The following is a 144179-nucleotide window of genomic DNA, read 5'->3' on the forward strand; positions in this document are numbered from 1 at the left end:
TCTAGCGTCGCATTTCATGAAGGCCCTTTTGGACATGTCAGTTATTTGTACCACTGGTTAGATGTAAAACTGCATTTCGTTTTAGACTATTGGTATTTCATTTGTGCATTGACAATAAAGTTGAATATCATATGAACTAAAGATGACTGAAATCTTGCAAATGTAGAAGAAGAAACATTCACAAAAATCCATGGCATGACCTCTTTTTGATAGCTGTTGAAAACTGCATGGAAATGACAGGGATTGTTTTGTTTGTAAGTAAATAAATAAATAAATAAATAAATGTAAAACTGATACCTTCTGCTTTCCCCAAATACAATGTAGCCTACAGGTGTACATGACCTTTCATCAGTCCAGTTGCAATGGATGAACTGTGATGAACTGCCCTACTTGTGATTGTTTAGAGATTTTAAAGGTTTTATAACAATGCTACAATTTTTTTGGCTAGTGCTACAAATTTATTCACCTTTGCAGCGCCAGTAGGCTACTTGCTGTGCGGCCGGCACACACACACACACAGGCATGCCAAACAAGCATACACAAAATTTTCAAGAGTGGGGGATGGAGTAGAAGATGGATACAAATTGATTAGTGTGATTTATGTTCGCGGACCGGATGTACAGGACTGAGCGGCGGTCATATTTTGTTCCGCTATGCGGTACATCTAGTTTAAGATATGATAGGCTACGAAATAGTTGTTTTCTGCAAGCTAATTCACTTGGGTAGTAGACTAAAGCAAAACGACGTTGCCATAGATTCTACAAACAAACTCTATCTAGCTTTAATGTCATTACACCATTACAAACATGGCTTTGAAATGTTTTGTTGGCCGATATCAACGATCTATGTATTTAAAAGGCAAGAAGCGTCTGTGTGTCCTAATGTCTGTGGCACGCATATCTCGCTGACCGTTTGTCAGACTGACCTAAGATTTCGTATGTGGCTCGCGTGTGGCACAAAGGTGTGCAATCTCGATTTTGAAATGCATATTTCAAAATATGCTTATTTACGCTTTTTTCCAAGGGGACCAGTTTCAGGGGAGCTCCACCCCATGTCTATTGTGTGGCTAGGTCTCACTTTGATGATAGACAGTTACCGAGAAACACGCTTTGGATTCCGCTTACGCTTTGGTAAATAATATCAATATTGGCAGACAGTAAAAGTAAAATGATGACATCAAAATTTGTCAGTCAACCTTATGAGTGCAGTTATCATTTCAAACTGAGGGGGCATAATTGTACTATAAGACTGCCCGTTTCTCACTCATCAGTGCATCCATGGCAATGTCCCCCCTACCTACTCACCCCACTAAACCCCACTAAACATGGTCCCTCTGTTCTACTCACTCAAAGTGCCTCCACACCCCCAGGACAAGACTTAGAACAAAGAGCCTTCTGTTCTGCTGCCCCTCGTCTGTGGACTGCCCTCTCTGACACTCTGACGGACTGTCACTGTCTACGGACAGTTTTAAACGGAGACTTAAAACATTTATTTTTAGCAAAATATATGACTTTAACCTGGCTAGCTGTTGTTTTAACCCTGATGGCTGTTGCCTCTTATGATACTTAATGTGTTTTTCCTTCTTTCACTGTTTTTAATGTTGCTTTTACCCTGTAACACTTAGATTGGCTGAGAATGTACAGTATACAGTAATCTGCTCTGCAGGTTGGTCTATAAAAGTGTCCGTTGACGTCTTTGAATATAAGGCTTGTTGTGCTGCACTTTCTGCTGTTCTCATTGTGAACTGAGGGGGGCGCAAATGTAATGTCAAAACCTGCAGAATGAAGCTCCAATGCACCATATGTGTGTGTCAGAATGTGATATAAGAACTGAAGGAGACAGAGAGAGTCCAAAGTGAGCTGCATTATCACTGGTAGTCACCACAGTTCAACCATGGAATATTGCATCAGAGTATTCATACTAGTTGCTTATTTCAGTGGTAAGAGATATCTTAAAATGCAATATATACTGTAATGTTTCACACAATTCCTGTATTTGTTTTTAAATATTCTTTTTGTATTTCATGTGGATCTATTGTCTTCACAGTGTGCTCTGCAAAGGGGGACTTCGTTACTCAACCTAAAGATGAGACGGGTCTGGAGGGCAGCATGGTGACACTCAGCTGCCAGTATGAGACCAATGCAATAGCATCTCAACAGTATCTCTTCTGGTACCAGCAGAAATCAAACGGATTCCCAAAATATATTCTACTGAAAACATCTCTTAGACAAGACAATGGCCCAGATTTTGAGAGGAGATTCAATGCTACACTCAACACAGACACAAAAACTGTTAATCTGACGATCCAGGATCTGCAAGTGTCTGACTCTGCTGTGTACTACTGTGCTCTGCAGCCCACAGTGACAGCTGCAGACTCAACTCTCATACAAAAACTGTCTTAGTCAAGAGACACCTGAAAATGGTAATGACACCAATGTGGAAAACATAATTTACACTGAATTGATTTTAGTTAAAACATATTCAGAGAAAATGCACATATAATAGTGTTTGTAATGTTTTAAAGACAAATACGTGCCTGATACATTCCCTACTTTCTGATGTGAACACTTAAAACAGACCACCAAGATTGTTTCATCTTGCACACACAAAAACTATATTACTATATGTATTTGTTCAGTGGAGAAAACTGATGACCTAAATGAGAAATTAATAAATAGAATGTAACTTTAACAATTCTGAACTATTAATTAAAAGTAAGTGACATTTCTATTGGTTTGACTGACCAGCGGCCACCAGTCACTCCATTTTACTCATAGCTATACTCCCACATTGCCCCTTATCCATAGGGGGTGTCAGTGGAGATCGTTTGTGAGCATATATGCATCCCATCCCTTTTGGACCATGGCCAGCTACCAAGCCACACATTTTATTCTCATTCCTACCATAAATTAAAAAGTAGGTTATTGATGGGTGTCCTTTACACAGATACAAACGCAGTGCAATGTGTGTCTAACACAAAGCTCATGGAAAACACTATAGGATATACACTGAGAAATGGTATTTCAACAGTCATAACAGTACAGTGCTGTGCAGATTGATCCTAGCACACTATGATGGCAAGACCTGCTGATGCATGTGTAATAAGGATGAAGGCGGGGCTAATCTGAAGGCATCATCTCGGTGTCAACCAGTCAGTATTGGATTCACTTTCTTGAAGCAACTTCCACCATGTTTGTGGTCATGTTACAAAACCCCCAAAAGTTAGAGGTACTGTAGATACTCACCTGATGGTGAGGCAGAGAGTGACGGAATCTATGCTTATATTAGTGCTTGCAATGAACAAACATATGTACTGGGCAAAAATGTAAGCAAAAGTAATAACAGTTTGCGATAAAAAGGGAAAAGGGAATAACAATATCACTTTCTCCAGCACATGTTTTATCCAGCAGGTGAACCAACATGTCACACTGACATGGTAAATGCCTGTTGTTAGCTAGCCTATCTCTAAATAGAGACTGTGAATGCCAGGCACCATCTTTCAGGATATCATCTGTCAGGCAATCTCAGGGTATCACCTCTTTCCTTAGTGGTCTAAACGTGTTGGTCAATGGCACAAAGACTTTTGCTAACACTTTACTTGAAGGTATCTACATAAGAGTGACATAACACTGTCATAACACTAACCCTAACTTGTCACAACAAAAACTGAATTCCAGTTGACAGAAGCGAGTGAAAGAAGCGTTGTGTCATGAACAATAATAACTTGTTCATAATGTTTATTACACGTTCATGACAGTGGCATGTCTCTCTAATGAAGATACCTTCAAGTAAAGTGTAATCAAACTTTAACTTAACTCAACCTATCTTGGTTCCAGGGGATGAGGTTACACAATTATTGCACAGTATTGAAACATGACACTAGCAAGAGAGAGGCAGTGAAAGACAGTGAAAGAGAGAGAAAATAAAAACGCCATAATAAGCTGCATTGTTTGTTGGCTGTCATCACAGTTCAATTATATGACTATAGCAGAATGATGCTGTCTCTCATTTTAGCAACCCGTAGGCAAAATAATTTGCTATAAATTCTAAATGCATATCTACAGATTACTAATTCTTTGTGCCATTAAAACAAGCAAATTGTGTCCATCATTGCTACCCACATTAAAGCTGCAGTTGGGAAGTCTGACAGATTGAGGGGACTTGAGGAGCCAAAATGTTCGATGTTTACAACTCTCATGCCCCTCCCCCACTACCACCGAGCACCCTCTCATCGAGTTTGTGCTCTTCAGTGCGCACCTGACTGCACCAGACTGTGATTGACCGTCAGATCTCACACAGCCCTGCTCTGATTGGACCCGAGTGAACAATAGGTGTTATAAAAACCCTCACTAAACGTACAACATGTTCAGTCATGACCCACTAAATGAAGATAAATCGTTAATGAGTGTAATAATGCTGTTGTGCTGTGTGACATGAGAGTGTAACTTGAACCTGATGTATTTCATTTCTCTTTTAAAAGGTACAGACACACTTTCAGTCATTCACAGAGCAGCACATCAGACAACAAATCACACACACACACACACACACATCCCAAGAACAACTGATCTGGAAGGGACATGGGCAAACCACTACTTCTGATTCTCATTATCATCACTGGTAAACTGACTTTTTTCTCTTTTTTTCTCATGTTTTTTTTTATGATGCACATTTTGATTTTGATTTCTTTAATGTGCTTGTTTGCAGAAATAATAGCTGACAGCATTGATCCTGATCGGGACCGTGTAAGTCACCCAGAAGGAATGAAAACAGTTACCCTGAAATGTTCATATGAGACAAGCAGCCGTTATGTTTACCTTTACTGGTACAGACAGTATCCTCATCAGGCACCACAATGGCTTCTATACAAAGGTGCACGATCAAACAGTAGGGATGAGAGCTCAGACCCACGATTTACCTCTAATACCGATGAAACATTTACTGAACTCATCATTAAAGATCTGACTCTGGCAGACACAGCTCTCTACTACTGTGCTCTGTGGGTAGCCCAGTGATACAAAGACTCAGAGAAGCTGTACAAAAACTCACATTTAAAATAAGATGCTTTTTATTCAGAGATCAAAGCAATTTCCCCTCAGTGCTCTGATATCAGTTTTACACCGTCAGAGGTTTTCTGGTGAATATAGTCTGTGGTCACACCTGTTGCATCATTGAAATGCATGCTGTTATAATAAACTGTTACACACAATACAAATGACATGCAATCCAACAACATTGAAAATGCAATAAATGTATATACTGCTATAATCCTCTGTGTCATATCCCCCCACCCAGCAAACTCACTCACCACCACAAATGAGACAAGCAGCCATTCTGTTTTACTGCACTGGTACAGATAGAGTCCAGATCAGGCACCTCAATGGCCTCTAAACAAAGGTGTCCAATACTACTGGTCCAGTACTTTTTTACAGCATCAAACATTTATGTCAATATTACCCACATCTAACATAATTGAATCACCGTTTACTGAGATCATCATTGAAGATTTGGCTCTGGCAGAAACTCTACCACTCTTCTACTCTCTTGCTCTTGTAGATTGTGAAAAAGGAAATCCTCTCTTTTTCCCCACGACAAACATTTGAAAAACTGCCTTGTGCCACACCTGCATGGACTGCAGCCAAACACTCACCTGCACTCAGTTTGTTTTATTGCTGTTTATGTCTTGTGTATGTAGGTGTATGCATGTCTTTATACTGGGAGATTTTAACTGTGATTGGGTTAATGGTACAGACCACCACCACCCCCGCATTCCCTATAATGGTTTAGCCCAGACCTAATTGGGTAATTGCCTAGCCTATTTAATGCCAGGCTTATTTCACACGGGAGAGAGATACAATAGACTGGAAACACAGGAGAACCAGGGAGATGTGCGGAAGAGCTTGAGGTCCAGAAATCAGGGAAGTCATAGAGTTTGTTTTAGGGATGGGCAGAACGAGGCTTTGTGAAACAACGAAACGTTCGAAGCAATTGCGCCGGAATGTGTCGAGGTTTCGAAACAATCCGACACGCGTAACTCCATGGTGACATCTAGTGCTTCAGACGAAGAATATAAATAGCCAACATGGAACGCAAGATTTCGTCCACAGCTACGTGGTTCAGTGGTTAACACACTTGCATTCGACCGGAGTGGCCGGTGTTCGACTCCCTGCTGGTGCTTAGAAATTTCAGACTAGTATATGCCTTTAATAATAATAACATTTTTATATCTGCCAGTTAGATGTTTTGTTATTTCAGTTTCATAGTAGGCTACATTATCCTTTGGAATATGCTGGAGAGGCACACTTGTTGCTGGCATGCACAAATATTTTTTTGCCATCACAGTTAGGTTTGGATAAACCACTCTCCTCTCCTACCAGTATTTCAAAGGGTCAGCTGTTCTTGAAATAAAGGCATCAGTCATATATTTTTTTACTTCTGCTACTATCTAAATATTAACGTCACTAGACTATATCTATCTAAACTATCGCTCACTGTCTGTCTCTAGCCTGTCAATTAATCTATATCACTAACCTATCAATCACAAGAATGCACTATAAATCGCTATATCTCTATGTCGCTATATCTCTCAAAATCTCTCTCCTCACAAAAAACCCACAAAGATAGGATGTGTTTGAATGACTTTTAAGCATTCTGGGACTTTGTAATTTAGATCAAACAGGTGTTTACTCGGGTAATTGGCTCGCGCGGCAAGTGTGCCACCTGTCCGAACCAAATTGAAACACCACGAAGCCTCACTAAGCCATGGTCACGTGACATGGGCGTTTTGAACCACACTTCGAAACACTGTTTGAAACACTTGCGTTTCGGAAGCTCGACACTGTTTCGAAACGTCAGCTTCGAGCGTCACATCCCTAGTTTGTTTGTTTGTTTGTTTAATATTAAGTTAACCTTGTTTGTTGTGAGGCAAGGTTGGAGTGTGAGGTCCAGAGTTATGCAAGGTCGCCTTGTTTGGACAGGGAGCCTAAAAGAGTAGGTTCCGGATGCCTAGTTTAATGGCATGGTACGTGTTTGTTTGTCGACTGAACAACCCTGTATTTCATGTTTTGGACCCCAATTGTGCTTCCTGGATCTGCCTGCTTGTTAATGGACAATAAATTATATTTTTGTATGGAACTGCCGTCTCCTGCCTTCCCTCGACACCACCTAATCCAGTGGCGCACCTCCCTAAACGTGGGGTGGTCACCTCGGTCCCTCACATAGATACAGAGTGACTCTTATACAACTGCAGCTTATTTTCCAGAGTCTTCTAGGCAGAACTGGCCAAAGTCCTTATGGGACCATAAGGAGAATTTAATCTAGGAAGCCCCCACCACCTAAGCGCCGCTTATAATATTGAATATTATCTATGCTTGATCATTCACATCAGTGGCGATCCTTAGACGTTATCTAATTATGACTTCTATGTCGGTGGGCTATAATGAGGTCACAATGTCATTACCTGGCCAGATTCACCCATTTAACTCTGGCTGCAGATGTCCCTGTGTGTTTCACTAATTCACGGATTGGGATAAATGCAGAGACCAAATTTCCCTCACGGGATCAAAAGAGTATATAGACTTTTATATATACACTGACCAGTGGCCACTGACCAAGGTTTTACTCTTCCTGATGAAAGGCATCATGAAACAACACAATTTGAATGATATGAGGTTATTATATGAGATTAAAATGCCATCTAGTGGAGAACACAGAGACATCCAGTCAGAAGCACACAAAGGGGAAGGGTACAATTAAAGCTCATATCAGAATGGCAGTCTGCACAGTAGCTTTCATTTCAAGAATCCATTAAAAGACTATCTAACTCACTCAAGTGTGGTGCCTTGTTTTATCCTCAACAGTTTCTTTAGTCTTTACTCTGTATTCATGGATTTAAGACAGGAAATACAACATCTCAGAGGGCTTACCTCATTAAAATAGAAATCAATTTAAAATTGGCCTTTTACTTAATGACTTGAAAAGGCATTGCTTCAGTTTTTTACAGGATCTATGTCTCTGTCCAGCAGGCCTGAGCAGTAACATCTTTTAATGAGTTAGATTATAAACAAGGGTATCATATTTATTTCCCCAATATAATTCCATGTAAAAAATAATTCATAGCTCTATGATCAACAACACATTCATTTGGTCATTCTTCCCATTCTTATTTGTGGATCCTCGATTCTCTGGGAGAGTGAATAAGGAGATAAATCAAATGTTTCTGGGGACATCTCCTCTGCTAAATGTTCACACTCTATTCTTTATACAGATAACGGTTTACAATAAAACATATCATATTAATTATAACACCAAGGTAACAATAGTCCAATAACCTTTTAGGGGCATACAACAATTAAATCTGTATGATATATATGCAAAATAATAATTAAAAGAAAACCATGCAAATGAATTAGAATGTAGCATATTCTTCTTTAATCTCTTTACAGACCACTTTCTGTTTATTCAGAGTCTAAGCATTATTCTAGAGGAGGGGCCCATATGACAGATGTCCTGACATGATCTTCATTAATCATAACAGATGCACAAGCTCCACTCTTTGTTGAGGTCTTTGTTGAGTCTATCATGCTGTTCCATTCATTACTACTTTTCACAGCCATTTTAGGCACTGCATAATGACAAATGTAGAGTTCCCTTGTCTCTTCAGTTCTAACTGAAAACTCCAAGGGGCATACACCTGAAGAGAATAAGCCTAAAAAACGAGGGTCTAAAGCTAACCCACCGCAATGAGTATAGAATTAAGTTTAGTTAAGCAACATAACATAATGACAATCAAATGCAGTACTTTACAGTATACAGTATAGCATCTTGCAATCAAACTATTCCCATTGTAGATACTGAATAAATAGCACACGTCCAAATAAGAGGTTGTCAAACCTTGCCTGTCATGAAGCATGAACTATTCAGATGTTCAGACCAAGAAAGCACTTTGTTCAAATTCACAAGCAAACCTGCCCCATATGTTTAGAGAATATTTACTGTAAACACTTTCCAGATACTATGTGGAACTGTATCAGTAAGGTTTTCACAAAGTTTTTTCTGTTTGTATTGAAGCCATGAGGGAGGAGCTAGAGAGAGAAGATCATGATGACTGCACAATGCCTACCCATGGGAAACTTGTCTTCACAGGACAGACTTCAAATTGTATACTTCAACAGACCTCACATTTGCAAACCTCCGAAATGATCTTCTTTCTGGGCATATTACTTATGGACCTATCAGGTAAACACATGGTATCCATTATAGTGTGCTGTTGGACATTATGAATTTTCAGAATTTAACACGTCTGCCAAATAATGGTGAAAGAGACATAACAACATATATAAATATAACATACCATTTCTTTGCAGGTAACGCCCATGGGAACAAAATCACTCCAATCAGTGATGAACTCAACATGGTTGAGGGACATAATTCAACCCTCTCCTGTAACATTAGTTATAGCTTTGGAGACTATCCACAGTGGTATCGACAGTACCCAAGATCAGCACCTCAGTTTCTCTTGTTCATCCTTAGTGATAAGACAGAAACATCAAATGTGGATCCTCGATTCTCTGGGAGAATGAATAAGGAGAAAAGTCAAATGTTCCTGGAGCTCACTGCAGAACTCACAGACTCTGCTCTCTACTACTGTAGAGCTTGACTTGATCTTCACTCGGAACTGCAGCACAGACACCCTCACGGTGACGCCTCTCCATCTTTCTGACCACTTCTTCATCCAGTTCAACGTCAGCCTGACAGAACAGCCTCCGGCTCCTCAGCCGATGGTCACGTTCCGCCGCAACATCCGGAACCTGTCTCCAACGCACTTTTCCTCTGTGGTTGCCTCCGGTCTACCTCCACTCAACACCTTCTCCTCTCTGGAGGTTAATGAGGCCACAGACTCGCTCTGCTCCACACTGAGCTCGTGTCTGGACGAGCTGTGCCCTCTTACCACAAGGCCAGCTCGATCCAAACACTCTCATCCATGGCTAAATGATACCCTCCGATCGCAGCGCACCAAACTCAGAGCCGCGGAGAGGAAATGGCACAAATCCAAACTAACTGATGACCTCAAAAACTACCAGACACTCCTGACCTCCTTCTCAGCCAGCATCACTGCTGCTAAGACAGCTTTCTACAATGACAAAATCAACAGCGCTACAGACACTCGAAAGCTTTTTTCAACCTTCAAATCGCTACTCAACCCTCAGATGCCTCCTCCTCCATCCAGCCTTACTGCAGATACCCTCGCCTCATTTTTTACAAACAAAGTGGCGGCAATCAGCAGTCAATTCTCTACATGCCCACTCAACGCATCTGACTCAGATACCGCACTCCTACAACCTCTAGGGACTGCTAGATCATCTTTTTCAGCATTCACGCCTCTCTCTGAGAATGAAGTATCTAGACTCCTGACATGCAGCCGTCCTACCACATGCTCGCTGGACCCTATACCTACGAGCCTACTTCAGTCCATCAGCCCGACCATCGCACCAGCTATCACACACGTGATCAATGCCTCGCTAACCTCCGGCACATTTCCAACAGCGTTCAAAATGGCCCGGGTAACACCGTTACTTAAGAAAGCTTCTCTCAACCCTGCTCAAGTCGAGAACTACCGCCCTGTCTCACTCCTGCCTTTCCTATCCAAAGGCATTGAACGAGCAGTCTCCAAACAGGTCTCTGACTTCCTTTCACAGAACAACCTTCTGGATCCAAATCAGTCTGGGTTAAAAAGCGGCCACTCTACCGAAACGGCTCTGCTGTCTGTAACAGAAGCCTTAAAAGAAGCCAGGGCGACCGCTCGGTCATCAGCACTCATTCTGCTTGACTTATCGGCTGCCTTTGACACGGTTAATCACCGCATCCTTCTCTCTATACTCGCTAACATGGGAATCTCCGGTTCTGCTCTCTCCTGGTTTGAATCCTACCTCACAGGACGCTCGTTTAACGTATCATGGCTTGGTCAGCTATCTGCACCTCACCATCTCACCACAGGGGTCCCCCAGGGCTCAGTACTGGGCCCCCTTCTCTTTGCTATCTACACCACCTCCTTGGGACAGATTATCCGTTCGCATGGCTTCTCATACCACTGCTATGCAGACGACACACAGCTCTTTCTGTCCTTTCCACCTGATGACCCCTTGGTTTCAGCACGGATCTCGGATTGCCTCTCAGACATAGCTACATGGATGAAGGCACACCACCTCCAGCTGAACCTCTCAAAGACTGAACTGCTGGTCCTCCCAGCTAAACCTACCATACACCACGACATCAACATCAAATTTGACTCCCTGTCTGTTTCACCTACCAGGACTGCAAGAAATCTAGGAGTTGTTCTCGACAACCAACTAAACTTCTCAGATCATGTTGCCTCAGTCGCCCGGTCATGCCGTTTCGCACTCTACAATATACGGAAAATCAGGTCTTACTTAACTCAAGATGCCACCCAACTTCTGGTTCAGGCAATAGTCATCTCACGACTCGACTACTGCAACGCCCTCCTGACAGGTCTCCCAGCCTGCGCAGTGAAACCACTTCAGATGATCCAGAACGCGGCGGCGCGCCTGGTCTACAACCAACCCAAGAGGGCACATGTTACCCCGCTACTCATCCAGCTACATTGGCTACCTATGGCGGCCCGCATCAAATTCAAGGCTCTAACGCTTGCCTACAAAGTAGTCTCCGGTTCTGCTCCCACCTACTTGAATGCCTTCATACAGACATACGCTACCTCCAGACCGCTGCGCTCCTCAGACGAACGACGTCTAGCTCTACCTCCGGTACGCTCAGGCCAATCCAAACTTTTCTCATCTGTTGTTCCTCGTTGGTGGAACACACTGCCAGTTCCTACAAGGGCAGGGACATCCCTCTCCATTTTCAAAAAACTCCTGAAGACCCAGCTCTTTAGAGAAAATCTCCTCTCATAGCAACACTTACAACAAGTCTTGCTGATCCTAGCACTCACCAGCCGTCTTAAACGGACACGTAACTGTTAAAAACAGCACTCACTGATGCACTTATTCTTACTGTACTTATTCTTCTGTTTTTTAAATTGTCCTAATATTGTTGAGAATTGCTCTAAAACTTAAACTGTTTACCATGTTGTTAGTCGCTTTGGTTAAAAATGCGTCAGCCAAATGTAATGTAATGTAAAATGTAATGTACTGTGCCCTGAGGCCCACAGTGAAGGAAATGGGCTAACTGTTGTACAAAAACTCACATGGCATGACATCAGATGAAATACACCATATCTTACTTTGCATGGAGGTCAACATGATGTTTAAGCCTATATAGATTAAAGTCATCAAATTAATACATAGAAGTTTATTCATGTTTATCCATTGCATTCAAATTTATGATCCATCAAATTGATTATTTAACCCCCTGTTCACTGAACCTCTGTAAGAGCCAATATTTACTGGTGAGTCATACCAATGTTTATTTTGTCCAATTGTGTCTCACATTCAGTGTAGAAGATCCTCGTCTGCTTGTGAAACTAAACCAAGAGAAAACTGAAGTCTCTCTGCAGATCTCCTCTGTTCAAGTCTCTGACTCTGCACTGTACTACTGTCCTCTGAGGCCCACAGTGACACTAAACCACAGACTGCCGTACAAAAACCTGACTGACAGTGAGGGATTTTGCAGCTCTGTTGTCTGAAATGCAGGGACACAGAACACTAATTGAATACAATTATATAATTATATATAACATATATTATTATACATTATTACACGGCTCTTCATAGTGCTGCAGAATGCTCCATTCACTTGAATGGGACTTCCCAACGTTCGGCGGTCTGCTAATTCTGAATAACAGACCGTTGCTAAGTATAACAGACCGCTGTCAAGGAAAATGGGCTTTGTGCTTCTAAGTCAATTCTTTCATATCACTACGCAAGGATTGGAACTTCATTCAAAAGTGAAAGCAGACGGTTGATCAGCTGTGTTCTAAAGAATGTTTGATTCAAATTCAGCGTGTGTTGTTGCGAACTATTTGTTTCTCAGCAAAAGCCATGATGAAACGGTAACAAATAGGCTATAGCCTAGGCTATGTAGGCTAAAGAGTCATATCGTGGGGAGTTTATTGTGTCGTTTTGGTAAGTAGCCTAGCCGTGTAATAAGCGGGATAATGTATAGAATGCCAGTCATTGTCGGGAGATAGGTCCCTTCAGGGCGGAACAAGACCCCTCCGTTGCGCGTCGGGGTCTGGTTCGCCCTGTCGGGACCTATCTCCCGACAATGACCGGCGTTCTATACATTATCCCTTACATACGACATACAATTATATATATAACAAATAACATATAACATATAACATTTATATAATTAAACAAATCTTCAGGGGTTGAATAGAAATTATTCTCTGGAAAGTAGGTTACAGTTTCAAATATTCCATTTAAATATGTAGCCCACCTGTTCAAAGCATTTGAGTAGGATGCCATCAAGTGGATAACATGTGTTATGGCCTTCAAATCTTATGTTATATAGTACTAGTGTCATCAGAGACTTTGTACTGAGGAGACACAGCACTCAAAGAATCTCCCATACAAAAATGTATGGGATTAGTTTGTTAAGCAAACATGGCAGTCGTATTGACAGTCCTACACATATTCCGCCGCTTCCAGGTGAATACATCTGTGTGTTCACGTGATTCGTGAAGCCTTGCACACAGGCATTTCTGCCTGAAAGAGATGCCTGATAAGTGCCCAAAAAGCATTACAATATGGACGCAGAGTGCAGGGACTTGCCTAAAATGACTTTGGTGTCACCACTGTCAGTATCCAAGCTGCACATATAGTCATATCTACAAATAAAGAATTAACTCACCTCTATGATCGATCAACAACATATGCGTGATCACTTCATTCATTTGTCCATTCATCATGTTCATTATCATGTTCATAATAATAATAACACCAAGGTAACCAAAACCCAATAACCTTTTAGATATAAATTATTTTTTTTATGACAGATATACAAAAACAAAAACAAAAAAAGCATGCAGATGAATCAAAATGTAGAATGTTCTTTAATTTCTTTCCAGACGGATTTCTGTTTATTCAGAGTCTGGCATCATTCTAGGAGGAGCACTGAGATCTCTGCTCAAGAGTTGTCTGATTTAATACTACTACTACACTCAGTTTTGGTATTAACAGCATCCAAAATCAGCTTCTCAGTATCTTATCAGTATTTGGGGCAAAACCAGACCTCAGCTGTAGATCCTCATCTGTCTGCAAGGTAGCAAACTCACAAATTGTTGATATTAAACGAAAACAATGGCAATGACTATTGCAAATAAATGCATAAACTATGCCTAGGAAAACAATGACATTGTGCTTGATTCCTAATTTCATGTCTCTGAACCTCACAGTGTCAGATGGTGTTCTTTATGAAATTGAAAAAAATATATATCATTTAAAAAGACGTACTTTGGAAAATAGATTTTATTTTTGTGCAACTACATTTTTGTGTATCTACATTGTAGATACCGAATAGCATACATCCAAAGACAGGTTTTCGAACCTTGCCTGCCATGAAGCATGACCTTTTAAGATGTTCAGACCAATAAAGCACTTCATTCAAATTCACAAGCGAACATCTATCATACGTTTATTAATATTTATTGTAAAAACTTTCCAATGCATACAGTGTGGAACTGAATCCATAATGCTCTCACAAAGTAATTTCTGTTTGTATTGGAGCCAGGAGGGAGGAGCTAGAAAGAGAAGATCATGATGACGTAACAATGCCTACCCATGGGAAACTTGTCTTCACAGGACTGACATTCAAATGGTGTTACTTTAGCAGACCTCACAGTTGCAAACCTCCAAAATGATTTTCTTTCTAGGCATATTACTTATGGACCTCTCAGGTAAACACAATGTTTTGTGGCATGCTGTTGGTCGTTATGAACTTTCAGAATTTAGCACTTCTGTCAAATAATGGAGAAAGAGACATAACAGACAGAACATATAATTTGTTCATTTGTTTGTTGTCTGTCTTGTATGCCTTAGTGTCACGGGTACGCTGACAACTATGCCGCTCCATCTGGCATCTTTTGTCTTGTGTTTATTATTTTTGAAATATATTTCTCATGTCTTGGTGTCACGGGTACGCTGGCGACTACATTGCTCCGTCTGGTATCTTTTGTTTTGTGTGTCAATGTATTGTATGCCAGGGGGCCAAGTAACGGGGACGCTGGGCAGATGTGCTGCTCCTTTTGGCCTATTTTTGTTTGATTAATGATTTGTTTGCTGTTTAATTTGTTTGTTCGTCTGTCTGTGCTAGGCTTGGCGAGTGACGCCGCTCCAGTCCAGCACATAATTGTTTTTATTAGATTCTTTGTTTGTAAACTCAGGGCATTGCTGTAAAAGAGTTTAATGCTCAGTCAATTTCCCCTGATTAAACAATGCTTGATGATGATGATGATGATGATGATGATGATGATGAAATATGACATACCATCTCTTTTCAGGTAACACCCATGGGAACAAAATCACTCCTAACAGTGTTGAACTCAACATGATTGAGGGACATAATTTAACCCTCTCCTGCAGCATTAGTTACAGCTCTGGAGACAATCTACAGTGGTATCGACAGTACCCAAGATCAGCACCTCAGTTTCTCTTGTTCATCCTTAGTGATAAGACAGAAACATCAAATGTGGATCCTCGATTCTCTGGGAGAATGAATAAGGAGAAAAGTCAAATGTTCCTGGAGCTCAGTGCAGCTGAACTCACAGACTCTGCTCTCTACTACTGTGCCATGAGGCCCACAGTGAAGGAAATGGGCTAACTGTTGTACAAAAACTCACATGACATGACAAGAAATGAAATAAAATGCACCATATCTAACATTCCAATCAGGAGCATGAAGTGTTTAAGCCTACAGAGATTAAAGTCATCAAATGAATACATACATGTTTATTTATGTTTATTATGATTACATTCATGTTCATGATCCATCAAATTGATTCTCTAACCCCTGTTTACTGAACCTCTGCAGGAGCCAATGAGTCATACTAAATCATAACATGTAAAACAATGTTTATTTTGTCCAATTGTAGCTCACATTCAGTGTTTTATATAAAATGTATTTGACTGTATGTCACATACTAGAAAACTCAGCTGCACTTGGACTGCAATATCACTGGGAACCAGGGTGGGGCGACATTTCAACACTACATGTCAATTAGATGTAGATGTTTATTTGTGTCTCAGAGCTGTGAGACATTAGACAGCTTGTGTCATTGCACAAAATAGTCATGACCCTCTGGAGAAATTTATTACACATTCTGATTGTTTCTTACTGTTGTAAGTAAACTTTTCCACCCAGCTTCACCTTAGTGATTGATTGATAGTTTCATTAGTTAAATGTTTAGTACTTAAGTTAATACCTGCCAATCTGGGCATTTTTCTTATCTTGTAAAATGTCTGATGTCTGTTTTTTTACAGTTGACGGAGGGATGGAGGACTCTGTTAATCAGCCATCAAATCAGGTAGTCGGCATAGAGGGTGAATTGGTGACACTCAGCTGTAAATATGATGTGACTAATACAGGCTACCAAGTCTACTTGTTTTGGTACAAATGTCAAGCAAATGACTTCCCTCGATATATACTGCAGAGATACTCTTTCAGAGATAGGGGGCAATGATGAACTCAAATGAAGACTTAAAGCTCAACTCAACACCACTGTGAAATCTGTCCCTTTAACAATCCAAAATCTGCAAGTGTCTGACTCTGCTCAGATCTAACTGACTACAGTAAATCATTGTCCTCATTAACTATTACATATGTCACATATAAACTAGGTGGTGAGGAGTATAATCAACTTGCCAATCAGCCTGTTGAAAGTATATTGGCTGAATTTATGCAGACTTGCAATAGACATGAACAACCTTACCAGAAAATATATCCCCTCCACTGTAAAAATCGGCACACTTAGAAAATTATAGAGAATTGCAGGCAATATTGAGTATTGTATTGTGATACAAATTTAAATGTAATGAACAGACCTGGTACAATGTCCCCATATCATCTCTGACCGGAATTTATTGGAAATTGGATGATTGCACATTGAAATGTGTCAAAAATAAAAATCCCTAAAATATGACTGTTATTTCCCAACAGTCACAATTGTGACCGGACATAAAACACTCCTTTCCACCCACATTTTCATGAAAATTTGAAAAAAAATAATAATTGATTACTTCAAAGGGTTACTCAAGACACATGATTTTGATATTTTCATGTCTGGGAAAAATTTGGGATTAAGTCATGATTTGGATTTGTCCCTGTGTGTTACTCTTCTGAGGGCGTGGATGTTATGGAGTAATAAGGTACATGACCACTGGATGGCAGCATTTCTGAATGTATTCTGCAATTCAGTTCCATTCCATTTTATTTACACAGCATCATACCAATGTATATCTCTCACAGCACTTAAAACAACCCAATGTGAGTTTGAGACACGTGGTGAGAGGAAGAAATCTTGAGTACAACCGTGACTTATAAGGGGGACCTATATCTTCTTGGAGACAACGTGGTAAAGAGACATAAGTATCAGCATAAGTACATTAGCATATGGTGCAGCATTGGTGCAAGAAATGTAGTATGATGTAGTTTGTTATAAAACAATTTGCATCATCATCAAATTATATCAGTTCATATTATCACAACATGAGTTAGAGGTCACTTTAGAGGCCAAATAAAAGAAAAAAAGAAAAAAAGAGCAACATTCTCATTTATATTCTGAATACTCATACAACATTTTAATGTACAGTGTAAAGACTGCATTGACATGGTACCCCACCTCACCAGCTCAGCTGATGCTTGATTTGATGCATCAGCCACTTCTGCAGGAGGAGGAGCTGACAGGATGTGTTCTGAAAAACGTTTCCACCCAGATGAGAATGTGAGTTTGAGCTCAAGCTTAAGAATCTTAAGGGCCCATCGTGATCTTCATTGAGTTCACTATGCTTCACTACATAGTGCCACTCCTCATGACCATAGCAGGTACAGATAACATTTTTAAATGTAATTTTCACATGACATTTGGTTTAATAATAAGCATATCTGGGATACAAAATTGAATGAATGTCATACCATATGGCAACATTGCAACATGGTTAATATATTTTGGTTCTTAATAAGGAAAATTCTATTTATTTTTCTTCTCATAGGACTCACTCATGGGAATGATATTACTCCAGACAGGACTGAAGTGTCTGATGTGGAGGGATCCGATTTAACCCTTTCATGCAGCTACTCCTATTTAGGTTCACCCAACATGTTTTGGTATCGACAGCATCCAAAATCAGCTCCTCAGCATCTTATGACCTTTGCCTTTGCCGGGCAGAATCAGACATCAGATGTGGACCCTCGTTTGTTTGGGAGAATGACTAAAAACAAACTCTATCTGGATCTCTCCTCTGCTGAACTTTCAGATTATGCGCTCTACTTTTGTGCCCTGAGGCCCACAGTGAAGACTAACTAGCTAACTGTCACACAAAAACCTAACAGGAAGTTCTGTCTCTATTGTACTCATAATACTAACGCTCCTTCCAAAAACACTACATAAGTCACAGAGTAATACCAAGTGATACATATTAAATTATGAAAATTTCCAGACTTCTCCTTTTAATTGTGGTTGAGAGAGGATCATACAGCCACTGGTTTAAGTTTCGGTTCCCATCTACTAAATGGATCAAAATAAGTTCCAAAAATACAACTTATAGATAAACAAATGGAAAACCCAGTTATTTTCAACCAAATCTGCTTTAAGGTTGTATAATGTTTAATTTTACCAATCACTCCAGGGATAGAAGTGTCCTCACATTTCAACCTTGGTGGGGTGAAATCAGTTCATATCACATCACATGGTAAATAATAATGATGTCTTTTGCCTGAAGAAGACCCAGCAGGGTCGAAACGTTGCCTGTTGTGCATTAAATATATGGGAGTCAAAAGCAGTGTTGCGGACTATATATTGTTTCAATTGAGTACGTTTTCTTTTGTCCTGCACCTGCCAGAAGGTGGGATGTGCACACAATAACTGTTTGCTGAAAATAATAATGTGTCATGCATGGCAAAGAAACTGACAATAAAATTATACTCCACCTTTCATTCATAACCTCCCAGGGATCAAGAGAAGTCATGCTTATTCTGATCATTTGGAATTGGTGAGAAATCTTTTTGATTAATGGGGTTTGTCAGATGGGCACCCTCACCTGTCTGTGAATTTAAGTTCCCAATAGCCTTGCCAGTGGTGCTGTCTAGCATCCCATATCCACCCTCCCTAAACTTACACTTGATTAATGGGACACATGTCAATACCCAACCCAAAAACACCTCAGGATACACCTCCAGCATTACTGAGAGACTTCTCCATAACTATGACCGAAGGTCAGTCCAGTCATTCAGCTATACTTAAAGGTCCATATTTCATAGAATGTGCTCAAGGCCAAATTCACAGCATTTGGTCCCTTAAAACATGAGAATATTAATAGATTATATAACAACATGGTGATAAACTAGAGTGTTAAATGGGTGAGGTGACCCATATATCTGTAAAAGACTTGAGAACAGACTTCCTTGATCTGCTTCCCTTCCAAGTCTTCCATCGATAGTTCGTATCTCTTAGCTGTGTGCAGTATTTTACAGGCTATGATATTTTTTTTTTTACTGGTGACAGATACATTTCCTGTGTCTTGTTTCATCTCCAGTGAGCAGACAATCTGATAGACACACAATAGCACATCAGAAAGAGCACATTACTGACTTGCTGCTGCATCAGACTTATGGAGAAAACACTTCTTCTGATCCTCTTTATGTCTACAGGTAAACTGTAAAACAAACCAAAGAAATAATTATTCAAGAAATATTTTTTTCTGTATTGTTACATGGTACTGTTGGGGTTAGTAGCCATAATTCTAATTTGAATTGTTTGATATTATCCATACATATGGATTTTTTTTTTCATTTGTTTTTTTTTAATTCATTTTCATTTCAGACATAATGGCTGACAGATTGGATCCCGAGAGACAGACAATCTCTCACCATGAAGGGGACTCAGTGAAAATGAAATGCACATTTGAAGCCAGCAGCAGTAACATTTGGATTTACTGGTACAGAAAGCATCCAAATGAAGCTCCTGCAGTATTTACTGTTGAAAGGGGCTCGATCTCTGACATATGAACATAAATCTGACCAACGGTTTCAGGTTACTACAGAGCACTCATCTACTGAACTCATTATTAATGGCCTGACTTTGGCAGACACAGCTCTCTACTACTGTGCCCTGAGGGATGTTACCCAGTGATACAAAGTCAGCAAGAAGCTGAACAAAAACTAATTTGTATTTCATGCCAACAGACATCAAAGACATTTCCTGTTTGTGTTCTGATAACAGTCGCCTGCCAACAGAGGTTTGGAGTTGAACACTGACTGTGGTCACACCAGTTACCAGAAATAAATGCTATTAGCAGTAGTAACTCATGGCTGTTACCAGAAATAAATGCTATTGAACTGTACAGTAACTCATACAAATAAATATCAATACACTTTAGAAATTATGCTAATACAGAGGAAAGGTGTACTGTACATATACATATGTATCAGGGTATTTTCCACAGTGGCCAATCAACATTACACAACATGGCTGTGAGGTTTTCAAACAGGCAAGGTCCTTCATCTGTACTTTGTTGAATTAGGCCCATGATATCTACAGAATTAGGCCCATGACATCTACAAAATGCTCAACACAGAATGTCTTTGTGTGCAAAACTGCACAAAGCAAATGTAATCTTTGGGAATATTAACATTGGCAAACAGTAAAAGTAAAAAATTAACAAAAAAGTTAAAAAGTTAGTCTACCTCATGAGTGCAGTTTTAATTTCAAACTGAGGGGACATAACTGTATTATAAGACTGCTGGTTTCTCACTCACCAGTGCATCCATGGCAATGCATCCCCCTACCTACCTACCTACTCACCCCACTAATCTCAACATGATCCCTCCATTCTACTCACTCAAAGCGCCTCCACACCCCCAGGACAAGACTTTGGGTGATCGGGCCATCTGCTCTGCTGCCCCTTATGGAATGTCCTCTCTTAAAAACTTAAAACATTATTTTTTTAGCAGACTAAAACCTGGCTAGCTGTTTTTTGAACCCTATAATGGCTGCTGCCTATTATAATATCTTAATGTTTTTTTATTTCTTTCAGTGTTTTTAATGTTTAAATGTCTTTTGCCCTGTAGCACATAGAGATTGGCTGAAAATGTATAACTGAATGAATTTTCTCTGCAGGTTGGTCTGGAAAAGAGTCCATTGATGCCTTTGATAAGGCTTGTCGCTCTGTACTTTGTGCTGTTCTCATTGTGAACTGAGGGGGGCGCAAATGTAATGTCAAAACCTGCAGAATGAAGCTCCAATGCACCACATGTGTGTGTCAGAATGTGATATAAGAACTGAAGGAGACAGAGAGAGTCCAAAGTGAGCCAGTCACCACAGTTCAACCATGGAATATTACATAAAGGCATTCATTCTAGCTGTTTATTTCAGTGGTAAGAAATATCCTAAAATGCAGTATAGATAGATAGATAGATAGATAGATAGATAGATAGATAGATCTATTTTATTGATCCCCCAAGGGGAAATTCATGATACAGTATACTGTAATGTTTAATCATATTTTTCAATCTTTTTGGTATTTCATGTGGCTCTGTTGTCTTCACAGTGTGCTCTGCAGTGGGGGACTCTGTTACTCAACCTAAAGATGAGACGGGTCTGGAGGGCAGCATGGTGACACTCAACTGTCAGTATGAGACCGCAGCGTCCACTGCTAATCAGTATCTCTTCTGGTATCAGCAGAAACCAAATGGATTCCCAAAATATATTCTACTGAAAACATCTCTTAGACAAGACAATGGCCCAGATTTTAAGGGGAGATTCAATGCTACACTCAACACAGACACAAAAACTGTTAATCTGACGATCCAGGATCTGCAAGTGTCTGACTCTGCTGTGTACTACTGTGCCCTGCAGCCCACAGTGACAGCTGCAGACTCAGCTCTCATACAAAAAATGTCTTAGTCAAGAGACACCTGAAAATGGTAATGACACAAATGTGGAAAACATAATTTACAATGAATTGATTTTAGTTAAAAAATATTCAGAGAAAATGCACAAATGTACTAGATCCTCGCCTGATGGTGAGGCAGAGAGTGACGGAATCTATGCTTATATTAGTGCTTGCAATGAACAAACATATGTACTGGGCAAAAATGCAAGCAAATGTAATAACAGTTAAAAAGGGAAAAGGGAATAACAATATCACTTTCTCCAGCACCTGTTTTATCCAGCAGGTGAACCAACATGTCACACTGACATGGTAATTGCCTGTTGTTAGCTAGCCTATCTCTAAATAGACACTGTGAATGCCAGGCACCATCTTTCAGGATATCATCTGTCAGGCAATCTCAGGGTATCACCTCTTTCCTTAGTGGTCTAAACGTGTTGGTCAACGGCACAAAGACTTTTGCTAACACTTTACTTGAAGGTATCTTGACATGACATTGTCATAACACTAACCCTAACTTGTCACAACAAAAACCGAATTACACCTGACAGAAGCGAGTGAAAGAAGCGTTGTGTCATGAACAATAATAACTTGTTCATAATGTTTATTACACGTTCATGACAACCTGTCTTGTTTCCAGGGGATGAGGTTACACAATTACTGCACAGTATTAAAGCATGACACTAGAGGCAGTGAAAGACAGTGAAAGAGAGAGAAAATAAAAACGGCATAATAAGCTGCATTGATTGTTGGCTGTCATCACAGTTCAGTTATATAACTAGCAGAACGATGCTGTCATCACAGTTCAATTATATAACTATAGCAGAACGATGCTGTCTCTCATTTTAGCAACCCATAGGCAAAATAATTTGCTATAAATTCTAAATGCATATCTACAGATTACTAATTCTTTGCCATTAAAACAAGCAAATTGTGTCCATCATTGCAACCCACATTAAAGCTGCAGTTGGGAAGTCTGACAGATTGAGGGGACTTGAGGAGTCAAAATTTTCGATGTTTACAACTCTCATGCCCCTCCCCCACTACCACCGAGCACCCTCTCATCGAGTTTGTGCTCTTCAGTGCGCACCTGACTGCACCAGACTGTGATTGACCGTCAGATCTCACACAGCCCTGCTCTGATTGGACCCGAGTGAACAATAGGTGTTATAAAAACCCTCACTAAACGTACAACATGTTCAGTCATGACCCACTAAATGAAGATAAATCGTTAATGAGTGTAATAATGCTGTTGTGCTGTGTGACATGAGAGTGTAACTTCCTGATGTATTTCCTTTCTCTTTTAAAAGGTACAGACACACTTTCAGTCATTCACAGAGCAGCACATCAGACAACAAATTACACACACACACACACACACACACCAAGAACAACTGATCTGGAAGGGACATGGGCAAACCACTACTTCTGATTCTCATTATCATCACTGGTAAACTGACTTTTTTCTCTTTTTTTCTCATGTTTTTTTTTTTATGCACATTTTGATTTTGATTTCTTTAATGTACTTGTTTGCAGAAATAATAGCTGACAGCATTGATCCTGATCTGGACCGTGTAAGTCACCCAGAAGGAATGAAAACAGTTACCCTGAAATGTTCATATCAGACAAGCAGCCGTAATGTTCACCTTCACTGGTACAGACAGTATCCTCATCAGGCACCACAATGGCTTCTATACAAAGGTGCGCGATCATACAGTAGGGATGATGAGAGCTCAGACCCACGATTTACCTCTAATACCGATGAAACATTTACTGAACTCATCATTAAAGATCTGACTCTGGCAGACACAGCTCTCTACTACTGTGCTCTGTGGGTAGCCCAGTGATACAAAGACTCAGAGAAGCTGTACAAAAACTTACATTTAAAATAGGATGTTTTTCATTCAGAGATCAAAGTAAATTCCTCTCAGTGCTCTGATATCAGTTTAACACCATCAGAGGTTTTCCGGTGAATAGCATCTGTGGTCACACCTGTTGCATATTTGAAATGTATGCTGTTGTAATAAACTATTACACACAATACAAATTACCTGATACATTTGTCAAACTGTTGACTTTGGTCTGTCATTTTCTTTTCAAATACATTCATTTTTTGTCCAATATTCAATGGTATAACATAGTTTTTTTTATTATTATTGTTGTTCATTTCACACTGGTACAGATAGTATCCTGATCAGGCACCTCAATGGCTTCTATATAAAGTTGTCCTAAAGGTGTCCCTTACTACTGGTTCAGTACTTGTTTACAGCATCCAACACTTCTGTCAACATTACCCACCTGTAACATTGAAGATGCGTTTACTGAACTCATAATTAAAGATTTGGCTCTGGCAGAAACAGCTCTCTACCGCTCTTCTACTCCTCTCGTGCTCTTGTAGAAAAAAGATACAGAGTGACTCTTACACAACTGTAGCTTATTTTCCAGAGTCTTCTGGGCAGAACCAAGTTTATAGGGTCCCTTGGGGCCCAAAGCATACTTAGATTTGGGAACCTCCCACCACCTTAGCACCACCAATAATATTGAATATGATCTATGCTTGATCTATGATCAATTACACCAGTGGCGATCCTTAGACGTTATCGAATTATGACTTCTATGTCAATGGGCTATAATGAGGTCATCATGTCACCGGGCTAGATTCACCCTGCACCAGTGTTGGGCGATGTCCTCTTAATTGGCATTTGATAATATGTACAGTAAAACATTGTGATGAACGATGATATCGTATGTGTGTGTGTGTGTGTGGGGGGGGGGGGGGGGCAGTAAACACTTATTAATTACCATATGTCTGAAAAAAAAAAGTTTTCACTAAACAACAGATGTTTTAAAAACCCTCACTAAACGTACAACATGGTCAGTCATGACCCACTAAATGAAGATAAATCGTTAATGAGTGTAATAATGTTGTTGTGCTGTGTGACATGAGAGTGTAACTTCCTGATGTATTTCCTTTCTCTTTTAAAAGGTACAGACACACTTTCAGTCATTCACAGAGCAGCACATCAGACAACAAATTACACACACACACACACACACATCCCAAGAACAACTGATCTGGAAGGGACATGGGCAAACCACTACTTCTGATTCTCATTATCATCACTGGTAAACTGACTTTTTTCTCTTTTTTTCTCATGTTTTTTTTTTTGATGCACATTTTGATTTTGATTTCTTTAATGTACTTGTTTGCAGAAATAATAGCTGACAGCATTGATCCTGATCGGGACCGTGTAAGTCACCCAGAAGGAATGAAAACAGTTACCCTGAAATGTTCATATGAGACAAGCAGCCGTTATGTTTACCTTTACTGGTACAGACAGTATCCTCATCAGGCACCACAATGGCTTCTATACAAAGGTGCACGATCAAACAGTAGGGATGATGAGAGCTCAGACCCACGATTTACCTCTAATACCGATGAAACATTTACTGAACTCATCATTAAAGATCTGACTCTGGCAGACACAGCTCTCTACTACTGTGCTCTGTGGGTAGCCCAGTGATACAAAGACTCAGAGAAGCTGTACAAAAACTCACATTTAAAATAAGATGCTTTTTATTCAGAGATCAAAGCAATTTCCCCTCAGTGCTCTGATATCAGTTTTACACCATCAGAGGTTTTCTGGTGAATATAGTCTGTGGTCACACCTGTTGCATCATTGAAATGCATGCTGTTATAATAAACTGTTACACACATTACAAATGACATGCAATCCAACAACATTGAAAATGCAATAAATATACTATATATATATATACTGCTATAATCCTCTGTGTCATATCACATTGAAGATTTGGCTCTGGCAGAAACTCTACCACTCTTCTACTCTCTTGCTCTTGTAGAGAAAAGATACATAAAGCGCTTTCAGACATACGTGTAAGACCGGAGGTTCTGCCGATGTTAAACGGTGGGGCCGTATATCTGAACGACATAACCGGTCATATGGAAGTCCGAATTCACCCGGTGTTTATACTACCCCCGACCTAGTATTTCCTCCGGACATTATGTAAATGTGCTGTGTCTGAACGAGGCGTAGAACATGCGGTTAAAATTCACACCTAGTGAGAGGGCGTGTTGGTGACGTTTCTTTCGTGCGTCCATGTGGTTAAATCTGACTTAAATGCCAGTGTTATGATGGAGTGGCATAGTGCTGTCCAGAAAATCTCCGACATGGAAAGATGCAGACATCACGGAGCTACTGTCCATGAGGGCATACAACATTTTGATAAAACACATGAAGGGAATGGCACGTTGTAGCCTACAACTGCATGGCAAGGCCAAACGAATTCAAAAGACTGAATCATCATAAGCAGAAGGCGCTGAAAAGGCAGTAGCCTACAGCGACGTCGTTGACGACAATAACAGGAGTATTTAATAAATTGTTAGCCAACACGGTTTTCTGTTCATTGATAGCCTTAGGCAGAATTAGGCTACAGAAAAGAATACAATATATTTTTTCTCTCCCGGCAGTAAAGACAGTAGATTCGTGTTTAAAATTAAATGAAAACTAAAGGTAGGCTATAGGCTTATTATGCATATGACCATCCAGATGAGGCTGGTGATCTGTCAAGAATGATGAAGATCGTAAGATACAGATGGTTTTATTGTTGCTGTCATTATTACCACAAACACGAATTGACAACGAAACCATGGCGATCGTGGGTTATATCTTGCCTGTTTATTAGGCCATGCACAGCCCTGTCAGAACTCCGTGTAGCATGCATACTGGCAGTTTTCATAAACCATCTCCGGAGGTTATATCTGAAAGCGCTTAGAGTGACTCTTATACAACTGCAGCTTATTATGACCGCCGCTAGCGAAGCTAGCGAAGCGGTCATATAGGGATTGTCAAAGTTTTTTTTTTTTTTTTTTTTTTTTTTTTTTTTTTCCCGTCATCTACTTCCTGAAATTTTGGTCAACGATACCCGGGGCACCGAAACACCGGGGCACATGAAATTTGGTGGGTATGTAGCCCCACTAGACTTTTACGGAAAAATTTCGTTTGGTCCCCGGGGGCCACTCCCCCTCCGCGCTGGGCCCCCCGAAACCCAAAAAATGCAGTTTTTCCTAAATAACTACCTGAACCGTGGCACCGAGGATGAAGAAATTTTTATGGTATGTTGGTCTCAAGGGCCCACATCAACTTAGCCCATAATCACTCATTTGTGATTTGCACCCCCCCGGTAAAAAATGAAAATGCAATATCATTCTGCTTTAATCGCCCCTCTCTTCAGTAAAGACGTTCAGAACTGCACCAAATTTTATGTGTATGATTAACCTGACATTCTCTGGGGGTATGCCAAGTTTCGTAGAATTTCATCCATGGGGGGGTCTAAAAAATTAAGTTATGTGTACATTTAGTGACTCTACACTCATTGGCCTGTAGATGGTGGTGCACACATATACACATGCACACACACACACAGGCACCCACATACTATCGGTATTAGAACGGCTAATACATAATTACAAATTCAGTAGGATTAAAAGAAAGCCAAAATAAATATTCATCATCATCATCATGGCTGCATTTCCAGTATTGGCGATAAGTAGTCGTTTGTCCACTAGATGGCGCATCGTTGCAGTGAGACGTAATTTTGTTGGAAGTTAATCTAAAGTGGGTTAGAAAGACACTATGCTTCCTACAAGGACAAGACTGTAGGCTACAGTAGTTTACCGCAGAGAACGTCTAAGGGTAGGATGATTTCTGCATGAAATGTAATTCCCATTTCCTCTTGAAGCCGAAATAAATCTGAGAATGTTTATCGGACATGCTTGTTTTTTACTGCAGGTAGGCTACGTTAATCCTATCAATAGCAGAACGTAGGTAAAATAATGTTACCGTTAGCATGGTTGAGTGATGGAGGCCAATTTGATTATTGATGTATTTGTAGAAAACCATAAATGCGTTTATAGGCTACCAAGCAAATCGATAACAGCACTAATTGTATCTTTCGACTGTCATCTCATTTGCTTATGACCATAACCTAGGCTACTAACAGGAGCTAAGTGAGTTAGCCACAACACGTTCGCTACGTGATGGTTTTTTAATGGAAAATATATAGGCCTAGGCTACCTGAAAGATAACCTGTCTATGATCCCGTGATGATCTACATCTCCATTTAAACCAGATGTTTTAGAGCGCACGTTGAGATGTATTCAGGGCAGGGCTGTACCTACACATATTTGTTGCACGTGCTACAAAAATCATTCTTTGCGATGGATGATTTAGTACCAACTTTACACCGGTCAGATACAGTTTTGCCTATGGCTATTCCGTGAGACTGAGGCGCTTTTTGTTTGTTCGAAGTGCGTGTTTAGGGTGTGAGAGGGGAGTCGATGTGCTTTGATTCCAGCTTGGTAGTTGTAGTCTATGCGATTAAAAAACACGTGTGTGTGAAGTATCCAAACAATGATAACGCTTTCATTATGGCTGCTTTAGCCACAGACCTTGAGTTACTGTACAGTGGGTTGGGTTCCATTTAGAAGTGTCCACTTCATTCGCCCTTTCCGTGATTCACAGCTACGTGAAATGTATTACTACTGATATGCAAAACTATTAACTTTTCGCCAAGAGGTGGCAGCTTGATACTGTAAGGTGTAAGCCATTGGTTCCAACGGAGATTTTATTTGGGTCGCCAGCATAGCCTGGTGACAATTTGTGTTGTGTAATAGGCCTAGCATAGGGCCTACCTTATATAGCTTATAGTTTGTTAACAGTCACGGTTTTGTCATGCAATGTCTATGCATTTTTGCATTTAGAATAGCTCTAAAACCGGGGGGCGAACACGTCGCAGGGGGGGCGCCAGTGCGTGGATATCTCAATCGCAAAATTAAACAATATTTCTATCGGGCGCCTACCATGGACTAGGCTGGGTGAAAATCAAAAGATTACGTCAAAAGATTGAGCTTAACCATGGACCTCATGGTTGCAAAATGCAAGGGAACATGAATCAGCATATTATTTGCACAAACAATAACGGAGAGTAGCTCTTCAACTTTGCCCGCTAAAATGTGTATGAACAGTCTCGCAACGCATTTCATGAAGGCCCTTTTGGACATGTCAGTTATTTGCACCACTGGGTAAAACGGCATTTTGTTTTAGACTACTGGTATTTAATTTGTGCATTGACAATAAAGCTGAATATAATTTGAACTAGATGACTAAACCTATGCATATGTAGAAGAAGAAACATTCACAAAAATCCATGACATGACCTCTCTTCTTGATAGCTGTTGAAAACTGCATGGAACTGACAGGGATTGTTTTAGTTTAATAATAAATAAATAAATACATTATGCTGCTACCTTCTGCTTTTCCCAAATACAATGTAGCCTACAGGTGTACCTTTCATCAGTCCAGTTGCAATGGATGGACTGTGATGAACTGCCCTACTTGTGATTGTTTAGAGATTTTAAAGGTTTTATAACAATGTTACAGATTTTTTGGCCCAGAAACAAATCTATTCACCTTTGCAGCAACAGTAGGCTACTTTGTGTGCGGAATGTGTGCAAACACACATTCCAAACAAGCATACACAAAAGTTTCAAGAGTGGGGGATGGAGTAGAAGATGGAGACAAATTCATTAATATGATTTATTTTCGCGGAATGGATGTGCAGGACTGAGCGGCGGTCATATTTTGTACCGCTACGCGGTACATCTAGTTTTCCAGAGTCTTCTAGGCAGAACCGGCCAAAGTCCTTATGGGACCATAAGGAGAATTTAATCTAGGAAGCACCCACCACCTAAGCGCCGCTTATAATATTGAATATTATCTATGCTTGATCATTCACATCAGTGGCGATCCTTAGACGTTATCTAATTATGACTTCTATGTCGGTGGGCTATAATGAGGTCACAATGTCATTACCTGGCCAGATTCACCCATTTAACTCTGGCTGCAGATCTCCCAGTGTGTTTCACTAATTCACGGATTGGGATAAATGCAGAGACCAAATTTCCATCACGGGATCAAAAGAGTATATAGACTTTTATATATACACTGACCAGTGCCACTGACCAAGGTTTTACTCTTCCTGATGAAAGGCATCATGAAACAACACAATTTGAATGATATGAGGTTATTATATGAGATTAAAATGCCATCTAGTGGAGAACACAGAGACATCCAGTCAGAAGCACACAAAGGGGAAGGGTACAATTAAAGCTCATATATCAGAATGGCAGTCTGCACATTTACAGTAGCTTTCATTTCAAGAATCCATTAAAAGACTATCTAACTCACTCAAGTGTGGTGCCTTGTTTTATCCTCAACAGTTTGTTTAGTCTTTACTCTGTATTCATGGATTTAAGACAGGAAGTACAACATCTCAGAGGGCTAACCTCATTAAAATAGAAATCAATTAAAAATTGGCCTTTTACTTAATGACTTGAAAAGGCATTGCTTCAGTTTTTTACAGGATCTATGTCTCTGTCCAGCAGGCCTGAGCAGTAACATATTTTAATGAGTTAGATTATAAACAAGGTGTATCATATTTATTTCCCCAATATAATTCCATGCAAAAAATAATTCATAGCTCTATGATCAACAACACATTCATTTGGTCATTCATCTCATTCTTATTTGTGGATCCTCGATTCTCTGGGAGAGTGGATAAGGAGATAAATCAAATGTTTCTGGGGACATCTCCTCTGCTAAATGTTCACACTCTACTCTTTATACAGATAACGGTTTACAATAAAACATATATTAATTATAACACCAAGGTAACAAAAGTCCAATAACCTTTTAGGGACATACAACAATTAAATCTGTATGATATATATGCAAAATAATAATTAAAAGAAAACCATGCAGATGAATTAGAATGTAGCATATTCTTCTTTAATCTCTTTACAGACCACTTTCTGTTTATTCAGAGTCTAAGCATTATTCTAGAGGAGGGGCCTATATGACAGATGTCCTGACATGATCTTCATTAATCATAACAGATGCACAAGCTCCACTCTTTGTTGAGGTCTTTGTTGAGTCTATCATGCTGTTCCATTCATTACTACTTTTCACAGCCATTTTAGGCACTGCATAATGACAAATGTAGAGTTCTCTTGTCTCTTCAGTTCTAACTGAAAGCTCCAAGGGGCATACACCTGAAGAGAATAAGCCTAAAAAACGAGGGTCTAAAGCTAACCCACCGCAATGAGTATAGAATTAAGTTTAGTTAAGCAACATAACATAATGACAATCAAATGCAGTACTTTACAGTATACAGTATAGCATCTTGCAATAAAACTATTCCCATTGTAGATACTGAATAAATAGCACACGTCCAAATAAGAGGTTGTCAAACCTTGCCTGTCATGAAGCATGAACTATTCAGATGTTCAGACCAATAAAGCACTTTGTTCAAATTCACAAGCAAACATGTCCCATATGTTTAGAGAATATTTACTGTAAACACTTTCCAGATACTATGTGGAACTGTATCAGTAAGGTTTTCACAAAGTTTTTTCTGTTTGTATTGAAGCCATGAGGGAGGAGCTAGAGAGAGAAGACCATGATGACGTCACAATGCCTACCCATGGGAAACTTGCCTTCACAGGACTGACTTCAAATTGTATACTTCAACAGACCTCACATTTGCAAACCTCCGAAATGATCTTTTTTCTGGGCATATTACTTATGGACCTATCAGGTAAACACATGGTATCCATTATAGTGTTCTGTTGGACATTATGAATTTTCAGAATTTAACACGTCTGCCAAATTATGGTGAAAGAGACATAACAACATATATAAATATAACATACCATCTCTTTGCAGGTAACGTCCATGGGAACAAAATCACTCCAATCAGTGATGAACTCAACATGGTTGAGGGACATAATTCAACCCTCTCCTGTAACATTAGTTATAGCTTTGGAGACTATCCACAGTGGTATCGACAGTACCCAAGATCAGCACCTCAGTTTCTCTTGTTCATCCTTAGTGATAAGACAGAAACATCAAATGTGGATCCTCGATTCTCTGGGAGAATGAATAAGGAGAAAAGTCAAATGTTCCTGGAGCTCAGTGCAGCTGAACTCACAGACTCTGCACTCTACTACTGTGCCCTGAGGCCCACAGTGAAGGAAATGGGCTAACTGTTGTACAAAAACTCACATGGCATGACATCAGATGAAATACACCATATCTTACTTTGCATGGAGGTCAACATGATGTTTAAGCCTATATAGATTAAAGTCATCAAATTAATACATAGAAGTTTATTCATGTTTATCCATTGCATTCAAATTTATGATCCATCAAATTGATTATTTAACCCCCTGTTCACTGAACCTCTGTAAGAGCAAATATTTACTGGTGAGTCATACCAATGTTTATTTTGTCCAATTGTGTCTCACATTCAGTGTAGAAGATCCTCGTCTGCTTGTGAAACTAAACCAAGAGAAAACTGAAGTCTCTCTGCAGATCTCCTCTGTTCAAGTCTCTGACTCTGCACTGTACTACTGTCCTCTGAGGCCCACAGTGACACTAAACCACAGACTGCCGTACAAAAACCTGACTGACAGTGAGGGATTTTGCAGCTCTGTTGTCTGAAATGCAGGGACATAGAACACTAATTGAATACAATTATATAATTATATATAACATATATTATTATACATTATTACACGGCTCTTCATAGTGCTGCAGAATGCTCCATTCACTTGAATGGGCCTTCCCAACGTTCGGCGGTCTGCTAATTCTGAATAACAGACCGTTGCTAAGTATAACAGACCGCTGTCAAGGAAAATGGGCTTTGTGCTTCTAAGTCAATTCTTTCATATCACTACGCAAGGATTGGAACTTCATTCAAAAGTGAAAGCAGACGGTTGATCAGCTGTGTTCTAAAGAATGTTTGATTCAAGTTCAGCGTGTGTTGTTGCGAACTATTTGTTTCTCAGCAAAAGCCATGATGAAACGGTAACAAATAGGCTATAGCCTAGGCTATGTAGGCTAAAGAGTCATATCGTGGGGAGTTTATTGTGTCGTTTTGGTAAGTAGCCTAGCCGTGTAATAAGCGGGATAATGTATAGAACGCCGGTCATTGTCGGGAGATAGGTCCCTTCAGGGCGGAACAAGACCCCTCCGCTGCGCGTCGGGGTCCGGTTCGCCCTGTCGGGACCTATCTCCCGACAATGACCGGCGTTCTATACATTATCCCTTACATACGACATACAATTATATATATAACAAATAACATATAACATATAACATTTATATAATAAAACAAATCTTCAGGGGTTGAATAGAAATTATTCTCTGGAAAGTAGGTTACAGTTTCAAATATTCCATTTAAATATGTAGCACACCTGTTCAAAGCATTTGAGTAGGATGCCATCAAGTGGATAACATGTGTTATGGCCTTCAAATCTTATGTTATATAGTACTAGTGTCATCAGAGACTTTCTACTGAGGAGACACAGCACTCAAAGAATCTCCCATACAAAAATGTATGGGATTAGTTTGTTAAGCAAACATGGCAGTCGTATTGACAGTCCTACACATATTCCGCCGCTTCCAGGTGAATACATCTGTGTGTTCACGTGATTCGTGAAGCCTTGCACACAGGCATTTCTGCCTGAAAGAGATGCCTGATAAGTGCCCAAAAAGCATTACAATATGGACGCAGAGTGCAGGGACTTGCCTAAAATTACTTTGGTGTCACCACTGTCAGTATCCAAGCTGCACATATAGTCATATCTACAAATAAAGAATTAACTCACCTCTATGATCAACAACATATGCGTGATCACTTCATTCATTTGTCCATTCATCATGTTCATTATCATGTTCATAATAATAATAACACCAAGGTAACCAAAACCCAATAACCTTTTAGATATAAATTATTTTTTTTATGACAGATATACAAAAACAAAAACAAAAAAAGCATGCAGATGAATCAAAATGTAGAATGTTCTTTAATTTCTTTCCAGACGGATTTCTGTTTATTCAGAGTCTGGCATCATTCTAGGAGGAGCACTGAGATCTCTGCTCAAGAGTTGTCTGATTTACAGTTTTTCTCAGTCGCTTTGGTGCTTTTCTCACATCACTATTAACATTTGCACAGCAGTTAGTGCAATTCTCAAAACAATTAGTGCAAACTGCAAAACCTAGTGGATGACCTGCAAAAGCACGTCACTTGCTCAAAATGGATAGTCCATTCCTCAAAAGCAGGTATTCATGTCAATGGAACTGTCAGTGTCATCAAAATGAGAAGTCTTGACACCATCGTTTATGAACAAGATAGTCAAATGGCTTTGTCATGTTTTCATTATGACAGTTCTCTCAGTGTTTTCCAATGCAAAAAACGGTCAGAACTCGGTGACACTACCTGAACATGCTCAAGACAGCACTATACAGCACTTGCACAGCCTTTTGTACATCAGTAAAGTTACACATTGCTGTAGTTAGGTGAGTAAGTGAGTACAAGACACTGAATAGGTACATTTTTACTGTATGCTCTTTGCAATTCTAAAGCATTGTGACAGAATTTGATAACTAGTTCAACAATTTTGTATGTAATGACTCAAGCAATGAAATGAAGACTATTAGTTTTATTTGGAACGACTATTCAGCATTCATAAGAATAGTTCATTTTGACTGACATGACAAGCAAATGATAATGTTAAAAAACAGCAGAGAATTGTATGAAAGCAACTGATACATGTCCGAAAGTATTTGCAATTTGTTCAGAGGAAGGAGACAATGGCAATGACTATTGCAAATAAATGCATAAACTATGCCTAGGAAAACAATGACATTGTGCTTGATTCCTAATTTCATGTCTCTGAACCTCACAGTGTCAGATGGTGTTCTTTATGAAATTGAAAAAAAAATATATAATTTAAAAAGACTTACTTTGGAAAATAGATTTTATTTTTGTGCAACTACATTTTTGTGTATCTACATTGTAGATACCGAATAGCATACATCCAAAGACAGGTTTTCAAACCTTGCCTGCCATGAAGCATGACCTTTTAAGATGTTCAGACCAATAAAGCACTTCATTCAAATTCACAAGCGAACATCTATCATACGTTTATTAATATTTATTGTAAAAACTTTCCAATGCATACAGTGTGGAACTGAATCCATAACGCTCTCACAAAGTAATTTCTGTTTGTATTGGAGCCAGGAAGGAGGAGCTAGAAAGAGAAGATCATGATGACGTCACAATGCCTACCCATGGGAAACTTGTCTTCACAGGACTGACATTCAAATGGTGTTACTTTAGCAGACCTCACAGTTGCAAACCTCCAAAATGATCTTCTTTCTGGGCATATTACTTATGGACCTCTCAGGTAAACACAATGTTTTGTGGCATGCTGTTGGTCGTTATGAACTTTCAGAATTTAGCACTTCTGTCAAATAATGGAGAAAGAGACATAACAGACAGAACATATCATTTGTTCATTTGTTTGTTGTCTGTCTTGTATGCCTTAGTGTCACGGGTACGCTGACAACTATGCCGCTCCATCTGGCATCTTTTGTCTTGTGTTTATTATTTTTGAAATATATTTGTCATGTCTTGGTGTCACGGGTACGCTGGCGACTACATTGCTCCGTCTGGTATCTTTTGTTTTGTGTGTCAATGTATTGTATGCCAGGGGGCCAAGTAACGGGGACGCTGGGCAGATGTGCTGCTCCTTTTGGCCTATTTTTGTTTGATTAATGATTTGTTTGCTGTTTAATTTGTTTGTTCGTCTGTCTGTGCTAGGCTTGGCGAGTGACGCCGCTCCAGTCCAGCACATAATTGTTTTTATTAGATTCTTTGTTTGTAAACTCAGGGCATTGCTGTAAAAGAGTTTAATGCTCAGTCAATTTCCCCTGATTAAACAATGCTTGATGATGATGATGAAATATGACATACCATCTCTTTTCAGGTAACGCCCATGGGAACAAAATCACTCCAAACAGTGTTGAACTCAACATGATTGAGGGACATAATTTAACCCTCTCCTGCAGCATTAGTTACAGCTCTGGAGACAATCTACAGTGGTATCGACAGTACCCAAGATCAGCACCTCAGTTTCTCTTGTTCATCCTTAGTGATAAGACAGAAACATCAAATGTGGATCCTCGATTCTCTGGGAGAATGAATAAGGAGTTAAGTGAAATGTTCCTGGAGCTCACTGCAGCTGAACTCACAGACTCTGCTCTCTACTACTGTGCCATGAGGCCCACAGTGAAGGAAATGGGCTAACTGTTGTACAAAAACTCACATGACATGACAAGAAATGAAATAAAATGCACCATATCTAACATTCCAATCAGGAGCATGAAGTGTTTAAGTCTACAGAGATTGAAGTCATCAAATGAATACATACAAGTTTATTTATGTTTATTATGATTACATTCATGTTCATGATCCATCAAATTGATTCTCTAACCCCTGTTTACTGAACCTCTGCAGGAGCCAATGAGTCATACTAAATCATAACATGTAAAACAATGTTTATTTTGTCCAATTGTAGCTCACATTCAGTGTTTTATATAAAATGTATTTGACTGTATGTCACATACTAGAAAACTCAGCTGCACTTGGACTGCAATATCACTGGGAACCAGGGTGGGGCGACATTTCAACACTACATGTCGATTAGATGTAGATTTTTATTTGTGTCTCAGAGCTGTGAGACATTAGACAGCTTGTGTCATTGCACAAAATAGTCATGACCCTCTGGAGAAATGTATTACACATTCTGATTGTTTCTTACTGTGGTAAGTAAACTTTTCCACCCAGCTTCACCTTAGTGATTGATTGATAGTTTCATTTGTTAAATGTTTAGTACTTAAGTTAATACCTGCCAATCTGGGCATTTTTCTTATCTTGTAAAATGTCTGATGTCTGTTTTTTTTACAGTTGACGGAGGGATGGAGGACTCTGTTAATCAGCCATCAAATCAGGTAGTCGGCATAGAGGGTGAATTGGTGACACTCAATTATGACACTCAAATATGATGTGACTAATACAGGCTACCAAGTCTACTTGTTTTGGTACAAATGTCAAGCAAATGACTTCCCTCGATATACAGTATGCTGCAGAGATACTCTTTCAGAGATAGGGGGCAATGATGGACTCAAAGGAAGACTTAAAGCTCAACTTAACGCCACTGTGAAATCTGTCCCTTTAACAATCCAAAATCTGCAAGTGTCTGACTCTGCTCAGATCTAACTGACTACAGTAAATCATTGTCCTCATTAACTATTACATATGTCACATATAAACTAGGTGGTGGGGAGTATAATCAACTTGCCAGTCAGCCTGTTGAAAGTATATTGGCTGAATTTATGCAGAGACTTGCAATAGACATGAACAACCTTACCAGAAAATATATCCCCTCCACTGTAAAAATCGGCACACTTAGAAAATTATAGAGAATTGCAGAGGCAATATTGAGTATTGTATTGTGATACAAATTTAAATGTAATGAACAGACCTGGTGCAATGTCCCCATATCATCTCTGACCGGAATTTATTGGAAATTGGATGATTGCACATTGAAATGTGTCAAAAATAAAAATCCCTAAAATATGACTGTTATTTCCCAACAGTCACAATTGTGACCGGACATAAAACACTCCTTTCCACCCACATTTTCATGAAAATTTGAAAAAATAATAATTGATTACTTCAAAAGGTTACTCAAGACACATGATTTTGATGTCTGGGAAAAATTTGGGATTAAGTCATGATTTGGATTTGTCCCTGTGTGTTACTCTTCTGAGGGCGTGGATGTTATGGAGTAATAAGGTACATGACCACGGGATGGCAGCATTTCTGAATGTATTCTGCAATTCAGGTCCATTCCATTTTATTTACACAGCATCATACCAATGTATATCTCTCACAGCACTTAAAACAACCCAATGTGAGTTTGAGACACTAAGGTGAGAGGAAGAAATCTTGAGTAGAACCATGATTTATAAGGGGGACCTATATCTTCTTGGAGACAACGTGGTAAAGAGACGAGTTGAACTTTTGTATCAGCATAAGTATACATTAGCATATGGTGCAGCATTGGTGCAAGAAATGTAGTATGATGTAGTTTGTTATAAAACAATTTGCATCATCATCATTATATCAGTTCATATTATCACAACATGAGTTAGAGGTCACTTTAGAGGCCAAATAAAAGAAAAAAAAGAAAAAAAGCAACATTCTCATTTATATTCTGAGTACTCATACAACATTTTAATGTACAGTGTAAAGACTGCATTGACATGGTACCATTGATCTTTGTAAAAGTGATATTTGTTCAAGGAGAATTCCTGTCCGTTTTTGAGGTATTGGTATTACAAAATGAACACAGTTGTGATGATGTACAGAGCTTACTCTGTACACATTGTCTGTTAGTCCACTTAAGGTATTCCTGAGTAGCCCCACCTCACCAGCTCAGCTGATGCTTGATTTTTTGCATCAGCCACTTCTGCAGGAGGAGGAGCTGACAGGATGTGTTCTGAAAAACGTTTCCACCCAGATGAGAATGTGAGTTTGAGCTCAAGCTTAAGAATCTTAAGGGCCTATCGTGATCTTCATTGAGTTCACTATGCTTCACTACTTAGTGCTACTCCTCATGACCATAGCAGGTACAGATAACATTTTTAAATGTAATTTTCACATGACATTTGGTGTAATAATAAGCATATCTGGGATACAAAATTGAATGAATGTCATACCATATGGCAACATTGCTACATGGTTAATATATTTTGGTTCTTAAAAAGGAAAATTCTATTTATTTTTCTTCTCATAGGACTCACTCATGGGAATGATATTACTCCAGACAGGACTGAAGTGTCTGATGTGGAGGGATCCGATTTAACCCTTTCATGCAGCTACTCCTATTTAGGTTCACCCAACATGTTTTGGTATCGACAGCATCCAAAATCAGCTCCTCAGCATCTTATGACCTTTGCCTTTGCCGGGCAGAATCAGACATCAGATGTGGACCCTCGTTTGTTTGGGAGAATGACTAAAAACAAACTCTATCTGGATCTCTCCTCTGCTGAACTTTCAGATTCTGCGCTCTACTTTTGTGCCCTGAGGCCCACAGTGAAGACTAACTAGCTAACTGTCACACAAAAACCTAACAGGAAGTTCTGTCTCTACTGTACTCATAATACTAACGCTCCTTCCAAAAACACTACATAAGTCACAGAGTAATACCAAGTGACACGTCATTAAATTATGAAATTTTCCAGACTTCTAATTTTAACTTTTAATTCTGGTTGAGAGAGGATCATGCAGCCACTGGTTTAAGTTTCGGTTCCCATCTACTAAATGGATCAAAATAAGTTCCAAAAATACAACTTATAGATAAACAAATGGAAAACCCAGTTATTTTCAACCAAATCTGCTTTAAGCTTGTATAATGTTTAATTTTACCAATCACTCCAGGGATAGAAGTGTCCTCACATTGCAATGCCACTGCAAACCTTGGTGGGGTGAAATCAGTTCATATCACATCACATGGTAAATAATAATGATGTCTTTTGCCTGAAGAAGACCCAGCAGGGTCGAAACGTTGCCTGTTGTGCATTAAATATATGGGAGTCAAAAGCAGTGTTGCGGACATTATATTGTTTCAATTGAGTACGTTTTCTTTTGTTCTGCACCTGCCAGAAGGTGGGATGTGCACACAATAACTGTTTGCTGAAAATAATAATGTGTCATGCATGGCAAAGAAACTGACAATAAAATTATACTCCACCTCTTATTCATAACCTCCCAGGGATCAAGCGAAGTCATGCTTATTCTGATCATTTGGAATTGGTGAGATATCTGTGAATTTAAGTTCCCAATAGCCTTGCCAGTGGTGCTGTCTAGCATCCAATATCCACCCTCCCTAAACTTACACTTGATTAATGGGACACATGTCAATACCCAACCCAACAACACCTCAGGATACACCTCCAGCATTACTGAGAGACTTCTCCACAACTATGACCGAAGGTCAGTCCAATCATTCAGCTATACTTAAAGGTCCATATTTCATAGAATGTGCTCAAGGCCAAATTCACAGCATTCGGTCCCTTAAAACATGAGAATATTAATAGATTATATAACAACATGGTGATAAACTAGAGTGTTAAATGGGTGAGGTGACCCATATATCTGTAAAAGACATGAGAACAGATTTACCTGATCTGCTTCCCTTCCAAGTCTTCCATCGATAGTTCGTATCTCTTAGCTGTGTGCAGTATTTTACAGGCTATGATATGTTTTTTTTTACTGGTGACAGATACATTTCCTGTGTCTTGTTTCATCTCCAGTGAGCAGACAATCTGATAGACACACACAATAGCACATCAGAAAGAGCACATTACTGACTTGCTGCTGCATCAGACTTATGGAGAAAACACTTCTTCTGATCCTCTTTATGTCTACAGGTAAACTGTAAAACAAACCAAAGAAATAATTATTCAAGAAATAATTTTTATTCTTTCTGTATTGTTACATGGTACTGTTGGGGTTAGTAGCCACATTCTATTTGAATTGTTTGATATCCATACATATGGATTTTTTTTTTCATTTTTTTTTTTTTTTAAATTCATTTTCATTTCAGACATAATGGCTGACAGATTGGATCCCGAGAGACAGACAATCTCTCACCATGAAGGGGACTCAGTGAAAATGAAATGCACATTTGAAGCCAGCAGCAGTAACATTTGGATTTACTGGTACAGAAAGCATCCAAATAAAGCTCCTCAGTATTTACTGTTGAAAGGGGCTCGATCTCAGACATATGAACATAAATCTGACCAACGGTTTCAGGTTACTACAGAGCACTCATCTACTGAACTCATTATTATTGGCCTGACTTTGGCAGACACATCTCTCTACTACTGTGCCCTGAGGGATGTTACCCAGTGATACAAAGTCAGCAAGAAGCTGAACAAAAACTAATTTGTATTTCATGCCAACAGACATCAAAGACATTTCCTGTTAGTGTTCTGATAACAGTCGCCTGCCAACAGAGGTTTGGAGTTGAACACTGACTGTGGTCACACCTGTTACCAGAAATAAATACTATTAGACTGTAGTAACTCATGGCTGTTACCAGAAATAAATGCTATTAGACTGTAGTAACTCATGGCTGTTACCAGAAATAAATGCTATTAAACTGTACAGTAACTCATACAAATAAATATCAATACACTTTAGAAATTATGCTAATACAGAGGAAAGGTGTACTGTACATATACATATGTATCAGGGTATTTTCCACGGTGGCCAATCAACATTACACATACATGGCTGTGAGGTTTTCAAACAGGCAAGGTCCTTCATCTGTACTTTGTTGAATTAGGCCCATGATATCTACAGAATTAGGCCCATGACATCTACAAAATGCTCAACACAGAATGCTTTGTGTGCAAAACTGCACAAAGCAAATGTAATCTTTGGGAATATTAACATCGGCAAACAGTAAAAGTAAAAAGTTAACATCAAAATGTGTTAGTCTACCTTATGAGTGCAGTTATCATTTCAAACTGAGGGGACATAACTGTATTATAAGACTGCTGGTTTCTCACTCACCAGTGCATCCATGGCAATGCACCCCCTACATACTCACCCCACTAACCTCAACATGATCCCTCCATTCTACTCACTCAAAGTGCCGTCCACACCCCCAGGACAAGACTTAGAACAAGGAGCCTTTTGTTCTGCTGCCCCTTATGGAATGTCCTCTCTTAAAAACTTAAAACATTATTTTTTAGCAAACTAAAACCTGGCTAGCTGCTTTTTTAACCCTATAATGGCTGCTGCCTATTATAATATCTTAATGTTTTTTTTTTTTATTTATTTCAGTGTTTTTAATGTTTAAATGTTGTTTGCCCTGTAGCACATAGAGATTGGCTGAAAATTTATATTTGACGGAATGTTTTCTGCAGGTTGGTCTGGAAAAGAGTCCATTGATGTCTTTGATAAGGCTTGTCGCTCTGTACTTTGTGCTGTTCTCATTGTGAACTGAGGGGGCGCAAATGTAATGTCAAAACCTGCAGAATGAAGCTCCAATGCACCATATGTGTGTGTCAGAATGTGATATAAGAACTGAAGGAGACAGAGAGAGTCCATAGTGAGCCAGTCACCAGTTCAACTATGAAATATTACATAAAGGCATTCATTCTAGCTGTTTATTTCAGTGGTAAGAAATATCCTAAAATACAGTATAAATAGATAGATAGATACTTTATTGATCCCCCAAGGGGAAATTCAAGATACAGTATACTGTAATGTTTAATCATATTTTTCAATCTTTTTGGTATTTCATGTGGCTCTGTTGTCTTCCCAGTGTGCTCTGTAAAGGGCGACTCTGTTACTCAACCTAAAGATGAGACGGGTCTTGAAGGCAGCATGGTGACCCTCAGCTGTCAGTATGAGACCGCAGCGTCCACTGCTAATCAGTATCTCTTCTGGTATCAGCAGAAACCAAATGGATTCCCAAAATATATTCTACTGAAAACATCTCTTAGACAAGACAATGGCCCAGATTTTAAGGGGAGATTCAATGCTACACTTAACACAGACACAAAAACTGTTAATCTGACGATCCAGGATCTGCAAGTGTCTGACTCTGCTGTGTACTACTGTGCCCTGCAGCCCACAGTGACAGCTGCAGACTCAGCTCTCATACAAAAAATGTCTTAGTCAAGAGACACCTGAAAATGGTAATGACACAAATGTGGAAAACATAATTTACACTGAATTGATTTTAGTTCAAACATATTCAGAGAAAATGTACAAATGTACTAGATCCTCACCTGATGGTGAGGCAGAGAGTGACGGAATCTATGCTAATATTAGTGCTTGCAATGAACAAACATATGTACTGGGCAAAAATGCAAGCAAAAGGAATAACAGTTTGCGATAAAAAGGGAAAAGGGAATAACAATATCACTTTCTCCAGCACCTGTTTTATCCAGCAGGTGAACCAACATGTCACACTGACATGGTAAATGCCTGTTGTTAGCTAGCCTATCTCTAAATAGAGACTGTGAATGCCAGGCACCATCTTTCAGGATATCATCTGTCAGGCAATCTCAGGGTATCACCTCTTTCCTTAGTGGTCTAAACGTGTTGGTCAACGGCACAAAGACTTTTGCTAACACTTTACTTGAAGGTATCTTGACATGACATTGTCATAACACTAACAATAACTTGTCACAACAAAACCCAAATTACACTTGACAGAAGCGAGTGAAAGAAGCGTTATGTCATGAACAATAATAACTTGTTCATAATGTTTATTACACGTTCATGACAACCTGTCTTGTTTCCAGGGGATGAGGTTACAGAATTACTGCACAGTATTAAAGCATGACACTAGAGGCAGTGAAAGACAGTGAAAGAGAGAGAGAAAATAAAAACGCCATAATAAGCTGCATTGTTTGTTGGCTGTCATCACAGTTCAATTATATGACTATAGCAGTGCAATGCTGTCTCTCATTTTAGCAACCCATAGGCAAAATAATTTGCTATAAATTCTAAATGCATATCTACAGATTACTAATTCTTTGCCATTAAAACAAGCAAATTGTGTCCCTCATTGCTACCCACATTAAAGCTGCAGAAGTCTGACAGATTGAGGGGACTTGAGGAGCCAAAATGTTCAATGTTTACAACTCTCATGCCCCTCCCCCACTACCACCGAGCACCCTCTCATCGAGTTTGTGCTCTTCAGTGCGCACCTGACTGCACCAGACTGTGATTGACCGTCAGATCTCACACAGCCCTGCTCTGATTGGACCCGAGTGAACAATAGGTGTTATAAAAACCCTCACGTTTAGTAAACGTTTAGTAAAACGTTTAGTAAATGAAGATAAATCGTTAATGAGTGTAATAATGCTGTTGTGCTGTGTGACATGAGAGTGTAACTTCCGGATGTATTTCCTTTCTCTTTTAAAAGGTACAGACACACTTTCAGTCATTCACAGAGCAGCACATCAGACAACAAATTACACACACACACACACACACACACCAAGAACAACTGATCTGGAAGGGACATGGGCAAACCACTACTTCTGATTCTCATTATCATCACTGGTAAACTGACTTTTTTCTCTTTTTTTCTCATGTTTTTTTTTTGATGCACATTTTGATTTTGATTTCTTTAATGTGCTTGTTTGCAGAAATAATAGCTGACAGCATTGATCCTGATCTGGACCGTGTAAGTCACCCAGAAGGAATGAAAACAGTTACCCTGAAATGTTCATATCAGACAAGCAGCCGTAATGTTCACCTTCACTGGTACAGACAGTATCCTCATCAGGCACCACAATGGCTTCTATACAAAGGTGCACGATCAAACAGTAGGGATGATGAGAGCTCAGACCCACGATTTACCTCTAATACCGATGAAACATTTACTGAACTCATCATTAAAGATCTGACTCTGGCAGACACAGCTCTCTACTACTGTGCTCTGTGGGTAGCCCAGTGATACAAAGACTCAGAGAAGCTGTACAAAAACTTACATTTAAAATAGGATGTTTTTCATTCAGAGATCAAAGTAAATTCCTCTCAGTGCTCTGATATCAGTTTAACACCATCAGAGGTTTTCCGGTGAATAGCATCTGTGGTCACACCTGTTGCATCATTGAAATGTATGCTGTTGTAATAAACTATTACACACAATACAAATTACCTGATACATTTGTCAAACTGTTGACTTTGGTCTGTCATTTTCTTTTCAAATACATTCATTTTTTGTCCAATATTCAATGGTATAACATAGTTTTTTTATTATTATTGTTGTTCATTTCACACTGGTACAGATAGTATCCTGATCAGGCACCTCAATGGCTTCTATATAAAGTTGTCCTAAAGGTGTCCCTTACTACTGGTTCAGTACTTGTTTACAGCATCCAACACTTCTGTCAACATTACCCACCTGTAACATTGAAGATGCGTTTACTGAACTCATAATTAAAGATTTGGCTCTGGCAGAAACAGCTCTCTACCGCTCTTACTCCTCTCGTGCTCTTGTAGAAAAAAGATACAGAGTGACTCTTACACAACTGTAGCTTATTTTCCAGAGTCTTCTGGGCAGAACCAAGTTTATAGGGTCCTATGGGGCCCAAAGCATACTTAGATTTGGGAACCTCCCACCACCTTAGCACCACCAATAATATTGAATATGATCTATGCTTGATCTATGATTAATTACACCAGTGGCGATCCTTAGACGTTATCGAATTATGACTTCTATGTCAGTGGGCTATAATGAGGTCATCATGTCACCGGGCTAGATTCACCCTGCACCAGTGTTGGGCGATGTCCTCTTAATTGGCATTTGATGATGTGTACAGTAAAACATTGTGATGAACGATGATATCGTATGTGTGTGTGTGTGGGGGGGGGGGGCAGTAAACACTTATTAATTACCATATGTCTGAAAAAAAAAAGTTTTCACTAAACAACAGATGTTTTAAAAACCCTCACTAAACATACAACATGGTCAGTCATGACCCACTAAATGAAGATAAATCGTTAATGAGTGTAATAATGTTGCTGTGTGACATGAGAGTGTAACTTCCTGATGTATTTCCTTTCACCTTTAAAAGGTACAGACACACTTTCAGTCATTCACAGAGCAGCACATCAGAAAACAAATCACACACACACACACACATCCCAAGAACAACTGATCTGGAAGGGACATGGGCAAACCACTACTACTGATTCTCATTATCATCACTGGTAAACTGACTTTTTTCTCTTTTTTTCTCATGTTTTTTTTTTTGATGCACATTTTGATTTTGATTTCTTTAATGTGCTTGTTTGCAGAAATAATAGCTGACAGCATTGATCCTGATCGGGACCGTGTAAGTCACCCAGAAGGAATGAAAACAGTTACCCTGAAATGTTCATATGAGACAAGCAGCCGTTATGTTTACCTTTACTGGTACAGACAGTATCCTCATCAGGCACCACAATGGCTTCTATACAAAGGTGCACGATCAAACAGTAGGGATGATGAGAGCTCAGACCCACGATTTACCTCTAATACCGATGAAACATTTACTGAACTCATCATTAAAGATCTGACTCTGGCAGACACAGCTCTCTACTACTGTGCTCTGTGGGTAGCCCAGTGATACAAAGACTCAGAGAAGCTGTACAAAAACTCACATTTAAAATAAGATGCTTTTTATTCAGAGATCAAAGCAATTTCCCCTCAGTGCTCTGATATCAGTTTTACACCATCAGAGGTTTTCTGGTGAATATAGTCTGTGGTCACACCTGTTGCATCATTGAAATGCATGCTGTTATAATAAACTGTTACACACATTACAAATGACATGCAATCCAACAACATTGAAAATGCAATAAATATACTATATATATATATATATACTGCTATAATCCTCTGTGTCATATCCCCCCACCCAGCAAACTCCCTCACCACCATGACAAGCAGCCATTCTGTTTTACTGCACTGGTACAGATAGAGTCCAGATCAGGCACCTCAATGGCCTCTATACAAAGGTGTCCAATACTACTGGTCCAGTACTTTTTTACAGCATCAAACATTTATGTCAATATTACCCACATCTAACATAATTGAAGCACCGTTTACTGAGATCATCATTGAAGATTTGGCTCTGGCAGAAACTCTACCACTCTTCTACTCTCTTGCTCTTGTAGAGAAAAGATACAGAGTGACTCTTATACAACTGCAGCTTATTTTCCAGAGTCTTCTAGGCAGAACCGGCCATAGTCCTTATGGGACCATAAGGAGAATTTAATCTAGGAAGCCCCCACCACCTAAGCGCCGCTTATAATATTGAATATTATCTATTCTTGATCATTCACATCAGTGGCGATCCTTAGACGTTATCTAATTATGACTTCTATGTCGGTGGGCTATAATGAGGTCACAATGTCATTACCTGGCCAGATTCACCCATTTAACTCTGGCTGCAGATCTCCCAGTGTGTTTCACTAATTCACGGATTGGGATAAATGCAGAGACCAAATTTCCATCACGGGATCAAAAGAGTATATAGACTTTTATATATACACTGACCAGTGGCCACTGACCAAGGTTTTACTCTCCCTGATGAAAGGCATCATGAAACAACACAATTTGAATGATATGAGGTTATTATATGAGATTAAAATGCCATCTAGTGGAGAACACAGAGACATCCAGTCAGAAGCACACAAAGGGGAAGGGTGCAATTAAAGCTCATATCAGAATGGCAGTCTGCACAGTAGCTTTCATTTCAAGAATCCATTAAAAGACTATCTAACTCACTCAAGTGTGGTGCCTTGTTTTATCCTCAATAGTTTCTTTAGTCTTTACTCTGTATTCATGGATTTAAGACAGGAAGTACAACATCTCAGAGGGCTAACCTCATTAAAATAGAAATCAATTAAAAAATTGGCCTTTTACTGACTTGAAAAGGCATTGCTTCAGTTTTTTACAGGATCTATGTCTCTGTCCAGCAGGCCTGAGCAGTAACATCTTTTAATGAGTTAGATTATAAACAAGGTGTATCATATTTATTTCCCCAATATAATTCCATGCAAAAAAAAATTCATAGCTCTATGATCAACAACACATTCATTTGGTCATTCATCCCATTCTTATTTGTGGATCCTCGATTCTCTGGGAGAGTGAATAAGGAGATAAATCAAATGTTTCTGGGGACATCTCCTCTGCTAAATGTTCACACTCTACTCTTTATACAGATAACGGTTTACAATAAAACATATCATATTAATTATAACACCAAGGTAACAAAAGTCCAATAACCTTTTAGGGGCATACAACAATTAAATCTGTATGATATATATGCAAAATAATAATTAAAAGAAAACCATGCAGATGAATTAGAATGTAGCATATTCTTCTTTAATCTCTTTACAGACCACTTTCTGTTTATTCAGAGTCTAAGCATTATTCTAGAGGAGGGGCCTATATGACAGATGTCCTGACATGATCTTCATTAATCATAACAGATGCACAAGCTCCACTCTTTGTTGAGGTCTTTGTTGAGTCTATCATGCTGTTCCATTCATTACTACTTTTCACAGCCATTTTAGGCACTGCATAATGACAAATGTAGAGTTCCCTTGTCTCTTCAGTTCTAACTGAAAGCTCCAAGGGGCATACACCTGAAGAGAATAAGCCTAAAAAACGAGGGTCTAAAGCTAACCCACCGCAATGAGTATAGAATTAAGTTTAGTTAAGCAACATAACATAATGACAATCAAATGCAGTACTTTACAGTATACAGTATAGCATCTTGCAATAAAACTATTCCCATTGTAGATACTGAATAAATAGCACACGTCCAAATAAGAGGTTGTCAAACCTTGCCTGTCATGAAGCATGAACTATTCAGATGTTCAGACCAATAAAGCACTTTGTTCAAATTCACAAGCAAACATGTCCCATATGTTTAGAGAATATTTACTGTAAACACTTTCCAGATACTATGTGGAACTGTATCAGTAAGGTTTTCACAAAGTTTTTTCTGTTTGTATTGAAGCCATGAGGGAGGAGCTAGAGAGAGAAGATCATGATGACGTCACAATGCCTACCCATGGGAAACTTGTCTTCACAGGACAGACTTCAAATTGTATACTTCAACAGACCTCACATTTGCAAACCTCCGAAATGATCTTCTTTCTGGGCATATTACTTATGGACCTATCAGGTAAACACATGGTATCCATTATAGTGTTCTGTTGGACATTATGAATTTTCAGAATTTAACACGTCTGCCAAATAATGGTGAAAGAGACATAACAACACATATAAATATAACATACCATCTCTTTGCAGGTAACGCCCATGGGAACAAAATCACTCCAATCAGTGATGAACTCAACATGGTTGAGGGACATAATTCAACCCTCTCCTGTAACATTAGTTATAGCTTTGGAGACTATCCACAGTGGTATCGACAGTACCCAAGATCAGCACCTCAGTTTCTCTTGTTCATCCTTAGTGATAAGACAGAAACATCAAATGTGGATCCTCGATTCTCTGGGAGAATGAATAAGGAGAAAAGTCAAATGTTCCTGGAGCTCAGTGCAGCTGAACTCACAGACTCTGCTCTCTACTACTGTGCCCTGAGGCCCACAGTGAAGGAAATGGGCTAACTGTTGTACAAAAACTCACATGGCATGACATCAGATGAAATACACCATATCTTACTTTGCATGGAGGTCAACATGATGTTTAAGCCTATATAGATTAAAGTCATCAAATTAATACATAGAAGTTTATTCATGTTTATCCATTGCATTCAAATTTATGATCCATCAAATTGATTATTTAACCCCCTGTTCACTGAACCTCTGTAAGAGCAAATATTTACTGGTGAGTCATACCAATGTTTATTTTGTCCAATTGTGTCTCACATTCAGTGTAGAAGATCCTCGTCTGCTTGTGAAACTAAACCAAGAGAAAACTGAAGTCTCTCTGCAGATCTCCTCTGTTCAAGTCTCTGACTCTGCACTGTACTACTGTCCTCTGAGGCCCACAGTGACACTAAACCACAGACTGCCGTACAAAAACCTGACTGACAGTGAGGGATTTTGCAGCTCTGTTGTCTGAAATGCAGGGACACAGAACACTAATTGAATACAATTATATAATTATATATAACATATATTATTATACATTATTACACGGCTCTTCATAGTGCTGCAGAATGCTCCATTCACTTGAATGGGCCTTCCCAACGTTCGGCGGTCTGCTAATTCTGAATAACAGACCGTTGCTAAGTATAACAGACCGCTGTCAAGGAAAATGGGCTTTGTGCTTCTAAGTCAATTCTTTCATATCACTACGCAAGGATTGGAACTTCATTAAAAAGTGAAAGCAGACGGTTGATCAGCTGTGTTCTAAAGAATGTTTGATTCAAGTTCAGCGTGTGTTGTTGCGAACTATTTGTTTCTCAGCAAAAGCCATGATGAAACGGTAACAAATAGGCTATAGCCTAGGCTATGTAGGCTAAAGAGTCATATCGTGGGGAGTTTATTGTGTCGTTTTGGTAAGTAGCCTAGCCGTGTAATAAGCGGGATAATGTATAGAACGCCGGTCATTGTCGGGAGATAGGTCCCTTCAGGGCGGAACAAGACCCCTCCGCTGCGCGTCGGGGTCCGGTTCGCCCTGTCGGGACATATCTCCCGACAATGACCGGCGTTCTATACATTATCCCTTACATACGACATACAATTATATATATAACAAATAACATATAACATTTATATAATAAAACAAATCTTCAGGGGTTGAATAGAAATTATTCTCTGGAAAGTAGGTTACAGTTTCAAATATTCCATTTAAATATGTAGCCCACCTGTTCAAAGCATTTGAGTAGGATGCCATCAAGTGGATAACATGTGTTATGGCCTTCAAATCTTATGTTATATAGTACTAGTGTCATCACAGACTTTCTACTGAGGAGACACAGCACTCAAAGAATCTCCCATACAAAAATGTATGGGATTAGTTTGTTAAGCAAACATGGCAGTCGTATTGACAGTCCTACACATATTCCGCCGCTTCCAGGTGAATACATCTGTGTGTTCATGTGATTCGTGAAGCCTTGCACACAGGCATTTCTGCCTGAAAGAGATGCCTGATAAGTGCCCAAAAAGCATTACAATATGGACGCAGAGTGCAGGGACTTGCCTAAAATGACTTTGGTGTCACCACTGTCAGTATCCAAGCTGCACATATAGTCATATCTACAAATAAAGAATTAACTCACCTCTATGATCAACAACATATGCGTGATCACTTCATTCATTTGTCCATTCATCATGTTCATTATCATGTTCATAATAATAATAACACCAAGGTAACCAAAACCCAATAACCTTTTAGATATAAATTATTTTTTTTATGACAGATATACAAAAACAAAAACAAAAAAAGCATGCAGATGAATCAAAATGTAGAATGTTCTTTAATTTCTTTCCAGACGGATTTCTGTTTATTCAGAGTCTGGCATCATTCTAGGAGGAGCACTGAGATCTCTGCTCAAGAGTTGTCTGATTTAATACTACTACTACACCCAGTTTTGGTATCAACAGCATCCAAAATCAGCTTCTCAGTATCTTATCAGTATTTGGGGCAAAACCAGACCTCAGCTGTAGATCCTCATCTGTCTGCAAGGTAGCAAACTCACAGATTGTTGATATTAAACGAAAACAATGGCAATGACTATTGCAAATAAATGCATAAACTATGCCTAGGAAAACAATGACATTGTGCTTGATTCCTAATTTCATGTATCTGAACCTCACAGTGTCAGATGGTGTTCTTTATGAAATTGAAAAAAATATATATCATTTAAAAAGACTTACTTTGGAAAATAGATTTTATTTTTGTGCAACTACATTTTTGTGTATCTACATTGTAGATACCGAATAGCATACATCCAAAGACAGGTTTTCAAACCTTGCCTGCCATGAAGCATGACCTTTTAAGATGTTCAGACCAATAAAGCACTTCATTCAAATTCACAAGCGAACATCTATCATACGTTTATTAATATTTATTGTAAAAACTTTCCAATGCATACAGTGTGGAACTGAATCCATAACGCTCTCACAAAGTAATTTCTGTTTGTATTGGAGCCAGAAGGGAGGAGCTAGAAAGAGAAGATCATGATGACGTCACAATGCCTACCCATGGGAAACTTGTCTTCACAGGACTGACATTCAAATGGTGTTACTTTAGCAGACCTCACAGTTGCAAACCTCCAAAATGATTTTCTTTCTAGGCATATTACTTATGGACCTCTCAGGTAAACACAATGTTTTGTGGCATGCTGTTGGTCGTTATGAACTTTCAGAATTTAGCACTTCTGTCAAATAATGGAGAAAGAGACATAACAGACAGAACATATCATTTGTTCATTTGTTTGTTGTCTGTCTTGTATGCCTTAGTGTCACGGGTACGCTGACAACTATGCCGCTCCATCTGGCATCTTTTGTCTTGTGTTTATTATTTTTGAAATATATTTGTCATGTCTTGGTGTCACGGGTACGCTGGCGACTACATTGCTCCGTCTGGTATCTTTTGTTTTGTGTGTCAATGTATTGTATGCCAGGGGGCCAAGTAACGGGGACGCTGGGCAGATGTGCTGCTCCTTTTGGCCTATTTTTGTTTGATTAATTATTTGTTTGCTGTTTAATTTGTTTGTTCGTCTGTCTGTGCTAGGCTTGGCGAGTGACGCCGCTCCAGTCCAGCACATAATTGTTTTTATTAGATTCTTTGTTTGTAAACTCAGGGCATTGCTGTAAAAGAGTTTAATGCTCAGTCAATTTCCCCTGATTAAACAATGTTTGATGATGATGATGAAATATGACATACCATCTCTTTTCAGGTAACGCCCATGGGAACAAAATCACTCCAAACAGTGTTGAACTCAACATGATTGACGGACATAATTTAACCCTCTCCTGCAGCATTAGTTACAGCTCTAGAGACTATCTACAGTGGTATCGACAGTACCCAAGATCAGCACCTCAGTTTCTCTTGTTCATCCTTAGTGATAAGACAGAAACATCAAATGTGGATCCTCGATTCTCTGGGAGAATGAATAAGGAGAAAAGTCAATTGTTCCTGGAGCTCACAGTAGCTAAACTCACAGACTCTGCACTCTACTACTGTGCCCTGACGCCCACAGTGAAGGAAATGGGCTAACTGTTGTACAAAAACTTACATGACATGACAAGACATGAAATAAAATGCACCATATCTTAAATTCCAATCAGGAGGTATGCATGACGTGCTTAAGTCTACAGAGATTAAAGTCATCAAATTAATACATACAAGTTTATTTATGTTTATTATGATTACATTCATGTTCATGATCCATCAAATTGACATTTACATAATACAGGCTACCAAGTCTACTTGTTTTGGTACAAATGTCAAGCAAATGACTAGATAGGGGGCAATGATGAACTCAAAGGAAGACTTAAAGCTCAACTCAACACCACTGTGAAATCTGTCCCTTTAACAATCCAAAATCTGCAAGTGTCTGACTCTGTTCAGATCTAACTGACTACAGTAAATCATTGTCCTCATTAACTATTACATATGTCACATATAAACTAGGTGGTGGGGAGTATAATCAACTTGCCAGTCAGCCTGTTGAAAGTATATTGGCTGAATTTATGCAGAGACTTGCAATAGACATGAACAACCTTACCAAATATATCCCCTCCACTGTAAAAATCGGCACACTTTAAAATTATAGAGAATTGCAGAGGCAATATTGAGTATTGTATTGTGATAACATTTTTAATGTAATGAACAGACCTGGTATAATGTCCCCATATCATCTCTGACCGGAATTTATTGGAAATTAGATGATTGCTCATTGAAATGTGTCAAAAATAAAAATCCCTAAAATATGACTGTTATTTCCCAACAGTCACAATTGTGACCGGACATAAAACACTCCTTTTCACCCACATTTTCATGAAAATTTGAAAAAATAATAATTGATTACCTCAATAGGTTACTCAAGACACATGATTTTGATATTTTCATGTCTGGGAAAAATTTGGGATTAAGTCATGTTTTGGATTTGTCCCTGCTGCGTGTTACTCTTCTGAGGGTGTCGATGTTATGGAGTAATAAGGTACATGACCACTGGATGGCAGCATTTCTGAATGTATTCTGCAATTCAGTTCCATTCCATTTTATTTACACAGCATCATACCAATGTATCACAGCACTTAAAACAACCCAATGTGAGTTTAAAACACAAAGGTGAGAGGAAGAAATCTTGAGTACAACCATGACTTATAAGGGGGACCTATATCTTCTTGGAGACAACGTGGTAAAGAGACGAGTTGAACTTTTGTATCAGCATGGTGCAGCATTGGTGCAAGAAATGTAGTATGATGTAATTTGTTATAAAACAATTTGCATCATCATCAAATTATATCAGTTCATATTATCACAACCATGGGCGGACTGGCCATCTGGCATACCGGGCATTTTCCCGGTGGGCCGACGCACCTTTTGGGCCGATAGAATAGGCTATATAATTTAATCATTTTGGCCAACGATCGGCCCAAAGGATGGACAATCAGCGGCCCACTGGTTACATTTCCATATTGACACTCGACTGATCCAATAACAACTCACGTCAGGCCCACCCCTCGCATTTTGGCCCAGAGCCAGGATTTTGTGAGAGATCAGAAGTTAATCGAAGTTGCCTACACGAAATTGCTGGGGAAGCCGGTAGTGACAATAGTGCAAAAGTAACACCAATGAAAATTCAAAAATACAATATTGCAAGTAGGCTAGCAAATGTCAGCAACATGTTGAAGTTCGTTGAGTTTGAACCAGGATGTAAGCAAGCATACAGAGGGACAGTGAGCAGGTGGTGGAGCCTTGCGGCTACAAGAACTCAGTGGTGGAGCAGGTAGGCTATGTGTGACATGCCATGCTGACGATGATGATTATGATGACTTATTAATTGCGATAATGTAATGATGTGGTTATGATAACCTAAGGCCGTGCTGTGATTATAATAACAAACAGCGTAAGTTAAATGTTCTAAATGAATGATTTGCAACCCCGGACAGCAAAAGAGTGTCAAATCGATGTTAATTGTTGGTCAGATTGATCAGTTTCCGTCAGACGCCCAAAATTCAACATCGATGACATGAGTGGTGGTTGGTCTCTCAAAGTAGAGCGTCGAAAGAGTTCTATCTTGGAAGGGTTAATTATCATGGTAAAGATGGGCTAAAAGACTGTAGACTGACGGAAATGTAGGCTACAAAACATCAAGTCATATTCATGCACAACTTGTGCAGCACAAGCCAACTAATATACGGTAACCTATACGATAGGCTACTGGAAGACATTAAAGATAATTAGTTAATGTAGCTATAATGTTCCAAAATGTACCAGCAATGTAGTATAGCCTACAGGAATGAAATATTTCCAGCAACAGCCCTACTTATTTTGTGTTGTTTCAGTTGTCTTACAGTGATTAACGTCTACTACAATCTAGGTAATTTAGCTCTTTACACATAGGCAAATTCAGTAACTGTTTGGTGCTGCTGTCAGTTGAGCATTGTATAGTTTAAATGTAGCCTATTAAATCATTTGAAATTATACTTTGAATTCAAGCAGAAACTCTTCTTTAATAATTGCTTGTATAGCCTAGGCTACTTGAATATGGAGATCATGTACTCCATGGCTACCTCTGATCAGTGAGAGTGATAGCCAGTGAGGCCTATCACTTTCAGTGCTCCATGACAGTTGAAAATTTATGCATATTTAAGGGTAATGCAAAGATTTTGTATTTAATTAGGTGTGCCCGACCGATTTGAGGGCTGCTTGGGCCAAATATGCCAGGGCCGATTTTTGGTCCCAGTCCGCCCCTGATCACAACATCAGTTAGAGGTCCCTTTAGAGGCCAAATAAAAGAAAAAAAGAAAAAAGAGCAACATTCTCATTTATATTCTGAGTACTCATACAACATTTTATATAATGTACAGTGTAAAGACTGCATTGACATGGTACCATTGATGTAAAAGTGATATTCGTTCAGTCCGTTTTTGAGGTATTTACAAAATGAACACAGTTGTGATGATGTACAGAGCTTACTCTGTACACATTGTCTGTTAGTCCACTTAAAGGACAATTCCGGCGCAAAATGAACCTAGGGTTAATAACACATTTGTACGAGTTCGACCGTTCGCTGGGATTTATTTTCATGCTAGTCGAATGTGACCAGTTTTATTGCAAACCGCTAATTAGCGTTTAACGCTAGCCTTCGGGGCACACGTCCAGTAGAAAGAAATCGCTATTTCTATACCACTAACAAGGCTCAAAATAGCACCACACTTACACAGTAGCATAATGATGGTCTCTACATGTAAACCGAAGCATTGAGAACTTTGTAAGTGTACAGGCAGTTTATTAAAAAGAAACACATTACCGTTCACGTCTGGTTGTTCACATATACAGGCAGGCGATGTGAACTAAAATCAAACGTAATTTGCTCAATATATGCCTATCAGAAGTAATAGCTCCGATGTAACATAACTTGTATAGTGTACTTACTTAGTGGATGTCCATCTGGTCTCTCTGGTATGGATCGCCGCCTCCAATTTCTTTTCGGGACATGGAAAAAAGTTTCAACTACAGCCCTGTTTATAAATGAGGGGAAATCTTCATACTCTACAAAACACTGCGTCTCTTGGGGATCGCGACGCAACAGGTCCCACTCCATGCAACACAGGCACTCCTCTTCGGTGGCTATAGCTTCACAATGTCCGCAGGTAGCCTAGAGTTTCCAGAAGTGCGAGGCTGTGTGCAGCATTGACTACAGGTAGCTCTCTCTCTCTCATAGCCCTTTCACGGAGCTCCGCAGCTCTTCGTTGGTAGGCTATATTCCGACGTCCAATAAGGGTTCATCCTCGATGTCTTCAAATTCGTTCAAATAGCCTGCCATCTCTTACGTCTCCTGTTGCGTTCAGTGCTTCTCTTTTGTACAGTCCTTTCTTTCAGCAACAACTTTTCACACGAGATTCACTTCACATCCCAGAGTTTCGTTTTCCCAAGGCGCCTGCCTGTATGTGAACCAGACTTGAACGGTAATGTGTTTCTTTTTAATAAACTGCCTGTACACTTACAAAGTTCTCAATGCTTCGGTTTACATGTAGAGACCCTCATTATGCTACTATGTAAGTGTGGTGCTATTTTGAGCCTTGTTAGTGGTATAGAAATAGCGATTTCTTTCTACTGGACGTGTGCCCCGAAGGCTAGCGTTAAACGCTAATGAGCGGTTTGCAATAAAACTGGTCACATTCGACTAGCATGAAAATAAAGCCCAGCGAACGGTCGAACTCGTACAAATGTGTTATTAACCCCTAGGTTCATTTTGCGCCGGAATTGTCCTTTAAGGTATTCCTGAGTAGCCCCACCTCACCAGCTCAGCTGATGCTTGATTTGATGCATCAGCCACTTCTGCAGGAGGAGGAGCTGACAGGATGTGTTCTGAAAAACGTTTCCACCCAGATGAGAATGTGAGTTTGAGCTCAAGCTTAAGAATCTTAAGGGCCTATCGTGATCTTCATTGAGTTCACTATGCTTCACTACTTAGTGCTACTCCTCATGACCATAGCAGGTACAGATAACATTTTTAAATGTAATTTTCACATGACCTTTGGTGTAATAATAAGCATATCTGGGATACAAAATTGAATGAATGTCATACCATATGGCAACATTGCTACATGGTTAATATATTTTGGTTCTTAATAAGGAAAATTCTATTTATTTTTCTTCTCATAGGACTCACTCATGGGAATGATATTACTCCAGACAGGACTGAAGTGTCTGATGTGGAGGGATCCGATTTAACCCTTTCATGCAGCTACTCCTATTTAGGTTCACCCACCATGTTTTGGTATCGACAGCATCCAAAATCAGCTCCTCAGCATCTTATGACCTTTGCCTTTGCCGGGCAGAATCAGACATCAGATGTGGACCCTCGTTTGTTTGGGAGAATGACTAAAGACAAACTCTATCTGGATCTCTCCTCTGCTGAACTTTCAGATTCTGCGCTCTACTATTGTGCCCTGAGGCCCACAGTGAAGACTAACTAGCTAACTGTCACACAAAAACCTAACAGGAAGTTCTGTCTCTACTGTACTCATAATACTAACGCTCCTTCCAAAAACACTACATAAGTCACAGAGTAATACCAAGTGACATATCTTAAATTATGACATTTTCCAGACTTCTAATTCTGGTTGAGAGAGGATCAGCCACTGGTTTAAGTTTCAGTTCATTACTGTAATTCCTGGGTTTCCATCTACTAAATGGATCAAAATAAGTTTCAAAAATACAACTTATAGATAAACAAATGGAAAACCCAGTTATTTTCAACCAAATCTGCTTTAAGCTTTTATAATGTTTAATTTTAGGGTAAGGCTATTTGCACCCCTGGTACAATTAGCAGTGTATGCTATTCGTACCCTGGTGCAATAAGAAGTGAATTCTATTCGTACCCGGGTGCACACAGAAATGTGTCCTATTAGTACCCCGTCTGGTACAAATATCAATGTATGCTATTCGTACCCCGGTGCACACAGCAATGTGTCCTATTAGTACCCCGTCTGGTAGAAAAATCAATGTATGCTATTCGTACCCCGGTGCACACAGCAATGTGTTCTATTAGCAGGCTACCTCATCTGGTACAAATATCAGTGTATGCTATTTGCACCCCTGTGCATTTAATCTGGCATATTGATCACACAATGTAATAATATTTAAAAAAAACAAAAAACAAGCAACATGTTTTTTGTTGTTGTTACATAACAGACTGTAAATAGCTCAGCTGTGTAATAGACACTCTGAATAAGGTATGCTGTTTGCATCAATGTAGAGTTAGAAGTGGATGCTATTTGTACCCAGGTGTTTATAGTACTGCGATTTCTTGTTCAAATTGCGCGCCTTCTCTCCAGAGACGTTGGTAGTCATGCACACTCACTCCGCCAAAACGCATCTCACAGGAATCGAACCCCGGTCTCTTACGTGCTAGCCCTTGCCTGTGACCACTGTACTATCTGCTTCAACAAGAAGTTGAAGTGTGCAGGCAAACTTATAGTTTATGGGCCTGAACGTCATATTCATGAAATTTCTGTTAGCTAACAAACTGACGGTTGTATGTGTTCACTGAACAAAGATTATGAAAATAAAACACAACTTTTCCATCTCAACTTTTTCAAAAATTCAAAAAAGTCCCGCCTCCGTAACTTCCGTATCCATCCAACTTCCTGGCGTCGATTGTCTATGGGAAATAACACGGCGTTTCGAAATATCATACCGGTTAAACATCTGTAGGTAGCGAAGTAGAAAAAGCTGGTGGGCAGATTGGCATACACACTTCTTCCATCTAGTTTCCACTGGATTTTTTGATTGTCGGTGCCGTTTAAGTAGTATACTATAGACTATACTACTTAAACGGCACCGAAAATAAAAAAATCCAGTGGAAACTAGATGGCAGAAGTGTGTAGGCCAATCTGCCCAGCAGCTTTTTCTACTTTGTCACCTACAGAGTTTGACAGGTACGATCTTTCAAAACGCCATGTTATTTCCCATAAACATTTGACGACCGAAGGTTGGATGGATACGGAAGTTAGGAGGTGGGACTTATTCTGGAGAGGTCTATATACATATGTATCAGGGTATTTTCCATGGTGGCCAATCAACATTACACATACATGGCTGTGAGGTTTTCAAACAGGCAAGGTCCTTCATCTGTACTTTGTTGAATTAGGTCCATGATATCTACAAAATGCTCAACACAGAATGCTTTGTGTGCAAAACTGCACAAAGCAAATGTAATCTTTGGGAATATTAACATCGGCAAACAGTAAAAGTAAAAAGTTAACATCAAAATGTGTTAGTCTACCTCATGAGTGCAGTTATCATTTCAAACTGAGGGGACATAACTGTATTATAAGACTGCTGGTTTCTCACTCACCAGTGCATCCATGGCAATACCCCCCCCCCCCCCCACCTACTCACCCCACTAATCTCAACATGATTCCTCCATTCTACTCACTCAAAGCGCTTCCACACCCCCAGGACAAGACTTAGAACAATGGGTGATCTGCTCTGCTGCCCCTTATGGAATGTCCTCTCTTAAAAACTTAAAACATTATTTTTTAGCAGACTAAAACCTGGCTAGCTGCTTTTTTAACTCTATAATGGCTGCTGCCTATTATAATATATTAATGTTTTTTTTTTATTTCTTTCAGTGTTTTTAATATTTAAATGTCTTTTGCCCTGTAGCACATTGAGATTGGCTGAAAATGTATAACTGAATGAATTTTCTCTGCAGGTTGGTCTGGAAAAGAGTTCATTGATGTATTTGATAAGGCTTGTCGCTCTGTACTTTGTGCTGTTCTCATTGTGAACTGCGGGGGGCGCAAATGTAATGTCAAAACCTGCAGAATGAACTGAAGCTCCAATGCACCACATGTGTGTGTCAGAATGTGATATAAGAACTGAAGGAGACAGAGAGAGTCCAAAGTGAGCCAGTCACCAGTTCAACTATGGAATATTACATAAAGGCATTCATTCTAGCTGTTTATTTCAGTGGTAAGAAATATCCTAAAATGCAGTATAGATAGATAGATAGATAGATAGATACTTTATTGATCCCCCAAGGGGAAATTCAAGATACAGTATATACTCTAATGTTTAATTATATTTTTCAATCTTTTTGGTATTTCATGTGGCTCTGTTGTCTTCACAGTGTGCTCTGTAAAGGGGGACTCTGTTACTCAACCTAAAGATGAGATTGGTCTGAAGGACAGCATGGTGACACTCAGCTGTCAGTATGATACCAGTACCCCAGCAGCTGGCCAGTATCTCTTCTGGTACCAGCAGAAACCAAACGGATTCCCAAAATATATTCTACTGAAAACATCTCTTAGACAAGACAATGGCCCATATTTTAAGGGGAGATTCAATGCTACACTCAACACAGACACAAAAACTGTTAATCTGACGATCCAGGATCTGCAAGTGTCTGACTCTGCTGTGTACTACTGTGCTCTGCAGCCCACAGTGACAGCTGCAGACTCAGCTCTCATACAAAAACTGTTTTAGTCAAGAGACGCCTGAAAATGGTAATGACAGAAATGTGGAAAACATCATTTACACTGAATTGATTTTAGTTAAAAAATATTCAGAGAAAATGCACAAATGTACTAGATCCTCGCCTGATGGTGAGGCAGAGAGTGACGGAATCTATGCTTATATTAGTGCTTGCAATGAACAAACATATGTACTGGGCAAAAATGCAAGCAAATGTAATAACAGTTAAAAAGGGAAAAGGGAATAACAATATCACTTTCTCCAGCACCTGTTTTATCCAGCAGGTGAACCAACATGTCACACTGACATGGTAATTGCCTGTTGTTAGCTAGCCTATCTCTAAATAGAGACTGTGGATGCCAGGCACCATCTTTCAGGATATCATCTGTCAGGCAATCTCAGGGTATCACCTCTTTCCTTAGTGGTCTAAACGTGTTGGTCAATGGCACAAACACTTTTGCTAACACTTTACTTGAAGGTATCTACATAAGAGTGACATAACACTGTCATAACACTAACCCTAACTTGTCATAACAAAAACTGAATTGCAGTTGACAGAAGCGTTATGTCATGAACAATAATAACTTGTTCATAATGTTTATTACACGTTCATGACAGTGGCATGTCACTCTAATGTAGATACTCTCAAGTAAAGTGTAATCAGACTTTAACTTAACTCAACCTATCTTGTTTCCAGGGGATGAGGTTACAGAATTACTGCACAGTATTAAATCATGACACTAGAGGCAGTGAAAGACAGTGAAAGAGAGAGAGAAAATAAAAACGCCATAATAAGCTGCATTGATTGTTGGCTGTCATCACAGTTCAATTATATGACTATAGCAGAATGATGCTGTCTCTCATTTTAGCAACCCATAGGCAAAATAATTTGCTATAAATTCTAAATGCATATCTACAGATTACTAATTCTTTGCCATTAAAACAAGCAAATTGTGTCCATCATTGCAACCCACATTAAAGCTGCAGTTGGGAAGTCTGACAGATTGAGGGGACTTGAGGAGTCAAAATTTTCGATGTTTACAACTCTCATGCCCCTCCCCCACTACCACCGAGCACCCTCTCATCGAGTTTGTGCTCTTCAGTGCGCACCTGACTGCACCAGACTGTGATTGACCGTCAGATCTCACACAGCCCTGCTCTGATTGGACCCGAGTGAACAATAGGTGTTATAAAAACCCTCACTAAACGTACAACATGTTCAGCCATGACCCACTAAATGAAGATAAATCGTTAATGAGTGTAATAATGCTGTTGTGCTGTGTGACATGAGAGTGTAACTTCCTGATGTATTTCCTTTCTCTTTTAAAAGGTACAGACACACTTTCAGTCATTCACAGAGCAGCACATCAGACAACAAATTACACACACACACACACCAAGAACAACTGATCTGGAAGGGACATGGGCAAACCACTACTTCTGATTCTCATTATCATCACTGGTAAACTGACTTTTTTCTCTTTTTTTCTCATGTTTTTTTTTTATGCACATTTTGAATTTGATTTCTTTAATGTACTTGTTTGCAGAAATAATAGCTGACAGCATTGATCCTGATCTGGACCGTGTAAGTCACCCAGAAGGAATGAAAACAGTTACCCTGAAATGTTCATATCAGACAAGCAGCCGTAATGTTCACCTTCACTGGTACAGACAGTATCCTCATCAGGCACCACAATGGCTTCTATACAAAGGTGCGCGATCATACAGTAGGGATGATGAGAGCTCAGACCCACGATTTACCTCTAATACCGATGAAACATTTACTGAACTCATCATTAAAGATCTGACTCTGGCAGACACAGCTCTCTACTACTGTGCTCTGTGGGTAGCCCAGTGATACAAAGACTCAGAGAAGCTGTACAAAAACTTACATTTAAAATAGGATGTTTTTCATTCAGAGATCAAAGTAAATTCCTCTCAGTGCTCTGATATCAGTTTAACACCATCAGAGGTTTTCCGGTGAATAGCATCTGTGGTCACACCTGTTGCATCATTGAAATGTATGCTGTTGTAATAAACTATTACACACAATACAAATTACCTGATACATTTGTCAAACTGTTGACTTTGGTCTGTCATTTTCTTTTCAAATACATTCATTTTTTGTCCAATATTCAATGGTATAACATAGTTTTTTTTATTATTATTGTTGTTCATTTCACACTGGTACAGATAGTATCCTGATCAGGCACCTCAATGGCTTCTATATAAAGTTGTCCTAAAGGTGTCCCTTACTACTGGTTCAGTACTTGTTTACAGCATCCAACACTTCTGTCAACATTACCCACCTGTAACATTGAAGATGCGTTTACTGAACTCATAATTAAAGATTTGGCTCTGGCAGAAACAGCTCTCTACCGCTCTTCTACTCCTCTCGTGCTCTTGTAGAAAAAAGATACAGAGTGACTCTTACACAACTGTAGCTTATTTTCCAGAGTCTTCTGGGCAGAACCAAGTTTATAGGGTCCCTTGGGGCCCAAAGCATACTTAGATTTGGGAACCTCCCACCACCTTAGCACCACCAATAATATTGAATATGATCTATGCTTGATCTATGATCAATTACACCAGTGGCGATCCTTAGACGTTATCGAATTATGACTTCTATGTCAGTGGGCTATAATGAGGTCATCATGTCACCGGGCTAGATTCACCCTGCACCAGTGTTGGGCGATGTCCTCTTAATTGGCATTTGATAATGTGTACAGTAAAACATTGTGATGAACGATGATATCGTATGTGTGTGTGTGCGGGGTGGGGGTGGGGGGGCAGTAAACACTTATTAATTACCATATGTCTGAAAAAAAAAAGTTTTCACTAAACAACAGATGTTTTAAAAACCCTCACTAAACGTACAACATGGTCAGTCATGACCCACTAAATGAAGATAAATCGTTAATGAGTGTAATAATGTTGTTGTGCTGTGTGACATGAGAGTGTAACTTCCTGATGTATTTCCTTTCTCTTTTAAAAGGTACAGACACACTTTCAGTCATTCACAGAGCAGCACATCAGACAACAAATTACACACACACACACACACACACATCCCAAGAACAACTGATCTGGAAGGGACATGGGCAAACCACTACTGATTCTCATTATCATCACTGGTAAACTGACTTTTTTCTCTTTTTTTCTCATGTTTTTTTTTTTGATGCACATTTTGATTTTGATTTCTTTAATGTGCTTGTTTGCAGAAATAATAGCTGACAGCATTGATCCTGATCGGGACCGTGTAAGTCACCCAGAAGGAATGAAAACAGTTACCCTGAAATGTTCATATGAGACAAGCAGCCGTTATGTTTACCTTTACTGGTACAGACAGTATCCTCATCAGGCACCACAATGGCTTCTATACAAAGGTGCACGATCAAACAGTAGGGATGATGAGAGCTCAGACCCACGATTTACCTCTAATACCGATGAAACATTTACTGAACTCATCATTAAAGATCTGACTCTGGCAGACACAGCTCTCTACTACTGTGCTCTGTGGGTAGCCCAGTGATACAAAGACTCAGAGAAGCTGTACAAAAACTCACATTTAAAATAAGATGCTTTTTATTCAGAGATCAAAGCAATTTCCCCTCAGTGCTCTGATATCAGTTTTACACCATCAGAGGTTTTCTGGTGAATATAGTCTGTGGTCACACCTGTTGCATCATTGAAATGCATGCTGTTATAATAAACTGTTACACACATTACAAATGACATGCAATCCAACAACATTGAAAATGCAATAAATATACTATATATATATATACTGCTATAATCCTCTGTGTCATATCCCCCCACCCAGCAAACTCCCTCACCACCATGACAAGCAGCCATTCTGTTTTACTGCACTGGTACAGATAGAGTCCAGATCAGGCACCTCAATGGCCTCTATACAAAGGTGTCCAATACTACTGGTCCAGTACTTTTTTACAGCATCAAACATTTATGTCAATATTACCCACATCTAACATAATTGAATCACCGTTTACTGAGATCATCATTGAAGATTTGGCTCTGGCAGAAACTCTACCACTCTTCTACTCTCTTGCTCTTGTAGAGAAAAGATACAGAGTGACTCTTATACAACTGCAGCTTATTTTCCAGAGTCTTCTAGGCAGAACCGGCCAAAGTCCTTATGGGACCATAAGGAGAATTTAATCTAGGAAGCACCCACCACCTAAGCGCCGCTTATAATATTGAATATTATCTATGCTTGATCATTCACATCAGTGGCGATCCTTAGACGTTATCTAATTATGACTTCTATGTCGGTGGGCTATAATGAGGTCACAATGTCATTACCTGGCCAGATTCACCCATTTAACTCTGGCTGCAGATCTCCCAGTGTGTTTCACTAATTCACGGATTGGGATAAATGCAGAGACCAAATTTCCATCACGGGATCAAAAGAGTATATAGACTTTTATATATACACTGACCAGTGGCCACTGACCAAGGTTTTACTCTTCCTGATGAAAGGCATCATGAAACAACACAATTTGAATGATATGAGGTTATTATATGAGATTAAAATGCCATCTAGTGGAGAACACAGAGACATCCAGTCAGAAGCACACAAAGGGGAAGGGTACAATTAAAGCTCATATATCAGAATGGCAGTCTGCACATTTACAGTAGCTTTCATTTCAAGAATCCATTAAAAGACTATCTAACTCACTCAAGTGTGGTGCCTTGTTTTATCCTCAACAGTTTCTTTAGTCTTTACTCTGTATTCATGGATTTAAGACAGGAAGTACAACATCTCAGAGGGCTAACCTCATTAAAATAGAAATCAATTAAAAATTGGCCTTTTACTTAATGACTTGAAAAGGCATTGCTTCAGTTTTTTACAGGATCTATGTCTCTGTCCAGCAGGCCTGAGCAGTAACATCTTTTAATGAGTTAGATTATAAACAAGGTGTATCATATTTATTTCCCCAATATAATTCCATGCAAAAAATAATTCATAGCTCTATGATCAACAACACATTCATTTGGTCATTCATCTCATTCTTATTTGTGGATCCTCGATTCTCTGGGAGAGTGGATAAGGAGATAAATCAAATGTTTCTGGGGACATCTCCTCTGCTAAATGTTCACACTCTACTCTTTATACAGATAACGGTTTACAATAAAACATATCATATTAATTATAACACCAAGGTAACAAAAGTCCAATAACCTTTTAGGGACATACAACAATTAAATCTGTATGATATATATGCAAAATAATAATTAAAAGAAAACCATGCAGATGAATTAGAATGTAGCATATTCTTCTTTAATCTCTTTACAGACCACTTTCTGTTTATTCAGAGTCTAAGCATTATTCTAGAGGAGGGGCCTATATGACAGATGTCCTGACATGATCTTCATTAATCATAACAGATGCACAAGCTCCACTCTTTGTTGAGGTCTTTGTTGAGTCTATCATGCTGTTCCATTCATTACTACTTTTCACAGCCATTTTAGGCACTGCATAATGACAAATGTAGAGTTCTCTTGTCTCTTCAGTTCTAACTGAAAGCTCCAAGGGGCATACACCTGAAGAGAATAAGCCTAAAAAACGAGGGTCTAAAGCTAACCCACCGCAATGAGTATATAATTAAGTTTAGTTAAGCAACATAACATAATGACAATCAAATGCAGTACTTTACAGTATACAGTATAGCATCTTGCAATAAAACTATTCCCATTGTAGATACTGAATAAATAGCACACGTCCAAATAAGAGGTTGTCAAACCTTGCCTGTCATGAAGCATGAACTATTCAGATGTTCAGACCAATAAAGCACTTTGTTCAAATTCACAAGCAAACATGTCCCATATGTTTAGAGAATATTTACTGTAAACACTTTCCAGATACTATGTGGAACTGTATCAGTAAGGTTTTCACAAAGTTTTTTCTGTTTGTATTGAAGCCATGAGGGAGGAGCTAGAGAGAGAAGATCATGATGACGTCACAATGCCTACCCATGGGAAACTTGTCTTGTTGATTTACAGTTTTTCTCAGTCGCTTTGGTGCTTTTCTCACATCACTATTAACATTTGCACAGCAGTTAGTGCAATTCTCAAAACAATTAGTGCAAACTGCAAAACCTAGTGGATGACCTGCAAAAGCACGTCACTTGCTCAAAATGGATAGTCCATTCCTCAAAAGCAGGTATTCATGTCAATGGAACTGTCAGTGTCATCAAAATGAGAAGTCTTGACACCATCGTTTATGAACAAGATAGTCAAATGGCTTTGTCATGTTTTCATTATGACAGTTCTCTCAGTGTTTTCCAATGCAAAAAACGGTCAGAACTCGGTGACACTACCTGAACATGCTCAAGACAGCACTATACAGCACTTGCACAGCCTTTTGTACATCAGTAAAGTTACACATTGCTGTAGTTAGGTGAGTAAGTGAGTACAAGACACTGAATACGTACATTTTTACTGTATGCTCTTTGCAATTCTAAAGCATTGTGACAGAATTTGATAACTAGTTCAACAATTTTGTATGTAATGACTCAAGCAATGAAATGAAGACTATTAGTTTTATTTGGAACGACTATTCAGCATTCATAAGAATAGTTCATTTTGACTGACATGACAAGCAAATGATAATGTTAAAAAACAGCAGAGAATTGTATGAAAGCAACTGATACATGTCCGAAAGTATTTGCAATTTGTTCAGAGGAAGGAGACAATGGCAATGACTATTGCAAATAAATGCATAAACTATGCCTAGGAAAACAATGACATTGTGCTTGATTCCTAATTTCATGTCTCTGAACCTCACAGTGTCAGATGGTGTTCTTTATGAAATTGAAAAAAATATATATAATTTAAAAAGACTTACTTTGGAAAATAGATTTTATTTTTGTGCAACTACATTTTTGTGTATCTACATTGTAGATACCGAATAGCATACATCCAAAGACAGGTTTTCAAACCTTGCCTGCCATGAAGCATGACCTTTTAAGATGTTCAGACCAATAAAGCACTTCATTCAAATTCACAAGCGAACATCTATCATACGTTTATTAATATTTATTGTAAAAACTTTCCAATGCATACAGTGTGGAACTGAATCCATAACGCTCTCACAAAGTAATTTCTGTTTGTATTGGAGCCAGGAGGGAGGAGCTAGAAAGAGAAGATCATGATGACGTCACAATGCCTACCCATGGGAAACTTGTCTTCACAGGCCTGACATTCAAATGGTGTTACTTTAGCAGACCTCACAGTTGCAAACCTCCAAAATGATCTTCTTTCTGGGCATATTACTTATGGACCTCTCAGGTAAACACAATGTTTTGTGGCATGCTGTTGGTCGTTATGAACTTTCAGAATTTAGCACTTCTGTCAAATAATGGAGAAAGAGACATAACAGACAGAACATATCATTTGTTCATTTGTTTGTTGTCTGTCTTGTATGCCTTAGTGTCACGGGTACGCTGACAACTATGCCGCTCCATCTGGCATCTTTTGTCTTGTGTTTATTATTTTTGAAATATATTTGTCATGTCTTGGTGTCACGGGTACGCTGGCGACTACATTGCTCCGTCTGGTATCTTTTGTTTTGTGTGTCAATGTATTGTATGCCAGGGGGCCAAGTAACGGGGACGCTGGGCAGATGTGCTGCTCCTTTTGGCCTATTTTTGTTTGATTAATGATTTGTTTGCTGTTTAATTTGTTTGTTCGTCTGTCTGTGCTAGGCTTGGCGAGTGACGCCGCTCCAGTCCAGCACATAATTGTTTTTATTAGATTCTTTGTTTGTAAACTCAGGGCATTGCTGTAAAAGAGTTTAATGCTCAGTCAATTTCCCCTGATTAAACAATGCTTGATGATGATGATGAAATATGACATACCATCTCTTTTCAGGTAACGCCCATGGGAACAAAATCACTCCAAACAGTGTTGAACTCAACATGATTGAGGGACATAATTTAACCCTCTCCTGCAGCATTAGTTACAGCTCTGGAGACAATCTACAGTGGTATCGACAGTACCCAAGATCAGCACCTCAGTTTCTCTTGTTCATCCTTAGTGATAAGACAGAAACATCAAATGTGGATCCTCGATTCTCTGGGAGAATGAATAAGGAGTTAAGTGAAATGTTCCTGGAGCTCACTGCAGCTGAACTCACAGACTCTGCTCTCTACTACTGTGCCATGAGGCCCACAGTGAAGGAAATGGGCTAACTGTTGTACAAAAACTCACATGACATGACAAGAAATGAAATAAAATGCACCATATCTAACATTCCAATCAGGAGCATGAAGTGTTTAAGCCTACAGAGATTAAAGTCATCAAATGAATACATACATGTTTATTTATGTTTATTATGATTACATTCATGTTCATGATCCATCAAATTGATTCTCTAACCCCTGTTTACTGAACCTCTGCAGGAGCCAATGAGTCATACTAAATCATAACATGTAAAACAATGTTTATTTTGTCCAATTGTAGCTCACATTCAGTGTTTTATATAAAATGTATTTGACTGTATGTCACATACTAGAAAACTCAGCTGCACTTGGACTGCAATATCACTGGGAACCAGGGTGGGACGACATTTCAACACTACATGTCGATTAGATGTAGATGTTTATTTGTGTCTCAGAGCTGTGAGACATTAGACAGCTTGCGTCATTGCACAAAATAGTCATGACCCTCTGGAGAAATTTATTACACATTCTGATTGTTTCTTACTGTTGTAAGTAAACTTTTCCACCCAGCTTCACCTTAGTGATTGATTGATAGTTTCATTAGTTAAATGTTTAGTACTTAAGTTAATACCTGCCAATCTGGGCATTTTTCTTATCTTGTAAAATGTCTGATGTCTGTTTTTTTACAGTTGACGGAGGGATGGAGGACTCTGTTAATCAGCCATCAAATCAGGTAGTCGGCATAGAGGGTGAATTGGTGACACTCAGCTGTAAATATGATGTGACTAATACAGGCTACCAAGTCTACTTGTTTTGGTACAAATGTCAAGCAAATGACTTCCCTCGATATATACTGCAGAGATACTCTTTCAGAGATAGGGGGCAATGATAAACTCAAATGAAGACTTAAAGCTCAACTCAACACCACTGTGAAATCTGTCCCTTTAACAATCCAAAATCTGCAAGTGTCTGACTCTGCTCAGATCTAACTGACTACAGTAAATCATTGTCCTCATTAACTATTACATATGTCACATATAAACTAGGTGGTGGGGAGTATAATCAACTTGCCAGTCAGCCTGTTGAAAGTATATTGGCTGAATTTATGCAGAGACTTGCAATAGACATGAACAACCTTACCAGAAAATATATCCCCTCCACTGTAAAAATCGGCACACTTAGAAAATTATAGAGAATTGCAGGCAATATTGAGTATTGTATTGTGATACAAATTTAAATGTAATGAACAGACCTGGTACAATGTCCCCATATCATCTCTGACCGGAATTTATTGGAAATTGGATGATTGCACATTGAAATGTGTCAAAAATAAAAATCCCTAAAATATGACTGTTATTTCCCAACAGTCACAATTGTGACCGGACATAAAACACTCCTTTCCACCCACATTTTCATGAAAATTTGAAAAAAAATAATAATTGATTACTTCAAAAGGTTACTCAAGACACATGATTTTGATATTTTCATGTCTGGGAAAAATTTGGGATTAAGTCATGATTTGGATTTGTCCCTGTGTGTTACTCTTCTGAGGGCGTGGATGTTATGGAGTAATAAGGTACATGACCACTGGATGGCAGCATTTCTGAATGTATTCTGCAATTCAGTTCCATTCCATTTTATTTACACAGCATCATACCAATGTATATCTCTCACAGCACTTAAAACAACCCAATGTGAGTTTGAGACACGTGGTGAGAGGAAGAAATCTTGAGTACAACCGTGACTTATAAGGGGGACCTATATCTTCTTGGAGACAACGTGGTAAAGAGACATAAGTATCAGCATAAGTACATTAGCATATGGTGCAGCATTGCTGCAAGAAATGTAGTATGATGTAGTTTGTTATAAAACAATTTGCATCATCATCAAATTATATCAGTTCATATTATCACAACATGAGTTAGAGGTCACTTTAGAGGCCAAATAAAAGAAAAAAAGAAAAAAAGAGCAACATTCTCATTTATATTCTGAGTACTCATACAACATTTTATATAATGTACAGTGTAAAGACTGCATTGACATGGTACCATTGATCTTTGTAAAAGTGATGTTTGTTCAAGGAGAATTCCTGTCCGTTTTTGAGGTATTGGTATTATTTGAGGTATTGGTATTATTACTCTGTACACATTGTCTGTTAGTCCACTTAAGGTATTCCTAAGTAGCCCCACCTCACCAGCTCAGCTGATGCTTGATTTGATGCATCAGCCACTTCTGCAGGAGGAGGAGCTGACAGGATGTGTTCTGAAAAACGTTTCCACCCAGATGAGAATGTGAGTTTGAGCTCAAGCTGAAGAATCTTAAGGGCCCATCGTGATCTTCATTGAGTTTACTATGCTTCACTACATAGTGCCACTCCTCATGACCATAGCAGGTACAGATAACATTTTTAAATGTAATTTTCACATGACATTTGGTGTAATAATAAGCATATCTGGGATACAAAATTGAATGAATGTCATACCATATGGCAACATTGCTACATGGTTAATATATTTTGGTTCTTAAAGCTACATTGTGTACTTTTTTGAGTTAATTCTTAGCAAAAACCCATTTGTTCTTTCAAAAATATGTGCTCATTCATGTGTAATTATTTCCACTTACTAATCAAAGTATTCTCGTAAGTGTAGAATCTGATATTCCAAATACATACGCGCGAGTCGCGCAAATGGCTGAATCCATGTTGCGCCTCCATCTTTGAAATACATTCGCCAACGAGGGACATTCCTGGAAATTCAGCTCCGCCTTTCGCGCTTGTAGGCAACACTCATTGCATGATCAGTCTACTCGCGACTGCCGGCAGATTTGAAAGTCTGTTGAAAATGGAGGATTACAACTATTCTCGAGGACATGAAAAGGAGTCGCCAAGGAAGCGAAAAAGAGAATTAAAACGCCAACGCGACCGGAAAAACAACAGACCAAAGTCAATATTGGAGTGGCTTTTCTAAGATGGAAAGAGCTCGTGAGGAGCAAGGATTTTAAAAGGGACGCCGAAATGGCCTGCTTTCTCCTCGACAGGTAATTTGGCCTATTCGTGTAAACATACAGTCTATGGTGTAAATTCGAAGTTTTATAGTTGCTTGGCTTAGTATAGCATGGTTGTCCATAACGCTAGAATGACGTCTGGGATACTTTTCCTCGCGTCGATGAAAAAGGATTGTTGTTGTAACATAAATCTGCTATGACGGATCACAGGCAAAGGGCACTAAATTGTAGTTATTTTTCATTGCTTTTGCTTTGTAGCCTAAATATATCCTAATCTGATAATGCTAGTGTAGCCAATTCCAAGGGTGACGTTCACATCCTGAGGCCTGTCCTGTAGTCTTATTAATTGTAGACGTAGCCTACTAAATTGTCTGAACGTTTTTCACTGCATGAAAACAATTGTTGATTCTATGTGATTGTTGTTTGATAATAACTTAAAGTATATTTTTAATATCTTGGTGTTTACCATTTTATGTACTGTTATATGTTGTGAAACGCTCTGCTTATTCATTTCAGATGAGCATCTTGGCGCAATTGCAGAAGCCCCTGAAATTGAGAACCTTGAACAGAGGTAACCCATCAATGCTCATAATGTCTATACCCGATGACATTCTCTATTGTATATTTTCATGATATAAGCATTTATATATATTTTTTACAAAGCCTACATGACATGAGCATCGTGGAGGAGGATGTGGACGAAATTCAATGGTCTTGTTATGTGATGCACGTGCATGCCTTCATTGTAACCTTGCCTGTAACTCAGTCTAGGCAAAATAGCACTATACAGATTAGTAACAATATGTTGAACTATATAAAATGGCGTGTATGTCTAACGACACTGCATGTCTTCCACAGGATCAGCTTTCCAGGAGACTGCAAATTTAGAATGATGGCCCATGTTGCTTCAAAGGCACCATACAAAAAGGAAGGGTTCATGTGTAAATACCATAATTTGTTAATTTCTGTAAATAAATATATTGCAAATAACATTGTTGACCATGTTACTGTCATTTGGTGTTTCAAAATGGTAAATTACCACAACTCCTTTTTTAATTATAAGTTTGTGGATGTAATGTATGAGGTACAGCATGAACAGTCTCTTATCAATTCTAAAAGTTTTTATTTTCATGAAAGCAAAATATAGCGATGTACCGGTGTAAAATAAATTAAATACAGTTTTAAAAGGAACAGGCAGTACAAGAACACTAATACAAAACTATTTACAATAACACAACATTACAACATTATAGGAAGGTGAAATAAATTCCAGAGATGTCCCTGAGGGTCAGGGAATTTATCCCTTATCCTACACACACAGCTTGGGATCACTCTTCTATTACCCTGTCCTAGAGACCCATGCTGCCAGAAAATGAAATGTCTGTAGGTAGCATATCTGAACTCTATTGTCATCACCTGGCTCTCTTACATGGCCTAATGCTGTGATGTCTGTGATGTACTGCCTGTGAATCGGGAGAAAACCTTCATCTAGGCAGTGCTGTGTGTAGTGAGGCAGAAGGCTCACACAGGTGGCTGGGTTTTGTCCACAGCATTTTCTCTCCCGATCGATTGGCATGTCTCTGCAGTGTGTACAACTACACCAAGGCATCCCTGGCACAGGTGGGGGGACGACATGTCTGCACTGATGCATCAAACACCAGACCTGGCTGCCTCACTATAGCAACTGTGTGGTGAGGTTCCTGTGCTCTTGCAGGCTCATTCCATCCACAAGTCTGAAGAAATAAGACACAAGAAATAAGATCAGATAGGCTTGTTTAGGTAGCAAAGTTAGATTGTTAGCAGAGTAGTAGTAATAGTAGCCTACTCTGTGTCATTTTTCAAGTGTTCACACAAAATGATGAATACTATGTATGTGTATGGACAATGAAAAGGTGAAAATGTTGTGTAACATTTTCTATAGACCATAACGTAATTATGTGTCGTGATTTCACTGGGAGACAACTCGCATCATGCAGTTGACTGGCAACAGCTAGAAATTGCTACAAACAATTGAGATACAAACAGGCAGGGAAGCTACACCAAGCGCGTGACTGAAGCGTTCCGTTCACAACGCGTAAAATCAATTTTAGATGAATGGTCTATTTTTTTTCTGCAGCAGACGCAACGCAAACGAACGTGCCTGGTGCAGCTTCCGAGCTAATTTCGGTGTCATTGACATTGGTACTGTTCAGAGAAATATATTAAAAACACAAACCTCCGTTGCTTCTCTCCTTTGTCTTTGAAGTTCTTCCAGTCTCTCCTCGTCATCTTTTGGAGTGATCCTCTGCCACCGGCTCTTGGCTTTCCTTTACCTTTCCCTTGCACCTCCGTTGCATCGACTGATCTCTGACTCTGCTCACTGAGAAAAATAGTAGGCTACGCTGTAAACATTGCCTTTACACTATTAATCTCGCACATACAGAATAACGATAGCACTGAATCTACTGTACTATAACATTAGCATGCATTCGTTTGGGAACCTGATAGCTGATGCTAGCAATGAAATAGTAGCCTACCAAAATAATGAAAACGTAAAACTAGGCTATTCACTTTACATAGAGGTCATACCCAACATGTTTACTGGCTATATAACTAAATGCAATGTGTAATTGTTTTCTAAAGTAACCTTATAACTGGAAGGAACACCGGACGAAGTCGTAGTACTGGAAGCAATGTTAACTTTGGCATGAAACGGCCACCGTAGGAGTTAAAATGCGCTCGGAATGGGAGGGGCTAGAAAGTAATATTCAGTTGGTTGTCATATAGAATTTCACCGCTAGATGGGAGAAGTTCTTACACAAGGTAGCTTTAATAAGGAAAATTCTATTTATTTTTCTTCTCATAGGACTCACTCATGGGAATGATATTACTCCAGACAGGACTGAAGTGTCTGATGTGGAGGGATCCGATTTAACCCTTTCATGCAGCTACTCCTATTTAGGTTCACCCAACATGTTTTGGTATCGACAGCATCCAAAATCAGCTCCTCAGCATCTTATGACCTTTGCCTTTGCCGGGCAGAATCAGACATCAGATGTGGACCCTCGTTTGTTTGGGAGAATGACTAAAACAAACTCTATCTGGATCTCTCCTCTGCTGAACTTTCAGATTATGCGCTCTACTTTTGTGCCCTGAGGCCCACAGTGAAGACTAACTAGCTAACTGTCACACAAAAACCTAACAGGAAGTTCTGTCTCTATTGTACTCATAATACTAACGCTCCTTCCAAAAACACTACATAAGTCACAGAGTAATACCAAGTGATACATATTAAATTATGAAAATTTCCAGACTTTTTCCAGGTTGAGAGAGGATCATACAGCCACTGGTTTAAGTTTCGGTTCCCATCTACTAAATGGATCAAAATAAGTTCCAAAAATACAACTTATAGATAAACAAATGGAAAACCCAGTTATTTTCAACCAAATCTGCTTTAAGGTTGTATAATGTTTAATTTTACCAATCACTCCAGGGATAGAAGTGTCCTCACATTTCAACCTTGGTGGGGTGAAATCAGTTCATATCACATCACATGGTAAATAATAACTAGAATTGCGGTTCCGAGGAACTGCAAGAGTGGGTTTGATCAGTGGCACGGAACTCGGCCTCATCCAAGGATTCCAACGGTACCTCATTTATGAAAATCGGGCACACGGATCAAAAGTTGTCTGCATTAACGCAACATCCAATAAGCTAAAACGCATAAATAACATGGTTGCTATGCTGGTTGCTATGGTGGTCGCTAGGTTGACATTACAGGGGTGGTTTCTAGGTTGTTGCTAGGGTAATTAGTTAGTTGCTAGTAAGCCATCTTAAGCTGACTGCATAAAGTGATTATTTTAAGAGATACATTTTCAAACCAGAACTGTGTATAGGTCATGGTTAAAAACGTATCAGAATCTCAGAAATAATCACGTAATGCAGCCAGTTTAAGATTTTTTAAGAAGTCAGATTTTTTAAAGGCAATCAAATTTCTGCTGACTCTCTTCTGGCTGCGGTTAAAGGCCAGCGCCTCCTGAGAGGCCTGAAGGGTCAGTTCTGAGGTTGTTGGCTGCTGGAACCGAAAAAAGGACTGCATTTTCTTAAAAGACAATGTGACTGAAGTGCGGGCAAAGTTTGCACAGAAGTGTACGATTTTTCCCACCCTCATCGACCTCGTCATAAAACTTGTTTAAATGATCACACGACGCCTCCTTGCTGCTTTGTTGTCTACATCAGCATTTCTCAAACTTCTTTGACCTGAGGCCCAGTCAAGGCATACTTTGGGGTCATAGGGCCCACCTACATGAACCCACCCCCTCCTCCCAACCCCTATCAAATTGTAATGATATCACAATTATTATTTTTATACTATATTGCCTACATGCACTTCAAAACAGTCAATGTTTAAAGTGCTAAGATTGTTTACAAAAGTTTGTGAAAGCATGCACATCAGAGTACTGCTTTACTAATGTAAAATATAATTAGGCCTACACTAGTTTCATTGTTTTTGCATTGTTGCATGATTGATATGCTATTTAATTACATTTCATTTGAATGCCTGAATGTAAGAATTCAGGAAACACAATACCAGCTTTTAACATTTCTGTTGTTAGTTTATGTAAATCACATAACACATGAACTGTTTACATACTACTGATAGCCCATTACTGTACACAATAATACTGTGCCCATTCATTAACATATATTAAACATCAGGCGTCTTGTTTACACATTTAAACCATATTTGCACTTCGAATTTCGCTTCCAAACTGTAATAACTACATCTACAAAGTCTAAAGAAGATAACCATGTAGTCTGTTCATAGATAAGATCAATTTTGACAGAACTACAGACTTCGTGAAAGTAGCCTAGTAGTCCTACATAAAAGGCTCCATATTCACTTCATTGCAAAATCGCGGTTGGTCTGTTTACACACTAAAACCATATTTACACTTTGAAATTCGCTTCCAAATTGTAGTAACTACATCTACGAAGTCTAAGGAAGATAATCATGTAGTATGTTCACAGATAAGATACATTTTGACAGAACTACAGACTTCGTGAAAGTAGCCTGGAAGCCCTACATAAAAGGCTCCATTAACTTCATTGCAAAATCGCGGTTGGTCTGTTTACACACTAAAACCATATTTACACTTCGAAATTCGCTTCCAAATTGTAGTAACTACATCTACGAAGTCTAAGGAAGATAATAATGTAGTATGTTCACAGATAAGATACATTTTGACAGAACTACAGACTTCGTGAAAGTAGCCTAGAAGCCCTACATAAAAGGCTCCATTAACATCATTGCAAAATCGCGGTTGGTCTGTTTACACACTAAAACCATATTTACACTTCGAAATTCGCTTCCAAATTGTAGTAACTACATCTACGAAGTCTAAGGAAGATAACCTTGTAGTCTGTTCAACGATAAGATACATTTTGACAGAACTACAGACCTCGTAAAAGTAGTACCTAAAATTAGTGTGATAAATGGCCATCACGTAGCCTAAAGCATATAGCACTAGCATATGACAACAGCAAATAGCTAACGTTTACGTTAGCCTAACTTACTTATCGTTGACGTTGACCCAACACGTTTATAAGTTAGACCATAGACTGATAAGGACGTCCATCAAAATTCCGTGTGTATCCTGTGTATCTTTCGTGCCGCTATCCTGTTGCCTTTTCCCTGTTGTTCCGGTGTTGTGTGCCTTCTGGTTTCTCCACCTACTGGTTTCCTTGCGCGTGCATGCGCTGCAGCAGTTGTCAGACATTTACAAACAAGTTGTTTTTAGGCGGTTTGAAGTCGCTTTTCATATACGCCATGAGCGCTCGACTACATTACAGCCACTCGGACAAAAGACGTAAAAAAATATATGTTTTGAAAACTAGCATTAAACTGGATTCGATACCGCAAAAGCAATACATGCACGACTCTCTCCAGCCTGATTCCCTACTCCTTGAGCCAACTAATACCTGGCTGTTACGCGATACAATTAACTATTGTAGGCTACCATCAATTAATAACGTAGGCAACACCCAGGTAACATGTTGTCCAGGCTATCTGAAACAAGTGGTTGCCCTTCATCTAAAACAACTGGTTACCTTAGGCTGCTACGGCCGTCAGTGCACTGTATGCTACTCTTTGTGGTTGATCAAATAAAAATAAAATATGTATTTGGTGATGACGTTATTGTAGGTCTAGTAGTAGTAGTAGTAGTCTAGTAGACCTAAATTCTTAGAAATTAAATGGTACGACAGAAGAAACGATCTACATTTTAGTGCACCAGACCGCGATGTCTTCAAGGGTTGAATGAAGGGAGTTTGCAAAAATTAGCGTATTTTTCAAGTCAATAAACATTCTTACGAATGTCTTTGTCAGGGAACTTTTGACTTTTCAAAACCATAGGCCTGATAGTCGCTCAGACAAGGAGTTATAAGATAAAGGCAATACCATTTGTGTCACCTAATGCAAGACAAAATGTTGCTTGTGTGGTTAATTAATAGGTGATTGATGACGGTTTTCAGCGAATTGGAGTGGCTCAAAGAGATAATGCGCTGATTAGGTCGGTCTGGTTCATAGGTGTGCGTATTTATTGCAGGTTCGAATCCATTTTAATGCTATAAAGGGCAAAATTATAGCCTTTATTTTACATGTATTTTGTACGAGTGATTGTAGTGTAATGATCATGGGATAGATATGAAATGCGACTTCAAATCCGCCGAAAACAACTTGTTTGCGAATGTTTGACAACTCCTGCAGCTGTGGTGAGCAACGCGAGCACGCGCAAGGAAACCAGTAGGTGGGAAAAACCAGAAGGCACACAACACCGGCAACAAGGTTTTTACGCGATATTTGCCACATCCCAGAGAGTTGTTGTTTGGTGGGTCAGGTGACGAGCCGTCGAATCACAGCACAGCACCCAGAATGCATTGCAACACACCGTCTTAAAGGGACTCATCGTTAGGTCAGCTTTAAATAGCATACAGAACCTATAGTAATATAACATTGTCTGTAAGCTCCACAGATCGTGGCAGGACAATTGAATTGAGTGTAGACTTCTTGCCGGGCAATAATGAGTAACTTAACTTGAATAGTAATGCGTGGATGTGCATAGTGTCTGTATGAATGCGTGTTTCTCAATGTAATAATCTATACAACTGTACACATGACTGTGTTTGAATGGAGCTAGCTGGGCATAGAACTGGGCTGAATGGATTGGGAAAATACTTTTTTTATTTATTTTTTTAATGACCTATATGAACATGGTTTGGCTTTAAAAAAAAGAGGAGACAGCATGACCTTGAACTGGGCTGAATGGATTTGGAAAATATATATATTTTTTTTTTAATGACCTGTATCAACATGGTTTGGCTTTAAAAAAAAGATGAGACAGCGCGACCTTTACACTTAGTGCTGGCAAGGCATTGAACTGGGCTTCATTCAAGGATTCCAACGGTACCTCATTCATGAAAATCGGACATACTGGTCAAAAGTTACATGCACACACCTTCATATACACAGACAGCCCAGCCCAGCCCATTATAGCTCTGCCAGGTGGCTTAGAACTCTTCCAGGTGCAAGCTTAAGCAATTAGAGCTGTGATGTCACAATCGAAATTTGAATTCTGAACATTCCGCCATTCATTTCAATGGGCCCAAAAAACGCAGAAAAACGGGAATACCGCGAAAACGACAAGGGCCAGCGACACGAAATCAACAAGCAAGTTACACCGGTTCGGGCCTGAATTTTTGGAGTTCGAACCGCGTCGATAGCTCAAACGGTCTAGGAGCAGTAGTTCGGCCAAAAAGTGGGTGAACAGGAATAATAAATAACTAGAATTGCGGTTCCGAGGAACTGCAAGAGTGGGTTTGATCTGGGGCACGGAACTCGGCCTCATCCAAGGATTCCAACGGTACCTCATTTATGAAAATCGGGCACACGGATCAAAAGTTATCTGCATCAACGCAACATCCAATAAGCTAAAACGCATAAATAACGTGGTTGCTATGCTGGTTGCTAGGGCAATCATGCTGGTTGCTCAGGTGGTCGCTAGGTTAGAAGGCCAGTGCCTCCTGAGAGGCCTGAAGGGTCAGTTCTGAGGTTGTTGACTGCTGAAACCGAAAAATGGACTGCATTTTCTTAAAAGACAATGTGACTGAAGTGCGGGCAAAGTTTGCACAGAAATGTACGATTTTTCCCACCCTCATCGACCTTGTCATAAAACTTGTTTAAATGATCACACGACGCCTCCTTGCTGCTTTGTCGTCTACATCAGCCTTTCTCAAACTTCTTTGACCTGAGGCCCAGTCAAGGCATACTTTGGGGTCATAGGGCCCACCTACATGAACCTACCCCCTCCTCCCACCCCCCATCAAATTGTAATATCATCACAATTATTATTTTTTTTATACTATATTGCTATACATGCACTTCAAAACAGTCAATGTTTAAAGTGCTAAGATTGTTCACAAAAGTTTGTGAAAGCATGCACATCAGAGTACTGCTTTACTAATGTAAAATATAATTAGGCCTACACTAGTTTCATTGTTTTTGCATTGTTGCATGATTGATATGCTATTTAATTACATTTCATTTGAATGCCTGAATGTAAGAATTCAGGAAACACAATACCAGCTTTTAACATTTATGTTGTTTACAAGTTTATGTAAATCACATAACACATGAACTGTTTACATACTACTGATAGCCCATTACTGTACACAATAGATTAGTATCTTCAAATAGTCAAGGTTGTTGACTGCTGAAACCGAAAAATGGACTGCATTTTCTTAAAAGACAATGTGACTGAAGTGCGGGCAAAGTTTGCACAGAAATGTACGATTTTTCCCACCCTCATCGACCTTGTCATAAAACTTGTTTAAATGATCACACGACGCCTCCTTGCTGCTTTGTCGTCTACATCAGCCTTTCTCAAACTTCTTTGACCTGAGGCCCAGTCAAGGCATACTTTGGGGTCATAGGGCCCACCTACATGAACCCACCCCCTCCTCCCACCCCCCATCAAATTGTAATATCATCACAATTATTATTATTTTTATACTATATTGCTATACATGCACTTCAAAACAGTCAATGTTTAAAGTGCTAAGATTGTTCACAAAAGTTTGTGAAAGCATGCACATCAGAGTACTGCTTTACAAATGTAAAATATAATTAGGCCTACACTAGTTTCATTGTTTTTGCATTGTTGCATGATTGATATGCTATTTAATTACATTTCATTTGAATGCCTGAATGTAAGAATTCAGGAAACACAATACCAGCTTTTAACATTTATGTTGTTTACTAGTTTATGTAAATCACATAACACATGAACTGTTTACATACTACTGATAGCCCATTACTGTACACAATAATACTGTGCCCATTCATTAACATTAAACATCAGGCGTCTTGTTTACACATTTAAACCATATTTGCACTTCGAAATTCGCTTCCAAATTGTAGTAACTACATCTACTAAGTCTAAGGAAGATATCTATGAACATACTACATGGTTAAGATACATTTTGACAGAACTACAGACTTCGTGAAAGTAGCCTAGTAGCCCTACATAAAAGGCTCAATTAACTTCATTGCAAAATCGCGGTTGGTCTGTTTACACACTAAAACCATATTTACACTTCGAAATTCGCTTCCAAATTGTAGTAACTACATCTACGAAGTCTAAGGAAGATATCTATGAACATACTACATGGTTAAGATACATTTTGACAGAACTACAGACTTCGTGAAAGTAGCCTAGTAGCCCTACATAAAAGGCTCCATTAACTTCATTGCAAAATCGCGGTTGGTCTGTTTACACACTAAAACCATATTTACACTTCGAAATTCGCTTCCAAATTGTAGTAACTACATCTACGAAGTCTAAGGAAGATATCTATGAACATACTACATGGTTAAGATACATTTTGACAGAACTACAGACTTCGTGAAAGTAGCCTAGTAGCCCTACATAAAAGGCTCCATTAACTTCATTGCAAAATCGCGGTTGGTCTGTTTACACACTAAAACCATATTTACACTTCGAAATTCGCTTCCAAATTGTAGTAACTACATCTACGAAGTCTAAGGAAGATAAAACTGTAGTCTGTTCAACGATAAGATACATTTTGACAGAACTACAGACCTCGTAAAAGTAGTACCTAAAATCAGTGTGATAAATGGCCATCACGTAGCCTAAAGCATATAGCACTAGCATATGACAACAGCAAATAGCTAACGTTTACGTTAGCCTAACTTACTTATCGTTGACGTTGACCCGACACGTTTATAAGTTAGACCATAGACTGATAAGGACGTCCATCAAAATTCCGTGTGTATCCTGTGTATCTTTCGTGCTGCTATCCTGTTGCCTTTTCCCTGTTGTTCCGGCAACAAGGTTTTTACGCGATATTTGCCACATCCCAGAGAGTTGTTGTTTGGTGGGTCAGGTGACGAGCCGTCGAATCACAGCACAGCACCCAGAATGCATTGCAACACACCGTCTAGAAGGGACTCAGCGTTAGGTCGGCTTTAAATAGCATACAGAACCTTTAGTAATATAACGTTGTCTGTAAGCTCCACAGATCGTGGCAAGACAATTGAATTGATTGAGGACTTCTTGCTGGGCAACGATGAGTAACTTGATTAGTAAAGCTGCGTGGATATGCATGATATCTGTATGAAAGTGTGTTTCTCAATGTAATAATATATACAACTGTACACATGACGAAGTTCAAATGGAGCTAGCTGGGTATTGGACTGGGCTGAATGGATTGGTGAAATACTTTATTTATTTTTTTTATGACCTATATGAACATGGTTTGGCTTTAAAAAAAAGAGGAGACAGCGCTTCGCGCTGTCTCCTCTTTTTTTACATGACCTTTACACTTAGTGCTGGCAAGGCATTGAACTGGGCTTCATTCAAGGATTCCAACGGTACCTCATTCATGAAAATCGGACATACTGGTCAAAAGTTACATGCACACACCTTCATATACACAGACAGCCCAGCCCAGCCCATCAGAGCTCTGCCAGGTGGCTTAGAACTCTTCCAGGTGCAAGCTTAAGCAATTAGAGCTGTGATGTCACAATCGAAATTTGAATTCTGAACATTCCGCCATGCATTTCAATGGGCCCAAAAAACGCAGAAAAACGGGAATACCGCGAAAACGACAAGGGCCAGTGACACGAAATCAACAAGCAAGTTACACCGGTTCGGGCCTGAATTTTTGGAGTTCGAACCGCGTCGATAGCTCAAACGGTCTAGGAGCAGTAGTTCGGCCAAAAAGTGGGTGAATAGGAAGATATAATAATAATAAGAAAACTCAAGAAGAACAATAGTGGGCTTGCTCCGCAAGCCCACAGCATGGCAAAGCCATGCTGTGGGCTTGCTGGATCAAACCCACTAACTAGAATTGCGGTTCCGAGGAACTGCAAGCCCACTATTGTTCTTCTTAAGTTTACTTATTATTATTATTATTATATCTTCCTATTCACCCACTTTTTGGCCGAACTACTGCTCCTAGACCGTTTGAGCTATCGACGCGGTTCGAACTCCAAAAATTCAGGCCCGAACCGGCGTAACTTGCTTGTTGATTTCGTGTCGCTGGCCCTTGTCGTTTTCGCGGTATTCCCGTTTTTCTGCGTTTTTTGGGCCCATTGAAATGAATGGCGGAATGTTCAGAATTCAAATTTCGATTGTGACATCACAGCTCTAATTGCTTAAGCTTGCACCTGGAAGAGTTCTAAGCCACCTGGCAGAGCTCTAATGGGCTGGGCTGGGCTGTCTGTGTATATGAAGGTGTGTGCATGTAACTTTTGACCAGTATGTCCGATTTTCATGAATGAGGTACCGTTGGAATCCTTGAATGAAGCCCAGTTTAATGCCTTGCCAGCACTAAGTGTAAAGGTAATGTAAAAAAAGATGAGACAGCGCGAAGCGCTGTCATCTTTTTTTTAAAGCCAAACCATGTTGATACAGGTCATTAAAAAAAAAATATATATATATTTTCCAAATCCATTCAGCCCAGTTCAATGCCTTGCCAGCACCGTCTCATCTTTTTTTTTAAGCCAAACCATGTTCATATAGGTCATTAAAAAAATAAATAAATAAATAAAGTATTTTACCAATCCATTCAGCCCAGTCCTATGCCCAGCATGCTCTATTCAAACTTAGTCATGTATGTGTACAGTTGTATAGATTATTACATTGAGAAACACACTTTCATACAGATATTATGCACATCCACACATTACACACCTGACACATTCATGTTAAGTTACTCATCATTGCCCAGCAAGAAGTCCACAATCAATTCAATTGTCTTGCCACGATCTGTGGAGCTTACAGACAACGTTATATTGCTATAGGTTCTGTATGCCATTTAAAGCCGACCTAACGATGAGTCCCTTTAAGACGGTGTGTTGCAATGCATTCTGGGTGCTGTGCTGTGATCCGACGGCTCGTCACCTGACCCACCAAACACAACGATGCTTGAACCAGAGCACTTGAACTAAACGTAGTAAATATAAATAGCTACCAAGGCTCCAAATAGCAACACACTTACACCGTAGCATAATGAGGGTATCTACATGTAAAGCGAAGCATTCAGAACTCTACAGGCAGTTTATTAAAAAGAACGTCAACGGGTCAACGTCAACGATAAGTAAGTCAGGCTAACGTAAACGTTAGCTATTTGCTGTTGTCATGCTAGTGCTATATGCTTTAGGCTACGTGATGGCCATTTATCACACTAATTTTAGGTACTACTTTTACGAGGTCTGTAGTTCTGTCAAAATGTATCTTATCGTTGAACAGACTACAGTTTTATCTTCCTTAGACTTCGTAGATGTAGTTACTACAATTTGGAAGCGAATTTCGAAGTGTAAATATGGTTTTAGTGTGTAAACAGACCAACCGCGATTTTGCAATGAAGTTAATGGAGCCTTTTATGTAGGGCTACTAGGCTACTTTCACGAAGTCTGTAGTTCTGTCAAAATGTATCTTATCTATGAACAGGCTACATGATTATCTTCCTTAGACTTCGTAGATGTAGTTACTACAATTTGGAAGCGAATTTCGAAGTGTAAATATGGTTTTAGTGTGTAAACAGACCAACCGCGATTTTGCAATGAAGTTAATTGAGCCTTTTATGTAGGGCTACTAGGCTACTTTCACGAAGTCTGTAGTTCTGTCAAAATGTATCTTAACCATGTAGTATGTTCATAGATATCTTCCTTAGACTTCGTAGATGTAGTTACTACAATTTGGAAGCGAATTTCGAAGTGCAAATATGGTTTAAATGTGTAAACAAGACGCCTGATGTTTAATGTTAATGAATGGGCACAGTATTATTGTGTACAGTAATGGGCTATCAGTAGTATATAAACAGTTCATGTGTTATGTGATTTACATAAACTAGTAAACAACTGAAATGTTAAAAGCTGGTATTGTGTTTCCTGAATTCTTACATTCAGGCATTCAAATGAAATGTAATTAAATAGCATATCAATCATGCAACAATGCAAAAACAATGAAACTAGTGTAGGCCTAATTATATTTTACATTAGTAAAGCAGTACTCTGATGTGCATGCTTTCACAAACTTTTGTGAACAATCTTAGCACTTTAAACATTGACTGTTTTGAAGTGCATGTATAGCAATATAGTATAAAAAAAATAATAATTGTGATGATATTACAATTTGATGGGGGGTGGGAGGAGGGGGTGGGTTCATGTAGGTGGGCCCTTTGACCCCAAAGTATGCCTTGACTGGGCCTCAGGTCAAAGAAGTTTGAGAAAGGCTGATGTAGACGACAAAGCAGCAAGGAGGCGTCGTGTGATCATTTAAACAAGTTTTATGACAAGGTCGATGAGGGTGGGAAAAATCGTACATTTCTGTGCAAACTTTGCCCGCACTTCAGTCACATTGTCTTTTAAGAAAATGCAGTCCATTTTTCGGTTTCAGCAGTCAACAACCTCAGAACTGACCCTTCAGGCCTCTCAGGAGGCACTGCCCTCTAACCTAGCGACCACCTGAGCAACCAGCATGATTGCCCTAGCAACCAGCATAGCAACCACGTTATTTATGCGTTTTAGCTTATTGGATGTTGCGTTGATGCAGATAACTTTTGATCCGTGTGCCCGATTTTCATAAATGAGGTACCGTTGGAATCCTTGGATGAGGCCGAGTTCCGTGCCCCAGATCAAACCCACTCTTGCAGTTCCTCGGAACCGCAATTCTAGTTATTATTAGTGGGTTTGATCCAGCAAGACCACAGCATGGCGAAGCCATGCTGTGGGCTTGCGGAGCAAGCCCACTATTGTTCTTCTTAAGTTTACTTATTATTATTATTAGTGGGTTTGATCCAGCAAGCCCACAGCATGGCTTTGCCATGCTGTGGGCTTGCGGAGCAAGCCCACTATTGTTCTTCTTAAGTTTTCTTATTATTATTATATCTTCCTATTCACCCACTTTTTGGCCGAACTACTGCTCCTAGACCGTTTGAGCTATCGACGCGGTTCGAACTCCAAAAATTCAGGCCCGAACCGGTGTAACTTGCTTGTTGATTTCGTGTCACTGGCCCTTGTCGTTTTCGCGGTATTCCCGTTTTTCTGCGTTTTTTGGGCCCATTGAAATGCATGGCGGAATGTTCAGAATTCAAATTTCGATTGTGACATCACAGCTCTAATTGCTTAAGCTTGCACCTGGAAGAGTTCTAAGCCACCTGGCAGAGCTCTGATGGGCTGGGCTGGGCTGTCTGTGTATATGAAGGTGTGTGCATGTAACTTTTGACCAGTATGTCCGATTTTCATGAATGAGGTACCGTTGGAATCCTTGAATGAAGCCCAGTTCAATGCCTTGCCAGCACTAAGTGTAAAGGTCATGTAAAAAAAGAGGAGACAGCGCGAAGCGCTGTCTCCTCTTTTTTTTAAAGCCAAACCATGTTCATATAGGTCATAAAAAAAATAAATAAAGTATTTCACCAATCCATTCAGCCCAGTCCAATACCCAGCTAGCTCCATTTGAACTTCGTCATGTGTACAGTTGTATATATTATTACATTGAGAAACACACTTTCATACAGATATCATGCATATCCACGCAGCTTTACTAATCAAGTTACTCATCGTTGCCCAGCAAGAAGTCCTCAATCAATTCAATTGTCTTGCCACGATCTGTGGAGCTTACAGACAACGTTATATTACTAAAGGTTCTGTATGCTATTTAAAGCCGACCTAACGCTGAGTCCCTTCTAGACGGTGTGTTGCAATGCATTCTGGGTGCTGTGCTGTGATTCGACGGCTCGTCACCTGACCCACCAAACAACAACTCTCTGGGATGTGGCAAATATCGCGTAAAAACCTTGTTGCCGGAACAACAGGGAAAAGGCAACAGGATAGCAGCACGAAAGATACACAGGATACACACGGAATTTTGATGGACGTCCTTATCAGTCTATGGTCTAACTTATAAACGTGTCGGGTCAACGTCAACGATAAGTAAGTTAGGCTAACGTAAACGTTAGCTATTTGCTGTTGTCATATGCTAGTGCTATATGCTTTAGGCTACGTGATGGCCATTTATCACACTGATTTTAGGTACTACTTTTACGAGGTCTGTAGTTCTGTCAAAATGTATCTTATCGTTGAACAGACTACAGTTTTATCTTCCTTAGACTTCGTAGATGTAGTTACTACAATTTGGAAGCGAATTTCGAAGTGTAAATATGGTTTTAGTGTGTAAACAGACCAACCGCGATTTTGCAATGAAGTTAATGGAGCCTTTTATGTAGGGCTACTAGGCTACTTTCACGAAGTCTGTAGTTCTGTCAAAATGTATCTTAACCATGTAGTATGTTCATAGATATCTTCCTTAGACTTCGTAGATGTAGTTACTACAATTTGGAAGCGAATTTCGAAGTGTAAATATGGTTTTAGTGTGTAAACAGACCAACCGCGATTTTGCAATGAAGTTAATGGAGCCTTTTATGTAGGGCTACTAGGCTACTTTCACGAAGTCTGTAGTTCTGTCAAAATGTATCTTAACCATGTAGTATGTTCATAGATATCTTCCTTAGACTTCGTAGATGTAGTTACTACAATTTGGAAGCGAATTTCGAAGTGTAAATATGGTTTTAGTGTGTAAACAGACCAACCGCGATTTTGCAATGAAGTTAATTGAGCCTTTTATGTAGGGCTACTAGGCTACTTTCACGAAGTCTGTAGTTCTGTCAAAATGTATCTTAACCATGTAGTATGTTCATAGATATCTTCCTTAGACTTAGTAGATGTAGTTACTACAATTTGGAAGCGAATTTCGAAGTGCAAATATGGTTTAAATGTGTAAACAAGACGCCTGATGTTTAATGTTAATGAATGGGCACAGTATTATTGTGTACAGTAATGGGCTATCAGTAGTATGTAAACAGTTCATGTGTTATGTGATTTACATAAACTAGTAAACAACATAAATGTTAAAAGCTGGTATTGTGTTTCCTGAATTCTTACATTCAGGCATTCAAATGAAATGTAATTAAATAGCATATCAATCATGCAACAATGCAAAAACAATGAAACTAGTGTAGGCCTAATTATATTTTACATTTGTAAAGCAGTACTCTGATGTGCATGCTTTCACAAACTTTTGTGAACAATCTTAGCACTTTAAACATTGACTGTTTTGAAGTGCATGTATAGCAATATAGTATAAAAATAATAATAATTGTGATGATATTACAATTTGATGGGGGGTGGGAGGAGGGGGTGGGTTCATGTAGGTGGGCCCTATGACCCCAAAGTATGCCTTGACTGGGCCTCAGGTCAAAGAAGTTTGAGAAAGGCTGATGTAGACGACAAAGCAGCAAGGAGGCGTCGTGTGATCATTTAAACAAGTTTTATGACAAGGTCGATGAGGGTGGGAAAAATCGTACATTTCTGTGCAAACTTTGCCCGCACTTCAGTCACATTGTCTTTTAAGAAAATGCAGTCCATTTTTCGGTTTCAGCAGTCAACAACCTCAGAACTGACCCTTCAGGCCTCTCAGGAGGCACTGCCCTCTAACCTAGCGACCACCTGAGCAACCAGCATGATTGCCCTAGCAACCAGCATAGCAACCACGTTATTTATGCGTTTTAGCTTATTGGATGTTGCGTTGATGCAGATAACTTTTGATCCGTGTGCCCGATTTTCATAAATGAGGTACCGTTGGAATCCTTGGATGAGGCCGAGTTCCGTGCCCCAGATCAAACCCACTCTTGCAGTTCCTCGGAACCGCAATTCTAGTTATTATATCTTTGTAAACATTGTTCACAATTGTCAGCCTTTCTCAAACTTCTTTGACCTGAGGCCCAGTCAAGGCATACTTTGGGGTCAAAGGGCCCACCTACATGAACCCACCCCCTCCTCCCACCCCCCATCAAATTGTAATATCATCACAATTATTATTTTTTTTATACTATATTGCTATACATGCACTTCAAAACAGTCAATGTTTAAAGTGCTAAGATTGTTCACAAAAGTTTGTGAAAGCATGCACATCAGAGTACTGCTTTACTAATGTAAAATATAATTAGGCCTACACTAGTTTCATTGTTTTTGCATTGTTGCATGATTGATATGCTATTTAATTACATTTCATTTGAATGCCTGAATGTAAGAATTCAGGAAACACAATACCAGCTTTTAACATTTCAGTTGTTTACTAGTTTATGTAAATCACATAACACATGAACTGTTTATATACTACTGATAGCCCATTACTGTACACAATAATACTGTGCCCATTCATTAACATTAAACATCAGGCGTCTTGTTTACACATTTAAACCATATTTGCACTTCGAAATTCGCTTCCAAATTGTAGTAACTACATCTACGAAGTCTAAGGAAGATATCTATGAACATACTACATGGTTAAGATACATTTTGACAGAACTACAGACTTCGTGAAAGTAGCCTAGTAGCCCTACATAAAAGGCTCAATTAACTTCATTGCAAAATCGCGGTTGGTCTGTTTACACACTAAAACCATATTTACACTTCGAAATTCGCTTCCAAATTGTAGTAACTACATCTACGAAGTCTAAGGAAGATAATCATGTAGCCTGTTCATAGATAAGATACATTTTGACAGAACTACAGACTTCGTGAAAGTAGCCTAGTAGCCCTACATAAAAGGCTCCATTAACTTCATTGCAAAATCGCGGTTGGTCTGTTTACACACTAAAACCATATTTACACTTCGAAATTCGCTTCCAAATTGTAGTAACTACATCTACGAAGTCTAAGGAAGATAAAACTGTAGTCTGTTCAACGATAAGATACATTTTGACAGAACTACAGACCTCGTAAAAGTAGTACCTAAAATTAGTGTGATAAATGGCCATCACGTAGCCTAAAGCATATAGCACTAGCATGACAACAGCAAATAGCTAACGTTTACGTTAGCCTGACTTACTTATCGTTGACGTTGACCCGTTGACGTTCTTTTTAATAAACTGCCTGTAGAGTTCTGAATGCTTCGCTTTACATGTAGATACCCTCATTATGCTACGGTGTAAGTGTGTTGCTATTTGGAGCCTTGGTAGCTATTTATATTTACTACGTTTAGTTCAAGTGCTCTGGTTCAAGCATCGTTGTGTTTGGTGGGTCAGGTGACGAGCCGTCGGATCACAGCACAGCACCCAGAATGCATTGCAACACACCGTCTTAAAGGGACTCATCGTTAGGTCGGCTTTAAATGGCATACAGAACCTATAGCAATATAACGTTGTCTGTAAGCTCCACAGATCGTGGCAAGACAATTGAATTGATTGTGGACTTCTTGCTGGGCAATGATGAGTAACTTAACATGAATGTGTCAGGTGTGTAATGTGTGGATGTGCATAATATCTGTATGAAAGTGTGTTTCTCAATGTAATAATCTATACAACTGTACACATACATGACTAAGTTTGAATAGAGCATGCTGGGCATAGGACTGGGCTGAATGGATTGGTAAAATACTTTATTTATTTATTTATTTTTTTAATGACCTATATGAACATGGTTTGGCTTAAAAAAAAAGATGAGACGGTGCTGGCAAGGCATTGAACTGGGCTGAATGGATTTGGAAAATATATATATATTTTTTTTTTAATGACCTGTATCAACATGGTTTGGCTTTAAAAAAAAGATGACAGCGCTTCGCGCTGTCTCATCTTTTTTTACATTACCTTTACACTTAGTGCTGGCAAGGCATTAAACTGGGCTTCATTCAAGGATTCCAACGGTACCTCATTCATGAAAATCGGACATACTGGTCAAAAGTTACATGCACACACCTTCATATACACAGACAGCCCAGCCCAGCCCATTAGAGCTCTGCCAGGTGGCTTAGAACTCTTCCAGGTGCAAGCTTAAGCAATTAGAGCTGTGATGTCACAATCGAAATTTGAATTCTGAACATTCCGCCATTCATTTCAATGGGCCCAAAAAACGCAGAAAAACGGGAATACCGCGAAAACGACAAGGGCCAGCGACACGAAATCAACAAGCAAGTTACGCCGGTTCGGGCCTGAATTTTTGGAGTTCGAACCGCGTCGATAGCTCAAACGGTCTAGGAGCAGTAGTTCGGCCAAAAAGTGGGTGAATAGGAAGATATAATAATAATAATAATAAGTAAACTTAAGAAGAACAATAGTGGGCTTGCTCCGCAAGCCCACAGCATGGCTTCGCCATGCTGTGGTCTTGCTGGATCAAACCCACTAACTAGAATTGCGGTTCCGAGGAACTGCAAGAGTGGGTTTGATCTGGGGCACGGAACTCGGCCTCATCCAAGGATTCCAACGGTACCTCATTTATGAAAATCGGGCACACGGATCAAAAGTTATCTGCATCAACGCAACATCCAATAAGCTAAAACGCATAAATAACGTGGTTGCTATGCTGGTTGCTAGGGCAATCATGCTGGTTGCTCAGGTGGTCGCTAGGTTAGAGGGCAGTGCCTCCTGAGAGGCCTGAAGGGTCAGTTCTGAGGTTGTTGACTGCTGAAACCGAAAAATGGACTGCATTTTCTTAAAAGACAATGTGACTGAAGTGCGGGCAAAGTTTGCACAGAAATGTACGATTTTTCCCACCCTCATCGACCTTGTCATAAAACTTGTTTAAATGATCACACGACGCCTCCTTGCTGCTTTGTCGTCTACATCAGCCTTTCTCAAACTTCTTTGACCTGAGGCCCAGTCAAGGCATACTTTGGGGTCAAAGGGCCCACCTACATGAACCCACCCCCTCCTCCCACCCCCCATCAAATTGTAATATCATCACAATTATTATTTTTTTTATACTATATTGCTATACATGCACTTCAAAACAGTCAATGTTTAAAGTGCTAAGATTGTTCACAAAAGTTTGTGAAAGCATGCACATCAGAGTACTGCTTTACTAATGTAAAATATAATTAGGCCTACACTAGTTTCATTGTTTTTGCATTGTTGCATGATTGATATGCTATTTAATTACATTTCATTTGAATGCCTGAATGTAAGAATTCAGGAAACACAATACCAGCTTTTAACATTTCAGTTGTTTACTAGTTTATGTAAATCACATAACACATGAACTGTTTATATACTACTGATAGCCCATTACTGTACACAATAATACTGTGCCCATTCATTAACATTAAACATCAGGCGTCTTGTTTACACATTTAAACCATATTTGCACTTCGAAATTCGCTTCCAAATTGTAGTAACTACATCTACGAAGTCTAAGGAAGATATCTATGAACATACTACATGGTTAAGATACATTTTGACAGAACTACAGACTTCGTGAAAGTAGCCTAGTAGCCCTACATAAAAGGCTCAATTAACTTCATTGCAAAATCGCGGTTGGTCTGTTTACACACTAAAACCATATTTACACTTCGAAATTCGCTTCCAAATTGTAGTAACTACATCTACGAAGTCTAAGGAAGATAATCATGTAGCCTGTTCATAGATAAGATACATTTTGACAGAACTACAGACTTCGTGAAAGTAGCCTAGTAGCCCTACATAAAAGGCTCCATTAACTTCATTGCAAAATCGCGGTTGGTCTGTTTACACACTAAAACCATATTTACACTTCGAAATTCGCTTCCAAATTGTAGTAACTACATCTACGAAGTCTAAGGAAGATAAAACTGTAGTCTGTTCAACGATAAGATACATTTTGACAGAACTACAGACCTCGTAAAAGTAGTACCTAAAATTAGTGTGATAAATGGCCATCACGTAGCCTAAAGCATATAGCACTAGCATGACAACAGCAAATAGCTAACGTTTACGTTAGCCTGACTTACTTATCGTTGACGTTGACCCGTTGACGTTCTTTTTAATAAACTGCCTGTAGAGTTCTGAATGCTTCGCTTTACATGTAGATACCCTCATTATGCTACGGTGTAAGTGTGTTGCTATTTGGAGCCTTGGTAGCTATTTATATTTACTACGTTTAGTTCAAGTGCTCTGGTTCAAGCATCGTTGTGTTTGGTGGGTCAGGTGACGAGCCGTCGGATCACAGCACAGCACCCAGAATGCATTGCAACACACCGTCTTAAAGGGACTCATCGTTAGGTCGGCTTTAAATGGCATACAGAACCTATAGCAATATAACGTTGTCTGTAAGCTCCACAGATCGTGGCAAGACAATTGAATTGATTGTGGACTTCTTGCTGGGCAATGATGAGTAACTTAACATGAATGTGTCAGGTGTGTAATGTGTGGATGTGCATAATATCTGTATGAAAGTGTGTTTCTCAATGTAATAATCTATACAACTGTACACATACATGACTAAGTTTGAATAGAGCATGCTGGGCATAGGACTGGGCTGAATGGATTGGTAAAATACTTTATTTATTTATTTATTTTTTTAATGACCTATATGAACATGGTTTGGCTTAAAAAAAAAGATGAGACGGTGCTGGCAAGGCATTGAACTGGGCTGAATGGATTTGGAAAATATATATATATTTTTTTTTTAATGACCTGTATCAACATGGTTTGGCTTTAAAAAAAAGATGACAGCGCTTCGCGCTGTCTCATCTTTTTTTACATTACCTTTACACTTAGTGCTGGCAAGGCATTAAACTGGGCTTCATTCAAGGATTCCAACGGTACCTCATTCATGAAAATCGGACATACTGGTCAAAAGTTACATGCACACACCTTCATATACACAGACAGCCCAGCCCAGCCCATTAGAGCTCTGCCAGGTGGCTTAGAACTCTTCCAGGTGCAAGCTTAAGCAATTAGAGCTGTGATGTCACAATCGAAATTTGAATTCTGAACATTCCGCCATTCATTTCAATGGGCCCAAAAAACGCAGAAAAACGGGAATACCGCGAAAACGACAAGGGCCAGCGACACGAAATCAACAAGCAAGTTACGCCGGTTCGGGCCTGAATTTTTGGAGTTCGAACCGCGTCGATAGCTCAAACGGTCTAGGAGCAGTAGTTCGGCCAAAAAGTGGGTGAATAGGAAGATATAATAATAATAATAATAAGTAAACTTAAGAAGAACAATAGTGGGCTTGCTCCGCAAGCCCACAGCATGGCTTCGCCATGCTGTGGTCTTGCTGGATCAAACCCACTAACTAGAATTGCGGTTCCGAGGAACTGCAAGAGTGGGTTTGATCAGGGGCATGGAACTCGGCCTTATCCAAGGATTCCAACGGTACCTCATTTATGAAAATCGGACATACGGGTCAAAAGTTACATGCACACACCTTCATATACACAGACAGCCCAGCCCAGCCCATTATAGCTCTGCCAGGTGGCTTAGAACTCTTCCAGGTGCAAGCTTAAGCAATTAGAGCTGTGATGTCACAATCGAAATTTGAATTCTGAACATTCCGCCATTCATTTCAATGGGCCCAAAAAACGCAGAAAAACGGGAATACCGCGAAAACGACAAGGGCCAGCGACACGAAATCAACAAGCAAGTTACACCGGTTCGGGCCTGAATTTTTGGAGTTCGAACCGCGTCGATAGCTCAAACGGTCTAGGAGCAGTAGTTCGGCCAAAAAGTGGGTGAACAGGAATAATAAATAACTAGAATTGCGGTTCCGAGGAACTGCAAGAGTGGGTTTGATCTGGGGCACGGAACTCGGCCTCATCCAAGGATTCCAACGGTACCTCATTTATGAAAATCGGGCACACGGATCAAAAGTTATCTGCATCAACGCAACATCCAATAAGCTAAAACGCATAAATAACGTGGTTGCTATGCTGGTTGCTAGGGCAATCATGCTGGTTGCTCAGGTGGTCGCTAGGTTAGAGGGCAGTGCCTCCTGAGAGGCCTGAAGGGTCAGTTCTGAGGTTGTTGACTGCTGAAACCGAAAAATGGACTGCATTTTCTTAAAAGACAATGTGACTGAAGTGCGGGCAAAGTTTGCACAGAAATGTACGATTTTTCCCACCCTCATCGACCTTGTCATAAAACTTGTTTAAATGATCACACGACGCCTCCTTGCTGCTTTGTCGTCTACATCAGCCTTTCTCAAACTTCTTTGACCTGAGGCCCAGTCAAGGCATACTTTGGGGTCAAAGGGCCCACCTACATGAACCCACCCCCTCCTCCCACCCCCCATCAAATTGTAATATCATCACAATTATTATTTTTTTTATACTATATTGCTATACATGCACTTCAAAACAGTCAATGTTTAAAGTGCTAAGATTGTTCACAAAAGTTTGTGAAAGCATGCACATCAGAGTACTGCTTTACTAATGTAAAATATAATTAGGCCTACACTAGTTTCATTGTTTTTGCATTGTTGCATGATTGATATGCTATTTAATTACATTTCATTTGAATGCCTGAATGTAAGAATTCAGGAAACACAATACCAGCTTTTAACATTTCAGTTGTTTACTAGTTTATGTAAATCACATAACACATGAACTGTTTATATACTACTGATAGCCCATTACTGTACACAATAATACTGTGCCCATTCATTAACATTAAACATCAGGCGTCTTGTTTACACATTTAAACCATATTTGCACTTCGAAATTCGCTTCCAAATTGTAGTAACTACATCTACGAAGTCTAAGGAAGATATCTATGAACATACTACATGGTTAAGATACATTTTGACAGAACTACAGACTTCGTGAAAGTAGCCTAGTAGCCCTACATAAAAGGCTCAATTAACTTCATTGCAAAATCGCGGTTGGTCTGTTTACACACTAAAACCATATTTACACTTCGAAATTCGCTTCCAAATTGTAGTAACTACATCTACGAAGTCTAAGGAAGATAATCATGTAGCCTGTTCATAGATAAGATACATTTTGACAGAACTACAGACTTCGTGAAAGTAGCCTAGTAGCCCTACATAAAAGGCTCCATTAACTTCATTGCAAAATCGCGGTTGGTCTGTTTACACACTAAAACCATATTTACACTTCGAAATTCGCTTCCAAATTGTAGTAACTACATCTACGAAGTCTAAGGAAGATAAAACTGTAGTCTGTTCAACGATAAGATACATTTTGACAGAACTACAGACCTCGTAAAAGTAGTACCTAAAATTAGTGTGATAAATGGCCATCACGTAGCCTAAAGCATATAGCACTAGCATGACAACAGCAAATAGCTAACGTTTACGTTAGCCTGACTTACTTATCGTTGACGTTGACCCGTTGACGTTCTTTTTAATAAACTGCCTGTAGAGTTCTGAATGCTTCGCTTTACATGTAGATACCCTCATTATGCTACGGTGTAAGTGTGTTGCTATTTGGAGCCTTGGTAGCTATTTATATTTACTACGTTTAGTTCAAGTGCTCTGGTTCAAGCATCGTTGTGTTTGGTGGGTCAGGTGACGAGCCGTCGGATCACAGCACAGCACCCAGAATGCATTGCAACACACCGTCTTAAAGGGACTCATCGTTAGGTCGGCTTTAAATGGCATACAGAACCTATAGCAATATAACGTTGTCTGTAAGCTCCACAGATCGTGGCAAGACAATTGAATTGATTGTGGACTTCTTGCTGGGCAATGATGAGTAACTTAACATGAATGTGTCAGGTGTGTAATGTGTGGATGTGCATAATATCTGTATGAAAGTGTGTTTCTCAATGTAATAATCTATACAACTGTACACATACATGACTAAGTTTGAATAGAGCATGCTGGGCATAGGACTGGGCTGAATGGATTGGTAAAATACTTTATTTATTTATTTATTTTTTTAATGACCTATATGAACATGGTTTGGCTTAAAAAAAAAGATGAGACGGTGCTGGCAAGGCATTGAACTGGGCTGAATGGATTTGGAAAATATATATATATTTTTTTTTTAATGACCTGTATCAACATGGTTTGGCTTTAAAAAAAAGATGACAGCGCTTCGCGCTGTCTCATCTTTTTTTACATTACCTTTACACTTAGTGCTGGCAAGGCATTAAACTGGGCTTCATTCAAGGATTCCAACGGTACCTCATTCATGAAAATCGGACATACTGGTCAAAAGTTACATGCACACACCTTCATATACACAGACAGCCCAGCCCAGCCCATTAGAGCTCTGCCAGGTGGCTTAGAACTCTTCCAGGTGCAAGCTTAAGCAATTAGAGCTGTGATGTCACAATCGAAATTTGAATTCTGAACATTCCGCCATTCATTTCAATGGGCCCAAAAAACGCAGAAAAACGGGAATACCGCGAAAACGACAAGGGCCAGCGACACGAAATCAACAAGCAAGTTACGCCGGTTCGGGCCTGAATTTTTGGAGTTCGAACCGCGTCGATAGCTCAAACGGTCTAGGAGCAGTAGTTCGGCCAAAAAGTGGGTGAATAGGAAGATATAATAACTAGAATTGCGGTTCCGAGGAACTGCAAGAGTGGGTTTGATCTGGGGCACGGAACTCGGCCTCATCCAAGGATTCCAACGGTACCTCATTTATGAAAATCGGGCACACGGATCAAAAGTTATCTGCATCAACGCAACATCCAATAAGCTAAAACGCATAAATAACGTGGTTGCTATGCTGGTTGCTAGGGCAATCATGCTGGTTGCTCAGGTGGTCGCTAGGTTAGAAGGCCAGTGCCTCCTGAGAGGCCTGAAGGGTCAGTTCTGAGGTTGTTGACTGCTGAAACCGAAAAATGGACTGCATTTTCTTAAAAGACAATGTGACTGAAGTGCGGGCAAAGTTTGCACAGAAATGTACGATTTTTCCCACCCTCATCGACCTTGTCATAAAACTTGTTTAAATGATCACACGACGCCTCCTTGCTGCTTTGTCGTCTACATCAGCCTTTCTCAAACTTCTTTGACCTGAGGCCCAGTCAAGGCATACTTTGGGGTCATAGGGCCCACCTACATGAACCTACCCCCTCCTCCCACCCCCCATCAAATTGTAATATCATCACAATTATTATTTTTTTTATACTATATTGCTATACATGCACTTCAAAACAGTCAATGTTTAAAGTGCTAAGATTGTTCACAAAAGTTTGTGAAAGCATGCACATCAGAGTACTGCTTTACTAATGTAAAATATAATTAGGCCTACACTAGTTTCATTGTTTTTGCATTGTTGCATGATTGATATGCTATTTAATTACATTTCATTTGAATGCCTGAATGTAAGAATTCAGGAAACACAATACCAGCTTTTAACATTTATGTTGTTTACAAGTTTATGTAAATCACATAACACATGAACTGTTTACATACTACTGATAGCCCATTACTGTACACAATAGATTAGTATCTTCAAATAGTCAAGGTTGTTGACTGCTGAAACCGAAAAATGGACTGCATTTTCTTAAAAGACAATGTGACTGAAGTGCGGGCAAAGTTTGCACAGAAATGTACGATTTTTCCCACCCTCATCGACCTTGTCATAAAACTTGTTTAAATGATCACACGACGCCTCCTTGCTGCTTTGTCGTCTACATCAGCCTTTCTCAAACTTCTTTGACCTGAGGCCCAGTCAAGGCATACTTTGGGGTCATAGGGCCCACCTACATGAACCCACCCCCTCCTCCCACCCCCCATCAAATTGTAATATCATCACAATTATTATTATTTTTATACTATATTGCTATACATGCACTTCAAAACAGTCAATGTTTAAAGTGCTAAGATTGTTCACAAAAGTTTGTGAAAGCATGCACATCAGAGTACTGCTTTACAAATGTAAAATATAATTAGGCCTACACTAGTTTCATTGTTTTTGCATTGTTGCATGATTGATATGCTATTTAATTACATTTCATTTGAATGCCTGAATGTAAGAATTCAGGAAACACAATACCAGCTTTTAACATTTATGTTGTTTACTAGTTTATGTAAATCACATAACACATGAACTGTTTACATACTACTGATAGCCCATTACTGTACACAATAATACTGTGCCCATTCATTAACATTAAACATCAGGCGTCTTGTTTACACATTTAAACCATATTTGCACTTCGAAATTCGCTTCCAAATTGTAGTAACTACATCTACTAAGTCTAAGGAAGATATCTATGAACATACTACATGGTTAAGATACATTTTGACAGAACTACAGACTTCGTGAAAGTAGCCTAGTAGCCCTACATAAAAGGCTCAATTAACTTCATTGCAAAATCGCGGTTGGTCTGTTTACACACTAAAACCATATTTACACTTCGAAATTCGCTTCCAAATTGTAGTAACTACATCTACGAAGTCTAAGGAAGATATCTATGAACATACTACATGGTTAAGATACATTTTGACAGAACTACAGACTTCGTGAAAGTAGCCTAGTAGCCCTACATAAAAGGCTCCATTAACTTCATTGCAAAATCGCGGTTGGTCTGTTTACACACTAAAACCATATTTACACTTCGAAATTCGCTTCCAAATTGTAGTAACTACATCTACGAAGTCTAAGGAAGATATCTATGAACATACTACATGGTTAAGATACATTTTGACAGAACTACAGACTTCGTGAAAGTAGCCTAGTAGCCCTACATAAAAGGCTCCATTAACTTCATTGCAAAATCGCGGTTGGTCTGTTTACACACTAAAACCATATTTACACTTCGAAATTCGCTTCCAAATTGTAGTAACTACATCTACGAAGTCTAAGGAAGATAAAACTGTAGTCTGTTCAACGATAAGATACATTTTGACAGAACTACAGACCTCGTAAAAGTAGTACCTAAAATCAGTGTGATAAATGGCCATCACGTAGCCTAAAGCATATAGCACTAGCATATGACAACAGCAAATAGCTAACGTTTACGTTAGCCTAACTTACTTATCGTTGACGTTGACCCGACACGTTTATAAGTTAGACCATAGACTGATAAGGACGTCCATCAAAATTCCGTGTGTATCCTGTGTATCTTTCGTGCTGCTATCCTGTTGCCTTTTCCCTGTTGTTCCGGCAACAAGGTTTTTACGCGATATTTGCCACATCCCAGAGAGTTGTTGTTTGGTGGGTCAGGTGACGAGCCGTCGAATCACAGCACAGCACCCAGAATGCATTGCAACACACCGTCTAGAAGGGACTCAGCGTTAGGTCGGCTTTAAATAGCATACAGAACCTTTAGTAATATAACGTTGTCTGTAAGCTCCACAGATCGTGGCAAGACAATTGAATTGATTGAGGACTTCTTGCTGGGCAACGATGAGTAACTTGATTAGTAAAGCTGCGTGGATATGCATGATATCTGTATGAAAGTGTGTTTCTCAATGTAATAATATATACAACTGTACACATGACGAAGTTCAAATGGAGCTAGCTGGGTATTGGACTGGGCTGAATGGATTGGTGAAATACTTTATTTATTTTTTTTATGACCTATATGAACATGGTTTGGCTTTAAAAAAAAGAGGAGACAGCGCTTCGCGCTGTCTCCTCTTTTTTTACATGACCTTTACACTTAGTGCTGGCAAGGCATTGAACTGGGCTTCATTCAAGGATTCCAACGGTACCTCATTCATGAAAATCGGACATACTGGTCAAAAGTTACATGCACACACCTTCATATACACAGACAGCCCAGCCCAGCCCATCAGAGCTCTGCCAGGTGGCTTAGAACTCTTCCAGGTGCAAGCTTAAGCAATTAGAGCTGTGATGTCACAATCGAAATTTGAATTCTGAACATTCCGCCATGCATTTCAATGGGCCCAAAAAACGCAGAAAAACGGGAATACCGCGAAAACGACAAGGGCCAGTGACACGAAATCAACAAGCAAGTTACACCGGTTCGGGCCTGAATTTTTGGAGTTCGAACCGCGTCGATAGCTCAAACGGTCTAGGAGCAGTAGTTCGGCCAAAAAGTGGGTGAATAGGAAGATATAATAATAATAAGAAAACTTAAGAAGAACAATAGTGGGCTTGCTCCGCAAGCCCACAGCATGGCAAAGCCATGCTGTGGGCTTGCTGGATCAAACCCACTAACTAGAATTGCGGTTCCGAGGAACTGCAAGAGTGGGTTTGATCAGGGACATGGAACTCGGCCTTATCCAAGGATTCCAACGGTACCTCATTTATGAAAATCGGACATACGGGTCAAAAGTTACATGCACACACCTTCATATACACAGACAGCCCAGCCCAGCCCATTATAGCTCTGCCAGGTGGCTTAGAACTCTTCCAGGTGCAAGCTTAAGCAATTAGAGCTGTGATGTCACAATCGAAATTTGAATTCTGAACATTCCGCCATTCATTTCAATGGGCCCAAAAAACGCAGAAAAACGGGAATACCGCGAAAACGACAAGGGCCAGCGACACGAAATCAACAAGCAAGTTACACCGGTTCGGGCCTGAATTTTTGGAGTTCGAACCGCGTCGATAGCTCAAACGGTCTAGGAGCAGTAGTTCGGCCAAAAAGTGGGTGAACAGGAATAATAAATAACTAGAATTGCGGTTCCGAGGAACTGCAAGAGTGGGTTTGATCTGGGGCACGGAACTCGGCCTCATCCAAGGATTCCAACGGTACCTCATTTATGAAAATCGGGCACACGGATCAAAAGTTATCTGCATCAACGCAACATCCAATAAGCTAAAACGCATAAATAACGTGGTTGCTATGCTGGTTGCTAGGGCAATCATGCTGGTTGCTCAGGTGGTCGCTAGGTTAGAAGGCCAGTGCCTCCTGAGAGGCCTGAAGGGTCAGTTCTGAGGTTGTTGACTGCTGAAACCGAAAAATGGACTGCATTTTCTTAAAAGACAATGTGACTGAAGTGCGGGCAAAGTTTGCACAGAAATGTACGATTTTTCCCACCCTCATCGACCTTGTCATAAAACTTGTTTAAATGATCACACGACGCCTCCTTGCTGCTTTGTCGTCTACATCAGCCTTTCTCAAACTTCTTTGACCTGAGGCCCAGTCAAGGCATACTTTGGGGTCATAGGGCCCACCTACATGAACCTACCCCCTCCTCCCACCCCCCATCAAATTGTAATATCATCACAATTATTATTTTTTTTATACTATATTGCTATACATGCACTTCAAAACAGTCAATGTTTAAAGTGCTAAGATTGTTCACAAAAGTTTGTGAAAGCATGCACATCAGAGTACTGCTTTACTAATGTAAAATATAATTAGGCCTACACTAGTTTCATTGTTTTTGCATTGTTGCATGATTGATATGCTATTTAATTACATTTCATTTGAATGCCTGAATGTAAGAATTCAGGAAACACAATACCAGCTTTTAACATTTATGTTGTTTACAAGTTTATGTAAATCACATAACACATGAACTGTTTACATACTACTGATAGCCCATTACTGTACACAATAGATTAGTATCTTCAAATAGTCAAGGTTGTTGACTGCTGAAACCGAAAAATGGACTGCATTTTCTTAAAAGACAATGTGACTGAAGTGCGGGCAAAGTTTGCACAGAAATGTACGATTTTTCCCACCCTCATCGACCTTGTCATAAAACTTGTTTAAATGATCACACGACGCCTCCTTGCTGCTTTGTCGTCTACATCAGCCTTTCTCAAACTTCTTTGACCTGAGGCCCAGTCAAGGCATACTTTGGGGTCATAGGGCCCACCTACATGAACCCACCCCCTCCTCCCACCCCCCATCAAATTGTAATATCATCACAATTATTATTATTTTTATACTATATTGCTATACATGCACTTCAAAACAGTCAATGTTTAAAGTGCTAAGATTGTTCACAAAAGTTTGTGAAAGCATGCACATCAGAGTACTGCTTTACAAATGTAAAATATAATTAGGCCTACACTAGTTTCATTGTTTTTGCATTGTTGCATGATTGATATGCTATTTAATTACATTTCATTTGAATGCCTGAATGTAAGAATTCAGGAAACACAATACCAGCTTTTAACATTTATGTTGTTTACTAGTTTATGTAAATCACATAACACATGAACTGTTTACATACTACTGATAGCCCATTACTGTACACAATAATACTGTGCCCATTCATTAACATTAAACATCAGGCGTCTTGTTTACACATTTAAACCATATTTGCACTTCGAAATTCGCTTCCAAATTGTAGTAACTACATCTACTAAGTCTAAGGAAGATATCTATGAACATACTACATGGTTAAGATACATTTTGACAGAACTACAGACTTCGTGAAAGTAGCCTAGTAGCCCTACATAAAAGGCTCAATTAACTTCATTGCAAAATCGCGGTTGGTCTGTTTACACACTAAAACCATATTTACACTTCGAAATTCGCTTCCAAATTGTAGTAACTACATCTACGAAGTCTAAGGAAGATATCTATGAACATACTACATGGTTAAGATACATTTTGACAGAACTACAGACTTCGTGAAAGTAGCCTAGTAGCCCTACATAAAAGGCTCCATTAACTTCATTGCAAAATCGCGGTTGGTCTGTTTACACACTAAAACCATATTTACACTTCGAAATTCGCTTCCAAATTGTAGTAACTACATCTACGAAGTCTAAGGAAGATATCTATGAACATACTACATGGTTAAGATACATTTTGACAGAACTACAGACTTCGTGAAAGTAGCCTAGTAGCCCTACATAAAAGGCTCCATTAACTTCATTGCAAAATCGCGGTTGGTCTGTTTACACACTAAAACCATATTTACACTTCGAAATTCGCTTCCAAATTGTAGTAACTACATCTACGAAGTCTAAGGAAGATAAAACTGTAGTCTGTTCAACGATAAGATACATTTTGACAGAACTACAGACCTCGTAAAAGTAGTACCTAAAATCAGTGTGATAAATGGCCATCACGTAGCCTAAAGCATATAGCACTAGCATATGACAACAGCAAATAGCTAACGTTTACGTTAGCCTAACTTACTTATCGTTGACGTTGACCCGACACGTTTATAAGTTAGACCATAGACTGATAAGGACGTCCATCAAAATTCCGTGTGTATCCTGTGTATCTTTCGTGCTGCTATCCTGTTGCCTTTTCCCTGTTGTTCCGGCAACAAGGTTTTTACGCGATATTTGCCACATCCCAGAGAGTTGTTGTTTGGTGGGTCAGGTGACGAGCCGTCGAATCACAGCACAGCACCCAGAATGCATTGCAACACACCGTCTAGAAGGGACTCAGCGTTAGGTCGGCTTTAAATAGCATACAGAACCTTTAGTAATATAACGTTGTCTGTAAGCTCCACAGATCGTGGCAAGACAATTGAATTGATTGAGGACTTCTTGCTGGGCAACGATGAGTAACTTGATTAGTAAAGCTGCGTGGATATGCATGATATCTGTATGAAAGTGTGTTTCTCAATGTAATAATATATACAACTGTACACATGACGAAGTTCAAATGGAGCTAGCTGGGTATTGGACTGGGCTGAATGGATTGGTGAAATACTTTATTTATTTTTTTTATGACCTATATGAACATGGTTTGGCTTTAAAAAAAAGAGGAGACAGCGCTTCGCGCTGTCTCCTCTTTTTTTACATGACCTTTACACTTAGTGCTGGCAAGGCATTGAACTGGGCTTCATTCAAGGATTCCAACGGTACCTCATTCATGAAAATCGGACATACTGGTCAAAAGTTACATGCACACACCTTCATATACACAGACAGCCCAGCCCAGCCCATCAGAGCTCTGCCAGGTGGCTTAGAACTCTTCCAGGTGCAAGCTTAAGCAATTAGAGCTGTGATGTCACAATCGAAATTTGAATTCTGAACATTCCGCCATGCATTTCAATGGGCCCAAAAAACGCAGAAAAACGGGAATACCGCGAAAACGACAAGGGCCAGTGACACGAAATCAACAAGCAAGTTACACCGGTTCGGGCCTGAATTTTTGGAGTTCGAACCGCGTCGATAGCTCAAACGGTCTAGGAGCAGTAGTTCGGCCAAAAAGTGGGTGAATAGGAAGATATAATAATAATAAGAAAACTTAAGAAGAACAATAGTGGGCTTGCTCCGCAAGCCCACAGCATGGCAAAGCCATGCTGTGGGCTTGCTGGATCAAACCCACTAACTAGAATTGCGGTTCCGAGGAACTGCAAGAGTGGGTTTGATCAGGGACATGGAACTCGGCCTTATCCAAGGATTCCAACGGTACCTCATTTATGAAAATCGGACATACGGGTCAAAAGTTACATGCACACACCTTCATATACACAGACAGCCCAGCCCAGCCCATTATAGCTCTGCCAGGTGGCTTAGAACTCTTCCAGGTGCAAGCTTAAGCAATTAGAGCTGTGATGTCACAATCGAATTAGAATCCTTGAACATTCCGCCATTCATTTCAATGGGCCCAAAAAACGCAGAAAAACGGGAATACCGCGAAAACGACAAGGGCCAGCGACACGAAATCAACAAGCAAGTTACACCGGTTCGGGCCTGAATTTTTGGAGTTCGAACCGCGTCGATAGCTCAAACGGTCTAGGAGCAGTAGTTCGGCCAAAAAGTGGGTGAACAGGAATAATAAATAACTAGAATTGCGGTTCCGAGGAACTGCAAGAGTGGGTTTGATCTGGGGCACGGAACTCGGCCTCATCCAAGGATTCCAACGGTACCTCATTTATGAAAATCGGGCACACGGATCAAAAGTTATCTGCATCAACGCAACATCCAATAAGCTAAAACGCATAAATAACGTGGTTGCTATGCTGGTTGCTAGGGCAATCATGCTGGTTGCTCAGGTGGTCGCTAGGTTAGAAGGCCAGTGCCTCCTGAGAGGCCTGAAGGGTCAGTTCTGAGGTTGTTGACTGCTGAAACCGAAAAATGGACTGCATTTTCTTAAAAGACAATGTGACTGAAGTGCGGGCAAAGTTTGCACAGAAATGTACGATTTTTCCCACCCTCATCGACCTTGTCATAAAACTTGTTTAAATGATCACACGACGCCTCCTTGCTGCTTTGTCGTCTACATCAGCCTTTCTCAAACTTCTTTGACCTGAGGCCCAGTCAAGGCATACTTTGGGGTCATAGGGCCCACCTACATGAACCTACCCCCTCCTCCCACCCCCCATCAAATTGTAATATCATCACAATTATTATTTTTTTTATACTATATTGCTATACATGCACTTCAAAACAGTCAATGTTTAAAGTGCTAAGATTGTTCACAAAAGTTTGTGAAAGCATGCACATCAGAGTACTGCTTTACTAATGTAAAATATAATTAGGCCTACACTAGTTTCATTGTTTTTGCATTGTTGCATGATTGATATGCTATTTAATTACATTTCATTTGAATGCCTGAATGTAAGAATTCAGGAAACACAATACCAGCTTTTAACATTTATGTTGTTTACAAGTTTATGTAAATCACATAACACATGAACTGTTTACATACTACTGATAGCCCATTACTGTACACAATAGATTAGTATCTTCAAATAGTCAAGGTTGTTGACTGCTGAAACCGAAAAATGGACTGCATTTTCTTAAAAGACAATGTGACTGAAGTGCGGGCAAAGTTTGCACAGAAATGTACGATTTTTCCCACCCTCATCGACCTTGTCATAAAACTTGTTTAAATGATCACACGACGCCTCCTTGCTGCTTTGTCGTCTACATCAGCCTTTCTCAAACTTCTTTGACCTGAGGCCCAGTCAAGGCATACTTTGGGGTCATAGGGCCCACCTACATGAACCCACCCCCTCCTCCCACCCCCCATCAAATTGTAATATCATCACAATTATTATTATTTTTATACTATATTGCTATACATGCACTTCAAAACAGTCAATGTTTAAAGTGCTAAGATTGTTCACAAAAGTTTGTGAAAGCATGCACATCAGAGTACTGCTTTACAAATGTAAAATATAATTAGGCCTACACTAGTTTCATTGTTTTTGCATTGTTGCATGATTGATATGCTATTTAATTACATTTCATTTGAATGCCTGAATGTAAGAATTCAGGAAACACAATACCAGCTTTTAACATTTATGTTGTTTACTAGTTTATGTAAATCACATAACACATGAACTGTTTACATACTACTGATAGCCCATTACTGTACACAATAATACTGTGCCCATTCATTAACATTAAACATCAGGCGTCTTGTTTACACATTTAAACCATATTTGCACTTCGAAATTCGCTTCCAAATTGTAGTAACTACATCTACTAAGTCTAAGGAAGATATCTATGAACATACTACATGGTTAAGATACATTTTGACAGAACTACAGACTTCGTGAAAGTAGCCTAGTAGCCCTACATAAAAGGCTCAATTAACTTCATTGCAAAATCGCGGTTGGTCTGTTTACACACTAAAACCATATTTACACTTCGAAATTCGCTTCCAAATTGTAGTAACTACATCTACGAAGTCTAAGGAAGATATCTATGAACATACTACATGGTTAAGATACATTTTGACAGAACTACAGACTTCGTGAAAGTAGCCTAGTAGCCCTACATAAAAGGCTCCATTAACTTCATTGCAAAATCGCGGTTGGTCTGTTTACACACTAAAACCATATTTACACTTCGAAATTCGCTTCCAAATTGTAGTAACTACATCTACGAAGTCTAAGGAAGATATCTATGAACATACTACATGGTTAAGATACATTTTGACAGAACTACAGACTTCGTGAAAGTAGCCTAGTAGCCCTACATAAAAGGCTCCATTAACTTCATTGCAAAATCGCGGTTGGTCTGTTTACACACTAAAACCATATTTACACTTCGAAATTCGCTTCCAAATTGTAGTAACTACATCTACGAAGTCTAAGGAAGATAAAACTGTAGTCTGTTCAACGATAAGATACATTTTGACAGAACTACAGACCTCGTAAAAGTAGTACCTAAAATCAGTGTGATAAATGGCCATCACGTAGCCTAAAGCATATAGCACTAGCATATGACAACAGCAAATAGCTAACGTTTACGTTAGCCTAACTTACTTATCGTTGACGTTGACCCGACACGTTTATAAGTTAGACCATAGACTGATAAGGACGTCCATCAAAATTCCGTGTGTATCCTGTGTATCTTTCGTGCTGCTATCCTGTTGCCTTTTCCCTGTTGTTCCGGCAACAAGGTTTTTACGCGATATTTGCCACATCCCAGAGAGTTGTTGTTTGGTGGGTCAGGTGACGAGCCGTCGAATCACAGCACAGCACCCAGAATGCATTGCAACACACCGTCTAGAAGGGACTCAGCGTTAGGTCGGCTTTAAATAGCATACAGAACCTTTAGTAATATAACGTTGTCTGTAAGCTCCACAGATCGTGGCAAGACAATTGAATTGATTGAGGACTTCTTGCTGGGCAACGATGAGTAACTTGATTAGTAAAGCTGCGTGGATATGCATGATATCTGTATGAAAGTGTGTTTCTCAATGTAATAATATATACAACTGTACACATGACGAAGTTCAAATGGAGCTAGCTGGGTATTGGACTGGGCTGAATGGATTGGTGAAATACTTTATTTATTTTTTTTATGACCTATATGAACATGGTTTGGCTTTAAAAAAAAGAGGAGACAGCGCTTCGCGCTGTCTCCTCTTTTTTTACATGACCTTTACACTTAGTGCTGGCAAGGCATTGAACTGGGCTTCATTCAAGGATTCCAACGGTACCTCATTCATGAAAATCGGACATACTGGTCAAAAGTTACATGCACACACCTTCATATACACAGACAGCCCAGCCCAGCCCATCAGAGCTCTGCCAGGTGGCTTAGAACTCTTCCAGGTGCAAGCTTAAGCAATTAGAGCTGTGATGTCACAATCGAAATTTGAATTCTGAACATTCCGCCATGCATTTCAATGGGCCCAAAAAACGCAGAAAAACGGGAATACCGCGAAAACGACAAGGGCCAGTGACACGAAATCAACAAGCAAGTTACACCGGTTCGGGCCTGAATTTTTGGAGTTCGAACCGCGTCGATAGCTCAAACGGTCTAGGAGCAGTAGTTCGGCCAAAAAGTGGGTGAATAGGAAGATATAATAATAACTAGAATTGCGGTTCCGAGGAACTGCAAGAGTGGGTTTGATCTGGGGCACGGAACTCGGCCTCATCCAAGGATTCCAACGGTACCTCATTTATGAAAATCGGGCACACGGATCAAAAGTTATCTGCATCAACGCAACATCCAATAAGCTAAAACGCATAAATAACGTGGTTGCTATGCTGGTTGCTAGGGCAATCATGCTGGTTGCTCAGGTGGTCGCTAGGTTAGAAGGCCAGTGCCTCCTGAGAGGCCTGAAGGGTCAGTTCTGAGGTTGTTGACTGCTGAAACCGAAAAATGGACTGCATTTTCTTAAAAGACAATGTGACTGAAGTGCGGGCAAAGTTTGCACAGAAATGTACGATTTTTCCCACCCTCATCGACCTTGTCATAAAACTTGTTTAAATGATCACACGACGCCTCCTTGCTGCTTTGTCGTCTACATCAGCCTTTCTCAAACTTCTTTGACCTGAGGCCCAGTCAAGGCATACTTTGGGGTCATAGGGCCCACCTACATGAACCTACCCCCTCCTCCCACCCCCCATCAAATTGTAATATCATCACAATTATTATTTTTTTTATACTATATTGCTATACATGCACTTCAAAACAGTCAATGTTTAAAGTGCTAAGATTGTTCACAAAAGTTTGTGAAAGCATGCACATCAGAGTACTGCTTTACTAATGTAAAATATAATTAGGCCTACACTAGTTTCATTGTTTTTGCATTGTTGCATGATTGATATGCTATTTAATTACATTTCATTTGAATGCCTGAATGTAAGAATTCAGGAAACACAATACCAGCTTTTAACATTTATGTTGTTTACAAGTTTATGTAAATCACATAACACATGAACTGTTTACATACTACTGATAGCCCATTACTGTACACAATAGATTAGTATCTTCAAATAGTCAAGGTTGTTGACTGCTGAAACCGAAAAATGGACTGCATTTTCTTAAAAGACAATGTGACTGAAGTGCGGGCAAAGTTTGCACAGAAATGTACGATTTTTCCCACCCTCATCGACCTTGTCATAAAACTTGTTTAAATGATCACACGACGCCTCCTTGCTGCTTTGTCGTCTACATCAGCCTTTCTCAAACTTCTTTGACCTGAGGCCCAGTCAAGGCATACTTTGGGGTCATAGGGCCCACCTACATGAACCCACCCCCTCCTCCCACCCCCCATCAAATTGTAATATCATCACAATTATTATTATTTTTATACTATATTGCTATACATGCACTTCAAAACAGTCAATGTTTAAAGTGCTAAGATTGTTCACAAAAGTTTGTGAAAGCATGCACATCAGAGTACTGCTTTACAAATGTAAAATATAATTAGGCCTACACTAGTTTCATTGTTTTTGCATTGTTGCATGATTGATATGCTATTTAATTACATTTCATTTGAATGCCTGAATGTAAGAATTCAGGAAACACAATACCAGCTTTTAACATTTATGTTGTTTACTAGTTTATGTAAATCACATAACACATGAACTGTTTACATACTACTGATAGCCCATTACTGTACACAATAATACTGTGCCCATTCATTAACATTAAACATCAGGCGTCTTGTTTACACATTTAAACCATATTTGCACTTCGAAATTCGCTTCCAAATTGTAGTAACTACATCTACTAAGTCTAAGGAAGATATCTATGAACATACTACATGGTTAAGATACATTTTGACAGAACTACAGACTTCGTGAAAGTAGCCTAGTAGCCCTACATAAAAGGCTCAATTAACTTCATTGCAAAATCGCGGTTGGTCTGTTTACACACTAAAACCATATTTACACTTCGAAATTCGCTTCCAAATTGTAGTAACTACATCTACGAAGTCTAAGGAAGATATCTATGAACATACTACATGGTTAAGATACATTTTGACAGAACTACAGACTTCGTGAAAGTAGCCTAGTAGCCCTACATAAAAGGCTCCATTAACTTCATTGCAAAATCGCGGTTGGTCTGTTTACACACTAAAACCATATTTACACTTCGAAATTCGCTTCCAAATTGTAGTAACTACATCTACGAAGTCTAAGGAAGATATCTATGAACATACTACATGGTTAAGATACATTTTGACAGAACTACAGACTTCGTGAAAGTAGCCTAGTAGCCCTACATAAAAGGCTCCATTAACTTCATTGCAAAATCGCGGTTGGTCTGTTTACACACTAAAACCATATTTACACTTCGAAATTCGCTTCCAAATTGTAGTAACTACATCTACGAAGTCTAAGGAAGATAAAACTGTAGTCTGTTCAACGATAAGATACATTTTGACAGAACTACAGACCTCGTAAAAGTAGTACCTAAAATCAGTGTGATAAATGGCCATCACGTAGCCTAAAGCATATAGCACTAGCATATGACAACAGCAAATAGCTAACGTTTACGTTAGCCTAACTTACTTATCGTTGACGTTGACCCGACACGTTTATAAGTTAGACCATAGACTGATAAGGACGTCCATCAAAATTCCGTGTGTATCCTGTGTATCTTTCGTGCTGCTATCCTGTTGCCTTTTCCCTGTTGTTCCGGCAACAAGGTTTTTACGCGATATTTGCCACATCCCAGAGAGTTGTTGTTTGGTGGGTCAGGTGACGAGCCGTCGAATCACAGCACAGCACCCAGAATGCATTGCAACACACCGTCTAGAAGGGACTCAGCGTTAGGTCGGCTTTAAATAGCATACAGAACCTTTAGTAATATAACGTTGTCTGTAAGCTCCACAGATCGTGGCAAGACAATTGAATTGATTGAGGACTTCTTGCTGGGCAACGATGAGTAACTTGATTAGTAAAGCTGCGTGGATATGCATGATATCTGTATGAAAGTGTGTTTCTCAATGTAATAATATATACAACTGTACACATGACGAAGTTCAAATGGAGCTAGCTGGGTATTGGACTGGGCTGAATGGATTGGTGAAATACTTTATTTATTTTTTTTATGACCTATATGAACATGGTTTGGCTTTAAAAAAAAGAGGAGACAGCGCTTCGCGCTGTCTCCTCTTTTTTTACATGACCTTTACACTTAGTGCTGGCAAGGCATTGAACTGGGCTTCATTCAAGGATTCCAACGGTACCTCATTCATGAAAATCGGACATACTGGTCAAAAGTTACATGCACACACCTTCATATACACAGACAGCCCAGCCCAGCCCATCAGAGCTCTGCCAGGTGGCTTAGAACTCTTCCAGGTGCAAGCTTAAGCAATTAGAGCTGTGATGTCACAATCGAAATTTGAATTCTGAACATTCCGCCATGCATTTCAATGGGCCCAAAAAACGCAGAAAAACGGGAATACCGCGAAAACGACAAGGGCCAGTGACACGAAATCAACAAGCAAGTTACACCGGTTCGGGCCTGAATTTTTGGAGTTCGAACCGCGTCGATAGCTCAAACGGTCTAGGAGCAGTAGTTCGGCCAAAAAGTGGGTGAATAGGAAGATATAATAACTAGAATTGCGGTTCCGAGGAACTGCAAGAGTGGGTTTGATCTGGGGCACGGAACTCGGCCTCATCCAAGGATTCCAACGGTACCTCATTTATGAAAATCGGGCACACGGATCAAAAGTTATCTGCATCAACGCAACATCCAATAAGCTAAAACGCATAAATAACGTGGTTGCTATGCTGGTTGCTAGGGCAATCATGCTGGTTGCTCAGGTGGTCGCTAGGTTAGAAGGCCAGTGCCTCCTGAGAGGCCTGAAGGGTCAGTTCTGAGGTTGTTGACTGCTGAAACCGAAAAATGGACTGCATTTTCTTAAAAGACAATGTGACTGAAGTGCGGGCAAAGTTTGCACAGAAATGTACGATTTTTCCCACCCTCATCGACCTTGTCATAAAACTTGTTTAAATGATCACACGACGCCTCCTTGCTGCTTTGTCGTCTACATCAGCCTTTCTCAAACTTCTTTGACCTGAGGCCCAGTCAAGGCATACTTTGGGGTCATAGGGCCCACCTACATGAACCTACCCCCTCCTCCCACCCCCCATCAAATTGTAATATCATCACAATTATTATTTTTTTTATACTATATTGCTATACATGCACTTCAAAACAGTCAATGTTTAAAGTGCTAAGATTGTTCACAAAAGTTTGTGAAAGCATGCACATCAGAGTACTGCTTTACTAATGTAAAATATAATTAGGCCTACACTAGTTTCATTGTTTTTGCATTGTTGCATGATTGATATGCTATTTAATTACATTTCATTTGAATGCCTGAATGTAAGAATTCAGGAAACACAATACCAGCTTTTAACATTTATGTTGTTTACAAGTTTATGTAAATCACATAACACATGAACTGTTTACATACTACTGATAGCCCATTACTGTACACAATAGATTAGTATCTTCAAATAGTCAAGGTTGTTGACTGCTGAAACCGAAAAATGGACTGCATTTTCTTAAAAGACAATGTGACTGAAGTGCGGGCAAAGTTTGCACAGAAATGTACGATTTTTCCCACCCTCATCGACCTTGTCATAAAACTTGTTTAAATGATCACACGACGCCTCCTTGCTGCTTTGTCGTCTACATCAGCCTTTCTCAAACTTCTTTGACCTGAGGCCCAGTCAAGGCATACTTTGGGGTCATAGGGCCCACCTACATGAACCCACCCCCTCCTCCCACCCCCCATCAAATTGTAATATCATCACAATTATTATTATTTTTATACTATATTGCTATACATGCACTTCAAAACAGTCAATGTTTAAAGTGCTAAGATTGTTCACAAAAGTTTGTGAAAGCATGCACATCAGAGTACTGCTTTACAAATGTAAAATATAATTAGGCCTACACTAGTTTCATTGTTTTTGCATTGTTGCATGATTGATATGCTATTTAATTACATTTCATTTGAATGCCTGAATGTAAGAATTCAGGAAACACAATACCAGCTTTTAACATTTATGTTGTTTACTAGTTTATGTAAATCACATAACACATGAACTGTTTACATACTACTGATAGCCCATTACTGTACACAATAATACTGTGCCCATTCATTAACATTAAACATCAGGCGTCTTGTTTACACATTTAAACCATATTTGCACTTCGAAATTCGCTTCCAAATTGTAGTAACTACATCTACTAAGTCTAAGGAAGATATCTATGAACATACTACATGGTTAAGATACATTTTGACAGAACTACAGACTTCGTGAAAGTAGCCTAGTAGCCCTACATAAAAGGCTCAATTAACTTCATTGCAAAATCGCGGTTGGTCTGTTTACACACTAAAACCATATTTACACTTCGAAATTCGCTTCCAAATTGTAGTAACTACATCTACGAAGTCTAAGGAAGATATCTATGAACATACTACATGGTTAAGATACATTTTGACAGAACTACAGACTTCGTGAAAGTAGCCTAGTAGCCCTACATAAAAGGCTCCATTAACTTCATTGCAAAATCGCGGTTGGTCTGTTTACACACTAAAACCATATTTACACTTCGAAATTCGCTTCCAAATTGTAGTAACTACATCTACGAAGTCTAAGGAAGATATCTATGAACATACTACATGGTTAAGATACATTTTGACAGAACTACAGACTTCGTGAAAGTAGCCTAGTAGCCCTACATAAAAGGCTCCATTAACTTCATTGCAAAATCGCGGTTGGTCTGTTTACACACTAAAACCATATTTACACTTCGAAATTCGCTTCCAAATTGTAGTAACTACATCTACGAAGTCTAAGGAAGATAAAACTGTAGTCTGTTCAACGATAAGATACATTTTGACAGAACTACAGACCTCGTAAAAGTAGTACCTAAAATCAGTGTGATAAATGGCCATCACGTAGCCTAAAGCATATAGCACTAGCATATGACAACAGCAAATAGCTAACGTTTACGTTAGCCTAACTTACTTATCGTTGACGTTGACCCGACACGTTTATAAGTTAGACCATAGACTGATAAGGACGTCCATCAAAATTCCGTGTGTATCCTGTGTATCTTTCGTGCTGCTATCCTGTTGCCTTTTCCCTGTTGTTCCGGCAACAAGGTTTTTACGCGATATTTGCCACATCCCAGAGAGTTGTTGTTTGGTGGGTCAGGTGACGAGCCGTCGAATCACAGCACAGCACCCAGAATGCATTGCAACACACCGTCTAGAAGGGACTCAGCGTTAGGTCGGCTTTAAATAGCATACAGAACCTTTAGTAATATAACGTTGTCTGTAAGCTCCACAGATCGTGGCAAGACAATTGAATTGATTGAGGACTTCTTGCTGGGCAACGATGAGTAACTTGATTAGTAAAGCTGCGTGGATATGCATGATATCTGTATGAAAGTGTGTTTCTCAATGTAATAATATATACAACTGTACACATGACGAAGTTCAAATGGAGCTAGCTGGGTATTGGACTGGGCTGAATGGATTGGTGAAATACTTTATTTATTTTTTTTATGACCTATATGAACATGGTTTGGCTTTAAAAAAAAGAGGAGACAGCGCTTCGCGCTGTCTCCTCTTTTTTTACATGACCTTTACACTTAGTGCTGGCAAGGCATTGAACTGGGCTTCATTCAAGGATTCCAACGGTACCTCATTCATGAAAATCGGACATACTGGTCAAAAGTTACATGCACACACCTTCATATACACAGACAGCCCAGCCCAGCCCATCAGAGCTCTGCCAGGTGGCTTAGAACTCTTCCAGGTGCAAGCTTAAGCAATTAGAGCTGTGATGTCACAATCGAAATTTGAATTCTGAACATTCCGCCATGCATTTCAATGGGCCCAAAAAACGCAGAAAAACGGGAATACCGCGAAAACGACAAGGGCCAGTGACACGAAATCAACAAGCAAGTTACACCGGTTCGGGCCTGAATTTTTGGAGTTCGAACCGCGTCGATAGCTCAAACGGTCTAGGAGCAGTAGTTCGGCCAAAAAGTGGGTGAATAGGAAGATATAATAATAATAAGAAAACTTAAGAAGAACAATAGTGGGCTTGCTCCGCAAGCCCACAGCATGGCAAAGCCATGCTGTGGGCTTGCTGGATCAAACCCACTAATAATAAGAAAACTTAAGAAGAACAATAGTGGGCTTGCTCCGCAAGCCCACAGCATGGCAAAGCCATGCTGTGGGCTTGCTGGATCAAACCCACTAATAAGAAAACTTAAGAAGAACAATAGTGGGCTTGCTCCGCAAGCCCACAGCATGGCAAAGCCATGCTGTGGGCTTGCTGGATCAAACCCACTAATAAGTAAACTTAAGAAGAACAATAGTGGGCTTGCTCCGCAAGCCCACAGCATGGCTTCGCCATGCTGTGGTCTTGCTGGATCAAACCCACTAATAATAATAATAAGTAAACTTAAGAAGAACAATAGTGGGCTTGCTCCGCAAGCCCACAGCATGGCTTCGCCATGCTGTGGTCTTGCTGGATCAAACCCACTAATAATAATAAGAAAACTTAAGAAGAACAATAGTGGGCTTGCTCCGCAAGCCCACAGCATGGCAAAGCTGTGCTTGCCATGCTGTGGGCTTGCTGGATCAAACCCACTAATAATAATAAGAAAACTTAAGAAGAACAATAGTGGGCTTGCTCCGCAAGCCCACAGCATGGCAAAGCTGTGCTTGCCATGCTGTGGGCTTGCTGGATCAAACCCACTAACTAGAATTGCGGTTCCGAGGAACTGCAAGAGTGGGTTTGATCAGGGGCATGGAACTCGGCCTTATCCAAGGATTCCAACGGTACCTCATTTATGAAAATCGGACATACGGGTCAAAAGTTACATGCACACACCTAATAAATAATAATAAGAAAACTTAAGAAGAACAATAGTGGGCTTGCTCCGCAAGCCCACAGCATGGCAAAGCCATGCTGTGGTCTTGCTGGATCAAACCCACTAATAATAAGAAAACTTAAGAAGAACAATAGTGGTCTTGCTGGATCAAACCCACTAATAATAAGAAAACTTAAGAAGAACAATAGTGGTCTTGCTGGATCAAACCCACTAATAAATAAAGTAAACTTAAGAAGAACAATAGTGGGCTTGCTGGATCAAACCCACTAATAAGAAAACTTAAGAAGAACAATAGTGGGCTTGCTGGATCAAACCCACTAATAAGAAAACTTAAGAAGAACAATAGTGGGCTTGCTGGATCAAACCCACTAATTAGTCAATCATTACGTGTCATAATCTTGCCACTAATGACAAATGTAGAGTTCCCTTGTCTCTGCAGTTCTAACTGAAAGCTCCAAGGGGCATACACCTGAAGAGAATAAGCCTGAAAAACGAGGGTCTAAAGCTCACCCACCGCAATGAGTATAGAATTAAGTTTAGTCAAGCAACATAACAGAATGACAATCAAATGCAGTACTTTACAGTATACAGTATATCATCTTGCAATAAAACTATTCCCATTGTAAATACTAAATAAATAGCACACATCCAAATAACAGGTTGTCAAACCTTGCCTGCCATGAAGCATGACCTATTGAGATGTTCAGACCGATAAAGCACTTTGTTCAAATTCACAAGCAAACATCTCTCATATGTCTAGAGAATATTTACTGTAATCACTTTCCAGATACTATGTGGAACTGTATCAGTAAGGTTTTCACAAAGTTTTTTCTGTTTGTATTCGAGCCATGAGGGAGGAGCTAGAGAGAGAAGACCATGATGACGTCACAATGCCTACCCATGGGAAACTTGTCTTCACAGGACTGACTTCAAATTGTGCTACTTCAACAGACCTCACAGTTGCAAACCTCCGAAATGATCTTCTTTCTGGGCATATTACTTATGGACCTTTCAGGTAAACACATTGTATCCATTATAGTGTGCTGTTGGACCTTATGAATTTTCAAAATTGAACACGTCTGTCAAATAATGGTGAAAGAGACATAACAACACATATAAATATAACATACCATCTCTTTGCAGGTAACGTCCATGGGAACAAAATCACTCCAAACAGTGATGAACTCAACATGGTTGAGGGACATGATTTAACCCTCTCCTGTAACATTAGTTACAGCCCTGGAGACGATCTACAGTGGTATCGACAGTACCCAAGATCAGCACCTCAGTTTCTCTTGTTCATCCTTAGTGATAAGACAGAAACATCAAATGTGGATCCTCGATTCTCTGGGAGAATGAATAAGGAGAAAAGTCAAATGTTCCTGGAGCTCAGTGCAGCTGAACTCACAGACTCTGCTCTCTACTACTGTGCCCTGAGGCCCACAGTGAAGGAAATGGGCTAACTGTTGTACAAAAACTCACATGACATGGTATCAAATGAAATGCACCATATCTTACTTTGCAAGAAAGTCAGTTAAAGTTAACCTTTCAGGTGAGCACTTTAACTTTTCTCCTTATTCATTCTCTCAGAGAATCGAGGATCCACATTTGATGTTTCTGTCTTATCACTAATGATGAGCAAGAGAAACTGAGGTGCTGATCTTGGGTACTGTTGAAAGTCATAAGATGAATACATAAGTTTATTCATGTTTATCCATTGCATTCATATTCATGATCCATCAAATTTATTTTTTAACCTCTTTGTTTACTGAACCTCTGCAAGAGCCAATGTTTACTGGCGAGTCATACCAAATCACAGTCATACCAAATAGTAAAACAACGTTTATTTTGTCACAATTGTGTCTCACATTCAATGTTTTATGCATTTGATTTGACTGCATTTCACATGCCAGAAAACACAGTTGCACTTGGACTACAATATCACTGGGAACCAGGGTGGGCCAACATTTCAATGCTACGGCTTCCATTTTCCGACCTGACGCATGGCGGAAAACGGGTTATTTTCCCAGTGCAAACTTTATTTCTTATTTTGCATGTCTCTTTTTTTGAGCAATGCGCCAAGTGGCAATTAAATAACCTGAGGAGGGGTCTGGCACGTTGTCTTAACGTTTCCTAACTAAAACACATATTTAATAGATGAAGATGTTTATTCGTCTCCCATGAGCTGAGACAGCTCTGGGACATTAGACAGCTCCAGTGTAATGAGACACAGTAGTCATGACCCTCTGGACAAATATCTTACACATTCTGATTGTTTGTTACGGTAAGTCAACTTTTCCACCCAGCTTCACATTAGAAATTGATTGATAGTTTCAATCTATTGTTAACTGTTTTTCAGTACTTAATACCTGCCAATCTGGTCATTTTTCTTATCTGGTAAAATGCCTGATGCTTTTTCTTTTACAGTTGGCAGAGGGATGGAGGACTCAGCTGTAAAAATGATGTGACTAACTAATGATGAATTAATCACTACTGTTACACCGGGGGGAAAAACACACCTGACAGTTTTTACCAGCACATAGCATACAGTACAGTATCACTACACAATTGCTAATATAAGTATTATAAGTGTCATAGATATTAATCACAGGATCAGTGCTCAGATGTTAACACAGGCTGCTGTACAGCGTGTATTTAAGTACATGTAGGAGGTAACAATTACTATCCCTGATCCTACTCCATAACAAAAAGAAACCTGTAACTCACCCTTCAAAGTTCACTTCATGGGCATTCAGATTAGTATGTCATTGACGATACATCCAAATTCCTGGCTACACGTCGACATTGCTAATGATTTGCTACCACCTTAGCCTTGTATCCATTTTTTTCAATGTAGAAGAAAACTCTAAAAACACTAAAAATGCATATCTGCAGATGACGACTTTTGTACCAGTAAATCGAGCACATTTTTTCCATTACTGCTACGCCACATTACCTGTAAGGTGTCGGGTCAAATCAATCTGTCATGAATCACTTGAACTTCACTTAGGACACAGTGAATCGTTCCTACAGTATTGCTGCTTAGTTTGGTTTGGCTTATTAGTCAGCCAGCAAGCTGTGCTGAATGTACCTTTTAAGGTGCTCTAAGCGATGATACACGGTTTCTAAGCTAAAACATTTTTTGTCACAAACAGCAAACATCTCCTCACAAACTTCTAGCTGCCTGCATACACTGTAAAAAATGTGGTCTCTGAGGACAGCCAATAAATGGCAACAAAAACAGCCTGGTTCAGCCTGGATCATGAAACATAGCAAACTGTTCCAGCCAATCACAGACGAGATGCACGTTCAGGAGAGTTTCAGTTGCACTGCAGGGAAGGAGAGCGAAGGGCGAGTTAGCTCTCTGTTTTGTTTGAAACATCGACAGAAGTGACGTTGCCCAACTTAAAGCACCTTTAATGTTGATGTTTTAAATGTAGTAATGGAGCTAACCCCAAGGGGGCAATGATTCAACTCCAAGATCTATTTTAAAAAGTGTCAGCACTGTCCTGCTTAAACTCTATAGAAAGCCAACACAATGACAGAAAGAGCTGGGACTGAATAATAGGATGCTTAGGACCCTGACTAAAGCAAACAATATAAAAGTTCAGCTATGATCCAGCAAATGAAGATATAGTTAATGAGTGTAAAAATGCTGTTGTGCTGTGTGACATGAGTGTGTAACTTCCTGTTGTATTTCCTTTCTCTTTTAAAAGGTACAGACACACTTTCAATCATACACAGAGCAGCACGTCAGACAACACATTACACACACACATACCAAGAGCACTGAACTGATCTGGCAGCAACATGGACAAATTACTACTGATTCTCATTATCACCACTGGTAAAATATTTTTTTTCTCTATTTTTTTCCTTATGATCTGTATAATATAATGCAATTTTGATTTATTTAATGTGCTTGTTTGCAGAAATAATGGCAGACAATATTGATCCTGATCATGAGCGTGCTAATCACCCAGAAGGAATGAAAAAAGTGACCCTGAAATGTTCATATCAGACAAGCAGCCGTTATGTTCTCCTTTACTGGTACAGACAGTATTATGGTCAGGCACCACAATGGCTTCTATGGAAAGGTGCTCGATCAAGCAGTGGTGATCATAGCTCAGACCAACAATTTGCCTCTAATACTGGTGAAACATTTACTGAACTCATCATTAAAGATCTGACTCTGGCAGACACAGCTCTCTACTACTGTGCTCTGAGGGTAGCCCAGTGATACAAAGACCCTGAGAAGCTGTACAAAAACTCACATTTAAAATAAGATGCTTTTCATTCAGAGATCAAAGCAATTTCCTCTCAGTGCTCTATCAGTTTAACACAATCAGAGGTTTTCCGGTGAATAACATCTGTGGTCACACCTGCTGCATCATTGAAATGAATGTTGTTATAATAAACTTACATACAATCCTATGTAAGGTAGATGAGGTATAGGGTGTACTCTGCAAACTCCCCTAGCACCAGATGCTCATTCATAGGGAATCCTTTATGCTGAATTCACATGTAATACATAATAATATAATATACAAACAAATAGTTGAGTTGAAGTCTGACTAAAATGCATTGTAAATAATCTTGTCCACAGGTAGCAGTTCAGGATATGAGACTAATCAAGTCAAAAAAGAAAAGAAAATAGTGACAGAAGCAAAGGTGACACTGTCTTATGACTACAGTTTCAACCTACAGTCCAGTCACTTTTTTGATAAGGGTTAAAAAGTGCTCATCACTGACTCCTCTGAGCCCCTAGTGCAGGATGCTGATCCACCACATCCAAACCTGTCTGAGAGACTGAATAAAGAGAGAATGAGAGTGTTCCTGCAGATCGCCTCAGCTGAACTCTCAAACTCTGCTGTGTGCCCTAGTCCACAGTAACAGGAAACCAAGCTACACAAAAACATGTCAACATGTTTCCTCATCAATCAAATGTGTGAGTGACGTAATGGCCCAGTCAGTCAATCAGTCAAGCATACCAATCTAAAGTACTGACCTCAGCCCTTAGTAGTCATGGAGCTGCCCGCCTTTTCCCCTGATGTCCAGCAGGAGGTGATGTGGTTGCACAAACTTTGCCCAGTGAGAGCGTTGTGCACATACACCAACTAAAACATGAACTACTGATCTGATATGCTCTAGACACACGTCAGTGCGTTGTTTGTGCTAGACTGCCAATTATGCTTTCGGCTGCTAATCTTGCATACAATGCCTGCAGTTAGTGCAACACACAACATCTTCACTGCGACGTCGACGAGTCTTGTGAATGCTTTGTCCATAGATGCTGTGGTATACAGTATGCGTTCCCATTGGTTAATTTAATATGTGAACCCTTTCCTGGCCCATTGGATCTGAATCTGGTCTATTAATCACTTCAGAATGTAAATGGATGAACTGGATGAACTGGATGTTCGCATTGCAGATATATATAGCCAGTAGCCCACAAAAAGATCCCTAAGACGGGCGGTTGGAGATCAATGATGTCATCTGAGAAAAACTTCCCATTGGTTAATGTCTCGTGCTCTCCTTCAGAGAATCAGTCATATTCTAAACCTTACATTTTCTATTAAATCAATGTGTAAGATTAACTGAAATGACAAGATTATGACATTTTAAAATAACAGCAATTTTGACAATGGCGTCAGTGAGTTATATTGAGGTCATCATTTCATTGACTCAACAGGGTTTCCCTCTTGCTGAAGAAAGGCCTCATGACACAACACACACCTTGAATTATATGAGGTCATTATATAAGATTAGATCGCCATCTAGTGGAGAATGCAGGCATCCAGTCTGATCTTCACGTCTGTTAGTATTTTTTGCTAATGGAAAAAAAGTAACTCAGACCAAACTATGAACAATTCCAGATAATCAACACATTGATTCAGACTTGTTTTTAAAAAAAGATGTACTACTGCAGTATCTTTCTCTCTCAACAGCAGGCCTGAGCAATGATATTGTTCTTAATGAGTAACATTATAATCAAATTGAATTTAATTGTGTTCATTTCCCCATCATACAGAGGCCATCTGTGCCATACGGGGATACTGTGGACTTAAGAGATGTTTTTTTTATCAGATTATGCTGTTGTTGAAATCAGTCTTTTTAGCCTACAGTTTTGTGCAATAACATTGTGATATGACATGGCCATTATGTTGAATAGTTGAATAGTCTTCTGTGTTTACCCTACTTGTATTGTCACACTAAAGAACTGCTTTATACACTCAAAACAGTTTCCAATAAAGACAATAAAGTACTTTTCTTTAACTCCTTTATACCTGACAACAATGTGCTACTGGTCCAGATTTCCAAGCACTATTGAAGGAGCTTTCACGTAATTATAAAGACTGTAATGAGAATGGGAGGAGCAGAGAGGAGGAACACAACCCTAAGAGTTGTTGTGATAGTTTCTCATCTGAGACACTGCCTGTGTTAACATGATCCCTCTAGTAGTAGTAGTATTTTCAGCATTCATGGGTATGTATCTATTTTTTAAATGTTGAAATTTGAGCTAAATAAGCATGAAAATAAATACCACATATTTGTATTGTTTAACAAAATATGATTTACAACACAATATTTAACAGTCATTTTGTTATTTATACCTGTCTGTAGGTAAGGGTGTGGGGAACTCAATTACCCCAGAGAGTCCAATGTACTCTGCAATAGAGGGAGACGGTATAAAACTCTCCTGCAAGTATGAGGGGGCTGTTAGAGGTCTGCATTGGTATCGCCAGTTCTCCAATTCAGTGCCACAGTTCCTGATACTGGATTATGAAGGTTTTGTAACCAATGCAACTCCTCCTGTTCCTGGGATATCCATAAATCATAACAATACAGCAAAGCTGGTTTCTCTGCACCTCTCCTCTGCTAAGATGACAGACTCTGCTCTCTACTACTGTGCCCTGGAGCCCACAGTGATGGGAAAGCACAGACACACCACACAAAAACTCTCACAGCCTCAACAAATGCTCCTGTGCTGCATGTGGTTATTGTGCAACAAACAAGCAATTTTAAGGTTTCATTTCTTAGTCAACTGATAATGGATTGCCAGTTAAATTATTTTATGATTAAATAATATTGAAAAAGACGTAGATAGAAAAAGGCTGTTGATGCACTGAGAATTCATAAATACTGTGCAGCCACAAAGGGAGTCAAGGCTTCTCGTTGGCACACAACTCGACTGGTACAGATGCAAGGATTTGTTTGTCTTGGCATACAGTAAGCTAGTCACAATAAGGATCTGCCTATATACTATTTTGTACTATCACATGAAATACTTTTGAAATCTGTACCACATGAAGTCTACTGAAGTGTACTGACACCTCCCACCCAATCAGTAGTTGATAAGAGAGAGACACCACTGAGAGTTTGGCAGAGACTTTCAGAGTCTATCCCTGTACCATTATGGCACACTGGCTATGGGAGTTACTTCTGCTGTCTGTGTGTTTTTCTGGTAGGTTTTGGTTTAATTATGTTAAATGATTCAATCAGATGCATCAGCCTGTATAATCAGTAGCTTGTGATTTATCAAAGTGTTTTGTAATTTATTGTTTCCAGATTGTAGATCACAGGACACAGTTGGTCAGACGGAGTCAGTTCAAATGGCTTTAGAGGAAGAAACGACAACTCTCAAATGTACATACAATACAAAAAGTACAGTCCCTTATCTTTTCTGGTACCAACAAAAGTCCAATGACTTCCCCAGATACATAGTTAAAGTATTCCGTTCCGGGTCTAATAATAATTATGAAGCTGATGAGGTGTACAAGAGGAGATTTCATGCTAAGCTCAATGACTCCAGCGTTTCTCTGACGATACAGAATCTGCAAGTGTCTGACTCTGCTGTGTACTACTGTGCTCTGAGGCCCACAGTGACAGCAGCACATACTACACTCATACAAGAACTGTCTGAACTAAATTTTTTCTCACACTGTGTAAACAAGTGTAAACTGTGTAAAACAAGCCAAAAGGATTTTTGTTCAGGTCTAGCAAATAATTTGCCGATATTGAATGTCATCTGATATTAACATCCCTGATATCAGTTCTAATAGCCCCACTGGCCAATTCCAAGCTTCACTACCGGCCATCAAGAAGATGACACATAGAACAATTGGGTGGGATGGCAAGTATGTCTGATAGACTGAACTGTGAATAGTCTTCTCTTCTCTGCTCTTCTTCCAAGTCATCTGCTGATAATGTGGACAAGAGCATCCAAACTGTGGCTGGCTGGCTGCTTGTAACCCAAACATAAATAAACCATTTCAGTCATTAAACTTGCTATGTGTTCACATGTTAGAACAACACCATACACACAAAAACCGCTCTGACACATCAAACCTACCTACAGTACCCTCCAGAATTATTGGCATCTCATGCTAAAGTTGACTAAAAACGGGTATAAAAAATAATCTGTTGGTTTTATATGGTTTTATTGTAATCTCACAATCAAAAAAATAGGAAAAATCCAACCTTGAAGGGAAGCAAATCTGTTTTGAGAAAAAGGAAAATCTCATAAAGAAATATATATTTTTAATAAAAACATGTCGCTCACAATTATTGGCACCCCTGCTTATAATACCTTCTTAAGCCTCCCTTTACCAATAAAACAGCTTGTAATATTCACCTATGACACCCCATAAAGTTGGAGAATACAAAGCAAGAGATTTAAGACCATTCGTCTTTACAAAATCTCCCCAGATCGTCCAGATTCCTACAGTAGGTCCACACTTGTGCATTCTCCTCCTTGACTCAGCCCACTATTTGCCTATGGAGTTTAGATCAGGGGACTGAGATGGCAATGACCGAAGCTTGATTTTGTGTTCAGTAAACCATATTTGTTTTGATCTGGACGATTGGATCATTCATCAGGTCAATGACCCAAAACAATCAAGACCAACTTTTAGTGTCTTGTCAGAAATTGACAGATTTCCTTTGAAAATGTTCAGTTTTTTTTTGTTGTTGTTCAGGATACCATGCACCTTAATTAGATTGCCAAGGCCTTTGGGAATAAAAAACAGCCCCACAATAGCACAGCGCCTCCACCATAATTCTCATTAGGTATGGGATTCTTTTCAGTATAGTCATTCTTATATGCCACACAATTTTCATTTAATCTGACAATAGACCACACTTCCAGACAAAGTCACTGTACATTTTAGTAATATTGGTAATTAAATGACTGGACAGGCTGTTACCTAGCATGCCCTCTAAATAAGCTATTAGCAATTAGGTCACTTTTGAAGATTTTCTGGGGAACTTGGTGACCCCAAGATGACACCTTTGTCTGTAACCCTCCAATAGTGGTTCTTATGGAATTTTTTGCCTATCTTACCATCCTCCATACTGTACGTGGGGGAAAGATAACCTTGGGTCTTTGTCCAAGCATGTTTGTCACATTTCCAGTTGATTAGAACCATTAGGCATTTTCAACAAAGTACCTAGTTTGCATAGACATTCACTGACTTACAAATGTCAACACACTTTATTTTATTTTTTTAAATTAGTGTATTCCCTTGTCTTTCTGGTGTTGAAAAATGACTAGAGGATTTAGCCTCTATATCACTTTATTTTCATACCTTAGTGAAAAAGAAAGTCATGAACTACTTCTGAAAGTTCATAGACACTTAAATAAGTTGAAATTAGATAGGAAAATGCTTCTGTTAGGTTTTGTATATAAGATTTTTCTAGGGGTGCCAATATTTGTGAGCAATGTGTTTTTGTTAAAAATATTTATTTATTTGTGAGATTATCCTTTTTCTCAGAATAAATTTTCTTCCTTTCGAGGGTGGATTTGTCCTCATTGTTTTCATTGTGAGAGTACAATGAATCATCAAAATATTATTTTTTATGCCTGTTTTTAGTCAACTTTACCCAGGGTGCCAATAATTCTGGAGGATACTGTATCTCACAGTGCCCATAGTTGATGACTAAATTGATGTATAAGTTGTGCAATAAACTTTAATCATAGTAGTAGGAAATCAAATGTTTTTATACACAATAAATGACAAAAAACACAGCTGTTGGGTGGTGAAGAAATTGCAGGTTACATATTATGAAACATACAAGCATGTACTTGGCCATGTAAAGATGAGAGGAAACTAAACAAATAAATACAAATATGTGATAATGATTTTAACAGCGAAGGTGAAGTGTGGCGTCTGCGCCTTTCGTCTAGTATTGAGGTGTCGCCTGGTGCGTATAGTCTCCAAAAAACGTAATACTCAAGTGAAGAAAGGGGAGATCGCACACAGGGGCTGAGTAGTTCCAACAGTGTATTTTTAAAAAGCCGAAAAAACAGTTACAGGCCACATAAACAAGGGGTAAACATTTCGGGTCTAGCCCTTCATCAGTAATCCTTGTAGTGACGCGTCAAAGAGCGCAGCGGCCATTTATAGGCTCGCCTGCCAATCACCCAATAACCCCAAGACATATGAGTGCATTCGGGGTCACATATCCGAATCACCAAAATTAAATCACAAATCATTACAATTATATACAAACATGTACAGGAGATATAACCACATTTGTATACAGAAACATACAGTCACAAAAAATGTTTTAAGAGGCTATGCCATATTTGAAAATAGAAAAAGCACAATATTTAGAGAACAGAGGGTATATATTAATCTAGGTACATATTCTCATCATTATCATCAACATCAACATCTCACTTCGGATATCTTGCATCCATGTAGGCCTAGTTCATTATTCAACCAAATATATTCATCACAGCCAACATGTTAAACTAAATTCATCATTAATACCACTAGGGTGCAGAGTTTTAAGTGTAAAAATCCAGAAGGATTCCCTTTGTAAAAGTCTTCTTTCAGTATCCCCCCCTCTACGTGTGGGTTTCACTTGTTCTATAACAGTGAAGACGAGTGAGGCCAGCTGATGGCCGGCTTCAGTGAAATGTCTCGCTACTGGCGATTTCTCATCTTGTTTATTGCATGGGCACGTAATCAGATACACTACCCCAGCAGTGTTACATGTGGTGCATTGTTTAATTTTGTAGGTCTTGTCTGTGATGGAGCTTGTGAACGAGGTGGTCTTTTTAGTGTTATTCTTACACGCTACACGCTACACGCAGCACACCCTTTGCACGGAAAGAAACCAGTGATGTTCCTTAAGCGTCCCTCCTTGTTCCGCTGTGTGGTGTGACAATCAGCTTTAACCAAGAAATCCCTAATGTTACTAACCCTATAGTGGGAGAAGTGGGGAGGTTCAGAAAACAGTGTTTGACATAATATGGGGTCACTACTGAGAACATGCCAGTGTTTGCGTATCCATTCTTTAATTTGTCGGCTATGTCTAGTGTAGGCTACGTAGTAGTGCAGGCTATAGACTTATGCGTATCCCTCTTAGGGGCAGTTTTGGTTCTTTGGACCCTCTCTAGGGCTTCTAATTTCCTTATGTATCGTAAATTAGCACATGATCAAATGTTCACCACTAGGAGGCAGAGTTCATGATTCCTGAGTTAACTGTAAAAGTCATCTCCCTAAGTGACACTCCACACTATGTTAGGAGAAGTCATCTGACTAGTCCTGAGAGAATCTGACTCCACAGCTCAAGAGTATGTTTCTGGGGTCAGTCATGCCACACTGGATTCATTTGCTGTTTGTCCTTGCAGCAAAGTGTGCTGGTGACAGTGTTGACCAACCACATGAAATGTTAGCCGCCTTAGCAGGAGGTAGTGTGACCATTGCATGTCATTATAAGACCACTGTCTCAAGAGCTTCCCTCTTCTGGTACAAATAGTTGCCAAATGGTTACACTGAGTTTATGCTGATAACCTATATCTATACTGAAGGACACATAGAGGAAAAGTTCAAGAAGAGGTTCCACTCCAAAGCAGATTCTGCTTCAAATTCAGTGCCTCTGACCATCCAGGATCTGCAAGTGTCTGACTCTGCTGTGTACTACTGTGCTCTGAGGCCCACAGTGACATCAGCTGCACACTCAGCACCCATACAAAAATGGCATTTAGCTTTCAGTACTTTAACTTTTAGGGCCTCTTTACCGGAATTAAATATTCTGATAGAATGCTGTGAGTAACTAACGCTAATCCAATAAGAAACTCAGACATCCACCTTCCTGCAAACTCTTCACAACAATCAGAATCAACTGAGTATACATTTCCCCTGTTTTCACTTGCACATACTGTATACTTTTGCAAAAGTAGGTCTCTGGTGGAGAAACATCCTCCACAAGAGGGCGGTGTAAATGTCTCTTAGATTCTGTGACTGAGAGTCTGAATGTCAGATACTGTCACTTCAGACACAAGGTGAGACAACATCAATCATTACAGCTCATTTGCTATGGCACTGTGGACTAGGATGTTAGTTTTCATGGCAGCAATTGTTGCTAGTAAGTATATCTCTCTCAAACCATCCAAAAATTAAAATGAGCTTTGATATTTTATAGACCGGTTTAAATTAGTTTTCTTTATTATTTATTCAGTTGCATTTTCGTCTCTCTTTAGTGGCTGTTGGACAGGATTCTGTTAACCAAACAGACAGAAATATAAGAGACTTTGAGGGAGATAAAGTGACTATTGCGTGTCATTACAAAACTTCAGATACAACACCTTCCCATCTCTGGTACAAACAACAGGAAAATGGCTTCCCTGAGTTAATCCTAATATATATCTACAAAGAACCCCAAATAGAAGAAAAATTCAAGGACAGGTTCCACTCTAAATTAAACACAACTTCAAAAACTGCTCCTCTGACCATCAAGAATCTGCAAGTGTCTGATGCTTCCGTGTACTACTGTGCTCTGCAGCCCACAGTGACAGCAGCACTTACCTCACTCATACAAAAACTATGCTGAGAGCACTGAGTACTTTTTATAAAGGCCTTTTCACTTGAATAAAACAATGTGATCTAAAGTTTTTTTTTAACAGTAGATCCAGTAGTCCAAAAAATCAAATAACCTGCATACACTAATAATCCCAAATGCAAAGTAATGAGAATCAGTCCACCTGTGATGCTGTCATGTGACTACACTGAATCAACCTACTCTAAAGTGGTATCGCCACTATCTCAGATCTGCATTGGTGCTCACTGCTAACACTGGTGGAGTTGATCAGAAATCAACAAGGAGAAAATTCTAGTCTCTCTGCAGATCTCCTCTGTTCAAGCCTCTGACTCTGCACTGTGCTGTACTGTCCTCTGACGCCAACAGTGACATAATTAAAACAATCTCCAGGTGTTGAATATAAACTATTCTCTGAAAAGCAGGTTATGTTCCAAATATGCAATTTAAATATGTAGCCCACTTGTTTGTAACATTTGAGTTGGATGCCATCAAGTGGATAGCATGCTATGGTCTCCAAATCTTATGCTATATAATATTTGAAGCACCACTGCATCCAAGCTGCACATGGGCAATTTCACGCATAACTGTCACATCCATAACGGCAACACAATGCCATGATATTTAGTTGGCAGTTATGGATGTGACAGTTTTGCGTGGAATAGCCATATCTAAATAGAGAATTTCATGCAAAAAATAACTCCTACTCCTGATCATCAACACATGTGTGATCACTTCATTCATTTGGTCACTCATTTCAGTTGTGGATCCCCGATTCTCTGGGAGAGCAAATAAGGAGATAAATCAAACGTTTATTGACATCTCCTCTGCTAAATTTGCACACGCTATCTCTTTATACTGTTAACAGATAACAGTTTACAGTAAAACATATTATAATAATTATAACACCAAGGTAACAAAAGTCCAAAAACATTTTAGGGATATACAACAATTAAATCTGGATGAGAGATATGCAAAAAAAAAAATGCAGATGAATTAGAATGTAGCATATTGTTCTTAAACCTCTTTCCAGACTAGTTTCTGTTTATTCAGTCTGGCATCAGCCTAGAGGAGGGGCCCAGATGTCCTGACATGATCTTCATTAACCATAACAAATGCACAAGCTCCACTCTTTGCTGGGCCTTTGTTGAGTTTATCATGCTGTTCCATTCATTACTACTCTTCACAGCCATTTTAGGTATTTTTTTTCTTTTACATATTTGCTTTTTCATATGACCTTTTGTATGGCAATTGCCTTTATTCAGATATGAAACATGCATTTTATATTATGTGAAATAATATCTATTTTTCTCTTGCAGGCCAAATTAAAGGGAATAAAATTATTCCGGACAGCACTGAGATCTCTGCTGCAGAGGGGTCTGATTTAACCCTTTCCTGCACCTTCTCATATTCAGGTTCATTTACCCTGTTTTGGTATCAACAGTATCCAAAATCAGCTCCTCAGTATCTTATCAGTATTTACAAAGAGGGGCAAAATGAGACCTCAGCTGGGAATCCTCGTTTGTTTGGGAGAATGACTAAAGAGAAAGTCTATCTGGATCTCTCCACTGCTAAAGTCTCAGACTCTGCTCTCTACTACTGTGCCCTGAGGCCCACAGTGAGTGACAAACATTCATCACCATACAAAAACTTGTTTAAGACTAGAAGGTAGCAGACTCACCAAACATTTTTTTCTCAGCATAACCTCAATCAGTCACAATGACCACCATGAGATGACCAGGACCTTTGTTTCAGTGCATCATCTAAAGTGTACAATTTCACAGATTGTTGATATCAAAAGAAAAGAATGCCTGTGAATATTGCATTGCACAAACAAATAGATAAACTATACTACAACTATAGCAAAACAATGGCATTGTGCTAGAGTTATGATTTCATGTCTATGAACCTTACAATGTTTGCATTTTTCTCAGAGGAACCAATAAACATCTTAATTTAAAAACATTATTTTATTTTTAAGTAACTGAATAATCTCTGAGTCTACAGGTCAATGAAAGCTCCGAGGGGCATACACCTGAATTGAATAAGCCTGAAAAACGAGGGTCTAAAGCTCACCCACCGCAATGAGTATAGAATTAAGTTTAGTCAAGCAACATAACAGAATGACAATCAAATGCAGTACATTTACAGTATACAGTATAACATCTTGCAATAACACTATTCCCATACTGAATAAATAGCATCCAGGTTTTAAAACCTTGCCTGCAATGAAGCATGACATATTCAGATGTTCAGACCAATAAAGCACATCTTTCATATGTTTAGAGAATATTTACTGCAAACACTTTCCAAATACTATGTGGAACTGTATCCATATGGTATCACAAGGTATTTTCTGTTTTGTATTGGAGCCATGAGGGAGGAGCTAGAAAGAAGATCATGATGACGTCACAACGCCTACCCATGGGAAACTTGTCTTCACAGGACTGACATTCAAATTGTGTTACTTTAGCAGACCTCACAGTTGCAAACTTCCAAAATGATCTTCTTTCTGGGCATATTACTTATGGACCTTTCAGGTTAACACATTGTAATCATTGTAGTGTGCTGTTGGTCTTTATACATTTTCAAAATTTAACACTTCTGCCAAAAATGGAGAAAGAGACATAACAACATGTATAACATACCTTCTATTTGCAGGTAATGCCAATGGGAACAAAATTATCATTCCGAACAGTGGTGTTGAGGGACATGATTTAGCCCTCTCCTGTAACATTAGTTACAGCCTTGGAGACTATCCACCACAGTGGTATCGACACTACCCAAGATCAGCACCTCAGTTTCTCTTGTTCATTGGAGCTGATCAGACAGAAACATCAAATGTGGATCCTCGATTCTCTGGGAGAATGAATAAGGAGAAAAGTCAAATGTTCCTGGAGCTCACTGCAGCTGAACTCACAGACTCTGCTCTCTACTACTGTGCCATGAGGCCCACAGTGAAGGAAATGGGCTAACTGTTGTACAAAAACTCACATGACATGGCATCCATTACATTTATATTTATTATCCATCAAATTGATTATTTAACCCCTGTGTTTACTGAACCTCTGCACAAGCCATTGAGTCATACCAAATCATTGTTATATCAAATAGTAAAACAATGTTTATTTTGTCCAATTGTATCTCACATTCAGTGTTTTATACAAAATGCATTTGACTGTATTTCACATGCCAGACCCTTTAGCACTTTTTGAGATCGGCTGAAAATGTATATTTGACTGAATTTGCTCTGCAGGTTGGTCTGGAAAAAAGCCTATGACGTCTTTGAATATAAGGCTTGTTGCTCTGTACTTTGTGCTGTTCTCATTGTGAACTGTGGGGGGCGCAAATGTAATGTCAAAACCTGCAGAATGAAGCTCCAATGCACCATATGTGTGTGTCAGAATGTGATATAAGAACTGAAGGAGACAGAGAGAGTCCATAGTGAGCTGTATTGTCATCTGTTGTCACCACAGTTCAACCATGGAATATTGCTTCAGAGTATTCATAGCTGCTTATTTCAGTGGTAAGAGATATCCTAAAATGCGTTATATATTACAATTTCTACAATTTCTGTATTTTTTTATTATTATTTCTGGTATGTGGCTCTATTGTCTTCACAGTGTGCTCTGTAAAGGGGGACTTTGTTACTCAACCCAAAGATGAGATGGGTCTGAAGGGCAGAATGGTGACACTCAGCTGTCAGTATGATACCAGTACCCCAGCAGCTGGCCAGTATCTCTTCTGGTACCAGCAGAAACCAAACAGATTCCCAAAATATATTCTACTGAAAACGTCTCTTAGACAAGAGAATGACCCAGATTTTAAGGGGAGATTCAATGCTACACTCAACACAGAAACAAAAACTGTTAATCTGACAATCCAGGATCTGCAAGTGTCTGACTCTGCTGTGTACTACTGTGCTCTGGGGCCCACAGTGACAGCTGCAACTCAGAACTTATACAAAAACCCCTGGCTCTTTGTGAAAATGTTGTTAATTTGCATAGTAGTGAAATAGTACTCATGTTCATGAAACCAATGGCAGTAAATATTTGTGTTTGAACGTTGTTACATAATATTTTTGTTTGGATGTACGTATGGTTCAGATAAATACTTGACGTCAAGAGTCCAGGGCCCAGTTACCCGAAAGCATCGTAAGCCTAAGAGCGTCGTAAAGTCCATCTAACGAACGTCTTAAGATTTGCCACCTGTTTCCCAAAACCATCGTAGCTTAAGAGCGTCGTGAAAAACCTCGTAGATCTACTGTACGAGTGCTCCAGATTTCTCGTTACTGGCTAAGAGCGTCTTAACAGGTACTTCTCACTGAGGTCACCAAGAGGGCATACAGGGACATTGCAACTTAGAATACAATTATCCAACTATGTTCCCATTCTTTATTGTACTTACTTGTGATGAATCAGCTTTAAGTGTGCAAAATAGGATTTAATGGTCATAATAATGTGATTAAAAGCGGACGAAAATTCAATGAAGGTATGAAACCAGACGTTGCCAAAATAGTTTGCCATTATCTTTGTGTAAGTGCAGGTTATCTTTTATTATCTTCAATGTGTGCAGCAAGCTCCTCAGGATGTTCTAGCAGTCTGTTGTTGCCAGCGTCCTCTACAGGGTTGGGTAGTAACGGATTACATGTAATCTGGATTACGTAATCAGATTACAAAAATCAAGTAACTATAATGAGCCCAGATTACAAAAAAAATTGTGTAATCAGATTACAGTTACATTGTTGGGGATTACCTGATTACATTTTATCATGCAAACAATGCAACTTTTTTATGATAGCCTAGCTATCTTTTAATTTGACAAGCTTCAGGCTTGCCGGTTCAATCCCCAACCAGTAGAAAAAATGTGGTCGGGGGAAGTGGTTGAGCACTGCTCTCCCATGCCCACATGCACGGCTGAAGTTCCCTTGAGTAAGGCACCTAACCCCTCACTGATCCCCGAGCGCCGCTGTAGCAGACAGCTCACTGCTCCGGGTTGGTGTGTGCTTCACCTCACTGTGTGCTCATTGTGTGCTTCATCTCACTGTGTGTTCAAAAGAGTATCTATACTTACTTACTTATTTACTATTGGGGCAGGTCTCTCGGCACACTGCCTGATCTTTTCCTCCTAATCTTAATGTAGCCTCTTGTTTTAGTGTTACCGCTTACTTTGAGAAAGTCACCAGGTCCCCCTGGTTAAAAAACATCCCAAAGGAATAATTTTCTCACCCCACAATTGAAATGGACATGGTGTCATTCAATCTCAGGCCATGTCCCTGGGTCAAAAAAATCCAGCGAAAGGTAAATTCATTGTCCAGGTGTGCCCTTATAAAGGTTAAGCTGAGTTGTGCATGTTTGGTGAATAGTGATCCATGATCACATCCATGATGACTAAGTGATCAATTTTGGGATGGGGTGAAAATTTCAACCACCAAAACACCACCCCCAAAGTGGAGAATAGCTATAGAAATGTATTAGTTTGGGGTTTTTTTTCAGACAATGGGACCTGGTGACCTCAAAGTAAATGGTAACACTAAAACAAGGGGCTACATTAAGATTTTTGGAGGAAAAGATCAGTTAATTCACACAGGAATGCTTTACTTCTTAGATATAATGAAATAATAAAGAGAAAAATAGAATGAGAATTCTTTCATCAATTCAGTGGTGGTGTCTTTTTTTTTTAAGGGACATATTTATTGAAGTAATCTAAAAGTAATCCTAAAGTAATCAGATTACGTTACATGTTTTTGGTAATCCAACTGCTTACGTTACTGATTACAAAAATTGCCATGTAATTTGTAGTCAGTAATGGATTACATTTCAAAGTAATCTGACCCAACCCTGGTCCTCTACTATGCAGTGGTATGCTGGGGAGGAAGCACAAAGAAGAAGGACTTGACAGGCTGGTAAGGAAAGCTGGCTCTGTAGTGGGAGCTGAACTGGAGTGCATCACTTCAAGATCTGACAAAAGGACCCTGAACAAACTGATCAACATCTTGGACAATGAGTGTCATCCACTCCACAGCACTATTGTAAAGCAGAAGAGCCTGGTCAGCTGGAGACTTCGCTCATTGCCTTGCACAACAGACAGACTGAGGAAGTAATTTGTCCCCAGGGCCATTGAACTGTTCAATGCTTCACTTAAGGGAAGAGGAGAGATAGACTTCTCCGCATAGTCTGTCTGCCTCTCCACCCCCTCCATGTTTGGATACTGTCTGTCAACTAGCCACTTTTTACCACTGTCTTGCTGCCTCACTGTTTGCGTGCTATATGAGCACATATGCATAACCCTGTGTATATATATATATAGATAGATAGATAGTTTTTTCTATAGTTTTTTTTTATATTAATAAAAACTACTACCTACGGCCTACTTGCTGATATGTCCATATTTATTTTATGCTGGTCTCTAGACTTTATTCTTGCACTGTTGGACTTACTCCTTTGCACCATCACCATGACACTCACTCACACAGAGCACCTTACCCTACCTTACTATGCACAGAGAATCACAGGCTCAGTCCCTGCCTCAGTCATTGCAATCACCTCTTGATTAATCACCCACTATGTGGATACTGTTTAGAATTGATTTAGATTAAGTGTTATTTAGTATAATTTGTATTTTAGTTTATTTAGTATACTAGTGCAGTGCCCGTTCAAACATGCTATTCCTGTAGCCCAATTACATGCCTGCAGGTAGGCCTGCTTTGAAAATAGAATAGGGAAAAACATACAGTAATTCCAGGTAAGCATTCAATAATGAATAGGCCTACAGATAATATAATAATATAATAAATGTGAAGTGAGCAGAATTTAAGCATGGCTACATGTGACATTTTTTACAAATCAAAATTACAAAATCCTAACAGCTGTTTTGAGTCAAGGCTATATGCTTAGCCTATTGAATAACTTGATGATAGAGAAAACAAACCATTTTGTGAAATGATGCATCATATGAAATTTGCAACGGTGTGACACAAAAACAGTCTCTGGTGGCATAAGTGACATCACACTCTTTAATTCGGGACGTCATTTTGAAGAGCCACTGCATACCTGTGTGTCTTGACGTGTTGTTGCAAATTCCGCGAAGTTCACTTTATTGTTGAGGTCAGACATGTTAAGTTTTTACCCGTGTAACCTACACTGATCCAGCTTTGCCAAAGCCCTGCTTCTATCCTCACTGGTAGCTTTTGCATTTCTTATTCAAACAACGTCAAATTTGGCACTGCACTTACTCATGCCCATAGCAAGACACCTGCCAAGTTCAAAAATCAGTCTGACAAACGGTCAGCGAGATATACGTGCCACACACACACACAGCCAGACAGACAGACAGACAGACGCTTCTTGCTTTATAGATAGATTCTTTATCTTCTACTGTCCTTATTGCTTAGTTGTGTTTTTTATATGATATACTTTTAATTACTTTTTTCTGCTGTTAGTGAATGTGTGTGTGATGTCTGTATGCTACTGAGACCTTGAATTTCCCCTGGGGATCAATAAACTATCTATCTATCTATCTATCTATCTATCTATCTATCTATCTATCTATCTATTAGGCCCATAGGTAAAAGCAGAGAAAGGAACATGTGGTTTAGTGCTGCGTCAAAATATAAGCACACATTTCCTCACTTTTTTACTCGACCTCTTTCTTATCTTCAATCGTCTTCTTAAGAGACACAAACATAAACGGTGCAACAATCTAATCTAATCAATTATTATGTCTATGTGTGGTAAATAGCATTCCTGGGATGCTTGTCAAAGTTGTTCTATTTTCGTATTGGTGTGAATTAATGTGTGGATCCAAAGTTGAAACGGTAGGCCTAGCTGTGACGTGCAGTCACCTGACATCATCATCAAATCAGATGATATTTCAGAACACATGACGTGGACAGCTCCCTTTAAGAGCAGTGCACGCACGTTCACGCTACGACCATGTTCGGGAAACAGTCGGAAAAACCAAACGAACGATCGTAAGATGAATCGTAGAAAACCCTCGTAAGTGTGTGTCTCGTTATCGGGAAACTGGGCCCAGGAAGATATGGATTTTATGGTAAATGGCCACTGGATGGCAGCAGAATGTGAAACTTACTTTTGCAACGCCACTCTTGTTCAAAGATGATTCAACCAGAGACTTTCTAATGGGTGTGATGTGAATACGTTGAGCCAATCATATGGTGTGTTGTGAAGACATCGTGCCAATCATGTGTTGTGATCTCTCCGCTGGAGCAAGATTGGTGTCGTGAAGCCTTGCGCACGCGCAGTTCGACCCAAAGACTGTGCCCGATGAGTGCCCATAAAACGTTGGTATATGGCCGCCGAGTGGAGGGACTTGCCTAAAAGGACTTTGATTCAACTCATGGTGCAGGAACAAACATTTCCCAAAACTCAACATGATGAGCTTGTAATAAATGAATAATCACCAATCTTTTTTTTGTTCAATAAAGAACTCAAAACATCCTCATTAAAATGTATCGTATATCATTTGTACAACCATAGGCCTATCCTTGAGTGAACAGTCTCAATGATTAAAAACACCTAGACATGTTATATTGATCAGGTAAAATACAGTAACAATGAGATTCACAGTAACTGGTCACAAATAATCATTGTGAAACCATTTATAGCTCAATAAAGTGTTTAAGTTATTTAGAATACAATGACTAGTGTCAAACTAGCAGGTGAGAGGGAGGAGTATGTTCTCTGAGATGTTGCACTCAGGGTTCATCTAGTTCAATCTGTAGAGCTCTCTGTCTTTCTCAGTCCAGAACAATGTTCCTCCTTGCTGGAATACTGCTAACAGCCTTTATAGGTAATTCTATTATTAATTATTTCACACTTTTATTTAAATTTAAAAATAATGTACTGTATCTTTAAGATCATTTCAAATAACTTATCTAGTCATACTGTACATGTCAGACTTCAAGCTTAATACCATGTACTACCATGCAAGAGGTACTTTTCATTGAATTTAATTTCCACAACAAATTTTCAGGTTGCACCTCTGGAAATCCAATCACTTCAAACAGTGCTGAGGTCAACACAGTGGAGGGTTTAACCATAACCCTCTCCTGCAACTACTCCTCGTCTACCTATCTACTATGGTATCGCAAATACCCAAGATCAGAGCCCCAGTTTCTCATGAGTGTGTTTAGTTCTGATGAGGCTCAGAACTCAAGCACTGACCCCCACTTATCTGGAATTCTGAACAAAGAGAAAAATCAAATCTTCCTGATCATCAACTCTGCTAAACTCTCAGACTCTGCAGTGTACTACTGTGCCATGGAGCCCACAGTGAACAAAACAGACTCACTGTCATACAAAAACCTCAGTCGCACACATGAGGAAGACAAGCTACTTTTTCATTTCCAATTGTACAGTATAAATCACACTGACTGTTTGTTTTCTTGCTTGATGCACTTGTTCATGCAAGTGAATGAATGAATACCAACTCATTATAAATAGCACATTATTACCAATGTGTTGAATTGACATTTTAAGCAGTGTGATTCTCTGCCATGACTTGACTTGTTTCATCTCATATTATGTGTTGTTTCACTTTCATTTCCATGGATGAGGTGTGTATTCAACTTCCAACTTTAACAAGAAAACTTAACAAATATCACACTCAAGGAATTAGAGTTTCAATTATGAGAGTAAGCTGTTAGGTGAGGCTAAACTCATTTTAAGGAACATCATCAGTATCATTTTACCCTTGCTTATTCCTCATGTCTTGGATTTGTCTATTCACATATTTTTGTTTCATGAAAACATTTACGTCTGTTGATTTAATGTTTTTGCTTCTCTATCCCCCATAACTCACTGGAAGAGTGCAACTGGCTGGCAGAGAGATTCAGGAATTCAATCAGGTAATGCTTTCTCTCACAACCTTAAATCAAGAGCAACTGGACAGGAATGTACAACTATACTTTCACATGATGTGTGTTTTTAACCTGTTGCTGAATTTAAAAAGATTGGAAGGAAGGAAGAGAAGAAGAAACAGCAGTATTATACAGTTTTTGCTTTGGCACATTTCTCAGATCAGAATGGTAATTCTCAAAACTGTTTGTTCAAACTCCACATCATCTTATCACGTTTCTCCCCATTTTGAATAAATAGCAATGTTTTCGTACATCCATCCAACTGATTTTGTACAAATGTAGCCTTTGTAATGTATTACTTCCTATGTACTAAGGTTTAAGCCACCATGAAGGCTGTGACATTTGAAGCTGACATCAAATTACTGCAGGATGCAATAGCAGGAGAAGGAAGTGAACATTCAGGAAGAGGACGTGGATCAGAAACATTCACCTTACAACACTAAACTGCCAACACAAATCTTCTCTAGTGCCATCCCTGCTAAATAGTCATACCAAATAAAACAAATTGGGTTACACTTCACTTGACAGTATCGACATAAGAGTGACATGACACTGTCATGAATGTGTCATAAACAAGTCATAAACGTTTATGACATAACGCTTCTGTTATTAAGTGACATTCGGTTTTTGTCATAAAAAGTAAGGGTTAGGATTAGGGTTAGGTTTAGGGTTCTAAACTTGTCTGGCTTTGAGACCCACAATTTCCCATGTTCATAAAGTCGCGTATATTCCCATTGCGAAAGTCGCGAATATACCCATATATATTTTTAGCGTTCAAGCCAACGGATATGGTGAGCTACATGGTAAGACAAACAGTGTGCCTAGTCCTACTTGTTGTGGAACATGTGGAGCAGATGTTTGGCATTACATTTCTGAAGTCTTCAACTCCTGATGTCATCTTTCAAAGTACTCGACAAGTTTAACTTTGACAGGAGTGCTTTGTTTCCATGTGGCATTTCAGTTTTGATGGTTTCATGCTCTCATGTGCCAGCACTGCACACCACTGTCCTATTTTATCCTCAATTTAAGTGAATCCATATCTTAGCCTACTTCAAATACTCAGGGTCGCAGCCTTTACCACTAACATGACCTGTCTTTGTCCATAATGACTGACATTAGCTACGAATAAAGTCTGTTAAAATAAAGCTCCAATATTAGATCTGACAAGATTGCATCATTTTTAATTGATTTTTTTTTTTTAACCCACAAGCTCCGCAACCCACCCAGAATGGTTCTGCAACCCAGTTTTGGGTCCCAACCCACTAGTTAAGAAACACTGCATTAGAGAATTTAAGAGTTAACTGTCATATTGACAACATCTCGACATAAAGAATGGCATCATGACTTGTCATTTTAATTTGCAATTTTGATTGCACTGACTATTTTGTTGGCATACATATTTGCTTTTGAGGCATAAACTAAGCATTTTGAGCAAAATATGTGCATTTGCAGGTTATCCATGCAGTGGGGTTTGCACTAATTGTTTTGAGAAATGTACTGACTGTTCTGCAAATGTTTGATTCGAGAAATGCACTAAAGCGACTGAGAAAAACTGTAATATTTTGTGTAAATAAAACTGTTGAAAATGTTAAAATAACTTATATACAAATCTCCTAGCGGGTTGTGTACCAACTGCAGAGAGAGGTCAGAAGGAGGAGTCTCTGTGTTTGTGAACTGTGAATATGAATGTGTGAGCTCATTCACTGCTGAGGTTTTGATTCTGTTGCACGCAACTATGACAATGTGCTGCCTTCTCTTTCTGTTTTTGATACTAATAGGTTGGTTTATTCATGTATTTAAATTAGAAAAAAAGAAGTCAAACGTAGAATAAGTATGAAACAGGAGATCTTGCATGTTTTATTATTTTTGAAAAGAGTAACATTTTCCTTCCCTTTTTTAGGTTACAGTTTACAAGATGACATCACTCCTGTCTCTACAGAGCTTCTTGTCTCAGAGGGAGAAACAGTTTCTCTCTCCTGCAACTACAGTGTTGCTGTACAAAATCTGCAGTGGTATCGCCAGAATCCAGGATCTAAACCAGAATTCATCATCATGTTGTTTGAATCCAACAGTGATCCAGTGAAATCAACTCCTCCTCATCCTCGTGCCTCTGGTAAAGTGGACAAAGACTCTAAACAGGTTCATCTGAATATCTCATCTGCTGAAGTCTCAGACTCTGCTGTCTACTACTGCGCTCTGCAGCCCACAGTGACAGGAAACCCTACAACACTGTACAAAAACTTCAATTGCATGAACTGCATGAAGCGTGATTCCAGAGGATGAGCTTCCTTGTCTTGAAATGATCTCTGGTGATGTCAGTGTGAGTCTGAGTTTGGATCAGCTCTGCACTCTGTCCTGTCAGGGCCGTTTCAAGGAATTTGGGGGCCCCAAGCAAAATGGACATGGAGGCCCCCGCCCCCCCGCCCCCCCGCAAAGCCTACAGGAACCACCGCATAGCCATACAGTTTAAGTTCACCCACAGTTTATATAAATACAAAATTTTAACAGTGCAATACTGCAGTTGCATATATATACTGTGCATTAGTTTTGAACATTTGAACATTTGCAAAAACACCACCGTACCATAAAATCCGATATGAATGCAAAAAAGTGCACAATAACTGAATCCAACATAACACACACACACACACTCACATTAACATTTTTCAGTTCTCACAACGTGAGAAAATAAAACACTGCCATCTTATGCAGAAAAAGGATGCCTTGTTCAAACTATAAAGAGTGCAGGTTGTATAGCAATTTACAAATCCAACATAAATACAAGTACACACACACACACACATAAGATTAACCTTTCAGGCCATCTTCATCAGTGGAGGTATCCTTAGGAAGAGCCGGAGGGCTGAGAAATTTAAGCAAAGCACCTTGAGGGAGAAAGAAAAGATATGTTAGCATTTCCATATTTTCACAGTTAGAAGGGATGCAGCTGCTTTCACAACTACCAATGCTTACTGTAAAAACATCCCAAGCTAATGTTATACATTGACCTAGGCCTACTTGTAGCTTAACATAGCATTTAAGCATTCTGCTGTTTGAGAATTAGACAGACGCACCTGATGCTTTAAAGACAGTCAACAGCTGGCGTGCATGAATACTACTAGACATGAATGTTCCAGTCTGCTTTGATGCACGGAATTTATCGTGTGGTTTTCCTAACCCCCATTTGGTAAATAGATTATCACGGTCGAATAGTTAGTAGGCTATAGCAGAGAAGCTATGCCACTTTCATCAAAACCTATTACAAAGCTATAGCAATGTTATGTCATTAAATACGATAAACAGTGATTCTGGAACAGATCTGCGTCTTCCTTATCCCGTTAATAAACATATTACAGTATGTAACCATATTCCGTCCGTTCGGAAAAAAAGTTGCGCTAACTGTTCTAGTTTGTTACAAGCAGCATGGGCAGTCAGGCAGGTAGTTAACATAAACATGTTTTGCTAGGCTAGCCTTCCTGCTGCAAGTAATTACACCATTTGTACAAGACAAGTATAGCTATTTTATCCAGTGTAATTTATCACTTACCACTATCTTTATCTTGTTTTTTCTTGTCATCCTCTTCCTTTCTCTTCTGGCTTCCCGACGCATAACTCCGCTTCATTATGACTGGCGAGGTTTTATATTTTCGCGGCAGCAGCAGAGACCACAAACCTGGCTGGCTGGCTGCTCACAGCGACTACTGAAAGGGGCCCCCTTGAGGGGGATCCCGGTATTGCCGGTAACAGTGTCGTTGCACTTTACTGCATTGACTATCAAAGGGGCGCTCAGTTTGTCGTTGCATTTTATTTTTAACCAGTCGTTGTCTTGGGGCCCCTGGCCAGCTCGGGGCCCCAAGCAATTGCTTGGTTTGCTTGCCTTCTAGCGACAGGCCTGTGTCCTGTGTTGTGAACTTTGTTAAGTTTATCATGATGCTCTATGCAGTGCTATTCTTCACAATTTGTTCAAGTAAACAAAAATAATTCTACTGTATGAATGACATAATTCAAGATTCCGTAAGCGATTCTAAGGAATTGTAAACATTTTGTCACATTCAATGAATATGCTGCTCATTCAAACAAGTGGAGGAAACCTGTCTCCCAAAACCAAAACAAAACTGTCCCAGCCAATCTCTGAATTGGGGGATGGGGGTTTGGGGAAATGTAAGGGAGTTTGCGAGTTTGGGGAGGGAAGGGGTGAGTATAAGTATACTCTTTTGATCCCGTGAGGGAAATTTGGTCTCTGCATTTATCCCAATCCGTGAATTAGTGAAACACACTCAGCACACAGTGAACACACAGTGAGGTGAAGCACACACTAATCTCGACGCAGTGAGT

At 39.4% G+C, this 144179-nt stretch overlaps 4 long non-coding RNA genes and 8 gene segments (V, D, J or C); all 12 read left to right on the forward strand.

Annotated features, from left to right (window-relative positions):
- The first annotated feature begins 16264 nt into the window (after nt 1–16264).
- On the forward strand, nt 16265–16706 carry LOC143133538 (T cell receptor alpha variable 19-like). The segment is given in 2 exon segments: nt 16265–16313; nt 16395–16706. Coding segments are annotated over 2 exon segments (309 nt in total).
- A 6483-nt stretch (nt 16707–23189) lies between these two features.
- Nucleotides 23190–23529, forward strand: LOC143135328 (uncharacterized). The gene is made up of 2 exons (XR_012988906.1): nt 23190–23243; nt 23390–23529. It is a non-coding gene; the product is annotated as an uncharacterized LOC143135328 (long non-coding RNA).
- An 11734-nt stretch (nt 23530–35263) lies between these two features.
- LOC143134643 (T cell receptor alpha variable 3-like) lies at nt 35264–40242 on the forward strand. The segment is given in 3 exon segments: nt 35264–35412; nt 35995–38701; nt 38869–40242. Coding segments are annotated over 2 exon segments (360 nt in total).
- Nucleotides 40243–43827: 3585 nt separating this feature from the next.
- LOC143135329 (uncharacterized) lies at nt 43828–44165 on the forward strand. The gene is made up of 2 exons (XR_012988907.1): nt 43828–43881; nt 44026–44165. It is a non-coding gene; the product is annotated as an uncharacterized LOC143135329 (long non-coding RNA).
- A 1616-nt stretch (nt 44166–45781) lies between these two features.
- LOC143133539 (T cell receptor alpha variable 12-3-like) lies at nt 45782–46219 on the forward strand. The segment is given in 2 exon segments: nt 45782–45821; nt 45909–46219. Coding segments are annotated over 2 exon segments (351 nt in total).
- A 2504-nt stretch (nt 46220–48723) lies between these two features.
- Nucleotides 48724–49253, forward strand: LOC143135330 (T cell receptor alpha variable 3-like). The segment is given in 2 exon segments: nt 48724–48790; nt 48919–49253. Coding segments are annotated over 2 exon segments (360 nt in total).
- A 10487-nt stretch (nt 49254–59740) lies between these two features.
- On the forward strand, nt 59741–60753 carry LOC143133540 (T cell receptor alpha variable 19-like). The segment is given in 2 exon segments: nt 59741–59744; nt 60398–60753. Coding segments are annotated over 2 exon segments (360 nt in total).
- A 3085-nt stretch (nt 60754–63838) lies between these two features.
- Nucleotides 63839–64273, forward strand: LOC143133541 (T cell receptor alpha variable 12-3-like). The segment is given in 2 exon segments: nt 63839–63875; nt 63963–64273. Coding segments are annotated over 2 exon segments (348 nt in total).
- A 3508-nt stretch (nt 64274–67781) lies between these two features.
- Nucleotides 67782–69375, forward strand: LOC143135331 (T cell receptor alpha variable 3-like). The segment is given in 2 exon segments: nt 67782–68052; nt 68635–69375. Coding segments are annotated over 2 exon segments (360 nt in total).
- A 2472-nt stretch (nt 69376–71847) lies between these two features.
- LOC143135332 (uncharacterized) lies at nt 71848–72885 on the forward strand. Its single transcript, XR_012988908.1, has 3 exons — nt 71848–71960; nt 72444–72498; nt 72786–72885. It is a non-coding gene; the product is annotated as an uncharacterized LOC143135332 (long non-coding RNA).
- A 45206-nt stretch (nt 72886–118091) lies between these two features.
- On the forward strand, nt 118092–118615 carry LOC143135333 (T cell receptor alpha variable 3-like). The segment is given in 2 exon segments: nt 118092–118151; nt 118280–118615. Coding segments are annotated over 2 exon segments (360 nt in total).
- Nucleotides 118616–131055: 12440 nt separating this feature from the next.
- LOC143134648 (uncharacterized) lies at nt 131056–132953 on the forward strand. Its single transcript, XR_012988703.1, has 3 exons — nt 131056–131162; nt 131284–132504; nt 132626–132953. It is a non-coding gene; the product is annotated as an uncharacterized LOC143134648 (long non-coding RNA).
- Nucleotides 132954–144179: the final 11226 nt, after the last annotated feature.

The sequence above is a fragment of the Alosa pseudoharengus genome, unplaced genomic scaffold (assembly GCF_046254945.1).
Source record: "Alosa pseudoharengus isolate Yale_2024_CS ecotype anadromous, Long Island Sound unplaced genomic scaffold, YU_APseudo_1.1 YU_APseudo_1.1_scf_2, whole genome shotgun sequence".
NCBI lineage: Eukaryota > Metazoa > Chordata > Actinopteri > Clupeiformes > Clupeidae > Alosa > Alosa pseudoharengus.